Source organism: Lactuca virosa, chromosome 9 (assembly GCF_052849685.1).
Source record: "Lactuca virosa cultivar CGN04683 chromosome 9, Lactuca_virosa_CGN04683_v6, whole genome shotgun sequence".
In the NCBI taxonomy this organism is placed as follows: Eukaryota; Viridiplantae; Streptophyta; class Magnoliopsida; order Asterales; family Asteraceae; genus Lactuca; species Lactuca virosa.
The window spans coordinates 142,524,487-142,668,665 of record NC_136434.1 but is presented as its reverse complement, the minus strand read 5'-3'; the positions used below and the strand labels follow the sequence as shown (position 1 = coordinate 142,668,665).

General features: G+C 38.7%; 3 protein-coding genes across 3 annotated transcripts; all 3 read right to left on the bottom strand.

The window, feature by feature from the left end:
- Positions 1–24,785: 24,785 nt before the first annotated feature.
- On the bottom strand, positions 24,786–25,791 carry LOC145139873 (horcolin-like). Its single transcript, XM_079073549.1, has 3 exons — positions 25,762–25,791; positions 25,123–25,323; positions 24,786–25,034 (listed from the first exon to the last, which is right to left on the bottom strand). Exons 1-3 carry the CDS (start codon positions 25,789–25,791, stop codon positions 24,786–24,788), a joined length of 480 nt encoding a protein of 159 aa, XP_078929675.1.
- Positions 25,792–57,132: 31,341 nt separating this feature from the next.
- LOC145139872 (protein GOS9-like) lies at positions 57,133–57,676 on the bottom strand. The gene is made up of 2 exons (XM_079073548.1): positions 57,470–57,676; positions 57,133–57,369 (listed from the first exon to the last, which is right to left on the bottom strand). The coding sequence occupies exons 1-2, from the start codon at positions 57,674–57,676 to the stop codon at positions 57,133–57,135; spliced, it is 444 nt and encodes a 147-aa protein (XP_078929674.1).
- Positions 57,677–76,559: 18,883 nt separating this feature from the next.
- Positions 76,560–93,825, bottom strand: LOC145139871 (mannose/glucose-specific lectin-like). The gene is made up of 8 exons (XM_079073547.1): positions 93,619–93,825; positions 93,303–93,518; positions 88,049–88,249; positions 87,733–87,948; positions 82,473–82,673; positions 82,157–82,372; positions 76,897–77,097; positions 76,560–76,796 (listed from the first exon to the last, which is right to left on the bottom strand). The coding sequence occupies exons 1-8, from the start codon at positions 93,823–93,825 to the stop codon at positions 76,560–76,562; spliced, it is 1,695 nt and encodes a 564-aa protein (XP_078929673.1).
- Positions 93,826–144,179: the final 50,354 nt, after the last annotated feature.

The window sequence follows — 144,179 nt, the reverse complement described above, 5'->3', positions numbered from 1 at the left end:
AACTGAATCTATACCGAGCCTTCGGCATGACTGGACCGCCACGTGGGCCTACAGTCTTCCCGGACCGCTCATAGAGTGTGTTGGCCTTCAGCACAAAGCAGGACCGCCTCAACCCCAAGCAACAAGCAAATAACCATGTGCACATAACTAACATATACTGACATATACAACATCAAACATATCTACCTCACTGAGCACCAAACATAGCAATCTCTCATAACTAGAGCACTGACCTAGCAGGTCACAAACATATCAATCCCTACGGATCATAAGAGCAAAACATACTATCTATCCTGACTCTGATCTAACAGATCATATCCACATGTAGCATATCATAACAATAACAACTAAAGGGTCGGCCTTGGTGCCGTAGACCCTAACGATATAGTGAGGACAACTCACCTTGCATATGCCGACTCGGAAGATAAACTCCAACTCTCGAATCACTTGACACAGGCTCCACCACCTATGATCATAGTACAATATACTCATAAGTCCTTAACCTTATAAGTTACTCCATAACCCACCAGTCAACCCCTGGTCAAAGTCAAAGTCCTCAGTCAAGGTCAACAGTCCATGTTGACCCCAACTCGCCGAGTACCCTCGGCTACTCGCCGAGTTCCTTGAAGCACATTCCAACTCGCCGAGTCATCGGGGTGACTCGTCGAGTTCCTTCGATTTTCGATCAAACTTTAAGGCCACCCGTCGAGTTCCCTCATTGCAACTCGACGGATACACACGCATACATATCCTAGGGAAAACTCATCCGACTCGCCGAGCTGTTCATCAACTCGTCGAGTCTTATGTTAATCTTCATCGGACTCGCCGAGTTGTTCATCCAACTCGTCGAGTTCACGGCCATCTTCATGTGACTCGCCGAGTCAACCCTGCGACTCGCCGAGTCCATTCAGTCCTTTTTCCGTACAGACTCGTTTTGAGCCATGCAGCGGCTCCAAATCACAGATCCAAGCTTCTGGGGCATGCTTATCACGTAAAGTTGCAAACTTTACGTGCATGCATGGATATAAAGGCTCTAAATGCCTATTTTAAGTTCTTAATGGAGCTTCATGCTCAAGAGGGACCTCAATCATGACCAACACTGTAACTTTATGTTTCTAGAATCCAAGGAGGGTCCAGATCTGAAGTTACAACCTCAGATCTAGCCCATAGCTCATCTTTCCAACTTAACATCTCACCAAAAACCCTAAAACTCAACCAATAGAAGAGATTCACAAGGAAAAAGGCGATTTGGTTACCTCCAGAAGATGATAACTGAGATAAGTGTTGATTCCCACACTCTACTTGCTCCAATCTCCTTCTCCTCCAAGCCTTCTCCCTCCAAAGATCCTCTTTTCAAGCTTCAAACACACAATGGGCACACACACACACACGCGTATTAGGGTTTTAAGGAGATCTCAAAGACTGCAAAGAGGCCAAAGGAGGCTGAGGCTCCTTTAAATAGAGGTGCAAACCCCGAGATTTAGGGTTTCATCTGCCAGCTCCTACTCGCCGAGTCCCAATATGGACTCGTCGAGTAGGTCACTTAACACGCGATCCCACCCCACTGCTACTCGACGAGTAGATCAACCAACTCATCGAGTAGAGCTTCACCCAATAAATCTTATTTAAACAATACCTGAGAATCGGGAAGTTGCAACTCTCCCCCACTTGAACTAGACTTCGCCCTCGAAGTCCGTTGGAATAAACAATGTCGGGTAATGCTCGCGCATCTCCGCCTCCAGCTCCCATGTCCACTCGGATCCCCTCCGATGTTCCCACTGTACCTTTACTAAAAGTATTTCCTTGTTCCGCAGAATCTTCTTCTTCCTTTCCAAAATAGCCACAGGCCTCTCCACATAGTTCAGGCGCTCATCGACCTGAATATCATCCAACGATACCACTGCCTCCTGGTCCATAATGCATTTTCGCAATTGCGAAACATGAAATGTGCTGTGGATCCGGCTAAGCTCCTCCGGAAGCTCTAGCCTATAAGCCACCCTGCCAACCCTGGCAATAATCCTGAACGGCCCAATGTAACGGGGACCCAATTCTCCCCTCTTCCTGAAGCGGATCACTCCCTTCCAGGGTGAGACCTTCAGGAGAACCATGTCACCCACCTGAAATTCCAGCTCAGATCGGCGTCGGTCGGCATAACTTTTCTGCCGACTCTGAGCTGTCTGCAGTCGCTGTCTAACCTGCTGTATCATCTCGGTAGTCTGCAGAATACCTCTGTCCGACCCATCACCCTGTGCCCAACCTCGCCCTAGCAGACTGGGGTCCTACACTTCTGCCCATACAACAGCTCGAAAGGCGGGGCGCCAATACTGGAATGATAGCTATTGTTGTAGGCGAACTCTGCAAGCGGTAGGTGGGAATCCCAACTCCCACCGAAATCAATGACGTGCGCCCTCAACATATCCTCGAGGGTCTGAATGGTCCGCTCACTCTGCCCATCAGTCTGCGGATGGAACGACGTACTAAAATGTAGTCGCGTACCCAGTTCCTCATGGAACTTCTGTTGGAGATAGTGTCTAAGTCCATAACTATATTTGGTATGTACTTGACCCGACCCGGCATGGTCCATTTGGGTTGCACTTCACCCGAACAATTTACGGATAATCTTTTGAGAATAGTATAAGTTATGATTTATTAATATATTATAAGTTCTAATATATTAATATAAAATCATATTATTTAATTAGTGTTGATCTATAATTAATTTAGAATTAATTTAGAGATCAAAAGTATCACTAATTAAATATGGGCTCTTGTATTTATATAGTGTGGGCTAATGCTTATTTGGAATGGGCTAGGCTTGCATGGAAAGTCCATGGATACTCCATGGAGCTTTAACCCATGGATCTCATGGAAATGAAAAGACATGGGTATTAGGGTTTACATGGATGTAACCCTAATCCACCACACTATATAAAGGAGGCTTTGGTTCTTGAAATAACACTAGTTGATGTGTGTAAACTAAGAGGGCCGATTTCAAGAAGTTTGTGACTATTCTCTCAAGTTTCCAAGTTTGTGGTGATTTGTGACTTCCATTTGAGGCATCCACATTATTGGTGCTAGGCTCTCAAACTCCAAGCAATCAACTACTACTACAAGGTAAGTAATTCTACTAGTTTTATTTGATTCAAGTACCCCATGCCATGCTAGTTAGGATAAGAACCTTGGAAAAATAATTATTTGCATGTATCTTAGTCAAACATAGATCCAAGGTTTCTAGGGTTGCATGTACACCATAGGAGTGTTAGAATGCTCAAAACCCATAAGTGGTATCAGAGCCTGGTTTGTTTATTTGATACTTGATGCAAAAAAAAAAAAAAAAAAAAAAAAAACTTGAAAATCGAAGTTTTGTTCAAAAGCTCGTATCAAAATTTCAAGTTTTGTATATGTACTTACGATTCTTGAAATTTTTGATATGAACATTCATAAACATATGAGTTTAGAAGATCATAGAAATTATGTGCTAATAATTGATTAGATTAATTCTTGATCTTTATGTGTTTTAACAGAGTCCATAACTAGTTCTTAAGTTATGGATAACCAAAAGTCACATTGATAAATAACCATTAAAAGAACACATAGGTTACAAAAAATGAAGAGTCTTCATTTTTAATAACCATTAACTCATAAGTTATGAGAAATGAAAAGTTTTGAAAGTTTACAAAACTTGCCCTCAAGTTTTGGAACATGTAAAGTCATATTAAAAACTTTAGTTCCAACCCCTAGAATTTTAAAAGTTAAAATTCAACCCTTATACTTTATAATATTATAAGTTTAATAACATTTATATATGTATAAGATCAAGTCGTCTTACCGCTAGTACGCCTCATTCATGAAGCCGGTCTATAAGGGGGGTATAAGGTTGTTGCCTATAAAATGGCAACTTAATGGGTGTCCACTCTCACCCACCGCTTCCTTGATCGGTGGAGGGTCGTTAGCCGAACGGGTAGGACAAGGACTTATAAATTCTCATTAAAAGTATAATGATAATACTAAAGTAACTAAACTTTATTGAATTCCCAATCTTAGTTATTTTAGGAAAATGTGAATAAGGTGCTAATTCATGAAATTACACTTTACACTTTGTTTAAGTCGTTAGTGGAGCGTGTGTGGTTAACCGGCACCCTAACTTGAACTTAACAAGGTAGGTAAAGGGTGACTTAATGTTTATCATAGTATCGATGAAGCGTGTGTGGTTAACCGGCACATCGATTGAGGGGTAATACATTAAGGGTACCAAGTAATTTGCATGGTTACTTCACACCTTGTTTTGTGATCCTCGGCATCCCAGTCACAAAACTTGAAGGGCACACTCGAGATTGAAACATGCCGTTGAAGAAAGTTCAATGAATCTCAAAGAATCTAGGAGTTTCTAATCCAATTAAAACCTAATTAAATATTTCGTTTTTCATGGTGGAAATTGGTGAATCGTCATTCACCTACCTTCAAATATCTTATAGCTTAGATTACGGCATCCCTCTTCTAAGTTATAAAATATTGTGTTGGGTCCTAGCCTTAATATTACATTTGGGTGTTTTGTTAAGGACTATCTCTATATCTAATCTAATCTATTCCCTCTTCTTTTCAGACGTCTTCCAATAACAATGCTTCTAGCTCAAACCCTACTAGCTCCTTCTCTCTCATGAATCTTTGTGGGAGAGTCATATTTGATGGGTCCAAGTTTACAGATTGGATCAGAAACATCAGGATGGTCACTCGGTATGAGAACAAAGAATATGTTCTCGACAAGGAGCTGAAGGTACCCGAGCCAACTGCTACTCCTGAAGAGCTTGCTGAATATGAGGTACATGAAAGAGATGCTACAAAAGTGGCATGCATCATGATGGCCACCATGACAGCCGAGCTCCAAAAGTCTTATGAGGACTATTATCCTTTTGAGATGCACCAGGACTTGATGGACCGCTACCATCAAAGTGCTCGTCAAGAGCGATATGAAATAATCTCCTCCATGATAACAACCCGAATGAAGGATGGTGAACCCATCACGGGCCACATGCAGAAAATGCAAAGGTATGTGGACCATTTACTGAAGCTGAATGTGAACTTCCCTGAGGAGTTAGCAATAGACATCATTTTGCACTCCTTGCCATCGTGTTATGATCAATTCCGCATGACATATCACATGAACAAGGAAGAAGTCACCCTCAGCAAACTTCAAGGACTCTTGAAGACCACCGAAAGTGGTCTAAAGGGTAAGTCGGTTGTTACTACTCCTACTCCTACTCCAACTGAGGCCAATGTCTTGGCAATCGGGCATGGCAAAGGGAAGAAGAGAAAGAACCCTTCTAAGGGTACCAACGGTAAGATCCTTGAAGGCTCCTCTTCAAGCAAAACCAAGAAAGGTTTTGTCACTCCTTCTGCTAACCCTAATGAGGCTGAATGCTTCTATTGCCATGAAAAGTCGCACTGGAAGCGAAACTGCCCAAAGTACCAGCACGATTTTAAGGATGGGAAAGTAAAACCTAACCATGCAGGTATATACACTATATTGTCTAATAACTCACCTCATTCTAAGTCTTGGGTCCTTGATACAGGTTGTGGTATTCACATATGTTGTGATTTGCAGGGACTAAAAATAAGTGAGAATGTGGAGCAGGGAAAGATAAAATTGATCATGGGAAACAGGAAAGCTTCACCTGTCACCAAGATAGGAGTTTATTCCTTAGTGCTAAATAGTGGGTTTACATTAGATTTGAATAAATGTTATTATTCGCCAGAAATGGCAAGAAATGTTATTTCCTTTCATGCATTGTATAAACAAGGTTTTACCTTTTATTTTGATAATAATAATGGTAGTATTGATGCTTTCTTTAATAATGTTCTTTATTTTAAAGCATTACCTTGTGATGGCGTGTATGAAACTGTATCTGTTGTAGATAATCTAGGAAATAATGTATTGTGTATTAACTCTTCCACTAGCTTAGATAAAGCATCCTTATGGCATTGTCGTCTTGGACATGTAAGCAAGAAACGCATAGGACAACTCCAAAAGGATGGAGTCTTGGAGTCAATTGACCTAAAGTCAGATGATAGTTGTGAATCTTGTTTGCTTGGTAAAATGAAAAAGTCACCTTTTACTGGCACTTGTGCTAGGGGTGAAGGTTTGTTGGACCTCATACACACGGATGTGTGTGGAGCCTTCAGAACCGCCACAAGAGATGCTAATCGGCTCTATGTGACTTTTACTGATGATTTTAGTAGATATGGATATGTCTACCTAATCAAGCATAAGTCAGAAACCTTTGAGAAATTCAAAGAGTTTAAGCAAGAAGTGGAAAATCAGTTGGGCAGGAACATTAAGATGCTTCGATCCGATCGTGGTGGTGAGTATCTTAGTACTGAGTTCCTTGACCATCTTAAGGAATGTAGGATTGTCTCACAATTGACACCTCCTAGGACACCACAGTTGAATGGTGTAGCTGAGAGGCGCAATCGGACCTTGTTGGACATGGTTCGTTCCATGATGAGTCGAGCTTCGCTACCAATCTCATTTTGGGGGTATGCCTTAGAGACTGCCGCCCATATCCTTAATCTAGTCCCTACAAAGAAGGTTGCCAAAACACCTCACGAGTTGTGGACTGGAAAAGTTCCCAATCTAGACCACATCAAGATTTGGGGTTGCGAGGCTTTCATGAGACGCGAGACTCACGATAAGCTCGAACCCCAAAGCGAAAGGTGTATTTTCATTGGCTACCCACAGAAATCCTTTGGTTACATCTTCTACAGACCCAGTGATAATGTGGTCTTTGTAGCAAGAAGAGGATTCTTTCGAGAGAGAGAATTCATGAGCCAAGGAGACAGTGGGAGGCAAATTGACCTTGAGGAAATTCAAGAGTCAAGTGGTGAAGGAACCTCAAACCCTAGCCCTCAACCTGAGGAGGAAACTCCTGTTGAGCCGACTGAAGAATCTATACCTCTGAGGCGTTCCACCAGAGTTAGGAATGCACCTGAGCATTATTATGGTTTTCATATTACTGCAGAAGGTGAGACACTTATCAGTGATAACACACTGGTAAATCTGGATGAGCCTAACAGCTACACGGAAGCCATGGCAGGCCCTGAGGCTGCTAAATGGAAAGAGGCTATGGATAGCGAGATACAGTCTATGTATGACAATCAAGTTTGGAACTTGGTTGACAATGTACCTGATCGTAAGATAGTTGGGTGCAAATGGATCTTCAAGAAGAAGACCGACATGGATGGTAATGTACACACTTATAAGTCACGAATGGTTGCAAAGGGTTATTCTCAAACTCCAGGAGTTGATTATGATGAGACCTTTTCACCAGTGGCCAAGATTAAGTCTATTAGGGTTCTGTTAGCCATTGCTGCATTTCATGATTATGAAATATGGCAAATGGATGTCAAAACCACTTTCCTTAATGGAAAGTTGACTGAAGATGTTTACATGGTTCAGCCAGAGGGTTTTGTCAGTACAGAGTACCCAGTAGAGTGTGTAAGCTCGAGAAATCCATTTATGGATTCAAACAGGCAACTCGCAGATGGAATATTTGCTTTGATGAGAAACTCAAAGAATTTGGCTTTTCAAGGAGTGAAGATGAATCTTGTGTCTATATCAAGGCTAGTGGGAGTATAGTCAGCTTTTTGGTACTGTATGTGGATGACATACTACTCATAGGAAATGACATCCCAACCCTGCAGGAAGTAAAGTCCTGGCTTGGGAAGTGTTTCGCTATGAAGAACCTTGGAGAAGCTGCCTATATCCTAGGGATAAGGATTTTGAGAAACAGGAGTAAAAGACTAATTGGACTTAGTCAAAGCACCTATGTGGACAAAGTGTTGAAAAGGTTCAACATGCATAACTCCAAGAAAGGAGAGTTACCCATCCAGAGTAACGCCAGATTGAGTAAGACACAAAGCCCTAGTACTGAGGCTGAGATAGCAGAAATGAGTCGAATACCTTATGCTTCAGCTGTAGGATCGATCATGTATGCTATGACGTGTACTCGACCTGATGTAGCCTTTGCTTTGAGCATGGTTAGCAGGTATCAGGGGAACCCTGGCAAGGCACACTGGACTGCGGTAAAGAATATCCTCAAGTACCTACGGAGGACTAAGGACTGGGTCCTTACCCTCGGTGGCAGTGAGGACTTGAGAGTTGTAGGGTACAGTGATGCTAGCTTTCAGACTGACAGGGATAATTTCTGCTCTCAGTCGGGCTGGGTCTTTACTCTAAACGGAGGGGCAATTACTTGGAAAAGTTCCAAGCAGGAGACAGTGGCTGATTCCACTTGTGAATCAGAGTATATAGCAGCAAGCGAGGCAGCAAAGGAGGCTATATGGCTAAAGAACTTCATCGGAGACCTTGGAGTTGTACCAGCTATAAAGGAGCCAATGGAGATTTTATGTGACAGCAATAGTGCGGTTGCCTTAGCCAAGGAACCAAGAGATCTTGGGAGATCCAGACACATTGACAGAAAATATCACTTCATCAGACATCGAATAGAAGAAGGAATCCTCGTGGCAAAGAGGGTATCATCGGATGAGAACCCAGCAGATCCCCTCACGAAGGGACTGACTCGGGCCAAGCATCTCCAGGATGCTCGGAGCATAGGGCTGAAGGATGATATTAGTTTTAGTAGTTAGATAATCTTGAAATTTGTAAAATGTAATTGACATTTGATGATAAATAAAAGCTGTTATTTATGAGTAAAGTGTTGCTATCTCTTGTCAATCGTTTACTATTATTTCTTTTTGCATGTTTTGACTTCCAGAATAATTATGTTATGGTTTATATCATATTATTCAAACTCTCCACAGTCGGTCATATGTTGGAAGTAGATATGAATCAAGACTGTCATGGGTTGGCTTGTAGAGGTCTAAGATGTTAGACAAAGCCGTGCTACAACACTCATGAGTGCTCATAAGTTTTGAGTATTGGATTCAACCCACGCTCACTTGTATCACTTCATGTTATTTATCTCGAGTGATCGTGAGACGGTAATATCATATAAGTCTTCAAACCTAGAGATATGATTTGTTGCCTATGAGTTGGTTATGCATTGATTGCACGAAAACGCATTGGTAACTCGATGTTATAAACCGTGCCTTTGTGTGTAGTTCAACAAGTAGTAGAGCAAACATATGAGTCGAAGTTTATCTGTTCCTTCCAGGATTAGAAGCGATATCTGGGCCCCTCGATGATTTTGTTTTGACCTATGTACCGGGCCCGGTCAGAACTAAATTGATGTGTTCAGTTAAGTTCTATGTCAAACAAATCGAAAATCGGGAAACAAATGCCGGACAATAAGCAAGACCATGTTCCATGTATTTGTCCGGCTGATATCTAGAACAGAGGATTATATGATCACTTATCTAAAATGGCGCTTCATAGTTCAACAGAGTTTTAAGAGCTACGATTGCTGATCGGTTCCTGAAGTCATACTTGCAACTATAGTTATTAGACTTATCCAAGTGGGAGACTGTTGGAGATAGTGTCTAAGTCCATAACTATATTTGGTATGTACTTGACCCGACCCGGCATGGTCCATTTGGGTTGCACTTCACCCGAACAATTTACGGATAATCTTTTGAGAATAGTATAAGTTATGATTTATTAATATATTATAAGTTCTAATATATTAATATAAAATCATATTATTTAATTAGTGTTGATCTATAATTAATTTAGAATTAATTTAGAGATCAAAAGTATCACTAATTAAATATGGGCTCTTGTATTTATATAGTGTGGGCTAATGCTTATTTGGAATGGGCTAGGCTTGCATGGAAAGTCCATGGATACTCCATGGAGCTTTAACCCATGGATCTCATGGAAATGAAAAGACATGGGTATTAGGGTTTACATGGATGTAACCCTAATCCACCACACTATATAAAGGAGGCTTTGGTTCTTGAAATAACACTAGTTGATGTGTGTAAACTAAGAGGGCCGATTTCAAGAAGTTTGTGACTATTCTCTCAAGTTTCCAAGTTTGTGGTGATTTGTGACTTCCATTTGAGGCATCCACATTATTGGTGCTAGGCTCTCAAACTCCAAGCAATCAACTACTACTACAAGGTAAGTAATTCTACTAGTTTTATTTGATTCAAGTACCCCATGCCATGCTAGTTAGGATAAGAACCTTGGAAAAATAATTACTTGCATGTATCTTAGTCAAACATAGATCCAAGGTTTCTAGGGTTGCATGTACACCATAGGAGTGTTAGAACGCTCAAAACCCATCAACTTCTGCCAAAAACGGGAGGTAAACCTGACATCCCGATCGAAAACTATAGAAACTGGAACCCCATGGCGAGAGACAATCTCGCTGACATACATGTCGGCCAATTTCTCAGCCGACGAACTCTCCCATATGGCCAAGAAATGGGCATTCTTGGTCAACCGATCCACGATGACCCATATAGCATCAAGCCCCTTCACCGTCCTCGGCAACTTCGTAATGAAGTCCATCGTGATCTGCTCCCATTTCCACATGGGAATCTCCAGAGGCTGCAGCTTATCATGCGGCCTCTGATGCTCGGCCTTGACCATCCTACAGGTCAAACATCTCTCAACATACCCAACGATTTCTCGCTTCATGCACGACCACCAGTAGCTCAAACTCAGATCCCGGTACATCTTGGTGGCCCCCGGGTGTATAGAAAAGTGAGACTTATGAGCCTCCTCCATCACTGTCTGCCGGATCCCTCCGGACATCGGAACCCAAACCTGACCGTGCCGGGTCAATAATCTGCGGCTATCCTAAACAAACCGGGCGCTCTCGCCCTTAATCCGCTCCAACTTCCAGTTCTCTGGTCTCATGCCCTCGACCTGAGCATCCCTAATCAAGCTCACAAGCGGGGAATCCACCGCTATCCTCATACACCTTGTTGGAGTTGAAGACCCAGGTGACTTGCGGCTCAAAGCATCCGCAACCACATTCGCTTTACCAGGATGGTAAAGGATCTCACAATCATAGTCCTTGACTACGTCCAGCCACCTGCGCTGTCTCATGTTCAGGTTTGACTGATCCATGATGTGCCTCAAACTCTTGTGATCCGTGTATATAGTACACCGGACCCCGTACAGATAATGCCTCCAAATCTTGAGAGCGAAAACCACCGCTCCCAACTCAAGATCGTGCGTAGGGTATCTTGTCTCATGCGGCTTCAGCTGTCGCGATGCATAGGCTATCACCCGTCCCCTCTGCATGAGGACCGCCCCCAGACCTGTGATGGATGCATCACAAAATACCACAAAATCCTCGACTCCCTCGGGGAGCGTCAACACTGGCGCCTCACACAAACATCGCCGGAGGGTCTCAAACGCCCTCTGCTGCTCAGGGCCCCACCGGAAATCCACCCCTTCCTCGTAAGACGAGTGAGGGGTACTGCAATCTTGGAGAAGTCTCGAATAAATCTCCGGTAGTACCCTGCTAAACCCAAGAAACTGCTGATGTCTGAGGGAGACTTCGAAGTCTCCCACTGCATAACCGCCTCCACCTTGGCCGGATCGACCAAAATCCCCTCCTGGTTAACGACATGTCCGAGGAACTGGACCTCTCGTAACCAAAACTCACACTTCAAGAACTTGGCATACAGCCGTTCTCGCCGCAGAACCTCCAGCAGCTCCCTGAGATGCTCCTCGTGCTACTCTCGGGTCTTGGAATATACCAAGATATCATCTATGAACACAATGACCGAGCGATCGAGCATCGGTCTACAGACTCAGTTCATCAGATCCATGAACACTGCTGCCGCGTTGGTGAGTCCAAACGGCATCACCACAAACTCGTAATGACCATAACGAGTCCGAAACGCGGTCTTCTCCACGTCTTCTTCCCTCACCCTGACCTGGTGGTATCCTGATCTCAAATCAATATTGGAAAACCAAGATGCACCCTGCAGCTGATCGAAAAGATCGTCTATCCTCGGGAGCGGATAACAGTTCTTCATCGTTAACTTGTTCAGCTCCCTATAGTCAATGCACATCCTGTGCGAATCGTCCTTCTTCCTGACGAAAAGGATCGGTGCTCCCCAGGGTGAACTACTCGGACGAATAAACTGCTTACCCAGCAGCTCCTGCAACTGAGATGATAGCTCCTGCATCTCAGGCGGTGCCAAACGGTACGACGCCTTGGTGATAGGGGCCGCACCTGGCACTAGATCAATCCTGAACTCAACCTGCCTCACCGGAGGCACTCCGGGTAACTCCTCCGGAAATACATCAACAAACTCTCTAACTACCAGGACCTCTGAAACTGAGAGCTGCTCTCTAACCCGAGTATCTACCACATACGCCAAAAAACCGGCACACCCGTGCTGAATATACTGTCGATCCCTGGTTGCCGAACAAAACCCTGATCCCGACCTGGTGCCCTCACCATATACTACCAGTGCTCCCCCACTTGGGGTTCGAACCGCCACCCGCTGTCCCTCACAGTCGTGTTGGATTAATGTCTAAGTCCATAACTATATTTGGTATGTACTTGACCCGACCCGGCATGGTCCATTTGGGTTGCACTTCACCGGCATAATTTATATGGATAGTCTTTTGAGAATAGTATATTTATGATTTATATTAATATATTATAAGTTCTAATATATTAATATGGAATCATATTATTTAATTAGTATTGATCAAGAATTAATTTAGAATTAATTAAGTGATCAAAAAGAACTAATTAAATATGGACTCTTATATATATGGAATGGGCCAAGTTCATTTAGGTTGGGCTAAGCTTTCATGGATGGTCCATGGAGCTCTTAACCCATGGATCCTATGTAAATGAAAGGTCATGGGTATTAGGGTTTACATGGATGTAACCCTAATCCTCCATAATATATAAAGGGGTCCTTGGCTCACAAAATTGACACAAGTGTGTGAAAATAAGAGTGAGCCGATTTTAGTGTGCATACATATTCTCTCAAGTTCTTCCAAGGTGTTTTGGTGATTTGTGATTCCATTTGAGGCTTCCACACTATTGGGGCTAAGCTCTTAAAGCTTGAAGACATCAAACTACATCAAAAGGTATGTCATCTAACTAGAACTTTGTAGTATAGGTGCTTCATAATATGCTAGTTAGGATGAAACCTTGGAATAGTTAATATTTGCATGTATAATAGAGAAAACATAGATCCAAGGTTTATAGGGTTGCATGTATACCATAGGAGTGTTAGAATGTTCAAAACCCAACAGTGGTATCAGAGCCATGGGTTGTTTTCTGTTATATTGATGCAAATGTTTTATTTTCAAGTTGAAAAAAAAGGAAAAAAAAACATGACGTTTGTCAAATTTTAAGATAATTACTTGTTTTGTGAAAAACGAATTATTTGTAAAATTTGAATCATTTGTTATATTAGTTGAATTAGGTCAAATTTAGTAAAAGATAAAATGATATGATTATTTTATTAGTTTTAAAAGTTTGATCTAAGTGTTTTAAGGAGTTACATATTTTGTCATAAAATTTTGGAGCTCAAAAGTTTTTTTTAAAGTTGTGATCTTAAGGGTTTTTGAAACTTCCATAAGCTATGGCTATGAAAGTTTTTTTTAAAAAAAAAAATAAAAAATTTGATTCAAAGTTTTTATGGAGTTACAAAATTTGGTGTTAATGTTTTAAAGAATTCCATAACTTGTTCTTAAGTTATGGAACATGGAAAGTTTCATTATAAAACACCATTAATTCCATAAGTTATGGAATCCAAAGGTTTTCAAGAATTACAAAACTTGCCCTCAAGTTTTGGAATTTGAGAAAAGTTTTTTATGAAAAAAAGAATTGAATTCTAAAACTCTTGGGTTCATAACTTAAACAATTAATTAAATGGTTTTAATTTTGAGTTTAATAATTGAAATTATGATGTTTTGTTGAATAGTTCAAATTAACTCTTATGGACTTTATTAATAGTTAATTAAATCGTTTAATTAAAAGAGTATTATTAATCCATAAATATATGGTTTGAGTTTAATTAAATTAAAAGTCTAGTTTAATTAATAGATTAAACCACCAAGTATTTTAAATGTCTAAAATACACCCTTATACTATTATAATATTAAAAGTTTAATATATTATATGTATAAGAGCAAGTCGTCTTACCATTAGTAGGCCTCATTCACGAAGCCGGTCTATAAGGGGGGTATAAAGTTACTGCCTATAAAATGGCAGTTTAATGGGTGTCCACTCTCACTCACCGCTTCCTTGACCGGTGGAGGGTCGTTAGCCGAACAGGTAGCACGAGGACTATAATTCTCCCTTCATTATAAGTATAATGATAAATACTAAGTAACTAAACACTTATAAATTCCCAATCTTAGTTACTTAGGAAAATGTGAATAAGGTGCTAATCCATGAATTACACTTTGCACTTTGTTTAAGCTGTTAGTGGAGCGTGTGTGGTTAACCGGCACACTAACCTGGACTTAACAAGGTAGGCAAAGGGTAACTTAATGTTTATCATAGTATCGTTGGAGCGTGTGTGGTTAACCGGCACATCGATTGAGGGGTAAATATTAAGGGTACCAAGTATATTTGCATGGTTACTTCACACCTTGTTTTGTGATCCTCGGCATCCCAGTCACAAAACCTGAAGGGCACACTCGAGATTGAAACATGCCATTGAAAAGTTCAATGAATCTCAAAAGAATATAGGAGTTTCAAAACCAATTAAAACCTAATTAAATTATTTCGTTTTTCATGGTGGAAATTGGTAAATCGTCATTTACCTACCTTCAACTATTTTATAACTTGGATTACGACATCCCTCTTCCAGTTATAAATAGGTTGTTGGGTCCTAGCCTTAATATTTTATATTGGGTGTTATATTAAGGACTTTAAATCAACTAAACTTGAATATCTCCCAAAAGATGTATGGTTTAGACAACAATGATCTTCCCAAACCAAGCTTTCCTAATGAATATGACTTCCCGAGTTTGGCTCATGGAAGTCATACTTCTCTTCCTCCACCTCCTCCAATTATTCTCCTTAACCCACAAGTTCAAGGTCACTCAAGCCCTAATGGCAAGCAAGGTCTATGTGTGATCACATCTTAGAGATGAAGTCACATATTGACAAGCCGGGAGAGTTGGGTGTCAAAGTCTTGAGAAAGTTGGATGTTCAATCACTTTCTAAGTCACATAGTGAGTTCCTTTGGGACTACTATGAAACAGACTATGACATGAACCTTAATGATCATATCTATTTGCTTGGTGCTGCTGAATCAGCAATGATTTGGAACGATAGTAAAGCAAATTTGATTAGAAGATCAACTTCCCAAAAACTTTATGGACAGTGACAATGGTGACACTGGAAATCCAGAAAAAACATTCTCTTCCCAATGGAAAGGGATTGGCCATAGTCAACCCGGTTGACCAAATGGTAAAGAGAAAGGCTAAGTCTGAGATAGTCCCATTACCAAAGGGTCCATATGTTTATTTTGCCAAAGGAAGGGGCGTTGATTGCAAAGCTGCCAACTTTACCTAAGGATGTTAAAGTCAATAAGTTTGACTCTACATCAGGTAGAGCCCATTATCTAACTCTGTTAAGTTCTATTCTGAGATCCTCATTACATGATGTGACTGGGTCATATGTTGATGTTTTAAGAATCAAAGAATAGAGAGAAATCTTAAAGGAAGTATATGCTGATTCTGATCGCGAAGGTGGATTTCGATCGCATCAGAATTTTGAGCAGTTGCTTAAGAAGTTATGATATATTTCTAAGGAATAGATAACAACAATTTTCCATGTGGATTGTAAGGATAAGTTTTTCCGCAAAGTTTTAAAATAAAAGAAAATTGTTTAATTTTATTTATTTGAAGTATCCTTACAATGGCATTTGTGGAAAATTGTTGCGTATATGATTCCACTGACAGCAATATTGGAAAATGGATTTGATTCTTTCATTTGTGGTAGTGTCTAAATTTACCAAATCAGGAAAGCTCCTCATCACCCAAGTTTCAATTGGATCGAAACTTGGAATCATGCAAGTTGAATAGTATGATGAATGAGAACTTTCAAGCATTGGAAAATCAAGACTAATTACTTGTTCACATGGATGTGTGAGTAAAGTGAAGGACTAAAGGGATCGAGTACACATTCTTGTGCACTGGTCATGTCCACCACAAAGCTCGTTAAGACTATTTGATTTACTAAAGTTTAGTAAATATGGTTATACTTACAAGTTTAAGTATAATTCTGAAACATTGGAAAAGTCTCAATGTATGGCAGAACGAATGGGAAGAATCAAATTAGGCAGAAAGATAAAAGTTTCTCAAATCTGAAAAGATGGGAGAGTACTTTAGTATCATGTTTGTGATCATCTTAATGATTTAGAAATCATATCACAATTAGTCCTCTAAAGGTCATATTAGTGCATTCTTATGACTAAGAAGAGGAGTCATGAATTGTTGAAATGGTTAGATCAGGAAGATGAGTCATACTTCGTTCCAAAACAATTCTTAGAGTCATACTCCAAGATTGTAACTTGAGTGACATATCTTAAAGAAAGGTTTAAAACACTTGTCAAATGTAAGAGTAAAAGTGTCCTACTCTTGTACATTTGAAATTGGTAAGTTGTGATGTTTTGGATAAAACAAAGACCAACTAAGGCCAATTGTGTGAAGTGTTTGTCTTGATAAAGAATCCGCACTATCTCTTGAATATTTGGCAAGATAGTCTTATATGTCAAGAGGATAGTGGGAGTCTTAAAGATCCTAAAAAGAATTTCAAGAACTAATCAAGAATAAAACCTGAGGTTCTTCACTAGCACACGACTTGAGGTTTATAACCTATCGTGTTGACATATTCTGTGCCCATTCCAGTTAAAGTTGGCTTTGCATAGGAGTTCTTTAAGTTCTCAATTGGTTGCATAACAACTTGGAAGCAATGGCAGGCCCTGTACTGCCAGGTGGCAAGAAGTTAAGATTGCATAAGTTCAGTCCATATGAGTTTGGATTTGTCATTATCCTTGTCTTGTGACTATGGTTTTGACAATTCACATGGATAAGAACACATACACCATAAAATCTAAGGGTCATAAGGTTTCTCTCCGATTCATGAAAATGATGGTGAGGAAACACTTCCACCAAGTAGATTTGAAGCAGATGGCAAAAGGTCTAAACAATTGAGACTATGATTACGGCATCCCTTTTCATAGTTCTGAAATTGTTTAGACACACATGCATGCTATCTAAGGAAAAGTGTATGATTTTGATAAAGTTTTATCAAAGCATCTCGTATCATAAATCTGAACTTTGGTAAGAAAGTCAATAAAGTATTGATTTCTAGAAGTCCAGCTGATTTCTGAGTACATGTCAAAGCTAGTGGGAGCATAAGTGTTATGCTAATAATCATCATGTTAGTGGGAGCATGATAATTATTGTTAGTGTTGCTAGTTAGCAATGTTAATTATAGAAAACAAAAGTTTCAATTCGTGAGGCTGCAGGGATTGAAAAAGTTGTTTTGCTATAATTAAGGGAGAGGATATACTTCATTTCAGTTCTAAAGGCTTAGATTGAGACCTTAATCATCTTTAGTCAAGAATATATATATGAATTTCATGTTGGATTGGTTCAACTTAAGAAAATTCTATATATTGCGTTCTCAAAATTCGATTATGATTACGGCATCCCTCTTCATAGTCAAATTTTGAAAACATGGCAAATAAAAATATTGTAGCACAAGACTGGTCTAGAATCATGTCATTATGTGAGACATCATGAATCGTGTACCATTTGCTTTGGGTACAGGATCGATTGCATGTGCTATAATATTTGTCATTTCTAAATTTTTCCAAATGCCCAGAGGCATTAAGAAGGGAAAAGGTCTAGAATTGGATATGACTAAAATGATTAAGCAATTGTCGAGGACAATCTGAGGTTTACCAAAGATTGGTTGCTCAGGGACAGTTGAAAGTATAGTGCAAAAGACTAGTCTAGAATCATGTCTTTAAGCAATTGACATATTCTGAAAAGAGGCATCTCTTATTCAGAAGTGATAGTCAAAATGAGAATATGGAGTTGTCTCCATAGGTGGAAGTTATTTGTGTAAGATTAGAAACTTAATGCAAGAAGCATGTCCAAAGCAATATACTTTGAATATGAGACTTAGTTTCCATGGAGTTGATCTCCATTGGAATACCTTATAATTACTGTTGACAAGTCTTTGTGACTTTGTACATATTCATTACAGGAGGGTCAGTGCATATAAGTTTAAAATCTAAACAGATTTCGATAAATGATAGGAATTTGAAATTCTCACATTTTTCGATAAGGATTTGGGAGTGTGAAATTAGAATCATTGAAATTATGTTGAATTAGTTTATTTCACAAAGTAAGGATCATAGACAAACATAGAGTGCATACTTGGTGTATGGCAAAGCTATTGTTTAAGAAAAACATAGTGTACATGCTTGGAGCATGGGACAACTAGTGTTTTTAATTCAAGTATAAAGTTGATAAAACCGAAACAATGAATAATGAGTAATCAGTATGGTGATAAATAAAAGTGTTTATTTATATTCATAGGGTTTGATACCATATTTGATTCATTTATTCTTGTGTTTCACTTTGCATGTTTTGACTTCCAGAATAACTAAGTCGCTCTTCCTGAATGATTAAGTTATTCAAACCATCCACAGTCGGTCATATGTTGGAAGTAGATATGAATCAAGACTGTCATGGGTTGGTTTGTAGAGGTCCAAGTTGGTGGACAAAGGGGTGCTACAACACTCATGAGTGCTCATAAGTTCTGAGTATTGGATTCAACCCGCGCTCATTTGAATCACTTCATGGATTTTATCACGAGTGATCATGAGACGATAATATCTTATATTCTTCAAACCTAGAGATATGAGTTGTTAGTATGAGTTGGTTATACATTGATTGCACGAAAATGCATTTGGTAACTCGATGTTATAAAACGTGCCTTTGTGTATGATTCAACAAGTAGTAGAACAAGCCATATGAGTCGAAGTTTATCCATTCCTTTTACCTTCGGGATAAAAGCGATATATGTGGGCCCCTCGATGATTTAGCGATGACACATGTGAGTGCTTGGCCAAGCCAGGACTGATTTGATTTGTTCAATCAGTCAGTCATCATAAATCGAAAATCGGGAAACAACAAATGGACAGAGAGAATGATTATAATCCATGTCTCAGTCCATATGATATCTAGAATGGAGGAATATATGATCCCTTATCTAATGGACAAGTCATTGACAAGGTCAGAGTTCTTCAGCGCCTTTAAGAGCTACGATTGCCAGTTAGGTTTTGAAGTCATACTCAATAATAGTTTTAGACTTATCCAAGTGGGAGACTGTTGGATTAATGTCTAAGTCCATAACTATATTTGGTATGTACTTGACCCGACCCGACATGGTCCATTTGGGTTGCACTTCACCGGCACAATATATATGGATAGTCTTTTGAGAATAGTATATTTATGATTTATATTAATATATTATAAGTTCTAATATATTAATATGGAATCATATTATTTAATTAGTATTGATCAAGAATTAATTTAGAATTAATTAAGTGATCAAAAAGAACTAATTAAATATGGACTCTTATATATATGGAATGGGCCAAGTTCATTTAGGTTGGGCTAAGCTTTCATGGATGGTCCATGGAGCTTTTAACCCATGGATCCTATGTAAATGAAAGGTCATGGGTATTAGGGTTTACATGGATGTAACCCTAATCCTCCATAATATATAAAGGGGTCCTTGGCTCACAAAATTGACACAAGTGTGTGAAAATAAGAGTGGGCCGATTTTAGTGTGCATACATATTCTCTCAAGTTCTTCCAAGGTGTTTTGGTGATTTGTGATTCCATTTGAGGCTTCCACACTATTGGCGCTAAGCTCTTAAAGCTTGAAGACATCAAGCTACATCAAAAGGTATGTCATCTAACTAGAACTTTGTAGTATAGGTGCTTCATAATATGCTAGCTAGGATGAAACCTTGGAATAGTTAATATTTGCATGTATAATAGACAAAACATAGATCCAAGGTTTATAGGGCTGCATGTACACCATAGGAGTGTTAGAATGCTCAAAACCCAACAAGTCGATCATGGCGCCAAAACGGCTAAGCCAATCCATCCCTACAATCACGCATACATCCCCCATGGGGATAGGAATCAAATCTATCGGGAAGGACACCCCAAAAATCTCCAACTCGCATCCCCGGTAGACCGAAGAAGCAGAAACCCCGTGCTCGTTGGCGATCGAAACTCGCAACGAACACTCAAGATCATCTATCGGCACACTAAACCCTCTACTGAAAGTCTGAGATACAAACGACCGACTCGCCCCCGAGTCAAATAAAACCAAAGTAGGCAAAGAATTTACTAGAAACGTACCTAATCACAGGTACAATCCATAAGCTTAACACAAATACAATAATTAAGGCAGAGAATAGAAACGTACCAGCAACCACATCTGGTGCTGCCTTGGCCTCCTCGGCCGTGAGCTGGAAGGCGCGACCCTGAGCCTTCGGAGGCTCCACCTTGACTGGCCTCCCATCTCCAATCCTCACAGTAGCTGGCGCGGAACCCTGCGCCGACTTGGCGGCGAGCTGCGGACAGTTGGTCTTCACATGAACAACCTGATGACAATGGTAACAAATCCTCATATCTGCGGGAGGGGCGGACTGACGGCAGTCCCTGGCATAGTGCCCCTCCTTGCTACATTTGTGGCACCCACCACCTGCTCTACAAACTCCCGAATGAACCCTGCCACACTTTCCACAAGTGCGGCTCTGCTGACCCCCAGATCGTGTATCAGCGGTCTTAGACCGCTTAGGCGCCGGCTGAGACTGTGCCGGTGCCTGACGCTGCTCCTTCAGCTGCAGCTCTATCTCCAACTCACGCCGTCTCGCGGCTTCCTGTAGATCCAGGAGGGCATCACAACGCTGTGTAGCCACAAACTGCCGTATATCCGTCTTGAGCATACTCAGATAACGAGTCATCTGAGACTGCTCTGACGCAAACTCCGGGAAAAACATAGCCCTCTCAGTGAACATCCGGGTAATCTCCATCACAGACTCCCCATCCTGCCTCAACATCAAAAACTCCTGAGCAAGCCGCTCCCGTTCCACGCGCGGAACGTAGCGGGTGCGAAACATATCCCGGAACTGCTCCCAAGTAATAGCAGCCCGCTGATCATCAGAATATGAACCTGTCTTCAATCTCCACCAGTCCTTTGCCCCGAGCCTAAGCAGGTTCAGAGCACACCTGACCTTCTGGTCAGCAGGACATGAGCACGTGAAGAAACAACCCTCCACGTCAGATAACCACCGCATAGCTCTGATCGCATCCTATGTACCATCAAATGTCGGGGGCTTCGTATTATCGAAGTCCCGGTACTGGAAAGCCCTGTCGGCTCCTCCTCCAACCCCTGCCGCAGTTACAGCCGAAGTGGCTGCAGTGGTTGCTGTCTCTGCCAGAGCTGCATATCGCTCATCAAAATACTCAACCATCGTGGTCTTGATCGACCCAAACATCTCTGGTAGCTGCGCTCGGAAAGCCACAACGACCTCATCGTGCAGAATCTCTCGGATCCTGGCATCCAGCTCCTCAGTCCCTATCTGAACCACGGGATCAGGTGCTACCGGCACCTCTGGCCCTCCGTCTCCCGACCCTAACCCTGATCCGGATCCCGATCCTGATCCGGTCCCAGCAGCAAAACGTCTCGTCACCACCATACTGAAAGGTACACTCAAGACATCAGATAAACAATATAATATCGGGAGACCAAAACCCACAAATCCTAGGGGTTGTGACTTCCTTGCTACGCGTATGGGTCATGTGCTTCCAGTAGTACGGGCCCATACTACCTTCCACACCCACCCATATTTGTCTCAAGTATCACCACAACGCCCTAATACTATACTCAACATAATGTGCGCTCAACCCTCACTACTAGGGGACATCGCCTATCTCACAACTGATCCCACAGCTCTACACAACTCACACCACCATGGAACTTCCATCAGCCCCTGCAACGCTAGTGTATGCTAGCCGCACATAACGCTGGACCCGATAGATTTTCGAATATCCAATCCTACCCTAAGGCCGAATCAGACATTCTCAGGCTATAAGATCTTGACTATACACAACCGTGATGCATATACTAAACATCTACAGTTATGATGTCAATTCCATCTACAAGAAACCCTAGGCTAATGGGCATCATATAATCAGGCAAGTCTATCATGCGATTCCTGAAGATCCCTAGCCTAGCACTAGCATGCTGTTCTAACATATCAAAATATCAAATAACTGTATGGTATTTTGGGGTTTACTTACAGGCTCCGGCTGATCGTACTCTCTGCATCCTCCATCCTTTACTTTGATGACCATTTTAAAAATTTTACTTTCCGAAAATCTCCTTGATTTGAGACTGGATTCACACGAGTGTTCCTCCAATTCGCTCAAACCAAGGCTCTGATACCAACTTGTAACATCCATAAATTTCATGCCAAATTTAAACTTTTCCAATCATAATTAAAACCCCAAAAGTATTTGTTTACAAATTGTTTTCAAAACATTATTCATCAGAGTGTCCCAAAACAGATCATAAGGATGAGGAGCGGTACGGTCACGCCTTTACCTTGCCACGATCTCCTGAAGCACCTAAAACAAACAACTGAAAACTGTAAGCCCAAGGGCTTAGTGAGCTACCCCCAAAATACCAATACCACACTAAAATACCATGTCCGTAATAATCAATCAATCAATCCATCCATCAACATGCATACTGGGCCATCGGCCTGACTGGACCGCCATACCGGGACTACAGTCCAACTAAATCTATACTGAGCCTTCGGCATGACTGGACCGCCACGTGGGCCTACAGTCTTCCCGGACCGCTCATAGAGTGTGTTGGCCTTCAGCACAAAGCAGGACCGCCTCAACCCCAAGCAACAAGCAAATAACCATGTGCACATAACTAACATATACTGACATATACAACATCAAACATATCTACCTCACTGAGCACCAAACATAGCAATCTCTCATAACTAGAGTACTGACCTAGCAGGTCACAAACATATCAATCCCTACGGATCATAAGAGCAAAACATATTGTCTATCCTGACTCTGATCTAACAGATCATATCCACATGTAGCATATCATAACAATAACAACTAAAGGGTCGACCTTGGTGCCGTAGACCCTATCGATATAGTGAGGACAACTCACCTTGCAGATGCCGACTCGGAAGATAAACTCCAACTCTCGTATTACTTGATACAGGCTCCACCACCTATGATCATAGTACAATATACTCATAAGTCCTTAACCTTATAAGGTACTCCATAACCCACCAGTTAACCCCTGGTCAAAGAAAAAAGTCCTCAGTCAAGGTCAACAGTCCATGTTGACCCCAACTCGCCGAGTACCCTCGGCTACTCGCCGAGTTCCTTGAAGCACATTCCAACTCGCCGAGTCATCGGGGTGACTCGTCGAGTTCCTTCGATTTTCGATCAAACTTTAAGGCCACCCGTCGAGTTCCCTCCTTGCAACTCGACGGATACACACGCATACATATCCTAGGGAAAACTCATCCGACTCGCCGAGCTGTTCATCAACTCGTCGAGTCTTATGGTAATCTTCATCGGACTCGCCGAGTTGTTCATCCAACTCGTCGAGTTCACAGCCATCTTCATGTGACTCGCCGAGTCCATTCAGTCCTTTTTCCATACAGACTCGTTTTGAGCCATGCAGCAGCTCCAAATCACAGATCCAAGCTTCTAGGGCGTGCTTATCACGTAAAGTTGCAAACTTTACGTGCATGCATGGCTATAAAGGCTCTAAATGCCTATTTTAAGTTCTTAATGGAGCTTCATGCTCAAGAGGGACCTCAATCATGACCAACACTGTAACTTTATGTTTCTAGAATCCAAGGAGGGTCCAGATCTGAAGTTACAACCTCAGATCTAGCCCATAGCTCATCTTTCCAACTTAACATCTCACCAAAAACCCTAAAACTCAACCAATAGAAGAGATTCACAAGGAAAAAGGCGATTTGGTTACCTCCAGAAGATGATAACTGAGATAAGTGTTGATTCCCACACTCTACTTGCTCCAATCTCCTTCTCCTCCAAGCCTTCTCCCTCCAAAGATCCTCTTTTCAAGCTTCAAACACACAATGGGCACACACACACACGCGTATTAGGGTTTTAAGGAGCTCTCAAAGACTGCAAAGAGGCCAAAGGAGGCTGAGGCTCCTTTAAATAGAGGTGCAAACCCCGGGATTTAGGGTTTCATCTGCCAGCTCCTACTCGCCGAGTCCCAATATGGACTCGTCGAGTAGGTCACATAACACGCGATCCCACCCCGCTGCTACTCGACGAGTAGGTCAACCAACTCGTCGAGTAGAGCTTCACCCAATAAATCTTATTTAAACAATACCTGAGAATCGGGGCGTTACATATATACAGTTCATTATGTGTACAAGATTGTAGAGTGATCAACCATGCAATGAAGAAAACAAAAACGAAATTCAAGGTGGACGTATTAGAAAACAACCAAACTGAAAATATCCCAATAGAAGCATTTGAGAGTACATCAAGACACCTAGTGCACAAGGGTGCTTATTGTAATTATATTCATGAAACAAGATAAGATCTTAAAACATAAAGCAATTATACGAGTTGCATATCTAAACAAGATAACACAACAATTTCACAAACACATCTCTCAGGCTTCTTTATTTTGACAAGGTTATCACGTCGAACACCATGTATGCAGGCTGCAAATACATGATATTTGTCCGCGTTACTAATAGGGATAAAGAATGACACTAAAAGAGTCGAGGTAATCCTCGTAGTTTCTGCTGAATCCACCAAAGCTACCCTTAGCGACTGGCAGCGAGAAACTAGTCCCCTGGGTTGTGCCATATGGCCCATACTTCTTTTTGTTGGTTAGGAAAGACAATGACGTAATCACAGTGTATCCGCCATATACTCTCACAGTTCCGCTAATCTCGATGAGGTTCTCATCATCAGCAAATGTAAACTGAAGATATACCTAAATAGATGATAAATGATGTAAGATAAAACTAGAATATAAGTGCAATACATGTTTAGGTAAGAGATGTAATGAAAGCTCACTATACCGTATGAGGTGAACCATCATCACCACCATATGTTTCAGAAAGGTGTTTGACATTATCACGATCCTTGTAAGTGAACCTGATTGAATCTACACAGCCTGAGGCGCTGATACAGATCTCGCAAATCCTGCCACTAGGGATGAATGTCCAGGGATTAACTCCACCTTTACCTCCCCATGGTGCAACATGTACGCCATTTCCTTCCTGTATATAGGGCCGAAATAAAATATAACTAAGAAGTGGAGAAATCTTAGCAATCAACAGATGAAGTGTTAGGAAATTATAGGGTTTGTGGTGGAGATCTGGATACCAACTTGGATCGTGATATCACTTTCCGAACTGATATTTCTACCCTATGCCTAGGTTACAAGAAATTCAACATAGGATAATCCAAGTGGACACTTACGATTCTAGGCACAGAAATTGCAAGCCAATATGCTAGAGGATTCTGTAAAAGTATGATGAAAACGAGAGCTTAAGAGCGTATCCATCTTCTGAAAAGAAGAGCCGTTTATATAATAAACGATATTAGGGTTTCATTAGGGTTGGGCCGCTATGGATTCCTTTGGAAACAAGTCAGGGTAATCCGGATTTTAATGAGGATTTAGGGTTACCAAAACTAACGAGTTTCGTTAGTTTTACCATAATCACCCTCAAGAATCTGAATTTCATTCTATGTACCCATAAGTAAAATTCGGAGGGGTATAGGCATAGGCATAGGAGTAGGCATATGCATAGGCATCGACATAGGGATAGGCATAGGCATGGGCGTAGGCATAAGCATAGACATAGGTATACGCATAGGCGTAGGCATAGGAATATGCATAGGCATAGGCATAGGCATAGGCATAGGCATAGTCATAGGCATTTGCATAGGCATAGGCGTAGGCATAAGCTTAGGCATAGGCATAGGCATCGACATAGGCATCGACATCAGCATCGACATCGACATAGGCATAGGCATAGGCATAGGTATAGGCATAGTCATAGCCATAGCCATAGCCATAGCCATAGCCATATGCATAGGCATAGGCATAGGCATCGGAATAGGGGCGCTGCCCCTAGACCCCGCTAGGGCTGCTGCCCCTAGGGCTGTTCACTATTTGGGTAAAACCGAATTGTCCAATTGGACAATTTGGATTGGATTATTTGGTTCGGATATTCGGATTTTTGGATTGGTTTTCAACAAAACCGAATTATTATTTTGGATTTCGGATTGGTTTTGCTTTATAAAATAATAACCGAATAGTCCAAAAAAACCGAATAAACATTTATTATTTATTTATTTATAATATATATCTTTTGTTATTTATTAATTTTGTAATTTATTCTTTAAAATAGGTTCAAAATGTTTCACCCGATAAAAGAAACATTAATACGCATTTTATCTCAAAAGTTTTCTATCTATAAAATATTTAACTATAATATACTTTCTTAGTAGTTGTTTATAAATTTCAAATCACAACTAAATAACTTGTTTTCACTTCTTGTGCAAAATTGGGTGATATTATAATTATATGTCGTTTTTAAATGTTTCGGTTTTTGAAAACTGATTATAAAAACCGATCCAACCGAATTGAAATTGGATCGGATCGGATCGGATTTGAATTTAAGTTGGATTATTCGGATCCATGTTTTGAAAACCGAATTCAATTTGGATTCACTTGATTGGATCGGATCAAATCGATCCATCCAAACGAACACCGCTAGCTGCCCCTTTGGAAACCCCAAACCCACCCCCGACTAGTCGTCGAACCGGCTATTAATTTGATCTTATACATACGTGCACTCCGCACCAACCCGTACACATATTAGAAACCAAATTAAGAAGCCCCTTAGCTCACATGCTAATTCCAGTTACATAAAATGACATGGTGACACTAAAATCACCAACATGAAGTATACCAGGTTAACCATAAACCCAACATTTCCAAATATATATGGTGAAAGAGTATACCATGTTTGATCTGAATGTATTCTCAAAGGAAAAGATGAAAATCGTGGAAAGTAATAAGTTATACATTTAGCCCCATTAAGAGAAGGACTATTTATAGACCGGATCAGGTAGGGTTTTTAAAGTATAATGGATTAAGATAAAATGTCTGGTCTTCCTGTAATGAAAACATAAAAGTTTATAATGATTTACTATGATTTGGTAAATGTAGTTCTTTAGTAAAAGATGTCGGCAGAAGATGTTAGGGTGTAGTAGTTTAAGGATGAATAGTAGTTTCACATGTGTCAATGTACGGTATCAATTTTTAGAGCACATGCTTGTTACTTAGTAATTCAATAAGATGACGACAAATGCTTATGTCATCAGTTTTTCAAAGGATTCCATCACAAACATTTATTCTAACAACCAAGCTTTTGAACACAAGTTTGGAGGTTTTTGAGCACATGTGTGGGATCTTTCTATTTCAATTTTGTACCAATCGTTTTTTCTGCAATTATAGTTTGAGCAGCAAATTGTGTCCCTCTTCTTGTACTAAAAAATCTACAAGTAACTTGATCTTAAACCCACACATTTAATTATTATATCTTGTTGTGTACACAACATTATTTGTGCTGTGTTCGTGTCGGATTTACGGTTTAGGGTTTAGACCTTTAAATATGTTGATAGATTGAAAGAGTAGGAGTTAGAGATATTGAAAATTAAAAGCAAAAATAGGAAAACTAGTAGTTTGGGAGGCATAGTGATGAATATCACAATTAGTTTAGAGGAGGAAAGTCACACTGAAAGGGAAATGGGTGAGTAAGATTGTGGATAATATCATCTTAATGAAAAAGTGAAAAACTAAAAGTAGGTATCGACGGGAACGGCTAATTAGTATATGCTCTTAATTAAAAAATGAAAAACAAAAAGTAAGTATCGACGGGAACGGCTAATTAGTAGCTTCCACATTATAAAACGATCCATCTAAAGGTTTCTTTTACGATTAGTTTGGATTCTAGGCATGTTGAGTTTACCTAAAAGATTAAAAGAAGTTGCCTATATATAAACGTGTCATTTTTGTGTTAGAAAGTTAGGACTTTAACCTTACCCGTTTAATTGTCGTGGCATATCTATCTGTTTAATAAAATAGGTTTAAATCTTTTACCCATACTCATTTATTTTCATGTAGAGTCGATAATTTTCACCCTTAGTTTTTTATAGATTTCTGCTAGAAAAAATGGTTCTAGTCTCTCTTTAGGGTGAGAAATCCAATTATTGTTGCAACGATATGATAGTTTGAAATATTATAGCTTAAATTTTTTTAATAAACTAATAGAAAACGTAGTTATACTCAAAGTTTAGCCTGCTTTTTATTTAGCGGAATTTGTAAGAATGGTCATGTGGTTTATAATTTTTTCTGTTTCAGTCCAAAAACGTTTGTGCTTACATCAGTGGTCCAAAATGATATATTTTGTGATTTTGTTTCATTCTCAACTTAAAAAGACTATTTTAACATTTATATATATATATATATATATATATATATATATATATATTATTGGTTTTCTGGGTTTACTCTAATTATTCTAGAATGAAAAATACAAAAAACATGTAGCAATAATCCCACCACTACTCCCCTCTCTTTAAAGACGTTGACTCAAAATCCTCTCTATCTCTCTCGCTCAACTATCTAAGACCTAACATCCACAACCCCTTCTTGCCGGAAAGTACCTTCGTGTCACTGCCTCCGTTCCTATATCCTTCTCTAACTCATGCCCCCTCTTTTATCTTTTCACACCGGTGAAACCACCACGACAACGTTTCCCCTTCCATGGTATTGGTACAACCACGATAAATTATGTGATTTACAATTATGGATGTTACAAGTTGGTATCAAAGCCATGGTTTAAACTAATTACGTTGGATTATCCTTCCTAGGTTTAAACAATAAAAATAAGGGGGTGTGTTCCTTGTGAAAGTGATGTGATTATTTTTACACTTGTGTACCTGGTTTGGCAAGAGTTATGATCAGGATTATATCTCCCTATATAAATTATAGATTAGGAGGTTATGTCAATTTTTTGTGGTAATGAGAACTGATTAGGAATTTCTATTACCATGTGGGACATAGGTAACTAGGAATTACTGAAAAAGAAAGTCACATAGTTTGTCTCTATGATAAAGTTGGAATTCGAATAAAGAACTAGAACTTTGAAACTTATGAGAGTCATGTTATTTATGTAGTAAAATTATAGGAGCGGGTCTCAAGGGTGATGCGTTTCATCAAAGGAGTCTGGAAGAATTCTTGGTGTCAAGGAAGAAAGTCGTAACGGTTTACACTTATACCGATTAATTCGCAAACTTATTGGCATTGTTCGACAGCACGTGGTTTACGGAAGAAAGGAAGGCCTAGTGTTATGCGAAAGGCCTACCCTCAACATATTATACAGGTGAAATGATATCATGTACTATATAATGCGACAATGGTAGTATTATTTATGAGAGGCTTTTAAGAAGAATAAAATGGGTGTGAAGAAGAGGTCAATGGTACAACTAGTGTCGTCATAAACACTTGGCGAAAAGTTTGTTGGAACATGACAGTGTTGCTGACGTGTCTAGAAAAGCATGAAGGTAAGAAATACGAAGAGTACATAGAAGAAAAGGTTACAAATAAGAGTGAAGTTATAACTCCTAAGTCGAGGTGATGTGTGGAATCATAACGTCTTAATAAATCAATGGATGACTTATGTGTGTGTGTGTGTGAAAGGTGGTTATTTCCTTTTGTGAATCAGCTGAAAAGGTTGTATTAAACCTTATGATGGTAGGGAGCCATAAAAAGGGGATTACAAAGTCATATAGATTCGTGAGAGTATAACAGTCTCTTGTTGAGAGCTTAAGGAAAATATTAAATTGAGTAAGGAACTTCATGATCAAGTGAAAAATGAAATATGAGATATGAAACTTCAAGGACACTTGAGTACTTGATGTAAGGGACTAGTATATAATTACATCTCGTTAATGTACTAGTTATAGACCTCAGGTGCAATGATATGAAACTTTTAGAAGCTGACTAGGTGATCAACGAATAGATATAATGGTACACTTCCAAATTCTCATATAGAGAAGGTAATAAAAAGAATAAGGAAATGGGTTTGGTAAAACTTGTGAGTCGGGAAATAGAATGGTAAAGTCAGAACTACATGATAATCATTTGCATGCAATGTTATGGCACGCGTATCACTACAGACACATGCCACTCGTTGTGATCTGACAAAATCATGAGGTTGTTCGAAAATCGAATTTGAGATGGGAAATTCTAGTTGGGTATGTTGGAATACTAAGGGTGTGTGAATAAAGACCTTTAGGTATCATGTGTTAAGTAACATTAGAACGTGTAATGTATGGTGTACGAACATTATGCAATTATTAGACAAAGGATGTATTTGGATGTGATAGTTATGGTTAATTGTGGAGTGATCATGTTTGATACTTCATTAAAGAAGTTAGAAGGAAGCCTAGTAAGTTGTTGCCCAATTACCGATAAAATTAGAGTACCTTAGTTGAAGCATGATGGGAAAGGGATATGGTAATGGGATGCGTAAAAGATTCCAATAGTGAATGAGATTTTGGGCACAGAAAAATCTGCTAGAATTAGGTCCAATGTTCTTAGTTTAGTTAACACTACTATGAATTCAACTTTTTCAACCGGTAGTGTGAAAATTGGAATTCTGAAAGGTGTTTGTGTCAAGTGGAACACAAGGTTTGGGCATAGTCCATCACGTTTTCACTCATAACCATGACTGAAAATACCGAAATAGGTTTGCGAGGTAGATTGAAGCAGTTGTGTAACACCCCGTTTTGAAAAGTACTTTTGTGGCGGTCTCGGAGGCCCAGGGTATAAGTTATTCCATCTTTTATGGGTCCCAGGTTTTATCCGGAAGGTTTTAAGGTCCGAGTGTGTAGATAGGAGCGTAGGGTTTCTCGCTACCTTTTCATGAATATAAAGTTCGTCGGAAACGGACTTAGAATGAAGGAGTTATAACACTTTGAAGTTTTTGACATTATTGGTCCTTAATGGAGAAAATGTAACATCCCCAAAAATACCAGCTAAAAATTTCATTTTTAAATTAGGTTAATTCATAAAAACATCATTACAAAACATTCATAATATTAATTTATGTCTGAAAACCGGTAACATCATAGTAAAATATTCAGAGTACATCCCAGAAGATCCATAGTGCGGAAAACATGAGAGTGTGTGATATGCCGCTACCGCACCGGCTCCTGTCCCCTAGCTGAAGAGGTACCTGAAAACAAAACTATAAAACGTAAGCACGAAGCTTAGTGAGTTCCCCCATAATGCCACATACCATGCAATCATATAATGAACAACTAAGAGATACGGGCCTCGCCCACACCCATAGAGATACGGGCCTCACCCACACCCTACTAGCTAGGAGAGACGGGCCTCGCCCACACTCCACTTTCTGAGAGATACGGGCCTCGCCCACACTCCGCCACTAAACCGTAACATACAAGTATCACACAGACAACAAGTATAAGCAATTCTATCATACTGGCATATATCACAATCAAATTCAGCTATGAGATACGGGCTCCGCCCACACTCCGATAATAACAAATCGTCTATACGGGCCGGCCTTGGTGCCTTAGACCCGTCCCTACTGGAAGGAAACTCACCTCGAGAGTAGCTGCCGAAAACCTGCTCAGACTACGCCTGGCTGCCGCACCGGTAATCCCTCCGGCTATAAATCCGTAAACATGGATTAGGTACTCATAAATACCCCTAAGGTCAAATGACTGGTCAAAGTCAACTCCTTGGTCAAAGTCAACTTTCTGATTGACTGGACTCGCCGAGTCCATATGGCGACTCGCCGAGTCCTTCTATGTCTAGCCCGACTCTGACTCATCGGGTCCCTGTTCCCACTCACTGAGTCGGCCTGACTCGGTAGACGGGGGCAACTAACAAACCCGCGACTGGACTCGCCGAGTCCAAGGGGGTGACTCGCCGAGTCCGACGAACAGATCTCCCAAATCGCTCCAATCAGAACATCAACCTTGGAGATTTGGAGATTCTGGGACTATAGCTACATGTTCAATTGCTAATTCCACGTGCGACTACGGAGGGTTGGACCTCCTACACTTAAACCCTTCTTATCCTAGTGACTGATCATATGACTCGCCGAGTTTGAAGAACAACTCGCCGAGTTCAAGGCTATAATCAAGGGACTCGCCGAGTTTGAAGAACGACTCGCCGAGTACTAGGCAATCTTCATAGGACTCGCCGAGTTGTTTATCCAACTCGCCGAGTCTAAGGCCATCTTCATGGCACTCGCCGAGTGCACTTTGGCACTCGCCGAGTACCCTTCGACTCTTCACCCATTCTGGCCAAAACTGAGACATGCAATGGTTCCAAACCATAAATCTAAGCTTCTAGGGTATAAACACACGGAGTTTGGGAGGTTTAAGGTCTTGAAATCCACATATAAGGGACAAAAAGGGAATCTATTATACTAAAGATTAAGAAGGAGCTTTCTTACCTGGTTAGGAGCTTCTCCCAGGGTAGATTTCGGATCTACCACACTTCCTTGCACCCTCCAACTTTCCTCCTTCTTCGCTTAAGCTTCAAACTTCCTTCACCAAGCCAAAATCGCTCACAAGAATCAAAATGGGCTAGGGTTTCGCTCTACAGTTCTTCTGGAAGAGAATGGGACGAAATGGGTGTTTTAGAATGGGTAAAATAGGGTGCAATGTCTGAAATAGAGTTTCATTAGACAGGTGGACTCGCCGAGTCCATGCATCGACTCGCCGAGTTCACCGCTCAAATCCCGTGTCTACCCTGCTGCTACTCGGCGAGTCGGGACGCAAACTCGCCGAGTTCGTGGCAAAATTAGGATAAAAACTTAAATAAAATCATACCATGAACCCGGTGTTACAAATCTCCCCCACTTATTTTAGACTTCGTCCTCGAAGTCTGCCGCTCCCTTCCGGAACAGCTCCGGATAGTGCTCCATCATCTCATCCGCGGGCTCCCAAGTCCATTCCGAGCCCTTCTGATGCTGCCATTGCACCTTCACCAGCTCCACCCTTTTGTTCCGCAGTTCCTTTGACTTCCGGTCTAGGATAGCCACAGGCCGCTCGATATAATTCAGGCTGTCATCAACCTGGATGTCCTCCAAAGGTACCACTGCTGAATCGTCCACCAGGCACTTCCGCAGCTGGGAGACGTGGAAAGTGTTGTGGATCTGACTGAGTTCGGCTGGCAGGTCCAGCTGATATGCCACCTTGCCCACCCGGGCTGCAACCCTAAACGGTCCAATATACCTGGGACCCAACTTGCCCCGTTTCCTGAATCGGATGACGCCCTTCTACGGTGACACTTTCAGGAGAACCATATCCCCGACCTGGAACTCCAGGTTTGATCGGCGCCTATCGGCATAACTCTTCTGCCGACTCTGAGCAGTCTGAAACCTGCTCCGAACCTGCTGAATCTTCTCTGTCGTCTTGAGCACTACTTCGGTGCTCCCCATGACTCTCTGTCCAACCTCGCCCCAACATATCGGGGTCCTGCACTTCCTTCCGTACAACATCTCGAAGGGAGGACAGTCAATACTCGCGTGATAGCTGTTATTGTATGAAAACTCGGCTAAAGGAAGATAGGTATCCCAGCTACCACCGAAGTCTAAAACACACGCCCGCAGCATGTCCTCCAGAGTCTGGATGGTCCGCTCGCTCTGGCCATCCGTCTGTGGGTGAAAGGCTGTACTAAAATGCAGACGAGTACCCAGCTCGTCATGAAACTTCTTCCAGAACCTAGAAGTGAACCGCACATCCCTATCCGAAATCACTGAAACTGGCACCCCGTGCCGTGCCACCACCTCTCTGATGTAGATATCGGCCAATTTCTCGGCCGAGATGCTCTCCTGAATCGGGATAAAGTGGGCGCTCTTGGTCAATCGATCGACGATGACCCATATCGAATCCACTCCCCGCGCGGTCCTGGGAAGCTTGGTGATGAAATCCATCGTGATGTCTTCCCATTTCCACAGCGGGATATCCAACGGCTGCATCTTCCCGTGCGGTCTCTGGTGTTCGGCCTTGACCTTCCTGCAGGTCAGACACCGCTCAACGCACCATGCTACATCCCGCTTCATGCAGGGCCACCAATAGTCCAGACGAAGATCCCTATACATCTTCGTTGCCCTTGGATGAATGGAGAATCGAGATTTGTGCGCCTCCTCCATCAGAACCTGGCGCACGCCTCCGAGATATGGAACCCACACCCTGCGGTGTAATGTCAATAATCCCCTGTTGTCATGGTCGAAGGAGGAAACCTGTCCCACAATCCGCTCACTCTTCCGATGTTTCTCCTTTATAGCCTCCTGCTGAGCCTCCCGAATCCGCTCCAAAAGCGGAGTCACCACTGTCATCCGCATGCAAATATCCCTGATCGGCGCCGCCTTGCGGCTAAGTGCATCGGCCACCACGTTGGCCTTCCCCGGGTGATAAAGGATTTCACAATCATAATCCTTTACCACATCAAGCCACCGACGCTGCCTCATATTCAGATTTGGCTGGTCCATGAGTTACCTCAAACTCTTGTGGTCCGTGTAAATCGTACAGCGAACCCCATAGAGGTAATGACGCCAAATCTTGAGGGCGAACACAACAGCCCCCAACTCTAAATCATGCGTCGGGTAGTTCGCCTCGTGAGGCTTCAGCTGCCTCGACGCGTAGGCGATGACATGCCCTCTCTGCATCAATACCGCGCCCAAACCTGAGATGGACGCATCGCAGTATACAACAAAATCCTCCATACCCTCTGGCAAGGCTAAGATTGGCGCCTCGCACAATCTCTGTTTCAGTGTCTCGAATGCTGCCTGCTGCTCAGGCCCCCAACGAAAGACCACAGCCTTCCTCGTTAACCTGGTCAGGGGTAATGCTATCTTGGAGAAATCCTTGATGAATCTCCGATAGTAGCCAGCTAATCCTAGGAAACTCCGAATCTCAGATGGAGACTTCGGAACCTCCCATCTCATCACGACCTCCACCTTGGCCGGATCCACCGAAATCCCGTTCTGGTTGACAAGGTGCCCAAGAAACTGCACCTCGCGCAACCAGAACTCACACTTGGAGAACTTAGCATACAAGTTCTCCCTTCTCAAGGTCTCCAAAACCTCCCGCAAATGCTCCTCATGCTGCTCTCGCGTCTTGGAGTAGACCAAGATATCATCAATAAATACTCTCACCGACCGGTCTAACATCGGTCTACACACGCGGTTCATGAGGTCCATGAACACGGCAGGAGCATTGGTGAGCCCGAAAGGCATCACCACGAACTCATAGTGGCCATAACGTGTCCGAAATGCCGTCTTCTGCACATCCTCCTCTCTGACCCTCACCTGGTGATACCCTGAACGCAAGTCTATCTTGGAGAACCAAGATGCTCCCTGAAGCTGGTCAAAGAGGTCGTCAATCCTCGGGAGTGGGTAGCGGTTCTTCATCGTTACCTTATTCAGCTCCCTATAATCGATATACATCCGATGCGACCCGTCCTTCTTCTTCACAAACAGGATCGGGGCTCCCCAGGGTGAACTGCTCGGTCTAATGAAACCCTTGTCTAACAGCTCCTGAAGCTGTGTAGACAACTCCTGCATCTCAGGAGGAGCCAACCGATACGGTGCCTTGGCTATCGGAGCCGCACCAGGGACTAGGTCGATCCTGAACTCCACCTGTCGCCCTGGAGGTATCCCAGGCAGCTCCTCGGGGAATACATCCGCGAACTCTCGTACTACGGGCACATCGCCCACCGTCGCCTTACCCGCCTCCCGGGTGTCCATGACATATGCGACATATCCTACACAACCCTGCTGAAGGTAATGCCTTGCCCTCGCTGCCGAACAGAAGGCTGGCCCTCGCTGTGATCTCTCACCCTGAATTACTAACTCTCCCCCACTTGGGGCTCTGACTCGTACTAACTGTTGCGCACAATCTATCACTGCCCCATTGGGACTCAGCCAATCCATACCAATAATGACCTTGTTTCCCCGCAATGGAATGGGAACTAGGTCAACCAAATACCGCTCTTCGAACAACCTTAACACACAATCTCGGAAGACTTCTGATGCTCGCACCGACCGGTCGTCCGCAATCCCGACCTCTAAAGGGCAATCCAACATGCTCGAGGACTCAGGAAACTTCTTGCTAATTGCAAGAGAAACAAAGGATCGGGTAGCCCCCGAATCAAACAACACCTGGACTGGAATACCGTTCACATGGAACGATCCTAAACGTATATACACAGAGCACATATCAATATCATAAATCTCATATAAATAGGTCAGAGGGAAAGAATCATACCCGTCACCACATCGGGTGCAGCGCGTGCCTCCTCGGCTGTCAGCTGAAATGCCTGGCTCCTCACCACCGGAGCCTCTGCCTTGCCCTGCCGGCCATCTGTAATCCGCAGGGTCGCTGGAGCTGGCACCTGTACTGGCGCTGCTGCTGTCAACTGGGGGCAGTTGGCCCTCTTGTGGCCCCTCTGGTTGCAGTGGAAACACAACAACTCAGATGTCTGAATAACCGGAGCAGGGGCAGTACAATCCCTGCCGAAGTGTCCCGTCTTGCCGCACATGTAGCAGCCTGTCGATCCTAACCTACACGCTCCCTCGTGCGACCTGCCACACTTCCTGCAGCGGCCCGGTCCTGAATGGCCTTTCGGCCTACCATCTGATCCCTTGGGCTTCTTTCCCGAAGCCCCTATCGTCTGTCCCTCCTCTGCCTTCCTCTTCCGGATGTGCTCCAGATCTATCTCCCTCTCCCTCGCCCTAGCAATCATAGAATCCAGGGTAGGGCAAGCTGAAAAACTGACATGCTCCCGAATGTCGGCTCGCAGCATGTCATGGTAGCGGGTCCTCCTCATATCCTCATCACCTGCATACTGGGGCACCAGTAACTCCCTCTCCCGGAACTTGGCAGTGATCTCCGCCACTGTCTCTGTCGTCTGCCTCATATCCAAGAACTCTCGTGCTAACTGCTGGAGCTCCACCGCAGGCGCGAACTCCGCCCTGAATCATGTCACAAAGTCCGGCCATGTCATAGCCTCAATGGCCGCGGCTCCCAAAGAGTCACAAACCGACTCCCACCAATCTCTAGCTCTGTCGCGTAGACACCCTGCTGTAAATCGTACCTTCGACCCCTCGGGGCAGAAGCTGATCAGCTGTGCAGACTCAAGGTCTGCAATCCATCGTCTGGCAGCAATGGGGTCCTTCGCCCCATGGAAATCCGATGCACCACTGCCCCTGAAGTCCTTAAAGGACAGTGTGCGTGGTCCTGACTGGCTAGCCGCCATATCACTCCTGAACGCCCTGAGACGATCCTCCATCAACTCTACAATACCCTCCTTGATCGACCCGAAGATGATGGGAGTCGACTCAAGGATGCCCCTGGTAATCTCTGACGCAATGAACTCGCGTAGACCCTCATCAACTGGTTCGGACCCTGAACCCGAACCCGATCCTGATCCTGAGCCTCCCGCTCCCTGTCGTGTGGTCACCATACTGCAAAACATAGCATAACCACCATCATACTATATTCGACTAACGAAGGTCACATTCATATCACAAGTCCCCGGTCTCGTCTCGGCCCTTTTTGAATCGAGTACGGATCCTCCGCTTTCAGTAGTACGGGCCCATACTACCTTCCACGTCTATCCGTACTTTCCTCAAGAATTGCCTCAACTCGACCAAGTCCTTTCTACTAATACTGCGGTTCTCGTGCTACTCTCGCCCTAGGCTTGCCCTAAGTAATCGCCATCCCACTCTCCGCCATCAGCTGCACAAGAAGTCCCTGCTTTCTTTCCCTAACTAGCTCGTGAATACTATTACATATTACTCAAACTAGATAATTCTTCGAATGAGAGGTCCTACCCTACAACGGTTGGACTCAAACAAGAGCTGCGAAATAGGGCTAGACCCAACCTTCTGAAATTATTTAATCCTTGCAATATGTAACTTAGCATATTCGTTCACTAGTTAGTGAAAGACGACTAGAACTCCTAATAGCACAAAGCAAGCAGCATTCGGGCATTGAGTACACATAATCGAGTATATACTACTCTGGCTATCATACTGACTGATCTGTACTAGCATGCAATTCTCAAAAAGCCGAAACACATAAAGCAGGCACATAAGGCATCATTCCTAGATCCTTAGTCCTATTCTAGCATGTTGTTCTACTGAAACTGAAACTGATAATCATAACGTAAATTTGTATGGGTACTTTGGGGAAAACTTACTTGAGCTCGGCCGGTCGCGCACATCACACACCTTTTTCTTTTTAGAAACCCCTTTTACTTAGTCTTTAGAAAATCATTTCTTTATGAAAAATCTTTTAATCCCTCGATTTGAGTCCAGACACCCCCGAAGGTGTGTCCGAATCCCTCAAACCAGGGCTCTGATACCAACTTGTAACATCCCCAAAAATACCAGCTAAAAATTTCATTTTTAAATTAGGTTAATTCATAAAAACATCATTACAAAACATTCATAATATTAATTTATGTCTGAAAACCGGTAACATCATAGTAAAATATTCAGAGTACATCCCAGAAGATCCATAGTGCGGAAAACATGAGAGTGTGTGATATGCCGCTACCGCGCCGGCTCCTGTCCCCTAGCTGAAGAGGTACCTGAAAACAAAACTATAAAACGTAAGCACGAAGCTTAGTGAGTTCCCCCATAATGCCACATACCATGCAATCATATAATGAACAGCTAAGAGATACGGGCCTCGCCCACACCCATAGAGATACGGGCCTCGCCCACACCCTACTAGCTAGGAGATACGGGCCTCGCCCACACTCCACTTTCTGAGAGATACGAGCCTCGCCCACACTCCGCCACTAAACCGTAACATACAAGTATCACACATACAACAAGTATAAGCAATTCTATCATACTGGCATATATCACAATCAAACTCAGTTATGAGATATGGGCTCCGCCCACACTCCGATACTAACAAATCGTCTATACGGGCCGGCCTTGGTGCCTTAGACCCGTCCCTACTGGAAGGAAACTCACCTCGAGAGTAGCTGCCGAAAACCTGCTCAGACTACGCCTGGCTGCCGCACCGGTAATCCCTCCGGCTATAAATCCGTAAACATGGATTAGGTACTCATAAATACCCCTAAGGTCAAATGACTGGTCAAAGTCAACTCCTTGGTCAAAGTCAACCTTCTGATTGACTGGACTCGCCGAGTCCATATGGCGACTCGCCGAGTCCTTCTATGTCTAGCCCGACTCTGACTCATCGGGTCCCTGTTCCCACTCACTGAGTCGGCCTGACTCGGTAGACGGGGGCAACTAACAAACTCGCGACTGGACTCGCCGAGTCCAAGGGGGTGACTCGCTGAGTCCGACGAACAGATCTCCCAAATCGCTCCAATCAGAACATCAACCTTGGAGATTTGGAGATTCTGGGACTATAGCTACACGTTAAATTGCTAATTCCACGTGCGACTACGGAGGGTTGGACCTCCTACACTTAAACCCTTCTTATCCTAGTGACTGATCATATGACTCGCCGAGTTTGAAGAACAACTCGCCGAGTTCAAGGCTATAATCAAGGGACTCGCTGAGTTTGAAGAACGACTCGCCGAGTACCAGGCAATCTTCATAGGACTAGCCGAGTTGTTTATCCAACTCGCCGAGTCTAAGGCCATCTTCATGGCACTCGCCGAGTGCACTTTGGCACTCGCCGAGTACCCTTCGACTCTTCACCCATTCTGGCCAAAACTGAGACATGCAATGGTTCCAAACCATAAATCTAAGCTTCTAGGGTATAAACACACGGAGTTTGGGAGGTTTAAGGTCTTGAAATCCACATATAAGGGACAAAAAGGGAATCTATTATACTAAAGATTAATAAGGAGCTTTCTTACCTGGTTAGGAGCTTCTCCCAGGGTAGATTTCGGATCTACCACACTTCCTTGCACCCTCCAACTTTCCTCCTTCTTCGCTTAAGCTTCAAACTTCCTTCACCAAGCCAAAATCGCTCACAAGAATCAAAATGGGCTAGGGTTTCGCTCTACAGTTCTTCTGGAAGAGAATGGGACGAAATGGGTGTTTTAGAATGGGTATAATAGGGTGCAATGTCTGAAATAGAGTTTCATTAGACAGGTGGACTCGCCGAGTCCATGCATCGACTCACCGAGTTCACCGCTCAAATCCCGTGTCTACCCTGCTGCTACTCGGCGATTCGGGACGCAGACTCGCCGAGTTCGTGGCAAAATTAGGATAAAAACTTAAATAAAATCATACCATGAACCCGGTGTTACAGAAAAGATGGCAAGGAATGACCTTGCATGCAAGGTGATAGATGCAAGAGTACGCCCAACATAGTGGAGTAAAGTGATCACGGGTGTGGGAGGAGTACGCCCAACGTACTATCAGGGATCCTAAACCCTAATTTTGGGGGCTAACAACTATATTAGGAACATTATGGCTTAAACTCTAGCCTCCTTATCAGTCCCTCACCCTAAGAAAAACCCTAGAACGCATCATCCCCTCATTCTTGTGGGATCTTGACCTTGGGAAGCTCATCTTGGTGGTTTTAAGCTTGGAAGAAGAAAGAGGAAGTGACAAAGAAGGACTTGGGGTAGCTTGAGCTCATAGATCTGGGATAACATCATCATTTGGGACTCTTTGGAGGTATAAAGTTCATAACTGTACCTAAGAATGCTTAGATCTAGTGTAGTATGGTTTTGAAGTCATTTTGGTCCCAAGCAAAGATCTTTATGGTTCAAACCCGATTTTTAGACTTAGAGTTGCCACTCTCAGTTCAAAATGAGTCCTTAAGGCAGAAAGTTGCCATCTTGAATGTCTTATTGGGTTCATGCATGAGTTAAGAGCATTTCTATGAGAATGGAATGCTATTTTGGGAGTTTGGGCTTATTAGGGTCATGCAAAGTCACCAAGTCAGTGACTTTATGGATTAAGACGTTGAAAAGGACTTGGATCTGTGATTGTAGCTTCTGGATTAGAGTATTAAGCACTTAATGGGAAAGTGGCTTAACAGGGGAGTACGCTGAGCGTACATGCAGGTACTCCCAGCGTACACATCATTGGCTAGTACGCTTAGCGTACATAGGAGTACGCCCAACGTACTCATCAGATATGGGCCTTGTGAAATTTGGGCCTCGGTTTGGGCCAGGCAGTGGAGTTTGGGCCTTAGTGGACCATCTGAAGTCAGATGTTTTGGCCCAGGAAGATGTTTGGGCTTAAGGTAAGGCCCATTAGAAGGATTGGGCCCAATTTAGCAAATTGGGCCATTAGTGGGCCACTAGTGGGCTTGGAAAGCCTACCTAGTGTTGGGCTTTTGTTTTGGGATTGGGCTTTAGTTTGGATCATACTGGGCCAGGGGTAGAATGGTCATTTTACCCCCATGCATGGATTATGGTTTATGGTATTGGGGCCGACTTGCTAATTAGGTATATTGATTGGTAGTGACAGCTCGGGAAGCTGGCCGGGCAGCAGCTAAGGAATTCACGCGGAAAGCTTCTGTAGTGCGAGGTGAGTCTTCTCACCATACCAATGGGTTTAAGGCACCAAGTCCGGCCCATTTTATGTGATGTGGTACACTAGCTGTAGTAGAGATATGTGGTATGATAATTAGCTTTATGCTAAGTGGTATGCTAGTGATTATGTGGTATTTGCATGGAAGACCCCAGGAGGAGCCTGTGGCAGTTGGATATAAGACTATGTGGGGGAGCCCATGGCATTCCTAGGTAAAGAAAATGTGGGGGAGCCCATGGCATGATGGTATAAGACTCTGGGGGAGCCCACGACATCCTTATATGTTTATGTATGTGTTATGTAGTATGTTAGATATTTCCGTGATATATGATATGCTAGTTGATTATGTATATTATTGCATGGAAGACCCCGGGGGGAGCCCGTGGCAGTTGGATATAAGACCATGTAGGGGAGCCCATGGCATTCCTAGGTAAAGACCATTGGGGAGCCCATGGCATGAAGGTATAAGACCCTAGGGGGGGGGAGCCCACAACATCCTTATATGTTGGTATGCATGACTTATGTGGTAGATATAACTTGTATAGCTAATATGATATATGGTATGTGGTAGAGATAGCTTTTATAGCTAATATGGTATGTGTTATGTGGATTGTGCGTGGGGTATGCTCTGGGGGACTCACTAAGCTTTGTGCTTACGGTTTACAGTTTTGGTTTCAGGTATCATCGATTTGGATAAGAAGAGCTCGGATTGATCGCAGTGCACTTAACGATGATTTGAAATGTTTGAAATAAATGGTATCAATGTTTTAGCTATATTAAAAATAAAATTTTTACCCTTGATTTTTGGGTCGTTACAAGTTGGTATCAGAGCCTTGGTTTGAGGGATTCGGACATACTCTCGGGTGTGTCTGAACTCAAACTGAGGATCTGTAAAGTTTTCAAAAAAAAGAAAAAAAAAGAAAAAAAAATGTTTTCAAGGAAAAAGTTTTCTAAGACAAGCAAGGGTGTGGTGCATGCAATCAGCCGAGCTCAAGTAAGTTTCCCCAGAATACCCATATATGTTATATGTTATGATTTGATTTACGAATTTGAGTATCGTATGCTAGTTAGGGCTAGGGAGATGTCTCTATATGTTGTATGAGTTGGTAGACTTGCATGCTAGTGCTGAGTAGTCAGCGGTAGAGTGGCCTGATATGTGATGCTTGTAGCCTTGTAGCCTTGGAATGTTGGATGCCATGCTAGCATGGAAATGATTATTGGTATTAGTAACTGCTAAGTGTATGTTTTGAAAATTATATACGGTTAGGATCTTATAGCCTTAGAATCTTGTTTGGCTCGTTTCCTGTTCTGTGTATAATTTGCATGCATTAGGCAGCCGACAGTGAGGATGAATTGATGTGGATAGCGCGAGTTGCAATATGTGGGTTGAATGTTCTATGATAGTCCTATGGATCAGAGTGCTACTGCACAAATGCTGCTTGCTTTGTGCTTTGTGGAACTCTCGGGTGATGGGAGTCAGCCACTAAGTAGATACGACGATATCCAGGAGGTGGATGGCTGGCATCATGGGGAGTTCTTCAGCAGCTGATGGCAGGGTGAGGTTGGGAACCTAGGAAAGCCTAGGATATGCTCCAGTGAGCTTAGTGGGGTGGTTCGGTGAAGTTGGGAACCTAGGGGGAGCCTAGGAGGTGCTACGGTAGAGATTGTCTTGTTGATTATCAGACATTTAGTATACCATTGGAGTAAGTGACTTAGAGGATTCGGGAGGATTGCTGAGGAAAGTATGGATAGGTGTGGAAGGTAGTATGGGCCCGTACTACTGAAAGCACAGGATCCATACTCGAATCGATGAGAGTCCTGGAGAATCTAAGAAGCTTATGGGAAGGAGAATTCTTGGTTATGCTCTGATAGTGGGGATATTTGCTTTGCCAAGATGAGGATGAGCACGCATGGGTAGGACCAGGGTTGGGTCCCGGCTCCGGTGGTGAGCCAGTTAGCAGAAGAACTGCCAGGGTTTCGAGTTTGCCTTGGATCTTTTGTATCATGCGGCAAGGATTAATTGTGCGATTTATTGCGCTTTGGGATTGGAGACTGTGTCTTGGGAGTGGTTTGTTGCCGGTTTAGAGCAGAGGTTGCACTAGATATTGCAGTTCAGTCGTGACGATTGAGTTGGTGAGCGTGTCGGGGTGCGAGACCCTGAATGATATGGATCCCAGATCCGAGGGCAGAAATTAATTGGGAGAACCTTGATGAGAGAGGTTCAGGTCAGGTGAATCTAGTAGAGGATCTCGGGTGGAGATCCAAGAGTTTGGGTCAGCTTTTGAGAGGCCAGCAGGGCCGGATTCAGTGCAGTACTTGCGGAAACTGCACGACGGAATTTCGTTCCAAGGGTTTGGATTATCATTGGGATTGGAATGAAGTATTTCATCATGTTCTCAGGGTGGTCGAGGTAACACAGGAGGAGGTGGTCAGGATTCCTCCAGATGTTTGCGGATATGCTATCTTCGGACATTTCCGGTGGATATCGGGTATTTGTATCGCTTGGGGATTATGATAAGGTAGATCTCGGGCCGGTTTTCTGCTATTGTCTGGGTTAGAAAGGGTTGTCAGATGCCATTCAGCATGTCGATGAATCTTTGAGAGATCTTCAGACAGATGTATCTCGCAGAGCGGATTCTGCGTGTACTGTGTCACACCCCCAAACCAAGGATGGCGGAAACGTCCGGGGGTGGAGGACTTCATGTATAGTATCATAACAACGAGTATAATAGTGATCACAGTACATACAACCAATCATAAATATAATCGAAAAGGTTACATGGTTTCAAATGTTACATGTTTCAAAAATCGATTACAATATGATATCAAAAATAGTTTGTCAAACGCCGTAGCGTTCCATCCTCAAAAGCTTGTAGTTACCTGATTTCATTGATTACCTGAGAATACAAGTAATTTTGAAAGAGTGTCAACAATTAAGTTGGTGAGTGCATAAGCTTTTGTATGTAGAGTTGAAAATCTTTCTTTGTAAATGTAGTGTAAGTTCAAGAAAAATCCAATATTTTATTTATAAAATGAATTATGGTCTTAGTACCCAAAGACCGAAGTGTACAAGTATATTTTCCATACTTATGATAGTATATATAGTTTTAAATAAATAAAACCCCTTTTGAATGTATGTAGTTTTAAATGAATAAAACCCCTTTGAATGTGATAATCCCCGTAAACTATATGTGTCGTTGTCTCCCTATGCGAGTTATTATAACCTTGCAATTGTCATAGTAGGCCTGTTACGACGTTCTTCAGGCATCAGAATGTTTTGAAAATTGTCACCCCAGACCTGTCGGTCTAGCTGTTGCATGCAGCTAAGGTGTGGGATTGTCAGTCCCAATATAGATCTATACACAAGTATCACGCTCTACCTACAGGAGACTAGGGTTATAATATAGGACTTTAACCAATATTCTAAAGAATATAATGAAGTAAGCATCTCACAACCTTGATTCAACAAGTTTACGTATCGTATTCATGAAAATCTTTTGTAGTGTAAATGGAAACTTCCTTAGTGTGTTTGTATATTAATGTACCATAAACTATACCTATTATAGTTTATCATGTGTATTTGTACTTGATGAAAATCCTTATGATGAATAACTACTTCTATTTCATAAAGGGAAACTAAAATGAAACACAATTTACATGTAGCTAAACACTGTTATACACTTTGCTCAACATGTTACAAAGTGTTAATGAATATACAAACTATTTTACTAGTTTAACTTTTCTGTAACTGATATTAGAAAAATCACAGAAAAATCACTTTAAGTCGAAAACTAAATCCGTAAACTCTGAGAGTTTATAAAATATGTCTAGTTTGTTCATAAATTTGTCATGATTTTTAGAGGTCTCTAACCAGTGTGAAAATGTCCATCTTCACAGACTGGTCCGAAGTCTTTACTACAGTGATAGACAGTTTTGTAAAAATCACCATAAATCGTAGAAACATCGTATGAACATGTGAAAGTAGTCATTTTAAAGGTAAAAACCTGAACTATTTCCATATTGAACAGTTTTTAAAGTTATGGAGTTTAAGATGGTCAAAACAGTTCGTGATTGAGCCATAACTTTTCTGTTGAAAGCCGTCATTTGAGTTTAAGCATGTTTTGATGTTGTAACTTGTATTCTCCCCCATAAAACTAGATGAAAACGTGAAAAGAAGGGGGTATGAACTCACCTTGAGTGATTCTCTGAGATGGATGGTTGAAGGAAGGGAGGTTTCCAAGTCAAGAATACTTGGTGAATGCTTAAGGATTTGAAGATCCTAAGAACAATTATGACGATATTTGTATAAGAAATTCATGATTTGAGTGAAGGAGTGTAGAATATTCAAGAGTAATGATGAAGAACTTACCAAGAGTGAATTAGAAGCAAAATGTTTCCTGGGGAAAATATCGAGTTCTAGAGGGAAAGGTGGGAGGGAGGAAAAGTGTGATTTTGGAGGATGTGATTGGGTTTTATAGGTGAAGAGTGAAGATCTAATGAGTGGATTTCAGTAAGAAAATCTGGTGGAGTGTTGGGGAAAAGATCTTGATTTGCCTAGGTACTATGGGAATAGTGACATAAAGCATAAATAGTGAGTTGAAGTTTTCATAACTTTATGGGAAAAGTCAACCACTCTTAGATAATGTCTTGTACAAAAGATATTATATATAGTAAAAATTTCCCCAAAATATGATTAAAATATGAATTTATAGGGTTTAATATGTTAAAATATGAGTTTGGGTGAAAATCCCCCGTCAAAATCATCAAGAACGAGCTTAAGAAGAGAAAGTGGTCGAAAAGCGGGACTAAGAGACGAACCTGCGAAGTTCCGAGGGTCAGAAGCGAAGGTTCTCGGATAGAACCGAAAGAAGCTTCGGTCCGAAGTGACTTGAACTGAATCGAAGTTGGCTGAAACGAACCGAAGTGGTAGGAACCGAACGTGTTCTCGGACCGAAAGTTGATTCAGGACCGAAAGTGATTCTCGGACCGAAGGTTGATCCGAACCGAAGGTAGGTTTCGGTCTTAAGGAAGGTTCGGTTTTAGGGTGGGGCTTCGGTCCTAAGGGGGCTTCGGCCCTATATTGCTGTTTTTCAATTAATCTTCCCGTTTCGAGTGGTTTTTGGCTAAGTTAAGGGTCGGGATGCCCCGAGTGATTATCAAAAGTTAAGAGGGATTTTGAGAGAGATTTGGGAGAGATTTGGGATAGAGAGAGATAGAGTGAGAGAGATTGAGAGAGACTTTGTTTGCGACCTTTGTTAGAGTTTAGCCTCGTAATGAAAGGTTTGTAAACCCCGTTATGCCTCGTTATGAGTGCTATGCGCCCCCGAAGGGTATGTATTAGTGTTTTATCGAGTCGTTGCAACACTTACCCTGGTTAGGTTTTAGAATTTCTGAACATGTGAAACTTCTGAGTGATACTTTGTATTAAGATAGAGAGTTGTACATTAGTAAACATAGAGTAAGTCCTAACATACAAGCACTAACTGAGTTTACCGGTTTGACTCGTTGACTTTGTTTGACTTTGACTTGACCAGAAATTGACGGTTGTCACATACTGTGCTTTCTTGGAGTCGTTGTCAGAATCTATTCAGTGATCTGGGTTGCTACAGGTGTAGTAGGTTTGGCCACGTCATCGGGGATTGCCCATAGGGGGCAAGTCCGTTCTATTTTCGTTATGATCAGGTGGGCAACAAGGGGCTCGATTGTCTGATGATCAGGGAGAAGCAGTGAGTTCACCTGCTCCAGTCATTTTTGGGGTTAGTTTAAGAGCTTGTACGAGGGAATTATGGTTAGTTTTCAGTAGCCTTAGTACTTGTGCTTGGAAGAGAAATCGGAGGTGCCGAGGGAAGAGAGAGTTTTTGCTAGGGTTTTGGGTTGGAGCATCTGACCTTTGGGTGTTGAGATATGAGCGCGACGTCATTTTTAAGCATCTGGAGTCACTGATGTTGTTGGGATTTAAGAAGTGTTAGTTGGTTTCAAGAAGTGTGTTGTTTGGACAGGGATACTTTTGGTGCGCTAGCTTTGGTAAGCACCGGTCGTTAGCAAAGTGAACATTGGAACGTAAGGAGGATTGGGAATCCTTCAATTTTCATGTATCGAGCGGACTTAGTTGAATCTAAGTGGGGGAGAACCGTCCAGGTATCCAGGACAGAAGCAAGGGTGAAAGTGTTGTAAGACTACGGGGGAGCCGTAGCATTCACTAATGTTCAGTTAGGGTGGAAGTGTTGTAAGAGTACGGGGGAGCCATAACATTCACTAATGTTCAGCTGGGGTGAAAGTGTTGTAAGACTACGTGGGAGCCATAGCATTCACTAATGGTCAGTTAGGGTGAAAGTGTTGTAAGATTACGGGGGAGCTGTAGCATTCACTGACAGACAGTTAGGGTATAGTGTTGTAAGACTGCGGGGGAGCCGTAGCATTCACTAGCAGTAGAAATGTAACAACCCAAAAATTTTCAAGAAATTTTCGTTTTTAATTAATAAAACACATTAGCATAATCCATGAAATCCCAACATAATTGTTTTCAAATCAGTATTCATTACAACTTATTTGATTCATCAGAGTGTCCCCAAAACATGTCAATAAAAGAGAGATAGAGTGCACGCCGCACCATCACGCCTTGCCCTTGCCCTTGGGCTCAGATGTACCTGAAACAAACCAACAACCTGTAAGCGAAATGCTTAGTGAGTCCCCCAGAGCATACCACACATAGCACACATACACATATCCTGTTAACTAATTAAAGCTACACACATATCACATAATCCATGCATACATAAAACATGTAAGAATGCCATGGGCTACCCCACATGGTCTTTACCTAGGATTGCCATGGGCTACCCCACATGGTCTTACATCCAACGTCATGGGCTCCCTCACATGGTCTTTACCTAGGACTGCCATGGGCTACCCCACCTGGTCTTACATCCAATGCCATGGGCTACCCCACATGGTCTTGACCTAGGACTGCCATGGGCTACCCCACATGGTCTTACATCCAAAACATGCCATCACATATCATATCAAATCATAGAATGACTAATACATAAATCATAACCACATAATGGGCCGGACTTAGTGCCTTAGACCCATGGGTATGGTGAGAAGAATCACCTCTGCCTGCTGAATACAAAAGTTGTTCTCCTAACGGTCTGTAACCCCCCGTGCTGAATAGTAATATTAAACAATGTTAGGACTTTAGTTATTCAAAGGAAACCCAAAATCCAAACCCTTCCCTAAGGCCTAATTATCCATCCCTTGCTAATGGGCCCAAAGTCCAAGTCCAAAATCCCTAATGGGCCTCTTGGCCCAATAAGGCCCAATCAATATGTCCATGGTCCATAATAGATGATATGACCCATAATTTTCAGAATACCGCCATGGCCAATAATCAAATGAGGCACAATTAGCTCTAAGGCCCAAAACGAATTCGGCCCAACTGTGATGCGTATGCTTAGCGTACCATCCTGGTACGTGCAGCGTACTGGGATTCTAGGGCTTACGCGCAGCGTACACTGGGTTACGCCCAACGTACTAACAGATTAAGCACTTTTCCCATTAAGTGCTTAATACTTGATCCTTTTACGTCCAGAAGTCAGATCCAACCCCATTAAGACGACCTAAGGCATAAAGTTGGCAACTTTATGCCTTTGCATGTCTCAAATGCTCCCAACACCCCCATTAAGTCATGTGTAAAGCTCTTAGCCCATGCATGAGGTCAAATACCCATCAAGACTCCATTTTTATGTTGAAAAAATGACTAAGGGACCTCAGATCTGTCATTTCCATCATTGGAGTTGCTTAACTCACGAATGAAGATCCAAAGTCAACCAAAAAGGGGACAAACTAGGAAACCCTAGCTAGATCTAGAGATTAAGAAGGAAAGGTCTAAGCTTTTTACCTCCAGAAGCTCCTCAAGGTCGAAAATGGTCAGATCCTTGAAGCCAAATGACACTCCTAGCTTCCTTGGCAACTTCTTCTTCTTGGATGAACACTAAAAGAACCACCAATGCACTCTTAAGCTCAAGCTACACTCACAAATGATATTAGGGTTTTTAGGGACGTTTGAAGGTAAAGGAGGCTGTTAAAGATGAGGTCCAAAGGAGTTAAGGATGTTTATATAGGGCTCAAGTCTGATTTTTAGGGTTTGAACAAGCTGGCATGTACGCTCGGCGTACTCCAGGTACACCTAGCGTACGTGCTGTTCCTCCGCGTTCCTCCTCACCAAGTACGCTAAGCATACTCTTAAGTACGCCCAGCGTACTTAAGGGTCTCTTATGCCAATATCAAGATACTTCAAGGGCTATAAGGTCATACCTGCTTTTGGGTGTTACAAGAAAGTGTTGTAAGACTGTGGGGGTGCCGTAGCGTTCACTGATTCTATCAAGTGATTTGGACTAGGGTAGGCTACTTCGCAAGGTTGTGGGGGAGCCACAACTTAGTTAGGATCAGGACCAGAGGTGATTGATCGATCAGTTATCGGGGGGCGAGCCCGGATAGTTATGGGAATTTAGGATGGAACCGGTAGAGACTGCTGAGCCAAGGGTTGGATCTTGAGATACGGGATCACGTGGATGAGTAGTGCATGTCACATTAGGGCTACAACTGGGTAGCCCTGATACTGGATCTCATAGGAACCTGGTGGTTGGACCAGGTGCGAGACTGGTAGTCTCAGGGGATCGTCTAAGGGTATTTATTAATCGGTCGAGTAAAGGATGACGGGAAATCGTGGTGCATTATGCAAATGCCGATTCGAGGATCTCGGAATAGGAGTGGAGTATCAATTCAGTTTTGTATAGGAACCCGAATCGGAATTCGCGCATGTTTGGTGCAGGATTTTGTTTCAGTGAGATGGGATGTGGGGCATCTATATGCCAAGGGCATCGAGGGCAGAATTTCAGGGTGATGAACTGTTGGGTTATGAGCATTCTAACACTCCTATGGTGTACATGCAACCCTAAATACCTTGGATCTATGTTTTCTCTTTTATACATGCAAATATCAATTTTCCAAGGTATTATCCTAACTAGCATAATATGAACAACATGTAATATAAAATCTAGTAGAATTACGTACCTCTTCCTTGTATCTTGATTCCATGGAGCTTAAGATCCTAGTGCCTCAAGTGTGACACCTCAAATGGTTCACACAACATCACAACATCTTGGAATAACCATGAGAGAAGAGTTCTTATGCTCCAAATCGGCTAGCCCTCACTTAGAATCCTTAGGGCCGATTTCTTGAGCTTATGGGTTCTTTATATAATGTGCACATTAGGGTTACACCATGTAACCCATGACTTTACCCATTCCTTATGCTCCATGGGTTTTAACCTCCATTGAGTATCCATGGGTCACCACATGGGTTAAACCCAACATAAGGAATCATGGATCATAAGCCCACATATATCAGAATGAATGATTTACACAATCAATCCCCATATATTTAATTAGTCTCTTTTGATCACTAAATTAATTCCAAATTAATTCTTGATCAATACTAATTAAATAATATGATTTCATATTAATATATTAGAACTTATAATATATTAATATGTCACAAATATCCTCTTCTCACAAAAGGTCTATCCAAATGTACCGATGCCATGCAACCCAAATGGACCATGCCGGGTCGGGTCAAGTATATACCAATTATGGTTATGGACTTAGACAATAATCCAACATGAACGGGTTGGTTTGATGGTAGTTTATGCCATTGTGATGTGTCTCGGGTGGCTCTATCCGTAATGGAGCCACGACATGTTGGAATTAGGAAACGGTAGGTCGAAGGAGACCAGGTATGATGTAAGACTACAGTTATTCTGGTAGCATTCACCTTTTTGCGTCGGATTCAGTGGAGACAGGTTGTCAGCCTATCACGATCGGATGGATCAAGGGATTGAAGGAGCCATGAGTAGTGGTATAGATAGGGCAGTTATTGTCAGATGAGGTATCCTTCGGAGGCCATGTAGGACTGCTGTACGTATGTTTTTGGCTCAGCAATCGGGTAGGTGTCCGGTGTTCCAGAGCGTTGGCAGACAAGTTGGGACCATGGAGGTCCTGGCTGTCCTTCAGGAAAGCAGCTATGTGATAACAAGAGGAGTTGGAGCGACTTCAGTAATTTTGGTTCCGTGTGTGGAGTTTCTTGTCATTCGGGACATATACTAAGTTGTTACAGTTGGACTAAAGGATATCAGGAGCTGAATAGCCAGTTGGGAGATGGGTGACGTGACCTCGGCAATGATTCGATGTGGGCGGTTTATTAGGGAGACATGCCATCTCGAGACTTTAGATTTCAGATGGAGCGGATGTGAACAGGTTGCGGGAAATTCGTTCATCTTCGGGTTCTAGAACCCTACGGGGGTTGGTTTTGATTGCCTTTGGAAGGCAGGGGTAATCTCGGGTTTGTATCCGTGTTGCGCAGGTAGCCTGGTATGTCGGGGATGGTGATGCATGACTTCGAGGACGAAGTCTAATTTAAGTGGGGGAGAGTTGTAACACCCCGTTTTGAAAAGTACTTTGGTGGCAGTCTCAGAGGCCTGGGGTATAAGTGATTCGGTCTTTTATGGGTCCCAGGTTTTATCCAGAAGGTTTTAAGGCTCGAGTGTGTAGATAGGAGCGTAGGGTTTCTCGCCACCTTCTCATGGATATAAAGTTCGTCGGAAACGGACTTAGAATGAAGGAGTTATAACACTTTGAAGTTATTGACATTATTGGTCCTTAATGGAGAAAAGATGGCAAGGAAGGACCTTGCATGCAAGGTGATAGACGCAAGAGTACGCCCATCGTAGTGGAGTAAAGTGATCGCGGGTGTGGGAGGAGTACGTCCAGCGTACGGGAAGTACGCCCAACATACTCTCAGGGATCCTAAACCCTAATTTTGGGGGCTAACCACTATATAAGGAAGATTATGGCTCAAACCCTAGCCTCCTTATTAGTCCCTCACCCTCAGAAAAACCCTATAACGCCTCATCCCCTCATTCTCTTGGGATCTTGACCTTGGGAAGCTCATCTTGGTGGTTTCAAGCTTGGAAGAAAAAAGAGGAAGTGGCAAAGAAGGACTTGGGGTAGCTTGAGCTCATAGATCTGGGATAACTTCATCATTTGGGACTCTTTGGAGGTATAAAGTTCATAACTTTACCTAAGAATGCTTAGATCTAGTGTAGTATGGTTTTGAAGTCATTTTGGTCCCAAGCAAAGAACTTTATGGTTCAAACCCGATTTTTAGACTTAGAGTTGCCACTCTCAGTTCAAAATGAGTCCTTAAGGCAGAAAGTTGACATCTTGAATGTCTTATTGGGTTCATGCATGAGTTAAGAGCATTTCTATGAGAATGGAATGCTATTTTGGGAGTTTGGGCTTATTAAGGTCATGCAAAGTCACCAAGTCAGTGACTTTATGGATTAAGACGTTGAAAAGGACTTGGATCTGTGATTGTAGCTTCTGGATTAGAGTATTAAGCACTTAATGGGAAAGTGGCTTAACAGGGGAGTACGCTGAGCGTACATGCAGGTACTCCCAGCGTACACATCATTGGCTAGTACGCTTAGCGTACATAGGAGTACGCCCAACGTACTCATCAGATATGGGCCTTGTGAATTTTGGGCCTCGGTTTGGGCCAGGCAGTGGAGTTTGGGCCTTAGTCGACCATCTGAAGTCAGATGTTTTGGCCCAGGAAGATGTTTGGGCTTAAGGTAAGGCCCATTAGAAGGATTGGGCCCAATTTAGCAAATTGGGCCATTAGTGGGCCACTAGTGGGCTTGGAAAGCCTACCTAGTGTTGGGCTTTTGTTTTGGGATTGGGCTTTAGTTTGGATCATACTGGGCCAGGGGTAGAATGGTCATTTTACCCCCATGCATGGATTAAGGATTATGGTATTGGGGCCCACTTGCTAATTGGGTATATTGATTGGTAGTGACAGCTCGGGAAGCTGGCGGGGCAGCAGCTAAGGAATTCATGCGGAAAGATTCTGTAGTGCGAGGTGAGTCTTCTCACCATACCAATGGGTCTAAGGCACCAAGGCCGGCCCATTTGATGTGATGTGGTACACTAGCTGTAGCAGATATATGTGGTATGATAGTTAGCTTTATGCTAAGTGGTATGCTAGTGATTATGTGATATTTGCATGAAAGACCCCGGGGGGAGCCCGTGGCAGTTGGATATAAGACCATGTGGGGAAGCCCATGGCATGATGGTATAAGACCCTGGGGGGAGCCCACATAATCCTTATATGTTTATGTATGTGTTATGTAGTATGTTAGATACTTCCGTGATATATGATATACTAGTTGATTATGTATGTTATTGCATGGAAGACCCCGGGGGGAGCCCGTGGCAGTTGAATATAAGACAATGTGGGGGAGCCCATGGAATTCCTAGGTAAAGACCATGGGTGGAGCCCATGGCATAAAGGTATAAGACCCTAGGGGGAGCCCACGACATCCTTATATGTTGGTATGCATGACTTATGGGGTAGAGATAGCTTATATAGCTAATATGATATGTGGTATGTGGTAGAGATAAATTTTATAGCTAATATGATATGTGTTATGTGGATTGTGTGTGGGGTATGCTCTGGGGGACTCACTAAGCTTTGTGCTTATGGTTTACAGTTTTGGTTTCAAGTATCATCGATTTGGAAAAGAAGAGCTCGGATTGATCGCTGTGCACACACCAATGATTTCCGCAATTAATGATTTTGGGATGAACTCTGATAAATGTTTTACTTAACGGTGATTTGAAATGTTTGAAATAAATGGTATCAATGTTTTAGCTATATTAAAAATGAAATTTTTACCCTTGATTTTTGGGTCGTTACAAGTTGATGAGATGAGGTTGGATGATGTTATAAGTACTACCACAATTGACTAAAACGGTAAAGGTTTGGTTTTTAGGGAGAGGAAAACCCAAAAAATGTTGTTGTGGAAAATGTAAGGAATTGATTTTTGGCGTGGTTGAGGTTCTCGATAGTCGGTATGGGTTCAAGGAGATGGTCTCCGTCGAAGTGATCTACATTGTCAACGACGAGCATGAACTGTGGGAGGTTACACTTGTCACACAATGTTTTTGTATTGATTCAAGGGATAAGAAGGAGAATCGACGAGGATGTTTTGGTGTGGGTAAGTCAGTCAGCATGGGTTGGGAAGTGGTCTATTTTCGTGGTGATGGTGTGATAGTGGTTGCTGGTAAATTCTTGGGATATGTTATAGTAGTCGGTATGGGTTCAAGGAGATGGTCTCCGTCGAAGTGATCTGCATTGTCAACGACGAGCATGAACTGTGGGAGGTTACACTTGTCACACAATGTTTTTGTATTGATTCAAGGGATAAGAAGGAGAATCGACGAGGATGTTTTGGTGTGGGTAAGTCAGTCAGCATGGGTTGGGAAGTGGTCTATTTTCGTGGTGATGGTGTGATAGTGGTTGCTGGTAAATTCTTCGGATATGTTATAGTAGATGAAGAACATGAGTTTGGAAAGTGTGGTTTTGCAAATCCGAGTTTATCTTCCAAGAGTTTGACTAACCCATATGCTTGATGAATGGAAGTGGGGTGATGAAGTGCTAACTCGTTCTGAATGTCAGCAATATAGAGTTCAGCACACATAGAGACCAGAGAGGAAGCAATTTAGAAGGGCATTGGTATCGAGGCCTATGATGCAATTGCTGATTTTTTTCGAACTCTAATTGATAGGCCGAAACAATGGTCAATTGTCGAAGTTTGAAGAGGACGGCTTGATAGTTCTTTTATATGAAAGATCCGAGCGGAGTTCCAAGGCTCGAGATAACTCCGTCCATGTGCCCAATAGGTGGTTGTTGGTTAGATGCTTGTACCGACTCAAGGCATCTACGGTGAAGTAAAATACGACAATAGCAACTCGTTGAGCTTGTGCGATGGTATGGTAATCAAAGTAGTTATTCGCTTGGAAAATGCAATCTAGTTGGATGTTACCATAGAAGTTGGATAGGGAAATTTTTGGTGATCGGAGGTGCTTCGTTGGTGGTGGTGGTGGTTTTTGTTTTTGTAGTTTTTGTTGTTGTAAGGATTTTGACAAGTTGATCCAACTTGGTGGCGGTAGCGATGGAGAGACGGTAAGGGTTACCATTAGGTCTTGGAGGGCGGAGTTGGGGTTGTTAGAGGTGGAGCTTGATTAGCTTTTGGGAGGCATTGAAAGGAGAATTAAAGCACCAATTGATAGCAAGCCAATTTGAGATGGCGAATCTCCTAAGAGAAAGTAAGACCAAGAAACTTTGGGTCAATTTTCTGCTTACTTTAACCAAAATGTAGGGTACAATTTACAAAAACATGAAATATGTTGTTCTAGCTAAAATTAAGGAAATCTGCATGCAGGAACAATCGTTAGCTCGTAACTTAATGCAATTAGCTTTTATCGGAAAAGTGGAAGTAGGCCAAGCCTTCAAGTATGTGGAGTTCCATACTTTTGCTTCAATCCTTGTAATGGGTTAGTGTCTTTATTTGTCTCTTGGGCCTTTCAAACTTATTTTTTGATGGACTTCAGTTTGTTTCTGACTCTTGTACAGTGGGTTTATGGGTCGTATCACTTCCCCACGGTTGAGTTGACAATGCCCCTGTAGCGCCCATGCAATACAACCATCGTTGCCGTGTATATAAAAAAAATACGGATGACCGCTTCCTGTTACGCCCGTTATCACCATTTAATTTTCATACATGGCTACAAAAAATATGGATGAATTTAAATGTATTAGAAGAAATTTTTTTTCGTCAAACAAAAGCTCATTATGTTTACAGATTGTAGAGTCATAAATGCTCTTTTTCTGTAACTAGTTCATATGGCTAACTTTAAAACAACAAAAAATATATTTTCATTATATTCAATTCCATACAACTTGTTTTGAACTATATTTAATTGTAGCAAAATTTATCATTATTTACCATATAATCAATTATCTAGTATTGTAAAAGAACACCTATAAACTTAGTTATTATTTGGTGTAATGGTTGACGAAAGAAAACATGGGTTTTCATGTCCTGATCATCTGAAGCCTCGTTTGGACAATGCAAAGTGTGACTTATGGTGTATTGATGCGGCTGGACTATGAAGATGTTTCCTATTATTTAATTTTCTTAAATATATAAAAAGAAATACGGTGAGTCAAAATATATGGAGTTCATTATGTGTACAAGATTGTAGAGGGATCAACCATGCAATGAAGAAAACAAAAACGAAATTCTAGGTGGACGTAGTAGCAAACAACCAAACTGAAAATATCCCATTAGAAGCATTTGAGAGTACACCAAGACACCTAGTGCACAAGGGTGCTTATTGTAATTATATTTATGAAACAAGATACGATCTTAAAACATAAAGCAATTATACGAGTTGCACATCAAAACAAGATAACACAACAATTTCACAAACACATCTCTCAGGATTCTTTATTTTCACAAGGTTACCACGTCGAAAACCATGTATGCAGGCTGCAAATACATGATATTGGTCCGCGTTACTAATAGGGATGAAGAATGACACTGAAAGAGTCGAGGTAATCCCCGTAGTTTCCGCTGAATCCACCAAAGCTACCCTTAGCGACTGGCAGCGAGAAACTAGTCCCCTGGGTTGTGCCATATGGCCCATACTTCTTTTTGTTGGTTAGGAAAGACAATGACGTAATCCCAGTGTTGCCGCCATATACTCCCACAGTTCCGCTAATCCCGATGAGGTTCTCATCATCAGCAAATGTAAACTGAAGATATTCCCGAATAGGTGATAAATGATGTATGATAAAACTAGAATATAAGTGCAGTATATGTTTAGGTAACGGATGTAATGAAAGCTCACTATACCATATGAGGTGAACCACCATCACCACCATATGTTTCAGAATGGTGTTTGACATTATCACTATCCTTGTAAGTGAACCTGATTGAATCTACACAGCCTGAGGCGCTGATACGGATCTCGCAAATCCTGCCACTAGGGATGAATGTCCAGGGATTAACTCCACCCTTACCTCCCCACGGTCCAACCTGTACGCCATTGCCTGCCTGCATATAGGGCCGAAATAAAATATAACTAAGAAGTGGAGAAATCTTAGCAATCAACAGATGAAGTACACCAGGTTAACCATAAACCCAGCATTTCCAAATATATATGGTGAAAGAGTATACCATGTTTGATCTGAATGTATTCTCAAAGAAAAAGATGAAAGTCGTGGAAGGTAATAAGTTATACATCTAGCCCCATTAAGAGAAGGACTATTTATAGACCTGATCAGGTAGGGTTTTTAAAGTATAATGGATTAAGATAAAATGTGTGGTCTTCCTGTAATGAAAACATAAAAGTTTATATTGATTTACTGTGATTTGGTAAATGTTATTGTTTAGTAAAAGATGTCGGTAGAAGATGTTAGGGTGTAGTAATTTAAGGATGAATAGTAGTTTCACATGTGTCAATGTACGGTATTAATTTTTAGAGCACATGCTTGTTAGGTAGTAATTCAATAAGATGACGATATATGCTTCTGTCATCAATTTTTTAAAGGCTTCCATCACAGACATTTATTCTAACAACCAAGCTTTTGAACACAAGTTTGGAGCATTTTGAGCACATGTGGGGGACCTTTCTATTTCCATTTTGTACCAATTTCCATTTGCACCAGCAAAAAAGGGTTATAGAACCGGGTTTTTATGTAGGCGAGGCTTTTGGCTTATATGAAAACTGTGATAGAACCCGGTTAACGAATCAGGTCATATAACTAAAATGGTGCCCGGTTCCAATTCTAAAAAATTGTGTCATATAAGGTTTGTAAAATACTGCTTCCTTTATAAACTATTGGGACCTATAATATTTAGAAAACCAGGTTCTTTTATATGTATCAAGCCATGTTCCTACACAGGTAACATGGTCATGATCCTTTGAGGTACAAACTATAAATATATACTAACTAGTTTCAAGATAATCGACCAAGTTCTTTTTATTTAACTTTTAATAATTTTATATTAAAATTACTTACAATTGTTACATTGCTATATTTTTGCATATATATCAACATCTATTAAGACAAGATCTAACATGACCTATTTACTAAGGATTTCTAGTATGAAATCAATCAACCTTTTATATTGGACTTTCCATAGATGTAAACCACAGCTTCGCATGGCCTCTTGTGCACAACAGTTGCTTCTTGTGCACAACCGTTGCTGAAGAAACAAATGACTTGCTAGCTATGGTCCACACACTATATGAAATTGTTCACCGTTTCCAATAAACATTTCTCCTGGAAATTTCCTTTGGATGCACAACCGCAAACATGATCAATAAGCTGCACGACAAAGTATAATGTTTCGATGGCGGTTATCATGACATTCTAATTTTTTTCAGAAGCCATGAATGCCTTCATCAAAATCTGACCATCATAAAAACCTACAACATGCTCGGTTTGTCAACATACAATTATTATGGAAGAGAAATGCAAATATGTTTGTTTTTTAACATATAATCACCCCTCTTGTGATGTGACTCACATGTAGCACAAAATTAAGTACAACTTTCATTTTGACATTCATTTCAATTATTAAGAAACAAATAACTAAGACGATCTTTGTTATAAAGTAGACGTGCTCTGATACCACTTATTATAAAATAGATCAACTATTAATGAGAAAAGCATAATCGAACAACCACATTAACACTATGATGTAAAGTGGAAAACCCGAAAGGGGAAAAACCACTATGAAAAGGACACTCTTATAAACGGTTACAATGTTGATAAGTCTCCAAGGAATAAAGGAGAGAAAGAAGATGTTGGAATGAATAAAATAAGACATCTATGTGGCTTTTATATAATAGTCTTACAAAGAGTCCTAAACAAACTCTAAAACCTTGGAAATAGGAAACATTCCTAATATATGACTAACTTGATAGCCAAGTTAAAGGTTTAGGATCATTATCAACAAACTCCCTCATGAGACGAAACCGATCTTCAGCAAAAAACCTTCAAACTTTAGAAGACATAAGTCGAATAATAAGAAGCGCCAAAATGCTAAGGACTAAACTCTCTCAAATGGCATAGACAGAAAAATTGTGAAAAATCAAATCACCAAAATGCCAAAGGATACGAACCTTCAAACTCGACACAAGTATCTCAAAAATACCTTTAAGGTATTATAAACTCATCAAAGACAATTGTAACGATGCCAACCCGCTTGTGCCAAAGTGGTCTTCATGCCATAGCAAGAACATGCCACCGAATACACTCGCAAACTAAACCGATACCTTGCTAAAATAAGGCTCTATCCAAAATTAGAGATAAGATATTAAATAAGTAAAAACTTCAAACCAAATTTCATATGGCATAAACGTCTTTCGACCCTAATACCTTTCAGTATTATAAATTTGAAAAATACCCTATGGTATTTGTCACACCCCGCTAAAGCGGAAACGCAAGATATGACAGCGATAAAGGTTTCATTGCAAAAGAAAAAGATACATCACCATAGCAATATTTAAAAGTTTACAACCCATAGCTTAAACAAAACAAAGTACAAGTTTTCCAAAATGACATTGTTCAAAATATAACTTCATAAAATAACTTCCACACGATGCAGCATGCTCTATGATGATGGATCTTTATATCCACTTACTAATTATTTCCCGAAAAAGCATGTAAAACGAGCGTCAACTATGAAAATAGTTGGTGGGTTCACAAGTTTATAAAATCAAGATTTGGAATAAGGCTTTTCATAAATACAAGTACATTGCTTTAATGAGAAACAAAGTTGATTGCTATTATTGATAACAAGTTTATTGCTATAATGAGAAACGAGTTTGTATGTGTATGAGCAAACAATGAGTCTCAACCAAACCTATGACTGAAGCCCTATCAAGATCTATGCTTATCGTTCCATAGATGAATATGGTATCATGCACTCCAGCAATAGGGCGAGTGAGGAGTTGTCAATTCCTAATAGCGTTATCCATAATGACCATTGGCTCAAAGAGTTAATGGTTAGAGATAAGGGAAGGGCCTTAATACGATAAGTTCTCATGTTCCGTGTTGCATAGACATACATAGAGAGATATAGCAATAAAATAGCAATCATGTTTGATACAAATCAATTTAAATACAACGAACAAATAATAGTTTTTCGGGACATGCTTTTCCACCCCAAAACATAAAAACTGAAAATAGGGGAGTACGTGAATACTCACAATGTCTCGAGTAGGTACAAGTGGTGCCTCGGAATACACCAACGCCTTACTACCGGGATCCTACGACATCAAACACACACTAGTGAGTTTCCATGTCGAAATCTAATGTTAATATACTAAACTCTACATATAGAGAAATGCCAAATTTATGTTCTAATATTGGTTTTATATTAATTGGTTACAATTTTTCTGAAATGGTGAAATTCTATAACTCATGTGATTAAGACAATTTTGGATATTAATTTTCCAGATTTAGTAATATTAATTTAGGGTATTTCAACACATTTAAAGGTGTTTTAAACTCCTAAAAATGTAAAATATTATCAAACAGTTTCTAAAAATTGTCAAACCTTGTATTTTCATTCTAAATACAGTAGAGGTCTTCCAGAAAATTTCCCTTGAATTTTTGATATGATTAACTATTTTTCTAAATTTTTAAGCCTTCATAACAACATAAATTCATGAAAAATAGTATTAAAAGCATAAAAATTCCCAAACTTTTTATAATACTGCCATTAGACATACTTGAGCTGGGAAAAATATAAAAATAGATTTCTAAACTGTTTAACCCAATTTTATGATTTTTGTGCATTTATTCTAATAAAATATGAAATAAATAGAAAACAGTTTCCAAATTTACCCAAACTTTTTCTATTACTGTTATTAAGCATTATTAAACTAGGAAAAATATAAAAATGGATTTCTAAACTGTTTAACCCAATTTTATGATTTTTGAGCATTTATTCTAATAAAAATTGAAATAAATAGAAAACAGTTTCCAAAATTACCCAAAATTTTGTAACACTGTTATTATACATATAAAAGCTGTGAAAAATATAAAAGATATTTTTCAGTTGGTCTTTCTATTTTTCTTTGTTTTATCCTCTTAAATAATCATTAATTGGAGAATAAATAATAAACTGTTAAAGTAAATTACCAAAAATTTTTGTAACATCATTTACAGTGTAAATAACCTGGGAAAAATACCAAAAGTGGTTTTCATATAGTGTAATCCGATTTTGTGTATTTAAGTGCATTTAATTTTAGAAAATAGGAGAAAAATAGTATACAGAAGAGAAAAATCATCAAAATTTTTATGTAGCCTCCTAATGTACTACAAGGTGTTTTGGTAAATTTTCATGAATTTTGGATGAGCAGAACTAGTTTTTTTATTTTTAGGCCATTATAAATACAAAAATCGGGGAAAAATAGAAATGCATTATGAAAACTTCTGAAATTATTTTTCTGAGTCTTCCACCTCTGGTAAGAGCTGCGAAAGTTGTTAGATACCATTTTTACACTCTCTATAGTGGTTTTGTGATTTATTGGAACCAAACAAAAAGAAAATCAAAAGTCATACTAAACAGCAACATAAATCGATGAAACTTAATGAGGTGTCATCATTTACTTTAGGGGTCATCCACGAATTTATCTAGGATTTATAGACCTCAGAAAGTATTTTATGTGATTTATTCCCTTGTTTTCTTGTAACAATTTTAATAAATCAAGGAAATGATAAAAACTCTTGGGATTTTCCAGATATTCATATCATCTTACTCAGAATCTGGGGAAATTTTATTTCGAACTGAAAAGAACTTTTAGATTTTTTTATAAATAAAATCATTTACATGCACTATTAACAATGTACTTTGATCATCAAGCTCTTTAGCTTGGTGTTCATCACTTGCATCATGGTTTGAGGACCATGCATGGACATATGTTGGTCATAGTGATGTTTTTAAAGGAAATACTTGAATGCATAAGGTATATGAACCCTTAAAACTTGTAAAAATCCGTATTTTAGTGTTTGACATAGGTTTTGGTCCTTGGATTTCACCATTAAACAACATGCATGTTGTTCTTGGGTGAAACCCTACCACCATCATCATCAAACTCTACATTCATGGATATGTTCATGAATGTTCATTAAGAATGGTGTAGAAGAATGAGAAATGCAAGAAAACTCTTTAAAACAAGAAAGAAAAGTAAGGGAAAATGAAGGATTTTCGTGAATACCTTGAAGAACAACCTTAGAAGATGAAGATTTGAGTGTGGAGAGGTGTTCTTGGCTGATGATTTTCGTGGGTTTGGAGAGAGGAAGAGAGAGTTTGAGAGTTGTAAGGGTGGAGTGTGAGAGAGAGAATGAAGAGGGAAGTTGAAGTGTAAGAATGAGTTTAATGATTGAAGTTTTTGGGAAGAGAGAGCATGGGAGAGAGGGTGACGGATTTTATAAGTATAAGAGAGGCCCTCTCTCTCCTAATTCAAATTAAATAAATTTCCCTCTTTAATTTTTATAAAACCTTAATTTTTATAAAAGTGTTTCTTTAAGCAATTCTTGATTTATTTAAAAATCTTGTTTTTAACTAATAAATTATGATTAATGTATGATAATTTAAATTTCTATTTCATTGATTATAATCCATAATTTGATTAATAAAAATTTTATATTAGGAAGTTTATAGCAAATTTTATAAAGTTTTTAAGCTTTAAAGTTTATAAATTTGGATTTTTGACTCTTTAGAGTTTTTTTTTTTTTTTTGGAACATTGTTTGATATTCACCATCATATTGGAATGAAATTAGAATATTTTAATTTATTTTTAGGGTTTTATACCCTTTTTCAATTGTAACAAAGTTTGAAGTTTCATTCTAATTATGGTATTGGCATTTCCTATTGTAGTTAAACAACTTACTAGAATCGTAAGAGTCAAGTATATTAGTCCTAGATCTTAGTTGGATCCAAGTTTATGCAAGATTTTGACCTAATTTATACTACTACGCCATGGCATGTTGTGCATGAATGGTTTTTATAAAGATGCATGAGTCCGAGAATGACCTGAATTGACAGTTGTCACAGTATTAAAATCCTAAAAATATCTTACGATATTAAATGCTTAAAAACACCTTACGGTATTAAAGTCTTGAAAATACCGTACAGTATTAACCGTGGAGTATTAACTGTGGGAGGTTACACTTGTCACACGATGTTTTTGTAATGATTCAGGGGATAAGAAGGTGAACGGACGAGGAGGTTTTGGTGTGGGTAAGACGGCCGACATGGATTGGAAAGTGGTCGTTGTTGGTGTTGATGGTGTGATAGTGGTTGTTGGTAGATTCATAAGATATGTTATAGTAGATGAAGAACATGAGTTTGGAAAGTGTGGTTCTGGAAATATAAGTTTATATTCTAAGAGTTTGACTAACCCATATGCTTGATGAAGGGAAGTTGGGTGATGAAGTGCTAACTCGTTCTAAATGTCAGCAATATAGAGTTCAGCACACACATAGACCAGAGAGGAAGCAATTTAGAAGGGCATTGGTATCGAGGCCTATGATGCAATTGCTGATTTTTTCGAACTCTAATTGATAGGCCGAAACAATGGTCAATTGTAGAAGTTTGAAGAGGACAGCTTGATAGTTCTTTTATATGGAAGATCCGAGCGGAGTTCCAAGGCTCGAGATAACTCCGTCCATGTGCCCAATAGGCGGTTGTTGGTTAGATGCTTGTACCGACTCAAGGCATCTACGGTGAAGTAAAATACGACAATGGCAACTCGTTGAGCTTGTGCGATGGTATAGTAATCAAAGTAGTTATTCGCTTGGAAAATGCAATCTAGTTGGATGTTACCATAGAAGTTGGATAGGGAAATTTTTGGTGATCGGAGGTGCTTCGTTGGTGGTGGTGGTGGTTTTTTTTTTTGTAGTTGTTGTTGTTGTAAGGATGTTGACAAGTTGATCCAACTTGGTGGCGGTAGCGATGGAGAGACGGCTAAGGGTTACCATTAGGTCTTGGAGAGCGGAGTTGGGGTTGTTAGAGGTGGAGCTTGATTAGCTTTTGGGAGGCATTGAAAGGAGAATTAAAGCACCAATTGATAGCAAGCCAATTTGAGATGGCGAATCTCCAAAGAGAAAGTAAGACCAAGAAACTTTGGGTCAATTTTCTGCTTACTTTAACCAAAATGTAGGGTACAATTTACAAAAACATGAAATATGTTGTTCTAGCTAAAATTAAGGAAATCTGCATGCAGGAACAACCGTTAGCTCGTAACTTAATGCAATTAGCTTTTATCGGAAAAGTGGAAGTAGGCCAAGTCTTCAAGTATGTGGAGTTCCATACTTTTGCTTCAATCCTTGTAATGGGTTAGTGTCTTTATTTGTCTCTTGGGCCTTTCAAACTTATTTTTCTTGAAGTATACATGACAAAGTACCAGGTTTATCACTAAATGGCTTTCATGATATTAAAACTACGTTTCATCTTGAATTGTTAGACTTCAGCTAAAATTTGCTAAGTGTGCATGTTAGAGTGTATATGAATTTAGTCGCAATCGACTTAAAATTGGTGGGCCCGCCTTACTTCTTGTTCCTTGTTTGGTTGTAGACCTAGGGCAGACCCATTATATTCGACAGTTTATTTAACTTAAATTTTATATAACTTATATACACTGGGTGATTATAGAAGGAATCTACAGGTCTTTCTAGGGTACATTATTGCATAACATAGGAGAGTTCATTTCGCGTTTAATAAAGAAAATATTGAATTTTATGGAATCATACTCTATCGCTTTTTACAAGGAAAACGACTTCTTTCTCAAATATAACTCTTATGAACTCACCAACTTAATTGTTGACACTTTTTCAAAAGTACTTGTATTCTCAGGAATTCAGTGAAACAAGAAATCAACCGATTTTGAGGATGGGACGTTAAATCGTCAAACATTTCATTTTGTTATCACTGTGTAATTGATTTGAAACATGTAACCACGTACTATGGTGTAACTTTTTCAATTATATCCATGATGGTTGTGTTTACTTTGAGCACTATTATACTCGTTGTTATGATACTATACATGAAGTCCTCCACCCCCGGACGTTTCCGCCATCCTTGGTATGAGGGTGTGACAGATTGGTATCAGAGCATTGTTTATAGTGAACTAAGTATATCGAACCACATAAGATGTACAAACTATAAATGCATTGGGACTAAAGTCTCTAATTAAACATTTTCAAATAACTATAATTTTAGAAATAAATAGTTTCTTGTTAAAAGTATGAGTGCATACATACTAGTGTAGTATCATATCTAGGACAATACAAAAGTTAAAAATAGAGGAGTTGTGCAATGTGAATATGACCTGGGATATGCAATCAAGTATGGGAGGAATATAGCATGATCAACTATATTCGTCCGAGAAGTGACTAGTATGTGCCGGGGGATAGTCATAGTGGACAACAAGTCTATCAACTTACCAACACCCATACCAGAAAATCGTTAAGAACCAAACATAACATTTAAAATACTATAGGAGTATTTGTGGTACTATAACTTATGTGAAAACTAAACAGATTCTTTCTAGTAAATCTACAATCACTAAGTGGATACGCTAAAGTTATATATAACTTAGATATGTAACTGGTATGCACCATGTCATTATAAAAGTAACTAAGGAGGATCAAACCCCTATAAGTATTTCTAGGAATATGATTATTATATGCCTCTTATCTCACCCCTATTCTCGCACGAACATCATGACAAGATCTTACTTACTAGGAGACCCCTACTTTCCGAACCCGGAAGGTTAGTGGATGATTAGGATAAGAGTCGGAAGTGGAGCCAGGGGTCGACAACTCTCCTTACATAGCTAGGACTCTCGCGAACCGTTTCGACTATGTCGAACTTGTGCCCCGTTGGGCAGCATTGATCGAGGGGTGGAGTCGCCATCAGCAACAACAATTGCCATTTGTAGACCAACGAGGTTGCGATGACCTCAACCATAGGGGACCGGTTAACAGAGCCCTCCCGGTGATGACCCGGCAGATCGCGAACATCGAGTTAGGAAACTGCGCGCTGCTACAGACGCTACCATCTCACAAACTCGAGACTTAGAAAGAGACTACTATTTCAGAGACCAACTCATTAAGGACCTTATCGCCGCGCATGCGAAGGCAAAGGAATATTAGGATAGACACTCAACACTCAAAGAGAGAGTGGTCGCAGCCGAGCATAGGTTGGCAGAATTACAAGACGAATCGGTTTCGTTTCAAGCACCACTGGGGACGTATTGTCGTGAGCAGAGTTCATTTTACTCACAAGACCTTGTAGATTAGGTCTATGAGTATGCGTTGGTGCTACTCCCCTCCATGTGTAGGCCCGACCCTGCGAGTTAGTGATTACACTAGTCCAAAGATTATTTGCGGTCCAAACTTTTCCTTGCAATGATGTGGTGTAGACCTGCATCAGGCTCAAAACCTTTCTCTAAAAACTAAATATACTAGAATCATGCAAATGAAATGGGCATGCGTATTACTTCATTGGGATCAATACTACCAAAAATTCATAAGTTTATTATATATAGACTCTTATTATGAATTGTTTTCAAGAACACCATAAACATTGGAACACGACACACTCAAAACTAAGATATACTTAGTGAGATAACTCCCGACGTATAAGCCCTTATTCAAGACTCATTATCATCTCACCTTTTTAAACCTTATGGTTGAAAGGTGCCTTTTTCGTAGGCATATAGGGTGCGATCATACCAACACTAATGCACCGGATCCCATCAAAACTCCTCAGCTAAGCGTGTTTGGACAAACATAAACCTAGGATGGGTAAAACTTAACGCCCGTACGAAACCTACTCCTACCCACTACCATAACTCCGTCTCAGGAACGTTAGCAGAAACATCGAGAATAGTTCAGTAAAGTGCGAAATTTATATATGTGTATATAAATGGTAAGGATATAACTAGAGATAATCATCCCCCTTCACGACATCGTTTCTCCCCATGCAACAGAGTTATGTCTTCACAAGGAGGTAACCAGCCAACAAGCAAGGCAGCAATCCTGCAGATAGACTCTGCTACTTTTCAAGCTGCGGTCACGTCAGCCGTGACAGCCGCCATGGCGCAACTTAATGCTAACAACGCCAGCAGAGGTGAAGGCGGTGTCGGCAATACTAACCGTAGTAACAGTCAAGAACACCAACAGGTGTCTACTAACGAAGACGCCTCAGACCACAAACCCAAAAGCAAGAAACGGAAGTTTTGGGACAAAAAGGGGCGTAACCTATCTCAGAAACGCACTAAAAGACAACAAACTGTGGCTGCCCCTGCGATTACAACAGCAGTCACGACGCATGCCTCGACACTAGCACCTGTCACTCAAGCACCGGTCAGACGATATATGGGAATGCTCCCAAAATGTAACAGGTGTGGCTACCATCACAATGGGGTTTGCCGGGTGCCGCACTGTAAAAACTGCAACAAGAACGGACATACTGCCCGCTTCTGCAGGAACCAGACCCAACACATCACTTCAATCACCTATACCAGTGTAAGTCCAGTATGCCACCTATGCGGTGAAATGGGACACTTCAAGAGGGACTGTCCAACTGAGAGGAACGACGAGGGAGCAGGAGGAGTGTGGCAAACAAACTAGAAGGAGCCACAAGGAACCTTATTTAGGACTTTTGTAATGTTTCCAAGAACAAAAACGTTTAAGTACCATATGTTTGTAATGAATTTGGTATGTTTGCTAAAATTACCGTATTTCAAAAGGTAGTTAAAATACTCTCTCGTTCAATCAAATCAAATACACTCATATATGATCTTAGGCTCATTACCAGTAAGCTGGGATAACTTGGTATATACATCAGGGTTAATTAAAATCAAAATACTACAGATTTAAAGCGAATACAACTTAACACATGTATTACTAAAAAGATCTGTTCTCATCATTCGATGTCGATTGGTATAGTCCTCACTTTCCCGATTAAACGGACCACGAAAAGACCCTTCACCTAACCCACTGAATATCGAAACCCTCGTCTCTCATAAACGCAAATCCGACATGGACCTCCAGGTCATCTCTCGCTGCGAAAGCCCAAAAAACTCACCAGAGGAGTATTATACCTTCCGAAACCTTTCCACAAGTAGTTCCAGAAGACCCTTCGGGAATGTCACGCATGCAGCAGATAAGGTTCAAGCATAGAAGCTTGGGACGAATACGGTACGAGTCCTACCATGAAATTCGGGACAAGGCTATCCAGGAGTGCAAATGAACGTTCTACCATCCGAATAAGTCTAGTCGTGTAAACCGAACCCATATGCTCCCTACCGATCTAATCAAACGAGAAACACTAAAGCAGACCCTATGCAGCGCTCCGGGGAGAAGTTATCACTTATGACTTAGTACAAATTCGACAAGGGCTGAAAGTATCTCGAAACCGACAAAAGAGCTACACGGATAAGCAACGCAAACCCTCGGAATTGCGGGTTGGTGACCGAGTTCTGCTACAGGCCTCATCATTGAAAAGAATGATATGTTTCGGTAAACATGGGAAACTAAGTCCAAGGTACAGCGGACCATTCGAAATCCTCACTAGGATTGGCCCGGTAGTATATAAACCCCGACTGCCCCAAGAACCTAATAATGTACATCCAACCATCCACGCGTCAAATTTAAAGAAATGTATGTCCGACGAGACTCTGGTGATACCTCCCGACGGAATCAAAATCAACGAGAGTCTCCACTTCGTGGAAGAACCGGTAGAAATCATGGATCGAGAGATCAAGAGAACGAAATCAAAGACTCATCCCTGTTGTGAAGGTCTATTGGAACGTAAAAACGAGAACCCGAGTTCACCTGGGAACGCGAAGACCAAATTAAACAAAAGTACCCACATCTATTCTCCAACCCTTGAAGTCCCACTCAAAATGCAAATTTCGGGACAAAATTCCTTCTAACGGGGGGATAATGTGACAATCGTCAAATTCTAGTCAAAGTCAAAGTCAAAAGTCAAAGTCAAAGTCAACAAGTCAATCCGGTCAAACTTAACTAGTACTTCTATGTTAAAACTTATTGTATGTATAAAAATGTGCATTTGTATGTCAAGAATTCAAGTATCTCGGAGAATCTATGTGTTTATCAGTGTAAAACACTAAAAAGGGAGTTAAACGCATCAAAACACGACTATGGACCCTTTTGGGGACTTAAAACAATCATAAACGAAGCATAACGGGATTCACGAACCTTGCATTGCTAGATTATACGATAATAATGGGTAAGATCAAATCTCTCCCAAATCTCTCCAAGCATGTGAAATCTCTTCGAAATCTCTCCAAGTATGTGAAATCTCTCCCAAATCTCTCCAAGTATGTGAAATCTCTCCAAGTATGTGAAATCTCTCCCAAATCTCTCCAAGTATGTGAAATCTCTCCCAAATCTCTCCAAGTATGTGAAATCTCTCCCAAATCTCTCCAAGTATGTGAAATCTCTCCCAAATCTCTCCAAGTATGTGAAATCTCTCCCAAATCTCTCCAAGTATGTGAAATCTCTCCAAGTATGTGAAATCTCTCCCAAATCTCTCCAAGTATGTGAAATCTCTCCCAAATCTCTCTCAAAATCTCTCTCAACTTTTTATAGTCATCCCGACCCTTAACTTGGCCAAAAACCGCTTGAAACGGAGAGTTATATCGAAAAACAACTAATTAGGGCCGAAACCCTTCTTAGGAACCGAACTTCTTAGGAACCGAACCTCTTAGAGCCGAACCTTCCCTCAGGACCGAACCCGCTGAAGAACCGAACCTCATAAACAACCGAAATGAACCGAGCCTTCGGTCCATTTCGCTTCTCTCTCAACTTCGGACCGAACCTACCTTTCGCTTCTTCGCCTGCTCCAAGGACCTTCGGTCCCTCCTGCTTCAGCTCCAACAGCCTTCGGTTCGGATCACCAGCATACTCTCGGTTCCTTCTACTTTCAGTTCCTAGCATCTAAGACCGAACCACACCTTCGGTCCTTTGCCTTAAGGTCCGAAACCTCGCCCCTTTCGCTCCTAATTCCCGGTTTTCGACTACTTTCGCTTCCTAAGCCGGTTTTTTACGGGATTTTTTGACCAAATTCATATTTTTACCATCTTAAACCCCCACAACTAATATTTTATTTATTTCTCAAGGATTTATTAATTATAAATCATTATTTACATTAAAGAAAATATCTAAAGATATTTTACATTACAAATGGGTCAAGTGTGCCCACTTGCACCTATGTGTCACTTTCTCATTGGTCCAACCTTATCCCTATCACACACACCAATATAAACATCCCTTCACCCTAGCCACTTGCTCCAGCAATCCTTCATATAAAGAAATGCCTGGGAATTTCCTTGATCATTTCCTTCTCCATAAAACACATATACACTTCTTAACCATCAAGAGAGCTTCTTTTCTCTCAACTTCCAGCCACACTTTTGATGTGTTCTTGAGCTATTACTGCACTTTTTGGTAAATATTCCATCTAAACTCAAGTGTTATCCCATAATTTCATAACACTCTTGGATCATCGACTCATATCTTAACACCAAAAATCGTTCTTAGGATCATCCAAGCTTCCACATGTTCATCAAGTGTTCTTGACTTGATACTCCACGACTTCAACCTTCCACTCTTCAAGAAATCACTAAATGTGAGTTCATACCCCTATATTTTCCAGTTTTCTTTAGTTTTCAGGGGGAATACAAATTAAAACACCAAAACATATTTAAAACTTAACTTGACAGCTTACAACAGTAAAGTTGTGACCTGTTCACGAACTGTTTTATCCAACTTAAACTTAATATCTTTCAAAACTGTTTAATATGAAAATACTTCAGGTTCATACCTTTAAAATGACTACTTGCACATCTCCACAAGATTTTTCTACAATTTATGGTGATTTTTACAAAACGGCCTAACATTTCAGAAACGAATTCGGACCGGTCTGTGAATATGAACCTTTTTACACAAGTTAGAGACTTCTAAAAATCATAATAAAAATTATGAATAAACTAGACACATTTTCTAAACTCCCAGAGTTTACGGAGTTAATTTTCGACTTAGTATGATTTTTCAATGATGTTTTCAAAACAGTGCAGAAAGGGTAAAAACTAGTTACAAAGCTTACCATATTAACAACACCTTGTAGTATGTTGAGCAAAGTGCATAACACTAAGTTCCGAAATGTTGAATGTATTTCTTGTTAGTTTATCCTCATAAACAGAAAATTAGTCATTCATAATAAAGTTTTCCCATTCATTTCGAACACATATAATAAACTACAATAAGTATAGTTGATGAATTTTTCGATAAAAGCATACTACATGAAAAAGGTTTTACTCTCAAAACAAATGGGTTTTTCATATACTACATGATAAACTATAATAGTAATAGTTATGGATTTCATATCACTAATTTATTTCATAAAAAGTGATTTCACTTCCACCACGGAAGAGGTTTTATACTCAAACTATATGTAAACTAGTTAACGTAAGTTGTGAGACAATTCTCTATCGTACTCTTAGAGTACGGGTTCAAATCCTGTAAGTTGTAACCAGAGTCTCTTGTAGGGAGAGCGTAATAATTGTGTATAGATCTATATTGGGATTGACACCCCACACCTCGCTGCTAGCTACAGCCGGACCGGCAGGTCTGCGGGTGACAAGAGTCATAAGATCCTGACGTCTGAAAAACGTTGTTGCAGGTTATTTCTCGTCATAGTATGCTTATAACGACTCACATAGGGAGTTAACGATCTTTCAAGTTTACAGGGAAAGTTCTACTTCGAAAAGGAGTTTTATCTATTTAAAGACTATTATAAACATTATAAGTACAAAACCCACACACATTCTCGGTCTTGGGATTTAAGGCTACATAACTTTTTGTAAGGAAAATATTGGATTTTCTTTGGAAACGCATTACGATTATAAACATCATAAGTACAAAACACACACACATATTCTCGGTCTTGGGATTTAAGGCTACATAACTTTTTATAAGGAAAATAAGGGATTTTTCTTGAAGTATACATGACAAAGTACCAGGTTTATCACTAAATGGCTTTCATGATATTAAAACTACGTTTCATCTAGAATTGTTAGACTTCAGCTAAAATTTACTAAGTGTGCATGTTAGAGTGTATATGAATTTAGTCGCAATCGACTTAGAATTGGTGGGCCCGCCTTACTTTCTGTTCCTTGTTTAGTTGTGGACCTAGGGCAGACCCATTATATTCGACAGTTTATTTAACTTAAATTTTATATAACTTATATACACTAGGTGATTATAGAAGGAATCTACAGGTCTTTCTAGGGTACATTATTGCATAACATAGGAGAGTTCATTTTGCGTTTAATAAAGAAAATATTGAATTTTCTGGAATCATACTCTATCGCTTTTTACAAGGAAAACGGCTTCTTTCTCAAATAAAACTCTTATGAACTTACAAACTTAATTGTTGACACTTTTTCAAAACTACTTGTATTCTCAGGAATTCAGTGAAACAGGAAATCAACCGATTTTGAGGATGGGACTTTAAACCGTCAAACATTTCATTTTGTCATCATAGTGTAATTGATTTGAAACATGTAAACACATACTATGGTGTAACTTTTTCAATTATATCCATGATGGTTGTATTTACTTTAAGCACTATTATACTTGTTGTTGTGATACTATACATGAAGTCCTCCACCCCCGGACGTTTCCGCCATCCTTGGTTTGGGGGTGTGACACATTTTGACATTCATTTCAATTGCTAAGAAACAAATAACCAAGACGATCTTTGTTATAAAGTAGACGTTCTCTGATACCACTTATTATAAAATAGATCAACTATTAATGAGAAAAGCATAATCGAACAACCACATGAACACTACGATGTAAAGTGGAAAACCCGAAAGGGGAAAAACCACTATGAAAAGGACACTCTTATAAACGGTTACAATGTTGATAAGTCTCCAAGGAATAAAGGAGAGAAAGATGTTGGAATGAATAAAATAAGACATCTATGTGGCTTTATATAATAGTCTTACAAAGAGTCCTAAACAAACTCTAAAACCTTGGAAATAGGAAACATTCCTAATATATGACTAACTTGATAGCCAAGTTAAAGGTTTAGGATCATTATCAACAAACTCCCTCGTGAGACGAAACCGATCTTCAGCAAAAAACCTTCAAACTTTAGAAGACATAAGTCGAATAATAAGAAGCGCCAAAATCGCTAAGGACTAAACTCTCTCAAATGGCATAGACAGAAAAATTGTGAAAAATCAAATCACCAAAATTCCAACGGATACGAACCTTCAAACTCGACGCAAGTATCTCGAAAATACCTTTAAGGTATTATAAAATCATCAAAGACAATTGTAACGATGCGAACCCGCTTGTGACAAAGTGGTCTTCATGCCATAGCAAGAACATGGCACCGAATACACTCGCAAACTAAACCAATACCTTGCTCAAATAAGGCTCTATCCAAAACTAGAGATAAGATATTAAATAAGTAAAAACTTCAAACCGAATTTCATATGGCATAAACGTCTTTCGACCCTAATACCTTTCAATATCATAAATTTGAAAAATACCCTATGGTATTAAAATCCTATAAATATCTTATGATATTAAACGCTTAAAAACACCTTACGATATTCAAGTCTTGAAAATACCTTACAGTATTAACCGTGGAGTATTAACTGTGGGAGGTTACACTTGTCACACGATGTTTTTGTAATGATTCAGGGGATAGGGGATAAGAAGGTGAATTGACGAGGAGGTTTTGGTGTGGGTAAGACGCCCGACATGGATTTGAGAGTGGTCGTTGTTGGTGTTGATGGTGTGATAGTGGTTGTTGGTAGATTCATAAGATATGTTATAGTAGATGAAGAACATGAGTTTGGAAAGTGTGGTTTTGGAAATATAAGTTTATATTATAAGAGTTTGACTAACCCATATGCTTGATGAAGGGAAGTGGGGTGATGAAGTGCTAACTCGTTCTGAATGTCAGCAATATAGAGTTCAGCACACACATAGACCAGAGAGGGAGCAATTTAGAAGGGCATTGGTATCGAGGCCTATGATGCAATTGCTGATTTTTTCGAACTCTAATTGATAGGCCGAAACAATGGTCAATTGTCGAAGTTTGAAGAGGACGGCTTGATAGTTCTTTTATATGGAAGATCCGAGCGGAGTTCCAAGGCTCGAGATAACTCCGTCCATGTGCCCAATAGGCGGTTGTTGGTTAGATGCTTGTACCGATTCAAGGCATCTACGGTGAAGTAAAATACGACAATGGCAACTCGTTGAGCCTGTGCGATGGTATAGTAATTAAAGTAGTTATTCGCTTGGAAAATGCAATCTAGTTGGATGTTACCATAGATGTTGGATAGGGAAATTTTTGGTGATCGGAGGTGCTTCGTTGGTGGTGGTGGTGGTTTTTGTTTTTGTTGTTGTTGTTGTTGTTGTAAGGATGTTGACAAGTTGATCCAACTTGGTGGCGGTAGCGATGGAGAGACGGATAAGGGTTACCATTAGGTCTTGGAGGGCGGAGTTGGGGTTGTTAGATGGAGCTTGATTAGCTTTTGGGAGGCATTGAAACGAGAATTAAAGCACCAATTGATAGCAAGCCAATTTGAGATGGCGAATCTGCTAAGAGAAAGTAAGAACAAGAAAGTTTGGGTCAATTTTCTGCTTACTTTAACCAAAATGTAGGGTACAATTTACAGAAACATGAAATATGTTGTTCTAGCTAAAATTAAGGAAATCTGCATGCAGGAACAATCGTTAGCTCGTAACTTAATGCAATTAGCTTTTATTGGAAAAGTGGAAGTAGGTCAAGTCTTCAAGTATGTGGAGTTCATACTTTTGCTTCAATCCTTGTAATGGGTTAGTGTCTTTATTTGTCTCTTGGGCCTTTCAAACTTATTTTTTGATGGACTTCAGTTTGTTTCTGACTCTTGTATAGTGGGTTTATGAGCCGTATCACTTCCCCACGGTTGAGTTGACAATACCCCTGTAGCGCCTATGCAATACAGCCGTCGTTGCCATGTATATAAAAAAAATACGGATGACCGCTTCCTGTTACGCCCGTTATCACCATTTATTATTCATACATGGCTACAAAAAATATGGATGAATTTAAATGTATTAGAAGAAATTTTTCTTCGTCAAACAAAAGCTCATTATGTGTACAGATTGTAAAGTCATAAATGCTCTTTTTCCATAACTAGTTCATATGGCTAACTTTAAAACAACAAAAAATATATTTTCATTATATTCAATTCCATACAACTTGTTTTGAACTATATTTAATTGTAGCAAAATTTATCATTATTTACCATATAATCAATTATCTAGTATTGTGAAAGAACACCTATAAACTTAGTTCTTATTTGGTGTAATGGTTGACGAAAGAAAACATGGGTTTTCATGTCCTTATCATCTGAAGCCTCGTTTGGACAATGCAAAGTGTGACTTATGGTGTGTTGATGCGGCTGGACTATGAAGATGTTTCCTATTATTTAATTTTCTTACATATATAAAAAGAAATACCGTGAGTCAAAATACATAGCGATCATTATGTGTACAAGATTGTAGAGGGATCAACCATGCAATGAAGAAAACAAAAACGAAATTCAAGGTGGACGTATTAGCAAACAACCAAACTGAAAATATCCCATTAGAAGCATTTGAGAGTACATCAAGACACCTAGTGCACAAGGGTGCTTATTGTAATTATATTTATGAAACAAGATACGATCTTAAAATATAAAGCAATTATACGAGTTGCACATCAAAACAAGATAACACAACAATTTCACAAACACATCTCTCAGGCTTCTTTATTTTGACAAGGTTACCACGTCGAAAACCATGTATGCAGGCTGCAAATACATGATATTGGTCCGCGTTACTAATAGGGATGAAGAATGACACTGAAAGAGTCGAGGTAATCCCCGTAGTTTCCGCTGAATCCACCAAAGCTACCCTTAGCGACTGGCAGCGAGAAACTAGTCCCCTGGGTTGTGCCATATGGCCCATACTTCTTTTTGTTGGTTAGGAAAGACAATGACGTAATCACAGTGTAGCCGCCATATACTCCCACAGTTCCGCTAATCTCGATGAGGTTCTCATCATCAGCAAATGTAAACTGAAGATATACCCGAATAGATGATAAATGATGTATGATAAAACTAGAATATAAGTGCAGTACATGTTTAGGTAACAGATGTAATGAAAGCTCACTATACCGTATGAGGTGAACCACCATCACCACCATATGTTTCAGAATGGTGTTTGACATTATCACGATCCTTGTAAGTGAACCTGATTGAATCTACACAGCCTGAGGCGCTGATACGGATCTCGCAAATCCTGCCACTAGGGATGAATGTCCAGGGATTAACTCCACCCTTACCTCCCCACGGTCCAACCTGTACGCCATTGCCTGCCTGCATATAGGGCCGAAATAAAATATAACTAAGAAGTGGAGAAATCTTAGCAATCAACAGATGAAGTACACCAGGTTAACCATAAACCCAGCATTTCCAAATATATATGGTGAAAGAGTATACCATGTTTGATCTGAATGTATTCTCAAAGAAAAAGATGAAAGTCGTGGAAGGTAATAAGTTATACATCTAGCCCCATTAAGAGAAGGACTATTTATAGACCTGATCAGGTAGGGTTTTTAAAGTATAGTGGATTAAGATAAAATGTGTGGTCTTCCTGTAATGAAAACATAAAAGTTTATATTGATTTACTGTGATTTGGTAAATGTTATTGTTTAGTAAAAGATGTCGGTAGAAGATGTTAGGGTGTAGTAATTTAAGGATGAATAGTAGTTTCACATGTGTCAATGTACGGTATTAATTTTTAGAGCACATGCTTGTTAGGTCGTAATTCAATAAGATGACGATATATGCTTCTGTCATCAATTTTTCAAAGGCTTCCATCACATACATTTATTCTAACAACCAAGCTTTTGAACACAAGTTTGGAGGTTTTTGAGCACATGTGGGGGACCTTTCTATTTCCATTTTGTACCAATTTCCATTTGCACCAGCAAAAAAGGGTTATAGAACCGGGTTTTTATGTAGGCGAGGCTTTTGGCTTATATGAAAACTGTGATAGAACCCGGTTAACGAATCAGGTCATATAACTAAAATGGTGCCCGGTTCCAATTCTTAAAAATTGTGTCATATAAGGTTTGTAAAATACTGCTTCCTTTATAAACAATCGGGACCTATAATATTTAGAAAACCAGGTTCTTTTATATGTATCAAGCCATGTACCTACACAGGTAACATGGTCATGATCCTTTGAGGTACAAACTATAAATATATACTAGCTAGTTTCAAGATAATCGACCAAGTTCTTTTTATTTAACTTTTAATAATTTTATATTAAAATTACTTACAATTGTTACATTGCTATATTTTTGCATATATATCAACATCTATTAAGACAAGATCTAACATGACCTATTTACTAAGGATTTCTAGTATGAAATCAATCAACCTTTTATATTGGACTTTCCATAGATGTAAACCACAGCTTCGCATGGCCTCTTGTGCACAACAGTTGCTTCTTGTGGACAACCGTTGCTGAAGAAACAAATGACTTGCTAGCTATGGTCCACACACTATATGAAATTGTTCACCGTTTCCAATAAACATTTCTCCTGGAAATTTCCTTTGGCTGCACAACCGCAAACATGATCAATAAGTTGCACGACAAAGTCTAATGTTTCGATGGCGGTTATCATGACATTCTAATTTTTTTCAGAAGCCATGAATGCCTTCATCAAAATCTGACCATCATAAAAACCTACAACATGCTCGGTTTGTCAACATACAATTATTATGGAAGAGAAATGCAAATATGTTTGTTTTTTAACATATAATCACCCCCTCTTGTGATGTGAATCACATGTAGCACAAAATTACGTACAACTTTCATTTTGACATTCATTTCAATTGCTAAGAAACAAATAACTAAGACGATCTTTGTTATAAAGTAGACGTGCTCTGATACCACTTATTATAAAATAGATCAACTATTAATGAGAAAAGCATAATCGAACAACCACATGAACACTACGATGTAAAGTGGAAAACCCGAAAGGGGAAAAACCACTATGAAAAGGACACTCTTATAAACGGTTACAATGTTGATAAGTTACCAAGGAATAAAGGAGAGAAAGAAGATGTTCGAATGAATAAAATAAGACATCTATGTGGCTTTTATATAATAGTCTTACAAAGAGTCCTAAACAAACTCTAAAACCTTGGAAATAGGAAACATTCCTAATATATGACTAACTTGATAGCCAAGTTAAAGGTTTAGGATCATTATCAACAAACTCCCTCATGAGACGAAACCGATCTTCAGCAAAAAAACCTTCAAACTATAGAAGACATAAGTCGACTAATAAGAAGCGCCAAAATCGCTAAGGACTAAACTCTCTCAAATGGCATAGACAGAAAAATTGTGAAAAATCAAATCACCAAAATGCCAAAGGATACGAACCTTTAAACTCGACGCAAGTATCTCGAAAATACCTTTAAGATATTATAAACTCATCAAAGACAATTGTAACGATGCCAACCTGCTTGTGCCAAAGTGGTCTTCATGCCATAGCAAGAACATGCCACCGAATACACTCGCAAACTAAACCGATACCTTGCTAAAATAAGGCTCTATCCAAAATTAGAGATAAGATATTAAATAAGTAAAAACTTCAAACCGAATTTCATATGGCATAAACGTCTTTCGACCCTAATAACTTTTAGTATCATAAATTTGAAAAATACCCTATGGTATTAAAATCCTAAAAATATCATACGATATTAAACGCTTAAAAACACCTTACGGTATTAAAGTCTTGAAAATACCTTACATTATTAACCGTGGAGTATTAACTTTGGGAGGTTACACTTGTCACACGATGTTTTTGTAATGATTCAGGGGATAGGGGATAAGAAGGTGAATGGACGAGGAGGTTTTGGTGTGGGTAAGACGTCGGACATGGATTGGAAAGTGGTCGTTGTTGGTGTTGATGGTGTGATAGTGGTTGTTGGTAGATTCATAAGATATGTTATAGTAGATGAAGAACATGAGTTTGGAAAGTGTGGTTTTGGAAATATAAGTTTATATTATAAGAGTTTGACTAACCCATATGCTTGATGAAGGGAAGTGGGGTGATGAAGTGCTAACTCGTTCTGAATGTCAGCAATATAGAGTTCAGCACACATATATATCAGAGAGGGAGCAATTTAGAAGGGCATTGGTATCGAGGCCTATGATGCAACTGCTGATTTTTTCGAACTCTAATTGATAGGCCGAAACAATGGTCAATTGTCGAAGTTTGAAGAGGACGGCTTGATAGTTCTTTTATATGGAAGATCCGAGCGGAGTTCCAAGGCTCGAGATAACTCCGTCCATGTGCCCAATAGGCGGTTGTTGGTTAGATGTTTGTACCGACTCAAGGCATCTACGGTGAAGTAAAATACGACAATGGCAACTCGTTGAGCCTGTGCGATGGTATAGTAATCAAAGTAGTTATTCGCTTGGAAAATGCAATCTAGTTGGATTGTTACCATTGAAGTTGGATAGGGAAATTTTTGTGATCGGAGGTGCTTCGTTGGTGGTGTGGTGGTTTTTGTTTTTGTTGTTGTTGTTGTTGTAAGGATGTTGACAAGTTGATCCAACTTGATGGCGGTAGCGATGGAGAGACGGATAAGGGTTACCATTAGGTCTTGGAGGGCGGAGTTAGGGTTGTTAGAGGTGGAGCTTGATTAGCTTTTGGGAGGCATTGAAACGAGAATTAAAGCACCAATTGATAGCAAGCCAATTTGAGATGACGAATCTGCTAAGAGAAAGTAAGAACAAGAAACTTTGGGTCAATTTTCTGCTTACTTTAACCAAAATGTAGGGTACAATTTACAAAAACATGAAATATGTTGTTCTAGCTAAAATTAAGGAAATCTGCATGCAGGAACAATCGTTAGCTCGTAACTTAATGCAATTAGCTTTTATCGGAAAAGTGGAAGTAGGCCAAGTCTTCAAGTATGTGGAGTTCCATACTTTTGCTTCAATCCTTGTAATGGGTTAGTGTCTTTATTTGTCTCTTGGGCCTTTCAAACTTATTTTTTTGATGGACTTCAGTTTGTTTCTGACTCTTGTATAGTGGGTTTATGAGCCGTATCACTTCCCCACGGTTGAGTTGACAATGCCCCTGTAGCGCCCATGCAATACAGCCATCGTTGCCATGTATATAAAAAAAATACGGATGACCGCTTCCTGTTACGCCCGTTATCACGATTTAATTTTCATACATGGATACAAAAAATATGGATGAATTTAAATGTATTAGAAGAAATTTTTCTTCGTCAAACAAAAGCTCATTATGTGTACAGATTATGTGTACAAATTGTAGAGTCATAAATGCTCTTTTTCCATAACTAGTTCATATGGCTAACTTTAAAACAACAAAAAATATATTTTCATTATATTCAATTCCATACAACTTGTTTTGAGCTATATTTAATTGTAGCAAAATTTATCATTATTTACCATATAATCAATTATGTAGTATTGTGAAAGAACACCTATAAACTTAGTTCTTATTTGGTGTAATGGTTGACGAAAGAAAACATGGGTTTTCATGTCCTGATCATCATCTGAAGCCTCGTTTGGACAATGCAAAGTGTGACTTATGGTGTGTTGATGCGGCTGGACTATGAAGATGTTTCCTATTATTTAATTTTCTTACATATATAAAAAGAAATACCGTGAGTCAAAATACATAGCGTTCATTATGTGTACAAGATTGTAGAGGGATCAACCATGCAATGAAGAAAACAAAAACGAAATTCAAGGTGGACGTATTAGCAAACAACCAAACTGAAAATATCCCATTAGAAGCATTTGATAGTACATCAAGACACCTAGTGCACAAGGGTGCTTATTGTAATTATATTTATGAAACAAGATACGATCTTAAAATATAAAGCAATTATACGAGTTGCACATCAAAACAAGATAACACAACAATTTCACAAACACATCTCTCCGGCAGTGGCGGAGCCACAGCATGGACCCCACTTGAAAGTTGATATTAACCACATTTTACTAAAATAACCCTTAAAAAATTAATCTTTTCTTGAAATTATCCCTTTTGGCACCCACTTTTGCTGAAAAACAACCCTTAAAAAATTATTTTTTGCTGAAATTATCCCTTTGACACCCACTTTTGCTGAAAAAACATACTTTTGTAATATTTTTAACAAAAAAACTCCCAAAGAAACCTCAAAATTTCAGATTTTTTCTAGGTTCAAATTTGTTTTTAATTTTTCATATAAGATGGACCCTAGAAATATTTTTTTTCTGGATCCGCCACTGCTCTCAGGCTTCTTTATTTTGACAAGGTTACCACGTCGAAAACCATGTATGCAGGCTGCAAATACATGATTTTGGTCCGCGTTACTAATAGGGATGAAGAATGACACTGAAAGAGTCGAGGTAATCCCCGTAGTTTCCGCTGAATCCACCAAAGCTACCCTTAGCGACTGGCAGCGAGAAACTAGTCCCCTGGGTTGTGCCATATGGCCCATACTTCTTTTTGTTGGTTAGGAAAGACAATGACGTAATCACAGTGTAGCCGCCATATACTCCCACAGTTCCGCTAATCTCGATGAGGTTCTCATCATCAGCAAATGTAAACTGAAGATATACCCGAATAGATGATAAATGATGTATGATAAAACTAGAATATAAGTGCAGTACATGTTTGGGTAACAGATGTAATGAAAGCTCACTATACCGTATGAGGTGAACCACCATCACCACCATATGTTTCAGAATGGTGTTTGACATTATCACGATCCTTGTAAGTGAACCTGATTGAATCTACACAGCCTGAGGCGCTGATACGGATCTCGCAAATCCTGCCACTAGGGATGAATGTCCAGGGATTAACTCCACCCTTACCTCCCCACGGTCCAACCTGTACGCCATTGCCTGCCTGCATATAGGGCCGAAATAAAATATAACTAAGAAGTGGAGAAATCTTAGCAATCAACAGATGAAGTACACCAGGTTAACCATAAACCCAGCATTTCCAAATATATATGGTGAAAGAGTATACCATGTTTGATCTGAATGTATTCTCAAAGAAAAAGATGAAAGTCGTGGAAGGTAATAAGTTATACATCTAGCCCCATTAAGAGAAGGACTATTTATAGACCTGATCAGGTAGGGTTTTTAAAGTATAGTGGATTAAGATAAAATGTGTGGTCTTCCTGTAATGAAAACATAAAAGTTTATATTGATTTACTGTGATTTGGTAAATGTTATTGTTTAGTAAAAGATGTCGGTAGAAGATGTTAGGGTGTAGTAATTTAAGGATGAATAGTAGTTTCACATGTGTCAATGTACGGTATTAATTTTTAGAGCACATGCTTGTTAGGTAGTAATTCAATAAGATGACGATATATGCTTCTGTCATCAATTTTTCAAAGGCTTCCATCACATACATTTATTCTAACAACCAAGCTTTTGAACACAAGTTTGGAGGTTTTTGAGCACATGTGGGGGACCTTTCTATTTCCATTTTGTACCAATTTCCATTTGCACCAGCAAAAAAGGGTTATAGAACCGGGTTTTTATGTAGGCGAGGCTTTTGGCTTATATGAAAACTGTGATAGAACCCGGTTAACGAATCAGGTCATATAACTAAAATGGTGCCCGGTTCCAATTCTTAAAAATTGTGTCATATAAGGTTTGTAAAATACTGCTTCCTTTATAAACAATCGGGACCTATAATATTTAGAAAACCAGGTTCTTTTATATGTATCAAGCCATGTACCTACACAGGTAACATGGTCATGATCCTTTGAGGTACAAACTATAAATATATACTAGCTAGTTTCAAGATAATCGACCAAGTTCTTTTTATTTAACTTTTAATAATATTATATTAAAATTACTTACAATTGTTACATTGCTATATTTTTGCATATATATCAACATCTATTAAGACAAGATCTAACATGACCTATTTACTAAGGATTTCTAGTATGAAATCAATCAACCTTTTATATTGGACTTTCCATGGATGTAAACCACAGCTTCGCATGGCCTCTTGTGCACAACAGTTGCTTCTTGTGGACAACCGTTGCTGAAGAAACAAATGACTTGCTAGCTATGGTCAACACACTATATGAAATTGTTCACCGTTTCCAATAAACATTTCTCCTGGAAATTTCCTTTGGCTGCACAACCGCAAACATGATCAATAAGTTGCACGACAAAGTCTAATGTTTCGATGGCGGTTATCATGACATTCTAATTTTTTTCAGAAGCCATGAATGCCTTCATCAAAATCTGACCATCATAAAAACCTACAACATGCTCGGTTTGTCAACATACAATTATTATGGAAGAGAAATGCAAATATGTTTGTTTTTTAACATATAATCACCCCTCTTGTGATGTGAATCACATGTAGCACAAAATTACGTACAACTTTCATTTTGACATTCATTTCAATTGCTAAGAAACAAATAACTAAGACGATCTTTGTTATAAAGTAGACGTGCTCTGATACCACTTATTATAAAATAGATCAACTATTAATGAGAAAAGCATAATCGAACAACCACATGAACACTACGATGTAAAGTGGAAAACCCGAAAGGGGAAAAACCACTATGAAAAGGACACTCTTATAAACGGTTACAATGTTGATAAGTCTCCAAGGAATAAAGGAGAGAAAGAAGATGTTCGAATGAATAAAATAAGACATCTATGTGGCTTTTATATAATAGTCTTACAAAGAGTCCTAAACAAACTCTAAAACCTTGGAAATAGGAGACATTCCTAATATATGACTAACTTGATAGCCAAGTTAAAGGTTTAGGATCATTATCAACAAACTCCCTCATGAGACGAAACCGATCTTCAGCAAAAAACCTTCAAACTATAGAAGACATAAGTCGAATAATAAGAAGCGCCAAAATCGCTAAGGACTAAACTCTCTCAAATGGCATAGACAGAAAAATTGTGAAAAATCAAATCACCAAAATGCCAAAGGATACGAACCTTTAAACTCGACGCAAGTATCTCGAAAATACCTTTAAGGTATTATAAACTCATCAAAGACAATTGTAACGATGCCAACCTGCTTGTGCCAAAGTGGTCTTCATGCCATAGCAAGAACATGCCACCGAATACACTCGCAAACTAAACCGATACCTTGCTAAAATAAGGCTCTATCCAAAATTAGAGATAAGATATTAAATAAGTAAAAACTTCAAACCGAATTTCATATGGCATAAACGTCTTTCGACCCTAATAACTTTTAGTATCATAAATTTGAAAAATACCCTATGGTATTAAAATCCTAAAAATATCATACGATATTAAACGCTTAAAAACACCTTACGGTATTAAAGTCTTGAAAATACCTTACATTATTAACCGTGGAGTATTAACTTTGGGAGGTTACACTTGTCACACGATGTTTTTGTAATGATTCAGGGGATAGGGGATAAGAAGGTGAATGGACGAGGAGGTTTTGGTGTGGGTAAGACGTCCGACATGGATTGGAAAGTGGTCGTTGTTGGTGTTGATGGTGTGATAGTGGTTGTTGGTAGATTCATAAGATATGTTATAGTAGATGAAGAACATGAGTTTGGAAAGTGTGGTTTTGGAAATATAAGTTTATATTATAAGAGTTTGACTAACCCATATGCTTGATGAAGGGAACTGGGGTGATGAAGTGCTAACTCGTTTTGAATGTCAGCAATATAGAGTTCAGCACACACATATATCAGAGAGGGAGCAATTTAGAAGGGCATTGGTATCGAGGCCTATGATGCAATTGCTGATTTTTTCGAACTCTAATTGATAGGCCGAAACAATGGTCAATTGTCGAAGTTTGAAGAGGACGGCTTGATAGTTCTTTTATATGGAAGATCCGAGCGGAGTTCCAAGGCTCGAGATAACTCCGTCCATGTGCCCAATAGGCGGTTGTTGGTTAGATGCTTGTACCGACTCAAGGCATCTACGGTGAAGTAAAATACGACAATGGCAACTCGTTGAGCCTGTGCGATGGTATAGTAATCAAAGTAGTTATTCGCTTGGAAAATGCAATCTAGTTGGATTGTTACCATTGAAGTTGGATAGGGAAATTTTTGTGATCGGAGGTGCTTCGTTGGTGGTGTGGTGGTTTTTGTTTTTGTTGTTGTTGTTGTTGTTGTTGTAAGGATGTTGACAAGTTGATCCAACTTGATGGCGGTAGCGATGGAGAGACGGATAAGGGTTACCATTAGGTCTTGGAGGGCGGAGTTGGGGTTGTTAGAGGTGGAGCTTGATTAGCTTTTGGGAGGCATTGAAACGAGAATTAAAGCACCAATTGATAGCAAACCAATTTGAGATGACGAATCTGCTAAGAGAAAGTAAGAACAAGAAACTTTGGGTCAATTTTCTGCTTACTTTAACCAAAATGTAGGGTACAATTTACAAAAACATGAAATATGTTGTTCTAGCTAAAATTAAGGAAATCTGCATGCAGGAACAATCGTTAGCTCGTAACTTAATGCAATTAGCTTTTATCGGAAAAGTGGAAGTAGGCCAAGTCTTCAAGTATGTGGAGTTCCATACTTTTGCTTCAATCCTTGTAATGGGTTAGTGTCTTTATTTGTCTCTTGGGCCTTTCAAACTTATTTTTTTGATGGACTTCAGTTTGTTTCTGACTCTTGTATAGTGGGTTTATGAGCCGTATCACTTCCCCACGGTTGAGTTGACAATGCCCCTGTAGCGCCCATGCAATACAGCCATCGTTGCCATGTATATAAAAAAAATACGGATGACCGCTTCCTGTTACGCCCGTTATCACGATTTAATTTTCATACATGGCTACAAAAAATATGGATGAATTTAAATGTATTAGAAGAAATTTTTCTTCGTCAAACAAAAGCTCATTATGTGTACAGATTATGTGTACAAATTGTAGAGTCATAAATGCTCTTTTTCCATAACTAGTTCATATGGCTAACTTTAAAACAACAAAAAATATATTTTCATTATATTCAATTCCATACAACTTGTTTTGAGCTATATTTAATTGTAGCAAAATTTATCATTATTTACCATATAATCAATTATTTAGTATTGTGAAAGAACACCTATAAACTTAGTTCTTATTTGGTGTAATGGTTGACGAAAGAAAACATGGGTTTTCATGTCCTGATCATCATCTGAAGCCTCGTTTGGACAATGCAAAGTGTGACTTATGGTGTGTTGATGCGGCTGGACTATGAAGATGTTTCCTATTATTTAATTTTCTTACATATATAAAAAGAAATACCGTGAGTCAAAATACATAGCGTTCATTATGTGTACAAGATTGTAGAGGGATCAACCATGCAATGAAGAAAACAAAAACCAAATTCAAGGTGGACGTATTAGTAAACAACCAAACTGAAAATATCCCATTAGAAGCATTTGATAGTACATCAAGACACCTAGTGCACAAGGGTGCTTATTGTAATTATATTTATGAAACAAGATACGATCTTAAAATATAAAGCAATTATACGAGTTGCACATCAAAACAAGATAACACAACAATTTCACAAACACATCTCTCCGGCAGTGGCGGAGCCATAGGATGGACCCCACTTGAAAGTTGATATTAACTACATTTTACTAAAATAACCCTTAAAAAATTAATCTTTTCTTGAAATTATCCCTTTTGGCACCCACTTTTGCTGAAAAACAACCCTTAAAAAATTATTTTTTGCTGAAATTATCCCTTTGACACCCACTCTGAAAAAACATACTTTTGTAATATTTTTAACAAAAAAACTCCCAAAGAAACCTCAAAATTTCAGATTTTTTCTAGGTTCAAATTTGTTTTTAATTTTTCATATAAGATGGACCCCAGTAATATTTTTTTTCTGGATCCGCCACTGCTCTCAGGCTTCTTTATTTTGACAAGGTTACCACGTCGAAAACCATGTATGCAGGCTGCAAATACATGATTTTGGTCCGCGTTACTAATAGGGATGAAGAATGACACTGAAAGAGTCGAGGTAATCCCCGTAGTTTCCGCTGAATCCACCAAAGCTACCCTTAGCGACTGGCAGCGAGAAACTAGTCCTCTGGGTTGTGCCATATGGCCCATACTTCTTTTTGTTGGTTAGGAAAGACAATGACGTAATCACAGTGTAGCCGCCATATACTCCCACAGTTCCGCTAATCTCGATGAGGTTCTCATCATCAGCAAATGTAAACTGAAGATATACCCGAATAGATGATAAATGATGTATGATAAAACTAGAATATAAGTGCAGTACATGTTTAGGTAACAGATGTAATGAAAGCTCACTATACCGTATGAGGTGAACCACCATCACCACCATATGTTTCAGAATGGTGTTTGACATTATCACGATCCTTGTAAGTGAACCTGATTGAATCTACACAGCCTGAGGCGCTGATACGGATCTCGCAAATCCTGCCACTAGGGATGAATGTCCAGGGATTAACTCCACCCTTACCTCCCCACGGTCCAACCTGTACGCCATTGCCTGCCTGCATATAGGGCCGAAATAAAATATAACTAAGAAGTGGAGAAATCTTAGCAATCAACAGATGAAGTACACCAGGTTAACCATAAACCCAGCATTTCCAAATATATATGGTGAAAGAGTATACCATGTTTGATCTGAATGTATTCTCAAAGAAAAAGATGAAAGTCGTGGAAGGTAATAAGTTATACATCTAGCCCCATTAAGAGAAGGACTATTTATAGACCTGATCAGGTAGGGTTTTTAAAGTATAGTGGATTAAGATAAAATGTGTGGTCTTCCTGTAATGAAAACATAAAAGTTTATATTGATTTACTGTGATTTGGTAAATGTTATTGTTTAGTAAAAGATGTCGGTAGAAGATGTTAGGGTGTAGTAATTTAAGGATGAATAGTAGTTTCACATGTGTCAATGTACGGTATTAAGTTTTAGAGCACATGCTTGTTAGGTAGTAATTCAATAAGATGACGATATATGCTTCTGTCATCAATTTTTCAAAGGCTTCCATCACATACATTTATTCTAACAACCAAGCTTTTGAACACAAGTTTGGAGGTTTTTGAGCACATGTGGGGGACCTTTCTATTTCCATTTTGTACCAATTTCCATTTGCACCAGCAAAAAAGGGTTATAGAGCCGGGTTTTTATGTAGGCGAGGCTTTTGGCTTATATGAAAACTGTGATAGAACCCGGTTAACGAATCAGGTCATATAACTAAAATGGTGCCCGGTTCCAATTCTTAAAAATTGTGTCATATAAGGTTTGTAAAATACTGCTTCCTTTATAAACAATTGGGACCTATAATATTTAGAAAACCAGGTTCTTTTATATGTATCAAGCCATGTTCCTACACAGGTAACATGGTCATGATCCTTTGAGGTACAAACTATAAATATATACTTGCTAGTTTCAAGATAATCGACCAAGTTCTTTTTATTTAACTTTTAATAATTTTATATTAAAATTACTTACAATTGTTACATTGCTATATTTTTGCATATATATCAACATCTATTAAGACAAGATCTAACATGACCTATTTACTAAGGATTTCTAGTATGAAATCAATCAACCTTTTATATTGGACTTTCCATAGATTTAAACCACAGCTTCGCATGGCCTCTTGTGCACAACAGTTGCTTCTTGTGCACAACCGTTGCTGAAGAAACAAATGACTTGCTAGCTATGGTCCACACACTATATGAAATTGTTCACCGTTTCCAATAAACATTTCTCCTGGAAATTTCCTTTGGCTGCACAACCGCAAACATGATCAATAAGTTGCACGACAAAGTCTAATGTTTCGATGGCGGTTATCATGACATTCTAATTTTTTTCAGAAGCCATGAATGCCTTCATCAAAATCTGACCATCATAAAAACCTACAACATGCTCGGTTTGTCAACATACAATTATTATGGAAGAGAAATGCAAATATGTTTGTTTTTTAACATATAATCACCCCTCTTGTGATGTGAATCACATGTAGCACAAAATTACGTACAACTTTCATTTTGACATTCATTTCAATTGCTAAGAAACAAATAACTAAGACGATCTTTGTTATAAAGTAGACGTGCTCTGATACCACTTATTATAAAATAGATCAACTATTAATGAGAAAAGCATAATCGAACAACCACATGAACACTACGATGTAAAGTGGAAAACCCGAAAGGGGAAAAACCACTATGAAAAGGACACTCTTATAAACGGTTACAATGTTGATAAGTCTCCAAGGAATAAAGGAGAGAAAGAAGATGTTCGAATGAATAAAATAAGACATCTATGTGGCTTTTATATAATAGTCTTACAAAGAGTCCTAAACAAACTCTAAAACCTTGGAAATAGGAAACATTCCTAATATATGACTAACTTGATAGCCAAGTTAAGGGTTTAGGATCATTATCAACAAACTCCCTCATGAGACGAAACCGATCTTCAGCAAAAAACCTTCAAACTATAGAAGACATAAGTCGAATAATAAGAAGCGCCAAAATCGCTAAGGACCAAACTCTCTCAAATGGCATAGACAGAAAAATTGTGAAAAATCAAATCACCAAAATGCCAAAGGATACGAACCTTCAAACTCGACGCAAGTATCTCGAAAATACCTTTAAGGTATTATAAACTCATCAAAGACAATTGTAACGATGCCAACCCGCTTGTGCCAAAGTGGTCTTCATGCCATAGCAAGAACATGCCACCGAATACACTCGCAAACTAAACCGATACCTTGCTAAAATAAGGCTCTATCCAAAATTAGAGATAAGATATTAAATAAGTAAAAACTTCAAACCGAATTTCATATGGCATAAACGTCTTTCGACCCTAATAACTTTCAGTATCATAAATTTGAAAAATACCCTATGGTATTAAAATCCTAAAAATATCATACGATATTAAACGCTTAAAAACACCTTACGGTATTAAAGTCTTGAAAATACCTTACATTATTAACCGTGGAGTATTAACTTTGGGAGGTTACACTTGTCACACGATGTTTTTGTAATGATTCAGGGGATAGGGGATAAGAAGGTGAATGGACGAGGAGGTTTTGGTGTGGGTAAGACGTCCGGCATGGATTGGAAAGTGGTCGTTGTTGGTGTTGATGGTGTGATAGTGGTTGTTGGTAGATTCATAAGATATGTTATAGTAGATGAAGAACATGAGTTTGGAAAGTGTGGTTTTGGAAATATAAGTTTATATTATAAGAGTTTGACTAACCCATATGCTTGATGAAGGGAACTGGGGTGATGAAGTGCTAACTCGTTTTGAATGTCAGCAATATAGAGTTCAGCACACACATATATCAGAGAGGGAGCAATTTAGAAGGGCATTGGTATCGAGGCCTATGATGCAATTGCTGATTTTTTCGAACTCTAATTGATAGGCCGAAACAATGGTCAATTGTCGAAGTTTGAAGAGGACGGCTTGATAGTTCTTTTATATGGAAGATCCGAGCGGAGTTCCAAGGCTCGAGATAACTCCGTCCATGTGCCCAATAGGCGGTTGTTGGTTAGATGCTTGTACCGACTCAAGGCATCTACGGTGAAGTAAAATACGACAATGGCAACTCGTTGAGCCTGTGCGATGGTATAGTAATCAAAGTAGTTATTCGCTTGGAAAATGCAATCTAGTTGGATTGTTACCATTGAAGTTGGATAGGGAAATTTTTGTGATCGGAGGTGCTTCGTTGGTGGTGTGGTGGTTTTTGTTTTTGTTGTTGTTGTTGTTGTAAGGATGTTGACAAGTTGATCCAACTTGATGGCGGTAGCGATGGAGAGACGGATAAGGGTTACCATTAGGTCTTGGAGGGCGGAGTTGGGGTTGTTAGAGGTGGAGCTTGATTAGCTTTTGGGAGGCATTGAAACGAGAATTAAAGCACCAATTGATAGCAAACCAATTTGAGATGACGAATCTGCTAAGAGAAAGTAAGAACAAGAAACTTTGGGTCAATTTTCTGCTTACTTTAACCAAAATGTAGGGTACAATTTACAAAAACATGAAATATGTTGTTCTAGCTAAAATTAAGGAAATCTGCATGCAGGAACAATCGTTAGCTCGTAACTTAATGCAATTAGCTTTTATCGGAAAAGTGGAAGTAGGCCAAGTCTTCAAGTATGTGGAGTTCCATACTTTTGCTTCAATCCTTGTAATGGGTTAGTGTCTTTATTTGTCTCTTGGGCCTTTCAAACTTATTTTTTTGATGGACTTCAGTTTGTTTCTGACTCTTGTATAGTGGGTTTATGAGCCGTATCACTTCCCCACGGTTGAGTTGACAATGCCCCTGTAGCGCCCATGCAATACAGCCATCGTTGCCATGTATATAAAAAAAATACGGATGACCGCTTCCTGTTACGCCCGTTATCACGATTTAATTTTCATACATGGCTACAAAAAATATGGATGAATTTAAATGTATTAGAAGAAATTTTTCTTCGTCAAACAAAAGCTCATTATGTGTACAGATTATGTGTACAAATTGTAGAGTCATAAATGCTCTTTTTCCATAACTAGTTCATATGGCTAACTTTAAAACAACAAAAAATATATTTTCATTATATTCAATTCCATACAACTTGTTTTGAGCTATATTTAATTGTAGCAAAATTTATCATTATTTACCATATAATCAATTATTTAGTATTGTGAAAGAACACCTATAAACTTAGTTCTTATTTGGTGTAATGGTTGACGAAAGAAAACATGGGTTTTCATGTCCTGATCATCATCTGAAGCCTCGTTTGGACAATGCAAAGTGTGACTTATGGTGTGTTGATGCGGCTGGACTATGAAGATGTTTCCTATTATTTAATTTTCTTACATATATAAAAAGAAATACCGTGAGTCAAAATACATAGCGTTCATTATGTGTACAAGATTGTAGAGGGATCAACCATGCAATGAAGAAAACAAAAACCAAATTCAAGGTGGACGTATTAGTAAACAACCAAACTGAAAATATCCCATTAGAAGCATTTGATAGTACATCAAGACACCTAGTGCACAAGGGTGCTTATTGTAATTATATTTATGAAACAAGATACGATCTTAAAATATAAAGCAATTATACGAGTTGCACATCAAAACAAGATAACACAACAATTTCACAAACACATCTCTCCGGCAGTGGCGGAGCCATAGGATGGACCCCACTTGAAAGTTGATATTAACTACATTTTACTAAAATAACCCTTAAAAAATTAATCTTTTCTTGAAATTATCCCTTTTGGCACCCACTTTTGCTGAAAAACAACCCTTAAAAAATTATTTTTTGCTGAAATTATCCCTTTGACACCCACTCTGAAAAAACATACTTTTGTAATATTTTTAACAAAAAAACTCCCAAAGAAACCTCAAAATTTCAGATTTTTTCTAGGTTCAAATTTGTTTTTAATTTTTCATATAAGATGGACCCCAGTAATATTTTTTTTCTGGATCCGCCACTGCTCTCAGGCTTCTTTATTTTGACAAGGTTACCACGTCGAAAACCATGTATGCAGGCTGCAAATACATGATTTTGGTCCGCGTTACTAATAGGGATGAAGAATGACACTGAAAGAGTCGAGGTAATCCCCGTAGTTTCCGCTGAATCCACCAAAGCTACCCTTAGCGACTGGCAGCGAGAAACTAGTCCTCTGGGTTGTGCCATATGGCCCATACTTCTTTTTGTTGGTTAGGAAAGACAATGACGTAATCACAGTGTAGCCGCCATATACTCCCACAGTTCCGCTAATCTCGATGAGGTTCTCATCATCAGCAAATGTAAACTGAAGATATACCCGAATAGATGATAAATGATGTATGATAAAACTAGAATATAAGTGCAGTACATGTTTAGGTAACAGATGTAATGAAAGCTCACTATACCGTATGAGGTGAACCACCATCACCACCATATGTTTCAGAATGGTGTTTGACATTATCACGATCCTTGTAAGTGAACCTGATTGAATCTACACAGCCTGAGGCGCTGATACGGATCTCGCAAATCCTGCCACTAGGGATGAATGTCCAGGGATTAACTCCACCCTTACCTCCCCACGGTCCAACCTGTACGCCATTGCCTGCCTGCATATAGGGCCGAAATAAAATATAACTAAGAAGTGGAGAAATCTTAGCAATCAACAGATGAAGTACACCAGGTTAACCATAAACCCAGCATTTCCAAATATATATGGTGAAAGAGTATACCATGTTTGATCTGAATGTATTCTCAAAGAAAAAGATGAAAGTCGTGGAAGGTAATAAGTTATACATCTAGCCCCATTAAGAGAAGGACTATTTATAGACCTGATCAGGTAGGGTTTTTAAAGTATAGTGGATTAAGATAAAATGTGTGGTCTTCCTGTAATGAAAACATAAAAGTTTATATTGATTTACTGTGATTTGGTAAATGTTATTGTTTAGTAAAAGATGTCGGTAGAAGATGTTAGGGTGTAGTAATTTAAGGATGAATAGTAGTTTCACATGTGTCAATGTACGGTATTAAGTTTTAGAGCACATGCTTGTTAGGTAGTAATTCAATAAGATGACGATATATGCTTCTGTCATCAATTTTTCAAAGGCTTCCATCACATACATTTATTCTAACAACCAAGCTTTTGAACACAAGTTTGGAGGTTTTTGAGCACATGTGGGGGACCTTTCTATTTCCATTTTGTACCAATTTCCATTTGCACCAGCAAAAAAGGGTTATAGAGCCGGGTTTTTATGTAGGCGAGGCTTTTGGCTTATATGAAAACTGTGATAGAACCCGGTTAACGAATCAGGTCATATAACTAAAATGGTGCCCGATTCCAATTCTTAAAAATTGTGTCATATAAGGTTTGTAAAATACTGCTTCCTTTATAAACAATTGGGACCTATAATATTTAGAAAACCAGGTTCTTTTATATGTATCAAGCCATGTTCCTACACAGGTAACATGGTCATGATCCTTTGAGGTACAAACTATAAATATATACTTGCTAGTTTCAAGATAATCGACCAAGTTCTTTTTATTTAACTTTTAATAATTTTATATTAAAATTACTTACAATTGTTACATTGCTATATTTTTGCATATATATCAACATCTATTAAGACAAGATCTAACATGACCTATTTACTAAGGATTTCTAGTATGAAATCAATCAACCTTTTATATTGGACTTTCCATAGATTTAAACCACAGCTTCGCATGGCCTCTTGTGCACAACAGTTGCTTCTTGTGCACAACCGTTGCTGAAGAAACAAATGACTTGCTAGCTATGGTCCACACACTATATGAAATTGTTCACCGTTTCCAATAAACATTTCTCCTGGAAATTTCCTTTGGCTGCACAACCGCAAACATGATCAATAAGTTGCACGACAAAGTCTAATGTTTCGATGGCGGTTATCATGACATTCTAATTTTTTTCAGAAGCCATGAATGCCTTCATCAAAATCTGACCATCATAAAAACCTACAACATGCTCGGTTTGTCAACATACAATTATTATGGAAGAGAAATGCAAATATGTTTGTTTTTTAACATATAATCACCCCTCTTGTGATGTGAATCACATGTAGCACAAAATTACGTACAACTTTCATTTTGACATTCATTTCAATTGCTAAGAAACAAATAACTAAGACGATCTTTGTTATAAAGTAGACGTGCTCTGATACCACTTATTATAAAATAGATCAACTATTAATGAGAAAAGCATAATCGAACAACCACATGAACACTACGATGTAAAGTGGAAAACCCGAAAGGGGAAAAACCACTATGAAAAGGACACTCTTATAAACGGTTACAATGTTGATAAGTCTCCAAGGAATAAAGGAGAGAAAGAAGATGTTCGAATGAATAAAATAAGACATCTATGTGGCTTTTATATAATAGTCTTACAAAGAGTCCTAAACAAACTCTAAAACCTTGGAAATAGGAAACATTCCTAATATATGACTAACTTGATAGCAAGTTAAAGGTTTAGGATCATTATCAACAAACTCCCTCATGAGACGAAACCGATCTTCAGCAAAAAACCTTCAAACTATAGAAGACATAAGTCGAATAATAAGAAGCGCCAAAATCGCTAAGGACTAAACTCTCTCAAATGGCATAGACAGAAAAATTGTGAAAAATCAAATCACCAAAATGCCAAAGGATACGAACCTTTAAACTCGACGCAAGTATCTCGAAAATACCTTTAAGGTATTATAAACTCATCAAAGACAATTGTAACGATGCCAACCCGCTTGTGCCAAAGTGGTCTTCATGCCATAGCAAGAACATGCCACCGAATACACTCGCAAACTAAACCGATACCTTGCTAAAATAAGGCTCTATCCAAAATTAGAGATAAGATATTAAATAAGTAAAAACTTCAAACCGAATTTCATATGGCATAAACGTCTTTCGACCCTAATAACTTTCAGTATCATAAATTTGAAAAATACCCTATGGTATTAAAATCCTAAAAATATCATACGATATTAAACGCTTAAAAACACCTTACGGTATTAAAGTCTTGAAAATACCTTACATTATTAACCGTGGAGTATTAACTTTGGGAGGTTACACTTGTCACACGATGTTTTTGTAATGATTCAGGGGATAGGGGATAAGAAGGTGAATGGACGAGGAGGTTTTGGTGTGGGTAAGACGTCCGACATGGATTGGAAAGTGGTCGTTGTTGGTGTTGATGGTGTGATAGTGGTTGTTGGTAGATTCATAAGATATGTTATAGTAGATGAAGAACATGAGTTTGGAAAGTGTGGTTTTGGAAATATAAGTTTATATTATAAGAGTTTGACTAACCCATATGCTTGATGAAGGGAAGTGGGGTGATGAAGTGCTAACTCGTTCTGAATGTCAGCAATATAGAGTTCAGCTAGGACTCTCGCGAACCGTTTCGACTATGTCGAACTTGTGCCCCGTTGGGCAGCATTGATCGAGGGGTGGAGTCGCCATCAGCAACAGCAATCGCCATTTGTAGACCAACGAGGTTGCGATGACCTCAACCATAGGGGACCGGTTAACAGAGCCCTCCCGGTGATGACCCGGCAGATCGCGAACATCGAGTTAGGAAACTGCGTGCTGCTACAGACGCTACCATCTCACAAACTCGAGACTTAGAAAGAGACTACTATTTCAGAGACCAACTCATTAAGGACCTTATCGCCGCGCAGGCGAAGGCAAAGGAATATTAGGATAGACACTCAACACTCAAAGAGAGAGTGGTCGCAGCCGAGCATAGGTTGGCAGAATTACAAGACGAATCAGTTTCGTTTCAAGCACCACTGGGGACGTATTGTCGTGAGCAGAGTTCATTTTACTCACAAGACCTTGTAGATTAGGTCTATGAGTATGCGTTGGTGCTACTCCCCTCCATGTGTAGGCCCGACCCTGCGAGTTAGTGATTACACTAGTCCAAAGATTATTTGCGGTCCAAACTTTTCCTTGCAATGATGTGGTGTAGACCTGCATCAGGCTCAAAACCTTTCTCTAAAAACTAAATATACTAGAATCATGCAAATGAAATGGGCATGCGTATTATTTCATTGGGATCAATACTACCAAAAATTCATAAGTTTATTATATATAGACTCTTATTATGAATTGTTTTCAAGAACACCATAAACATTGGAACACGACACACTCAAAACTAAGATATACTTAGTGAGATTACTCCCGACGTATAAGCCCTTATTCAAGACTCATTATCATCTCACCTTTTTAAACCTTATGGTTGAAAGGTGCCTTTTTCGTAGGCATATAGGGTGCGATCATACCAGCACTAATGCACCGGATCCCATCAAAACTCCTTAGCTAAGCGTGTTTGGACAAACATAAACCTAGGATGGGTAAAACTTAACGCCCGTACGAAACCTACTCCTACCCACTACCATAACTCTGTCTCAGGAACGTTAGCAGAAACATCGAGAATAGTTCAGTAAAGTGCGAAATTTATATATGTGTATATAAATGGTAAGGATATAACTAGAGATAATCATCCCCACTCACGACATCGTTTCTCCCCATGCAACAGAGTTATGTCTTCACAAGGAGGTAACCAGCCAACAAGCAAGGCAGCAATCCTGCAGATAGACTCTGCTACTTTTCAAGCTGCGGTCACGTCAGCCGTGACAGCCGCCATGGCGCAACTTAATGCTAACAACGCCAGCAGAGGTGAAGGCGGTGTCGGCAATACTAACCGTAGTAACAGTCAAGAACACCAACAGGTGTCTACTAACGAAGACGCCTCAGACCACAAACCCAAAAGCAAGAAACGGAAGTTTTGGGACAAAAAGGGGCGTAACCTATCTCAGAAACGCACTAAAAGACAACAAACTGTGGCTGCCCCTGCGATTACAACAACAGTCACGACGCATGCCTCGACACTAGCACCTGTCACTCAAGCACCGGTCAGACGATATATGGGAACGCTCCCAAAATGTAACAGGTGTGGCTACCATCACAATGGGGTTTGCCGGGTGCCGCACTGTAAAAACTGCAACAAGAACGGATATACTGCCCGCTTCTGCAGGAACCAGACCCAACACATCACTTCAATCACCTATACCAGTGTAAGTCCAGTATGCCACCTATGCGGTGAAATGGGACACTTCAAGAGGGACTGTCCAACTGAGAGGAACGACGAGGGAGCAGGAGGAGTGTGGCAAACAAACTAGAAGGAGCCACAAGGAACCTTATTTAGGACTTTTGTAATGTTTCCAAGAACAAAAACGTTTAAGTACCATATGTTTGTAATGAATTTGGTATGTTTGCTAAAATTACCGTATTTCAAAAGGTAGTTAAAATACTCTCTCGTTCAATCAAATCAAATACACTCATATATGATCTTAGGCTCATTACCAGTAAGCTGGGATAACTTGGTATATACATCAGGGTTAATTAAAATCAAAATACTACAGATTTAAAGCGAATACAACTTAACACATGTATTACTAAAAAGATCTGTTCTCATCATTCGATGTCGATTGGTATAGTCCTCACTTTCCCGATTAAACGGACCACGAAAAGACCCTTCACCTAACCCACTGAATATCGAAACCCTCGTCTCTCATAAACGCAAATCCGACATGGACCTCCAGGTCATCTCTCGCTGCGAAAGCCCAAAAAACTCACCAGAGGAGTATTATACCTTCCGAAACCTTTCCACAAGTAGTTCCAGAAGACCCTTCGGGAATGTCACGCATGCAGCAGATAAGGTTCAAGCATAGAAGCTTGGGACGAATACGGTACGAGTCCTACCATGAAATTCGGGACAAGGCTATCCAGGAGTGCAAATGAACGTTCTACCATCCGAATAAGTCTAGTCGTGTAAACCGAACCCATATGCTCCCTACCGATCTAATCAAACGAGAAACACTAAAGCAGACCCTATGCAGCGCTCCGGGGAGAAGTTATCACTTATGACTTAGTACAAATTCGACAAGGGCTGAAAGTATCTCGAAACCGACAAAAGAGCTACACGGATAAGCAACGCAAACCCTCGGAATTGCGGGTTGGTGACCGAGTTCTGCTACAGGCCTCATCATTGAAAAGAATGATATGTTTCGGTAAACATGGGAAACTAAGTCCAAGGTACAGCGGACCATTCGAAATCCTCACTAGGATTGGCCCGGTAGTATATAAACCCCGACTGCCCCAAGAACCTAATAATGTACATCCAACCATCCACGCGTCAAATTTAAAGAAATGTATGTCCGACGAGACTCTGGTGATACCTCCCGGCGGAATCAAAATCAACGAGAGTCTCCACTTCGTGGAAGAACCGGTAGAAATCATGGATCGAGAGATCAAGAGAACGAAATCAAAGACTCATCCCTGTTGTGAAGGTCTATTGGAACGTAAAAACGAGAACCCGAGTTCACCTGGGAACGCGAAGACCAAATTAAACAAAAGTACCCACATCTATTCTCCAACCCTTGAAGTCCCACTCAAAATGCAAATTTCGGGACAAAATTCCTTCTAACGGGGGGATAATGTGACAATCGTCAAATTCTAGTCAAAGTCAAAGTCAAAAGTCAAAGTCAAAGTCAACAAGTCAATCCGGTCAAACTTAACTAGTACTTCTATGTTAAAACTTATTGTATGTATAAAAATGTGCATTTGTATGTCAAGAATTCAAGTATCTCGGAGAATCTATGTGTTTATCAGTGTAAAACACTAAAAAGGGAGTTAAACGCATCAAAACACGACTATGGACCCTTTTGGGGACTTAAAACAATCATAAACGAAGCATAACGGGATTCACGAACCTTGCATTGCTAGATTATACGATAATAATGGGTAAGATCAAATCTCTCCAAGAATGTGAAATCTCTTCGAAATCTCTCCAAGTATGTGAAATCTCTCCCAAATCTCTCCAAGTATGTGAAATCTCTCCAAGTATGTGAAATCTCTCCCAAATCTCTCCAAGTATGTGAAATCTCTCCCAAATCTCTCCAAGTATGTGAAATCTCTCCCAAATCTCTCCAAGTATGTGAAATCTCTCCCAAATCTCTCCAAGTATGTGAAATCTCTCCAAGTATGTGAAATCTCTCCCAAATCTCTCCAAGTATGTGAAATCTCTCCCAAATCTCTCTCAAAATCTCTCTCAACTTTTTATAGTCATCCCGACCCTTAACTTGGCCAAAAACCGCTTGAAACGGAGAGTTATATCGAAAAACAACTAATTAGGGCCGAAACTCTTCTTAGGAACCGAACTTCTTAGGAACCGAACCTCTTAGAGCCGAACCTTCCCTCAGGACCGAACCTGCTGAAGAACCGAACCTCATAAACAACCGAAATGAACCGAGCCTTCGGTCCATTTCGCTTCTCTCTCAACTTCGGACCGAACCTACCTTTCGCTTCTTCGCCTGCTCCAAGGACCTTCGGTCCCTCCTGCTTCAGCTCCAACAGCCTTCGGTTCGGATCACCAGCATACTCTCGGTTCCTTCTACTTTCAGTTCCTAGCATCTAAGACCGAACCACACCTTCGGTCCTTTGCCTTAAGGTCCGAAACCTCGCCCCTTTCGCTCCTAATTTCCGGTTTTCGACTACTTTCGCTTCCTAAGCCGGTTTTTTACGGGATTTTTTGACCAAATTCATATTTTTACCATCTTAAACCCCCACAACTAATATTTTATTTATTTCTCAAGGATTTATTAATTATAAATCATTATTTACATTAAAGAAAATATCTAAAGATATTTTACATTACAAATGGGTCAAGTGTGCCCACTTGCACCTATGTGTCACTTTCTCATTGGTCCAACCTTATCCCTATCACACACACCAATATAAACATCCCTTCACCCTAGCCACTTGCTCCAGCAATCCTTCATATAAAGAAATGCCTGGGAATTTCCTTGATCATTTCCTTCTCCATAAAACACATATACACTTCTTAACCATCAAGAGAGCTTCTTTTCTCTCAACTTCCAGCCACACTTTTGATGTGTTCTTGAGCTATTACTGCACTTTTTGGTAAGTATTCCATCTAAACTCAAGTGTTATCCCATAATTTCATAACACTCTTGGATCATCGACTCATATCTTAACACCAAAAATCGTTCTTAGGATCATCCAAGCTTCCACATGTTCATCAAGTGTTCTTGACTTGATACTCCACGACTTCAACCTTCCACTCTTCAAGAAATCACTAAATGTGAGTTCATACCCCTATATTTTCCAGTTTTCTTTAGTTTTCAGGGGGGAATACAAATTAAAACACCAAAACATATTTAAAACTTAACTTGACAGCTTACAACAGTAAAGTTGTGACCTGTTCACGAACTGTTTTATCCAACTTAAACTTAATATCTTTCAAAACTGTTTAATATGAAAATACTTCAGGTTCATACCTTTAAAATGACTACTTGCACATCTCCACAAGATTTTTCTACAATTTATGGTGATTTTTACAAAACGGCCTAACATTTCAGAAACGAATTCGGACCGGTCTGTGAATATGAACCTTTTTACACAAGTTAGAGACTTCTAAAAATCATAATAAAAATTATGAATAAACTAGACACATTTTCTAAACTCCCAGAGTTTACGGAGTTAATTTTCGACTTAGTATGATTTTTCTATGATGTTTTCAAAACAGTGCAGAAAGGGTAAAAACTAGTTACAAAGCTTACCATATTAACAACACCTTGTAGTATGTTGAGCAAAGTGAATAACACTAAGTTCCGAAATGTTGAATGTATTTCTTGTTAGTTTATCCTCATAAACAGAAAATTAGTCATTCATAATAAAGTTTTCCCATTCATTTCGAACACATATAATAAACTACAATAAGTATAGTTGATGAATTTTTCGATAAAAGCATACTACATGAAAAAGGTTTTACTCTCAAAACAAATGGGTTTTTCATATACTACATGATAAACTATAATAGTAATAGTTATGGATTTCATATCACTAATTTATTTCATAAAAAGTGATTTCACTTCCACCACGGAAGAGGTTTTATACTCAAACTATATGTAAACTAGTTAACGTAAGTTGTGAGACAATTCTCTATCGTACTCTTAGAGTACGGGTTCAAATCCTGTAAGTTGTAACCAGAGTCTCTTGTAGGGAGAGCGTAATAATTGTGTATAGATCTATATTGGGATTGACACCCCACACCTCGCTGCTAGCTACAGCCGGACCGGCAGGTCTACGGGTGACAAGAGTCATAAGATCCTGACGTCTGAAAAACGTTGTTGCAGGTTATTTCTCGTCATAGTATGGTTATAACGACTCACATAGGGAGTTAACGATCTTTCAAGTTTACAGGGAAAATTCTACTTCGAAAAGGAGTTTTATCTATTTAAAGACTATTATAAACATTATAAGTACAAAACCCACACACATTCTCGGTCTTGGGATTTAAGGCTACATAACTTTTTGTAAGGAAAATATTGGATTTTCTTTGGAAACGCATTACGATTATAAACATCATAAGTACAAAACACACACACATATTCTCGGTCTTGGGATTTAAGGCTACATAACTTTTTATAAGGAAAATAAGGGATTTTTCTTGAAGTATACATGACAAAGTACCAGGTTTATCACTAAATGGCTTTCATGATATTAAAACTACGTTTCATCTAGAATTGTTAGACTTCAGCTAAAATTTACTAAGTGTGCATGTTAGAGTGTATATGAATTTAGTCGCAATCGACTTAGAATTGGTGGGCCCGCCTTACTTTCTGTTCCTTGTTTAGTTGTGGACCTAGGGCAGACCCATTATATTCGACAGTTTATTTAACTTAAATTTTATATAACTTATATACACTAGGTGATTATAGAAGGAATCTACAGCTCTTTCTAGGGTACATTATTGCATAACATAGGAGAGTTCATTTCGCGTTTAATAAAGAAAATATTGAATTTTCTGGAATCATACTCTATCGCTTTTTACAAGGAAAACGGCTTCTTTCTCAAATAAAACTCTAATGAACTTACAAACTTAATTGTTGACACTTTTTCAAAACTACTTGTATTCTCAGGAATTCAGTGAAACAGGAAATCAACCGATTTTGAGGATGGGACTTTAAACCGTCAAACATTTCATTTTGTCATCATAGTGTAATTGATTTGAAACATGTAAACACATACTATGGTGTAACTTTTTCAATTATATCCATGATGGTTGTATTTACTTTAAGCACTATTATACTTGTTGTTGTGATACTATACATGAAGTCCTCCACCCCCGGACGTTTCCGCCATCCTTGGTTTGGGGGTGTGACACATTTTGACATTCATTTCAATTGCTAAGAAACAAATAACCAAGACGATCTTTGTTATAAAGTAGACGTTCTCTGATACCACTTATTATAAAATAGATCAACTATTAATGAGAAAAGCATAATCGAACAACCACATGAACACTACGATGTAAAGTGGAAAACCCGAAAGGGGAAAAACCACTATGAAAAGGACACTCTTATAAACGGTTACAATGTTGATAAGTCTCCAAGGAATAAAGGAGAGAAAGATGTTGGAATGAATAAAATAAGACATCTATGTGGCTTTATATAATAGTCTTACAAAGAGTCCTAAACAAACTCTAAAACCTTGGAAATAGGAAACATTCCTAATATATGACTAACTTGATAGCCAAGTTAAAGGTTTAGGATCATTATCAACAAACTCCCTCGTGAGACGAAACCGATCTTCAGCAAAAAACCTTCAAACTTTAGAAGACATAAGTCGAATAATAAGAAGCGCCAAAATCGCTAAGGACTAAACTCTCTCAAATGGCATAGACAGAAAAATTGTGAAAAATCAAATCACCAAAATTCCAACGGATACGAACCTTCAAACTCGACGCAAGTATCTCGAAAATACCTTTAAGGTATTATAAAATCATCAAAGACAATTGTAACGATGCGAACCCGCTTGTGACAAAGTGGTCTTCATGCCATAGCAAGAACATGCCACCGAATACACTCGCAAACTAAACCAATACCTTGCTCAAATAAGGCTCTATCCAAAACTAGAGATAAGATATTAAATAAGTAAAAACTTCAAACCGAATTTCATATGGCATAAACGTCTTTCGACCCTAATACCTTTCAATATCATAAATTTGAAAAATACCCTATGGTATTAAAATCCTATAAATATCTTATGATATTAAACGCTTAAAAACACCTTACGATATTCAAGTCTTGAAAATACCTTACAGTATTAACCGTGGAGTATTAACTGTGGGAGGTTACACTTGTCACACGATGTTTTTGTAATGATTCAGGGGATAGGGGATAAGAAGGTGAATTGACGAGGAGGTTTTGGTGTGGGTAAGACGCCCGACATCGATTTGAGAGTGGTCGTTGTTGGTGTTGATGGTGTGATAGTGGTTGTTGGTAGATTCATAAGATATGTTATAGTAGATGAAGAAGATGAGTTTGGAAAGTGTGGTTTTGGAAATATAAGTTTATATCATAAGAGTTTGACTAACCCATATGCTTGATGAAGGGAAGTGGGGTGATGAAGTGCTAACTCGTTCTGAATGTCAGCAATAAAGAGTTCAGCACACACATAGACCAGAGAGGGAGCAATTTAGAAGGGCATTGGTATCGAGGCCTATGATGCAATTGCTGATTTTTTCGAACTCTAATTGATAGGCCGAAACAATGGTCAATTGTCGAAGTTTGAAGAGGACGGCTTGATAGTTCTTTTATATGGAAGATCCGAGCGGAGTTCCAAGGCTCGAGATAACTCCGTCCATGTGCCAAATAGGCGGTTGTTGGTTAGATGCTTGTACCGACTCAAGGCATCTACGGTGAAGTAAAATACGACAATGGCAACTCGTTGAGCCTGTGCGATGGTATAGTAATTAAAGTAGTTATTCGCTTGGAAAATGCAATCTAGTTGGATGTTACCATAGAAGTTGGATAGGGAAATTTTTGGTGATCGGAGGTGCTTCGTTGGTGGTGGTGGTGGTTTTTGTTTTTGTTGTTGTTGTTGTTGTTGTAAGGATGTTGACAAGTTGATCCAACTTGGTGGCGGTAGCGATGGAGAGACGGATAAGGGTTACCATTAGGTCTTGGAGGGCAGAGTTGGGGTTGTTAGAGGTGGAGCTTGATTAGCTTTTGGGAGGCATTGAAACGAGAATTAAAGCACCAATTGATAGCAAGCCAATTTGAGATGGCGAATCTGCTAAGAGAAAGTAAGAACAAGAAAGTTTGGGTCAATTTTCTGCTTACTTTAACCAAAATGTAGGGTACAATTTACAGAAACATGAAATATGTTGTTCTAGCTAAAATTAAGGAAATCTGCATGCAGGAACAATCGTTAGCTCGTAACTTAATGCAATTAGATTTTATTGGAAAAGTGGAAGTAGGTCAAGTCTTCAAGTATGTGGAGTTCATACTTTTGCTTCAATCCTTGTAATGGGTTAGTGTCTTTATTTGTCTCTTGGGCCTTTCAAACTTATTTTTTGATGGACTTCTGTTTGTTTCTGACTCTTGTATAGTGGGTTTATGAGCCGTATCACTTCCCCACGGTTGAGTTGACAATACCCCTGTAGCGCCTATGCAATACAGCCGTCGTTGCCATGTATATAAAAAAAATACGGATGACCGCTTCCTGTTACGCCCGTTATCACCATTTATTATTCATACATGGCTACAAAAAATATGGATGAATTTAAATGTATTAGAAGAAATTTTTCTTCGTCAAACAAAAGCTCATTATGTGTACAGATTGTAAAGTCATAAATGCTCTTTTTCCATAACTAGTTCATATGGCTAACTTTAAAACAACAAAAAATATATTTTCATTATATTCAATTCCATACAACTTGTTTTGAACTATATTTAATTGTAGCAAAATTTATCATTATTTACCATATAATCAATTATCTAGTATTGTGAAAGAACACCTATAAACTTAGTTCTTATTTGGTGTAATGGTTGACGAAAGAAAACATGGGTTTTCATGTCCTTATCATATGAAGCCTCGTTTGGACAATGCAAAGTGTGACTTATGGTGTGTTGATGCGGCTGGACTATGAAGATGTTTCCTATTATTTAATTTTCTTACATATATAAAAAGAAATACCGTGAGTCAAAATACATAGCGTTCATTATGTGTACAAGATTGTAGAGGGATCAACCATGCAATGAAGAAAACAAAAACGAAATTCAAGGTGGACGTATTAGCAAACAACCAAACTGAAAATATCCCATTAGAAGCATTTGAGAGTACATCAAGACACCTAGTGCACAAGGGTGCTTATTGTAATTATATTTATGAAACAAGATACGATCTTAAAATATAAAGCAATTATACGAGTTGCACATCAAAACAAGATAACACAACAATTTCACAAACACATCTCTCAGGCTTCTTTATTTTGACAAGGTTACCACGTCGAAAACCATGTATGCAGGCTGCAAATACATGATATTGGTCCGCGTTACTAATAGGGATGAAGAATGACACTGAAAGAGTCGAGGTAATCCCCGTAGTTTCCGCTGAATCCACCAAAGCTACCCTTAGCGACTGGCAGCGAGAAACTAGTCCCCTGGGTTGTGCCATATGGCCCATACTTCTTTTTGTTGGTTAGGAAAGACAATGACGTAATCACAGTGTAGCCGCCATATACTCCCACAGTTCCGCTAATCTCGATGAGGTTCTCATCATCAGCAAATGTAAACTGAAGATATACCCGAATAGATGATAAATGATGTATGATAAAACTAGAATATAAGTGCAGTACATGTTTAGGTAACAGATGTAATGAAAGCTCACTATACCGTATGAGGTGAACCACCATCACCACCATATGTTTCAGAATGGTGTTTGACATTATCACGATCCTTGTAAGTGAACCTGATTGAATCTACACAGCCTGAGGCGCTGATACGGATCTCGCAAATCCTGCCACTAGGGATGAATGTCCAGGGATTAACTCCACCCTTACCTCCCCACGGTCCAACCTGTACGCCATTGCCTGCCTGCATATAGGGCCGAAATAAAATATAACTAAGAAGTGGAGAAATCTTAGCAATCAACAGATGAAGTACACCAGGTTAACCATAAACCCAGCATTTCCAAATATATATGGTGAAAGAGTATACCATGTTTGATCTGAATGTATTCTCAAAGAAAAAGATGAAAGTCGTGGAAGGTAATAAGTTATACATCTAGCCCCATTAAGAGAAGGACTATTTATAGACCTGATCAGGTAGGGTTTTTAAAGTATAGTGGATTAAGATAAAATGTGTGGTCTTCCTGTAATGAAAACATAAAAGTTTATATTGATTTACTGTGATTTGGTAAATGTTATTGTTTAGTAAAAGATGTCGGTAGAAGATGTTAGGGTGTAGTAATTTAAGGATGAATAGTAGTTTCACATGTGTCAATGTACGGTATTAATTTTTAGAGCACATGCTTGTTAGGTAGTAATTCAATAAGATGACGATATATGCTTCTGTCATCAATTTTTCAAAGGCTTCCATCACATACATTTATTCTAACAACCAAGCTTTTGAACACAAGTTTGGAGGTTTTTGAGCACATGTGGGGGACCTTTCTATTTCCATTTTGTACCAATTTCCATTTGCACCAGCAAAAAAGGGTTATAGAACCGGGTTTTTATGTAGGCGAGGCTTTTGGCTTATATGAAAACTGTGATAGAACCCGGTTAACGAATCAGGTCATATAACTAAAATGGTGCCCGGTTCCAATTCTTAAAAATTGTGTCATATAAGGTTTGTAAAATACTGCTTCCTTTATAAACAATCGGGACCTATAATATTTAGAAAACCAGGTTCTTTTATATGTATCAAGCCATGTACCTACACAGGTAACATGGTCATGATCCTTTGAGGTACAAACTATAAATATATACTAGCTAGTTTCAAGATAATCGACCAAGTTCTTTTTATTTAACTTTTAATAATATTATATTAAAATTACTTACAATTGTTACATTGCTATATTTTTGCATATATATCAACATCTATTAAGACAAGATCTAACATGACCTATTTACTAAGGATTTCTAGTATGAAATCAATCAACCTTTTATATTGGACTTTCCATGGATGTAAACCACAGCTTCGCATGGCCTCTTGTGCACAACAGTTGCTTCTTGTGGACAACCGTTGCTGAAGAAACAAATGACTTGCTAGCTATGGTCAACACACTATATGAAATTGTTCACCGTTTCCAATAAACATTTCTCCTGGAAATTTCCTTTGGCTGCACAACCGCAAACATGATCAATAAGTTGCACGACAAAGTCTAATGTTTCGATGGCGGTTATCATGACATTCTAATTTTTTTCAGAAGCCATGAATGCCTTCATCAAAATCTGACCATCATAAAAACCTACAACATGCTCGGTTTGTCAACATACAATTATTATGGAAGAGAAATGCAAATATGTTTGTTTTTTAACATATAATCACCCCTCTTGTGATGTGAATCACATGTAGCACAAAATTACGTACAACTTTCATTTTGACATTCATTTCAATTGCTAAGAAACAAATAACTAAGACGATCTTTGTTATAAAGTAGACGTGCTCTGATACCACTTATTATAAAATAGATCAACTATTAATGAGAAAAGCATAATCGAACAACCACATGAACACTACGATGTAAAGTGGAAAACCCGAAAGGGGAAAAACCACTATGAAAAGGACACTCTTATAAACGGTTACAATGTTGATAAGTCTCCAAGGAATAAAGGAGAGAAAGAAGATGTTCGAATGAATAAAATAAGACATCTATGTGGCTTTTATATAATAGTCTTACAAAGAGTCCTAAACAAACTCTAAAACCTTGGAAATAGGAAACATTCCTAATATATGACTAACTTGATAGCCAAGTTAAAGGTTTAGGATCATTATCAACAAACTCCCTCATGAGACGAAACCGATCTTCAGCAAAAAAACCTTCAAACTATAGAAGACATAAGTCGAATAATAAGAAGCGCCAAAATCGCTAAGGACTAAACTCTCTCAAATGGCATAGACAGAAAAATTGTGAAAAATCAAATCACCAAAATGCCAAAGGATACGAACCTTCAAACTCGACGCAAGTATCTCGAAAATACCTTTAAGGTATTATAAACTCATCAAAGACAATTGTAACGATGCCAACCTGCTTGTGCCAAAGTGGTCTTCATGCCATAGCAAGAACATGCCACCGAATACACTCGCAAACTAAACCGATACCTTGCTAAAATAAGGCTCTATCCAAAATTAGAGATAAGATATTAAATAAGTAAAAACTTCAAACCGAATTTCATATGGCATAAACGTCTTTCGACCCTAATAACTTTCAGTATCATAAATTTGAAAAATACCCTATGGTATTAAAATCCTAAAAATATCATACGATATTAAACGCTTAAAAACACCTTACGGTATTAAAGTCTTGAAAATACCTTACATTATTAACCGTGGAGTATTAACTTTGGGAGGTTACACTTGTCACACGATGTTTTTGTAATGATTCAGGGGATAGGGGATAAGAAGGTGAATGGACGAGGAGGTTTTGGTGTGGGTAAGACGTTCGACATGGATTGGAAAGTGGTCGTTGTTGGTGTTGATGGTGTGATAGTGGTTGTTGGTAGATTCATAAGATATGTTATAGTAGATGAAGAACATGAGTTTGGAAAGTGTGGTTTTGGAAATATAAGTTTATATTATAAGAGTTTGACTAACCCATATGCTTGATGAAGGGAAGTGGGGTGATGAAGTGCTAACTCGTTCTGAATGTCAGCAATATAGAGTTCAGCACACATATATATCAGAGAGGGAGCAATTTAGAAGGGCATTGGTATCGAGGCCTATGATGCAACTGCTGATTTTTTCGAACTCTAATTGATAGGCCGAAACAATGGTCAATTGTCGAAGTTTGAAGAGGACGGCTTGATAGTTCTTTTATATGGAAGATCCGAGCGGAGTTCCAAGGCTCGAGATAACTCCGTCCATGTGCCCAATAGGCGGTTGTTGGTTAGATGCTTGTACCGACTCAAGGCATCTACGGTGAAGTAAAATACGACAATGGCAACTCGTTGAGCCTGTGCGATGGTATAGTAATCAAAGTAGTTATTCGCTTGGAAAATGCAATCTAGTTGGATTGTTACCATTGAAGTTGGATAGGGAAATTTTTGTGATCGGAGGTGCTTCGTTGGTGGTGTGGTGGTTTTTGTTTTTGTTGTTGTTGTTGTTGTAAGGATGTTGACAAGTTGATCCAACTTGATGGCGGTAGCGATGGAGAGACGGATAAGGGTTACCATTAGGTCTTGGAGGGCGGAGTTGGGGTTGTTAGAGGTGGAGCTTGATTAGCTTTTGGGAGGCATTGAAACGAGAATTAAAGCACCAATTGATAGCAAGCCAATTTGAGATGACGAATCTGCTAAGAGAAAGTAAGAACAAGAAACTTTGGGTCAATTTTCTGCTTACTTTAACCAAAATGTAGGGTACAATTTACAAAAACATGAAGTATGTTGTTCTAGCTAAAATTAAGGAAATCTGCATGCAGGAACAATCGTTAGCTCGTAACTTAATGCAATTAGCTTTTATCGGAAAAGTGGAAGTAGGCCAAGTCTTCAAGTATGTGGAGTTCCATACTTTTGCTTCAATCCTTGTAATGGGTTAGTGTCTTTATTTGTCTCTTGGGCCTTTCAAACTTATTTTTTTGATGGACTTCAGTTTGTTTCTGACTCTTGTATAGTGGGTTTATGAGCCGTATCACTTCCCCACGGTTGAGTTGACAATGCCCCTGTAGCGCCCATGCAATATAGCCATCGTTGCCATGTATATAAAAAAAATACGGATGACCGCTTCCTGTTACGCCCGTTATCACGATTTAATTTTCATACATGGCTACAAAAAATATGGATGAATTTAAATGTATTAGAAGAAATTTTTCTTCGTCAAACAAAAGCTCATTATGTGTACAGATTATGTGTACAAATTGTAGAGTCATAAATGCTCTTTTTCCATAACTAGTTCATATGGCTAACTTTAAAACAACAAAAAATATATTTTCATTATATTCAATTCCATACAACTTGTTTTGAGCTATATTTAATTGTAGCAAAATTTATCATTATTTACCATATAATCAATTATGTAGTATTGTGAAAGAACACCTATAAACTTAGTTCTTATTTGGTGTAATGGTTGACGAAAGAAAACATGGGTTTTCATGTCCTGATCATCATCTGAAGCCTCGTTTGGACAATGCAAAGTGTGACTTATGGTGTGTTGATGCGGCTGGACTATGAAGATGTTTCCTATTATTTAATTTTCTTACATATATAAAAAGAAATACCGTGAGTCAAAATACATAGCGTTCATTATGTGTACAAGATTGTTGAGGGATCAACCATGCAATGAAGAAAACAAAAACGAAATTCAAGGTGGACGTATTAGCAAACAACCAAATTGAAAATATCCCATTAGAAGCATTTGATAGTACATCAAGACACCTAGTGCACAAGGGTGCTTATTGTAATTATATTTATGAAACAAGATACGATCTTAAAATATAAAGCAATTATACGAGTTGCACATCAAAACAAGATAACACAACAATTTCACAAACACATCTCTCCGGCAGTGGCGGAGCCACAGCATGGACCCCACTTGAAAGTTGATATTAACCACATTTTACTAAAATAACCCTTAAAAAATTTAATCTTTTCTTGAAATTATCCCTTTTGGCACCCACTTTTGCTGAAAAACAACCCTTAAAAAATTATTTTTTGCTGAAATTATCCCTTTGACACCCACTTTTGCTGAAAAAACATACTTTTGTAATATTTTTAACAAAAAAACTCCCAAAGAAACCTCAAAATTTCAGATTTTTTCTAGGTTCAAATTTGTTTTTAATTTTTCATATAAGATGGACCCTAGAAATATTTTTTTTCTGGATCCGCCACTGCTCTCAGGCTTCTTTATTTTGACAAGGTTACCACGTCGAAAACCATGTATGCAGGCTGCAAATACATGATTTTGGTCCGCGTTACTAATAGGGATGAAGAATGACACTGAAAGAGTCGAGGTAATCCCCGTAGTTTCCGCTGAATCCACCAAAGCTACCCTTAGCGACTGGCAGCGAGAAACTAGTCCCCTGGGTTGTGCCATATGGCCCATACTTCTTTTTGTTGGTTAGGAAAGACAATGACGTAATCACAGTGTAGCCGCCATATACTCCCACAGTTCCGCTAATCTCGATGAGGTTCTCATCATCAGCAAATGTAAACTGAAGATATACCCGAATAGATGATAAATGATGTATGATAAAACTATAATATAAGTGCAGTACATGTTTGGGTAACAGATGTAATGAAAGCTCACTATACCGTATGAGGTGAACCACCATCACCACCATATGTTTCAGAATGGTGTTTGACATTATCACGATCCTTGTAAGTGAACCTGATTGAATCTACACAGCCTGAGGCGCTGATACGGATCTCGCAAATCCTGCCACTAGGGATGAATGTCCAGGGATTAACTCCACCCTTACCTCCCCACGGTCCAACCTGTACGCCATTGCCTGCCTGCATATAGGGCCGAAATAAAATATAACTAAGAAGTGGAGAAATCTTAGCAATCAACAGATGAAGTACACCAGGTTAACCATAAACCCAGCATTTCCAAATATATATGGTGAAAGAGTATACCATGTTTGATCTGAATGTATTCTCAAAGAAAAAGATGAAAGTCGTGGAAGGTAATAAGTTATACATCTAGCCCCATTAAGAGAAGGACTATTTATAGACCTGATCAGGTAGGGTTTTTAAAGTATAGTGGATTAAGATAAAATGTGTGGTCTTCCTGTAATGAAAACATAAAAGTTTATATTGATTTACTGTGATTTGGTAAATGTTATTGTTTAGTAAAAGATGTCGGTAGAAGATGTTAGGGTGTAGTAATTTAAGGATGAATAGTAGTTTCACATGTGTCAATGTACGGTATTAATTTTTAGAGCACATGCTTGTTAGGTAGTAATTCAATAAGATGACGATATATGCTTCTGTCATCAATTTTTCAAAGGCTTCCATCACATACATTTATTCTAACAACCAAGCTTTTGAACACAAGTTTGGAGGTTTTTGAGCACATGTGGGGGACCTTTCTATTTCCATTTTGTACCAATTTCCATTTGCACCAGCAAAAAAGGGTTATAGAACCGGGTTTTTATGTAGGCGAGGCTTTTGGCTTATATGAAAACTGTGATAGAACCCGGTTAACGAATCAGGTCATATAACTAAAATGGTGCCCGGTTCCAATTCTTAAAAATTGTGTCATATAAGGTTTGTAAAATACTGCTTCCTTTATAAACAATCGGGACCTATAATATTTAGAAAACCAGGTTCTTTTATATGTATCAAGCCATGTACCTACACAGGTAACATGGTCATGATCCTTTGAGGTACAAACTATAAATATATACTAGCTAGTTTCAAGATAATCGACCAAGTTCTTTTTATTTAACTTTTAATAATATTATATTAAAATTACTTACAATTGTTACATTGCTATATTTTTGCATATATATCAACATCTATTAAGACAAGATCTAACATGACCTATTTACTAAGGATTTCTAGTATGAAATCAATCAACCTTTTATATTGGACTTTCCATGGATGTAAACCACAGCTTCGCATGGCCTCTTGTGCACAACAGTTGCTTCTTGTGGACAACCGTTGCTGAAGAAACAAATGACTTGCTAGCTATGGTCAACACACTATATGAAATTGTTCACCGTTTCCAATAAACATTTCTCCTGGAAATTTCCTTTGGCTGCACAACCGCAAACATGATCAATAAGTTGCACGACAAAGTCTAATGTTTCGATGGCGGTTATCATGACATTCTAATTTTTTTCAGAAGCCATGAATGCCTTCATCAAAATCTGACCATCATAAAAACCTACAACATGCTCGGTTTGTCAACATACAATTATTATGGAAGAGAAATGCAAATATGTTTGTTTTTTAACATATAATCACCCCTCTTGTGATGTGAATCACATGTAGCACAAAATTACGTACAACTTTCATTTTGACATTCATTTCAATTGCTAAGAAACAAATAACTAAGACGATCTTTGTTATAAAGTAGACGTGCTCTGATACCACTTATTATAAAATAGATCAACTATTAATGAGAAAAGCATAATCGAACAACCACATGAACACTACGATGTAAAGTGGAAAACCCGAAAGGGGAAAAACCACTATGAAAAGGACACTCTTATAAACGGTTACAATGTTGATAAGTCTCCAAGGAATAAAGGAGAGAAAGAAGATGTTCGAATGAATAAAATAAGACATCTATGTGGCTTTTATATAATAGTCTTACAAAGAGTCCTAAACAAACTCTAAAACCTTGGAAATAGGAAACATTCCTAATATATGACTAACTTGATAGCCAAGTTAAAGGTTTAGGATCATTATCAACAAACTCCCTCATGAGACGAAACCGATCTTCAGCAAAAAAACCTTCAAACTATAGAAGACATAAGTCGAATAATAAGAAGCGCCAAAATCGCTAAGGACTAAACTCTCTCAAATGGCATAGACAGAAAAATTGTGAAAAATCAAATCACCAAAATGCCAAAGGATACGAACCTTCAAACTCGACGCAAGTATCTCGAAAATACCTTTAAGGTATTATAAACTCATCAAAGACAATTGTAACGATGCCAACCTGCTTGTGCCAAAGTGGTCTTCATGCCATAGCAAGAACATGCCACCGAATACACTCGCAAACTAAACCGATACCTTGCTAAAATAAGGCTCTATCCAAAATTAGAGATAAGATATTAAATAAGTAAAAACTTCAAACCGAATTTCATATGGCATAAACGTCTTTCGACCCTAATAACTTTCAGTATCATAAATTTGAAAAATACCCTATGGTATTAAAATCCTAAAAATATCATACGATATTAAACGCTTAAAAACACCTTACGGTATTAAAGTCTTGAAAATACCTTACATTATTAACCGTGGAGTATTAACTTTGGGAGGTTACACTTGTCACACGATGTTTTTGTAATGATTCAGGGGATAGGGGATAAGAAGGTGAATGGACGAGGAGGTTTTGGTGTGGGTAAGACGTCCGACATGGATTGGAAAGTGGTCGTTGTTGGTGTTGATGGTGTGATAGTGGTTGTTGGTAGATTCATAAGATATGTTATAGTAGATGAAGAACATGAGTTTGGAAAGTGTGGTTTTGGAAATATAAGTTTATATTATAAGAGTTTGACTAACCCATATGCTTGATGAAGGGAAGTGGGGTGATGAAGTGCTAACTCGTTCTGAATGTCAGCAATATAGAGTTCAGCACACATATATATCAGAGAGGGAGCAATTTAGAAGGGCATTGGTATCGAGGCCTATGATGCAACTGCTGATTTTTTCGAACTCTAATTGATAGGCCGAAACAATGGTCAATTGTCAAAGTTTGAAGAGGACGGCTTGATAGTTCTTTTATATGGAAGATCCGAGCGGAGTTCCAAGGCTCGAGATAACTCCGTCCATGTGCCCAATAGGCGGTTGTTGGTTAGATGCTTGTACCGACTCAAAGCATCTACGATGAAGTAAAATACGACAATGGCAACTCGTTGAGCCTGTGCGATGGTATAGTAATCAAAGTAGTTATTCGCTTGGAAAATGCAATCTAGTTGGATTGTTACCATTGAAGTTGGATAGGGAAATTTTTGTGATCGGAGGTGCTTCGTTGGTGGTGTGGTGGTTTTTGTTTTTGTTGTTGTTGTTGTTGTAAGGATGTTGACAAGTTGATCCAACTTGATGGCGGTAGCGATGGAGAGACGGATAAGGGTTACCATTAGGTCTTGGAGGGCGGAGTTGGGGTTGTTAGAGGTGGAGCTTGATTAGCTTTTGGGAGGCATTGAAACGAGAATTAAAGCACCAATTGATAGCAAGCCAATTTGAGATGACGATTCTCCTAAGAGAAAGTAAGAACAAGATACTTTGGGTCAATTTTCTGCTTACTTTAACCAAAATGTAGGGTACAATTTACAAAAACATGAAATATGTTGTTCTAGCTAAAATTAAGGAAATCTGCATGCAGGAACAATCGTTAGCTCGTAACTTAATGCAATTAGCTTTTATCGGAAAAGTGGAAGTAGGCCAAGTCTTCAAGTATGTGGAGTTCCATACTTTTGCTTCAATCCTTGTAATGGGTTAGTGTCTTTATTTGTCTCTTGGGCCTTTCAAACTTATTTTTTTTGATGGACTTCAGTTTGTTTCTGACTCTTGTATAGTGGGTTTATGAGCCGTATCACTTCCCCACGGTTGAGTTGACAATGCCCCTGTAGCGCCCATGCAATACAGCCATCGTTGCCATGTATATAAAAAAAATACGGATGACCGCTTCCTGTTACGCCCGTTATCACGATTTAATTTTCATACATGGCTACAAAAAATATGGATGAATTTAAATGTATTAGAAGAAATTTTTCTTCGTCAAACAAAAGCTCATTATGTGTACAGATTATGTGTACAAATTGTAGAGTCATAAATGCTCTTTTTCCATAACTAGTTCATATGGCTAACTTTAAAACAACAAAAAATATATTTTCATTATATTCAATTCCATACAACTTGTTTTGAGCTATATTTAATTGTAGCAAAATTTATCATTATTTACCATATAATCAATTATGTAGTATTGTGAAAGAACACCTATAAAGTTAGTTCTTATTTGGTGTAATGGTTGACGAAAGAAAACATGGGTTTTCATGTCCTGATCATCATCTGAAGCCTCGTTTGGACAATGCAAAGTGTGACTTATGGTGTGTTGATGCGGCTGGACTATGAAGATGTTTCCTATTATTTAATTTTCTTACATATATAAAAAGAAATACCGTGAGTCAAAATACATAGCGTTCATTATGTGTACAAGATTGTAGAGGGATCAACCATGCAATGAAGAAAACAAAAACGAAATTCAAGGTGGACGTATTAGCAAACAACCAAACTGAAAATATCCCATTAGAAGCATTTGATAGTACATCAAGACACCTAGTGCACAAGGGTGCTTATTGTAATTATATTTATGAAACAAGATACGATCTTAAAATATAAAGCAATTATACGAGTTGCACATCAAAACAAGATAACACAACAATTTCACAAACACATCTCTCCGGCAGTGGCGGAGCCACAGCATGGACCCCACTTGAAAGTTGATATTAACCACATTTTACTAAAATAACCCTTAAAAAATTAATCTTTTCTTGAAATTATCCCTTTTGGCACCCACTTTTGCTGAAAAACAACCCTTAAAAAATTATTTTTTGCTGAAATTATCCCTTTGACACCCACTTTTGCTGAAAAAACATACTTTTGTAATATTTTTAACAAAAAAACTCCCAAAGAAACCTCAAAATTTCAGATTTTTTCTAGGTTCAAATTTGTTTTTAATTTTTCATATAAGATGGACCCCAGTAATATTTTTTTTCTGGATCCGCCACTGCTCTCAGGCTTCTTTATTTTGACAAGGTTACCACGTCGAAAACCATGTATGCAGGCTGCAAATACATGATTTTGGTCCGCGTTACTAATAGGGATGAAGAATGACACTGAAAGAGTCGAGGTAATCCCCGTAGTTTCCGCTGAATCCACCAAAGCTACCCTTAGCGACTGGCAGCGAGAAACTAGTCCCCTGGGTTGTGCCATATGGCCCATACTTCTTTTTGTTGGTTAGGAAAGACAATGACGTAATCACAGTGTAGCCGCCATATACTCCCACAGTTCCGCTAATCTCGATGAGGTTCTCATCATCAGCAAATGTAAACTGAAGATATACCCGAATAGATGATAAATGATGTATGATAAAACTAGAATATAAGTGCAGTACATGTTTGGGTAACAGATGTAATGAAAGCTCACTATACCGTATGAGGTGAACCACCATCACCACCATATGTTTCAGAATGGTGTTTGACATTATCACGATCCTTGTAAGTGAACCTGATTGAATCTACACAGCCTGAGGCGCTGATACGGATCTCGCAAATCCTGCCACTAGGGATGAATGTCCAGGGATTAACTCCACCCTTACCTCCCCACGGTCCAACCTGTACGCCATTGCCTGCCTGCATATAGGGCCGAAATAAAATATAACTAAGAAGTGGAGAAATCTTAGCAATCAACAGATGAAGTACACCAGGTTAACCATAAACCCAGCATTTCCAAATATATATGGTGAAAGAGTATACCATGTTTGATCTGAATGTATTCTCAAAGAAAAAGATGAAAGTCGTGGAAGGTAATAAGTTATACATCTAGCCCCATTAAGAGAAGGACTATTTATAGACCTGATCAGGTAGGGTTTTTAAAGTATAGTGGATTAAGATAAAATGTGTGGTCTTCCTGTAATGAAAACATAAAAGTTTATATTGATTTACTGTGATTTGGTAAATGTTATTGTTTAGTAAAAGATGTCGGTAGAAGATGTTAGGGTGTAGTAATTTAAGGATGAATAGTAGTTTCACATGTGTCAATGTACGGTATTAATTTTTAGAGCACATGCTTGTTAGGTAGTAATTCAATAAGATGACGATATATGCTTCTGTCATCAATTTTTCAAAGGCTTCCATCACATACATTTATTCTAACAACCAAGCTTTTGAACACAAGTTTGGAGGTTTTTGAGCACATGTGGGGGACCTTTCTATTTCCATTTTGTACCAATTTCCATTTGCACCAGCAAAAAAGGGTTATAGAACCGGGTTTTTATGTAGGCGAGGCTTTTGGCTTATATGAAAACTGTGATAGAACCCGGTTAACGAATCAGGTCATATAACTAAAATGGTGCCCGGTTCCAATTCTTAAAAATTGTGTCATATAAGGTTTGTAAAATACTGCTTCCTTTATAAACAATCGGGACCTATAATATTTAGAAAACCAGGTTCTTTTATATGTATCAAGCCATGTACCTACACAGGTAACATGGTCATGATCCTTTGAGGTACAAACTATAAATATATACTAGCTAGTTTCAAGATAATCGACCAAGTTCTTTTTATTTAACTTTTAATAATATTATATTAAAATTACTTACAATTGTTACATTGCTATATTTTTGCATATATATCAACATCTATTAAGACAAGATCTAACATGACCTATTTACTAAGGATTTCTAGTATGAAATCAATCAACCTTTTATATTGGACTTTCCATGGATGTAAACCACAGCTTCGCATGGCCTCTTGTGCACAACAGTTGCTTCTTGTGGACAACCGTTGCTGAAGAAACAAATGACTTGCTAGCTATGGTCAACACACTATATGAAATTGTTCACCGTTTCCAATAAACATTTCTCCTGGAAATTTCCTTTGGCTGCACAACCGCAAACATGATCAATAAGTTGCACGACAAAGTCTAATGTTTCGATGGCGGTTATCATGACATTCTAATTTTTTTCAGAAGCCATGAATGCCTTCATCAAAATCTGACCATCATAAAAACCTACAACATGCTCGGTTTGTCAACATACAATTATTATGGAAGAGAAATGCAAATATGTTTGTTTTTTAACATATAATCACCCCTCTTGTGATGTGAATCACATGTAGCACAAAATTACGTACAACTTTCATTTTGACATTCATTTCAATTGCTAAGAAACAAATAACTAAGACGATCTTTGTTATAAAGTAGACGTGCTCTGATACCACTTATTATAAAATAGATCAACTATTAATGAGAAAAGCATAATCGAACAACCACATGAACACTACGATGTAAAGTGGAAAACCCGAAAGGGGAAAAACCACTATGAAAAGGACACTCTTATAAACGGTTACAATGTTGATAAGTCTCCAAGGAATAAAGGAGAGAAAGAAGATGTTCGAATGAATAAAATAAGACATCTATGTGGCTTTTATATAATAGTCTTACAAAGAGTCCTAAACAAACTCTAAAACCTTGGAAATAGGAAACATTCCTAATATATGACTAACTTGATAGCCAAGTTAAAGGTTTAGGATCATTATCAACAAACTCCCTCATGAGACGAAACCGATCTTCAGCAAAAAAACCTTCAAACTATAGAAGACATAAGTCGAATAATAAGAAGCGCCAAAATCGCTAAGGACTAAACTCTCTCAAATGGCATAGACAGAAAAATTGTGAAAAATCAAATCACCAAAATGCCAAAGGATACGAACCTTCAAACTCGACGCAAGTATCTCGAAAATACCTTTAAGGTATTATAAACTCATCAAAGACAATTGTAACGATGCCAACCTGCTTGTGCCAAAGTGGTCTTCATGCCATAGCAAGAACATGCCACCGAATACACTCGCAAACTAAACCGATACCTTGCTAAAATAAGGCTCTATCCAAAATTAGAGATAAGATATTAAATAAGTAAAAACTTCAAACCGAATTTCATATGGCATAAACGTCTTTCGACCCTAATAACTTTCAGTATCATAAATTTGAAAAATACCCTATGGTATTAAAATCCTAAAAATATCATACGATATTAAACGCTTAAAAACACCTTACGGTATTAAAGTCTTGAAAATACCTTACATTATTAACCGTGGAGTATTAACTTTGGGAGGTTACACTTGTCACACGATGTTTTTGTAATGATTCAGGGGATAGGGGATAAGAAGGTGAATGGACGAGGAGGTTTTGGTGTGGGTAAGACGTCCGACATGGATTGGAAAGTGGTCGTTGTTGGTGTTGATGGTGTGATAGTGGTTGTTGGTAGATTCATAAGATATGTTATAGTAGATGAAGAACATGAGTTTGGAAAGTGTGGTTTTGGAAATATAAGTTTATATTATAAGAGTTTGACTAACCCATATGCTTGATGAAGGGAAGTGGGGTGATGAAGTGCTAACTCGTTCTGAATGTCAGCAATATAGAGTTCAGCACACATATATATCAGAGAGGGAGCAATTTAGAAGGGCATTGGTATCGAGGCCTATGATGCAACTGCTGATTTTTTCGAACTCTAATTGATAGGCCGAAACAATGGTCAATTGTCAAAGTTTGAAGAGGACGGCTTGATAGTTCTTTTATATGGAAGATCCGAGCGGAGTTCCAAGGCTCGAGATAACTCCGTCCATGTGCCCAATAGGCGGTTGTTGGTTAGATGCTTGTACCGACTCAAAGCATCTACGATGAAGTAAAATACGACAATGGCAACTCGTTGAGCCTGTGCGATGGTATAGTAATCAAAGTAGTTATTCGCTTGGAAAATGCAATCTAGTTGGATTGTTACCATTGAAGTTGGATAGGGAAATTTTTGTGATCGGAGGTGCTTCGTTGGTGGTGTGGTGGTTTTTGTTTTTGTTGTTGTTGTTGTTGTAAGGATGTTGACAAGTTGATCCAACTTGATGGCGGTAGCGATGGAGAGACGGATAAGGGTTACCATTAGGTCTTGGAGGGCGGAGTTGGGGTTGTTAGAGGTGGAGCTTGATTAGCTTTTGGGAGGCATTGAAACGAGAATTAAAGCACCAATTGATAGCAAGCCAATTTGAGATGACGATTCTCCTAAGAGAAAGTAAGAACAAGATACTTTGGGTCAATTTTCTGCTTACTTTAACCAAAATGTAGGGTACAATTTACAAAAACATGAAATATGTTGTTCTAGCTAAAATTAAGGAAATCTGCATGCAGGAACAATCGTTAGCTCGTAACTTAATGCAATTAGCTTTTATCGGAAAAGTGGAAGTAGGCCAAGTCTTCAAGTATGTGGAGTTCCATACTTTTGCTTCAATCCTTGTAATGGGTTAGTGTCTTTATTTGTCTCTTGGGCCTTTCAAACTTATTTTTTTTGATGGACTTCAGTTTGTTTCTGACTCTTGTATAGTGGGTTTATGAGCCGTATCACTTCCCCACGGTTGAGTTGACAATGCCCCTGTAGCGCCCATGCAATACAGCCATCGTTGCCATGTATATAAAAAAAATACGGATGACCGCTTCCTGTTACGCCCGTTATCACGATTTAATTTTCATACATGGCTACAAAAAATATGGATGAATTTAAATGTATTAGAAGAAATTTTTCTTCGTCAAACAAAAGCTCATTATGTGTACAGATTATGTGTACAAATTGTAGAGTCATAAATGCTCTTTTTCCATAACTAGTTCATATGGCTAACTTTAAAACAACAAAAAATATATTTTCATTATATTCAATTCCATACAACTTGTTTTGAGCTATATTTAATTGTAGCAAAATTTATCATTATTTACCATATAATCAATTATGTAGTATTGTGAAAGAACACCTATAAAGTTAGTTCTTATTTGGTGTAATGGTTGACGAAAGAAAACATGGGTTTTCATGTCCTGATCATCATCTGAAGCCTCGTTTGGACAATGCAAAGTGTGACTTATGGTGTGTTGATGCGGCTGGACTATGAAGATGTTTCCTATTATTTAATTTTCTTACATATATAAAAAGAAATACCGTGAGTCAAAATACATAGCGTTCATTATGTGTACAAGATTGTAGAGGGATCAACCATGCAATGAAGAAAACAAAAACGAAATTCAAGGTGGACGTATTAGCAAACAACCAAACTGAAAATATCCCATTAGAAGCATTTGATAGTACATCAAGACACCTAGTGCACAAGGGTGCTTATTGTAATTATATTTATGAAACAAGATACGATCTTAAAATATAAAGCAATTATACGAGTTGCACATCAAAACAAGATAACACAACAATTTCACAAACACATCTCTCCGGCAGTGGCGGAGCCACAGCATGGACCCCACTTGAAAGTTGATATTAACCACATTTTACTAAAATAACCCTTAAAAAATTAATCTTTTCTTGAAATTATCCCTTTTGGCACCCACTTTTGCTGAAAAAAAACCCTTAAAAAATTATTTTTTGCTGAAATTATCCCTTTGACACCCACTTTTGCTGAAAAAACATACTTTTGTAATATTTTTAACAAAAAAACTCCCAAAGAAACCTCAAAATTTCAGATTTTTTCTAGGTTCAAATTTGTTTTTAATTTTTCATATAAGATGGACCCCAGTAATATTTTTTTTCTGGATCCGCCACTGCTCTCGGGCTTCTTTATTTTGACAAGGTTACCACTTCGAAAACCATGTATGCAGGCTGCAAATACATGATTTTGGTCCGCGTTACTAATAGGGATGAAGAATGACACTGAAAGAGTCGAGGTAATCCCCGTAGTTTCCGCTGAATCCACCAAAGCTACCCTTAGCGACTGGCAGCGAGAAACTAGTCCCCTGGGTTGTGCCATATGGCCCATACTTCTTTTTGTTGGTTAGGAAAGACAATGACGTAATCACAGTGTAGCCGCCATATACTCCCACAGTTCCGCTAATCTCGATGAGGTTCTCATCATCAGCAAATGTAAACTGAAGATATACCCGAATAGATGATAAATGATGTATGATAAAACTAGAATATAAGTGCAGTACATGTTTAGGTAACAGATGTAATGAAAGCTCACTATACCGTATGAGGTGAACCACCATCACCACCATATGTTTCAGAATGGTGTTTGACATTATCACGATCCTTGTAAGTGAACCTGATTGAATCTACACAGCCTGAGGCGCTGATACGGATCTCGCAAATCCTGCCACTAGGGATGAATGTCCAGGGATTAACTCCACCCTTACCTCCCCACGGTCCAACCTGTACGCCATTGCCTGCCTGCATATAGGGCCGAAATAAAATATAACTAAGAAGTGGAGAAATCTTAGCAATCAACAGATGAAGTACACCAGGTTAACCATAAACCCAGCATTTCCAAATATATATGGTGAAAGAGTATACCATGTTTGATCTGAATGTATTCTCAAAGAAAAAGATGAAAGTCGTGGAAGGTAATAAGTTATACATCTAGCCCCATTAAGAGAAGGACTATTTATAGACCTGATCAGGTAGGGTTTTTAAAGTATAGTGGATTAAGATAAAATGTGTGGTCTTCCTGTAATGAAAACATAAAAGTTTATATTGATTTACTGTGATTTGGTAAATGTTATTGTTTAGTAAAAGATGTCGGTAGAAGATGTTAGGGTGTAGTAATTTAAGGATGAATAGTAGTTTCACATGTGTCAATGTACGGTATTAATTTTTAGAGCACATGCTTGTTAGGTAGTAATTCAATAAGATGACGATATATGCTTCTGTCATCAATTTTTCAAAGGCTTCCATCACATACATTTATTCTAACAACCAAGCTTTTGAACACAAGTTTGGAGGTTTTTGAGCACATGTGGGGGACCTTTCTATTTCCATTTTGTACCAATTTCCATTTGCACCAGCAAAAAAGGGTTATAGAACCGGGTTTTTATGTAGGCGAGGCTTTTGGCTTATATGAAAACTGTGATAGAACCCGGTTAACGAATCAGGTCATATAACTAAAATGGTGCCCGGTTCCAATTCTTAAAAATTGTGTCATATAAGGTTTGTAAAATACTGCTTCCTTTATAAACAATCGGGACCTATAATATTTAGAAAACCAGGTTCTTTTATATGTATCAAGCCATGTACCTACACAGGTAACATGGTCATGATCCTTTGAGGTACAAACTATAAATATATACTAGCTAGTTTCAAGATAATCGACCAAGTTCTTTTTATTTAACTTTTAATAATATTATATTAAAATTACTTACAATTGTTACATTGCTATATTTTTGCATATATATCAACATCTATTAAGACAAGATCTAACATGACCTATTTACTAAGGATTTCTAGTATGAAATCAATCAACCTTTTATATTGGACTTTCCATGGATGTAAACCACAGCTTCGCATGGCCTCTTGTGCACAACAGTTGCTTCTTGTGGACAACCGTTGCTGAAGAAACAAATGACTTGCTAGCTATGGTCAACACACTATATGAAATTGTTCACCGTTTCCAATAAACATTTCTCCTGGAAATTTCCTTTGGCTGCACAACCGCAAACATGATCAATAAGTTGCACGACAAAGTCTAATGTTTCGATGGCGGTTATCATGACATTCTAATTTTTTTCAGAAGCCATGAATGCCTTCATCAAAATCTGACCATCATAAAAACCTACAACATGCTCGGTTTGTCAACATACAATTATTATGGAAGAGAAATGCAAATATGTTTGTTTTTTAACATATAATCACCCCTCTTGTGATGTGAATCACATGTAGCACAAAATTACGTACAACTTTCATTTTGACATTCATTTCAATTGCTAAGAAACAAATAACTAAGACGATCTTTGTTATAAAGTAGACGTGCTCTGATACCACTTATTATAAAATAGATCAACTATTAATGAGAAAAGCATAATCGAACAACCACATGAACACTACGATGTAAAGTGGAAAACCCGAAAGGGGAAAAACCACTATGAAAAGGACACTCTTATAAACGGTTACAATGTTGATAAGTCTCCAAGGAATAAAGGAGAGAAAGAAGATGTTCGAATGAATAAAATAAGACATCTATGTGGCTTTTATATAATAGTCTTACAAAGAGTCCTAAACAAACTCTAAAACCTTGGAAATAGGAAACATTCCTAATATATGACTAACTTGATAGCCAAGTTAAAGGTTTAGGATCATTATCAACAAACTCCCTCATGAGACGAAACCGATCTTCAGCAAAAAAACCTTCAAACTATAGAAGACATAAGTCGAATAATAAGAAGCGCCAAAATCGCTAAGGACTAAACTCTCTCAAATGGCATAGACAGAAAAATTGTGAAAAATCAAATCACCAAAATGCCAAAGGATACGAACCTTCAAACTCGACGCAAGTATCTCGAAAATACCTTTAAGGTATTATAAACTCATCAAAGACAATTGTAACGATGCCAACCTGCTTGTGCCAAAGTGGTCTTCATGCCATAGCAAGAACATGCCACCGAATACACTCGCAAACTAAACCGATACCTTGCTAAAATAAGGCTCTATCCAAAATTAGAGATAAGATATTAAATAAGTAAAAACTTCAAACCGAATTTCATATGGCATAAACGTCTTTCGACCCTAATAACTTTCAGTATCATAAATTTGAAAAATACCCTATGGTATTAAAATCCTAAAAATATCATACGATATTAAACGCTTAAAAACACCTTACGGTATTAAAGTCTTGAAAATACCTTACATTATTAACCGTGGAGTATTAACTTTGGGAGGTTACACTTGTCACACGATGTTTTTGTAATGATTCAGGGGATAGGGGATAAGAAGGTGAATGGACGAGGAGGTTTTGGTGTGGGTAAGACGTTCGACATGGATTGGAAAGTGGTCGTTGTTGGTGTTGATGGTGTGATAGTGGTTGTTGGTAGATTCATAAGATATGTTATAGTAGATGAAGAACATGAGTTTGGAAAGTGTGGTTTTGGAAATATAAGTTTATATTATAAGAGTTTGACTAACCCATATGCTTGATGAAGGGAAGTGGGGTGATGAAGTGCTAACTCGTTCTGAATGTCAGCAATATAGAGTTCAGCACACATATATATCAGAGAGGGAGCAATTTAGAAGGGCATTGGTATCGAGGCCTATGATGCAACTGCTGATTTTTTCGAACTCTAATTGATAGGCCGAAACAATGGTCAATTGTCAAAGTTTGAAGAGGACGGCTTGATAGTTCTTTTATATGGAAGATCCGAGCGGAGTTCCAAGGCTCGAGATAACTCCGTCCATGTGCCCAATAGGCGGTTGTTGGTTAGATGCTTGTACCGACTCAAAGCATCTACGATGAAGTAAAATACGACAATGGCAACTCGTTGAGCCTGTGCGATGGTATAGTAATCAAAGTAGTTATTCGCTTGGAAAATGCAATCTAGTTGGATTGTTACCATTGAAGTTGGATAGGGAAATTTTTGTGATCGGAGGTGCTTCGTTGGTGGTGTGGTGGTTTTTGTTTTTGTTGTTGTTGTTGTTGTAAGGATGTTGACAAGTTGATCCAACTTGATGGTGGTAGCGATGGAGAGACGGATAAGGGTTACCATTAGGTCTTGGAGGGCGGAGTTGGGGTTGTTAGAGGTGGAGCTTGATTAGCTTTTGGGAGGCATTGAAACGAGAATTAAAGCACCAATTGATAGCAAGCCAATTTGAGATGACGATTCTCCTAAGAGAAAGTAAGAACAAGATACTTTGGGTCAATTTTCTGCTTACTTTAACCAAAATGTAGGGTACAATTTACAAAAACATGAAATATGTTGTTCTAGCTAAAATTAAGGAAATCTGCATGCAGGAACAATCGTTAGCTCGTAACTTAATGCAATTAGCTTTTATCGGAAAAGTGGAAGTAGGCCAAGTCTTCAAGTATGTGGAGTTCCATACTTTTGCTTCAATCCTTGTAATGGGTTAGTGTCTTTATTTGTCTCTTGGGCCTTTCAAACTTATTTTTTTTGATGGACTTCAGTTTGTTTCTGACTCTTGTATAGTGGGTTTATGAGCCGTATCACTTCCCCACGGTTGAGTTGACAATGCCCCTGTAGCGCCCATGCAATACAGCCATCGTTGCCATGTATATAAAAAAAATACGGATGACCGCTTCCTGTTACGCCCGTTATCACGATTTAATTTTCATACATGGCTACAAAAAATATGGATGAATTTAAATGTATTAGAAGAAATTTTTCTTCGTCAAACAAAAGCTCATTATGTGTACAGATTATGTGTACAAATTGTAGAGTCATAAATGCTCTTTTTCCATAACTAGTTCATATGGCTAACTTTAAAACAACAAAAAATATATTTTCATTATATTCAATTCCATACAACTTGTTTTGAGCTATATTTAATTGTAGCAAAATTTATCATTATTTACCATATAATCAATTATGTAGTATTGTGAAAGAACACCTATAAAGTTAGTTCTTATTTGGTGTAATGGTTGACGAAAGAAAACATGGGTTTTCATGTCCTGATCATCATCTGAAGCCTCGTTTGGACAATGCAAAGTGTGACTTATGGTGTGTTGATGCGGCTGGACTATGAAGATGTTTCCTATTATTTAATTTTCTTACATATATAAAAAGAAATACCGTGAGTCAAAATACATAGCGTTCATTATGTGTACAAGATTGTAGAGGGATCAACCATGCAATGAAGAAAACAAAAACGAAATTCAAGGTGGACGTATTAGCAAACAACCAAACTGAAAATATCCCATTAGAAGCATTTGATAGTACATCAAGACACCTAGTGCACAAGGGTGCTTATTGTAATTATATTTATGAAACAAGATACGATCTTAAAATATAAAGCAATTATACGAGTTGCACATCAAAACAAGATAACACAACAATTTCACAAACACATCTCTCCGGCAGTGGCGGAGCCACAGCATGGACCCCACTTGAAAGTTGATATTAACCACATTTTACTAAAATAACCCTTAAAAAATTAATCTTTTCTTGAAATTATCCCTTTTGGCACCCACTTTTGCTGAAAAACAACCCTTAAAAAATTATTTTTTGCTGAAATTATCCCTTTGACACCCACTTTTGCTGAAAAAACATACTTTTGTAATATTTTTAACAAAAAAACTCCCAAAGAAACCTCAAAATTTCAGATTTTTTCTAGGTTCAAATTTGTTTTTAATTTTTCATATAAGATGGACCCCAGTAATATTTTTTTTCTGGATCCGCCACTGCTCTCGGGCTTCTTTATTTTGACAAGGTTACCACTTCGAAAACCATGTATGCAGGCTGCAAATACATGATTTTGGTCCGCGTTACTAATAGGGATGAAGAATGACACTGAAAGAGTCGAGGTAATCCCCGTAGTTTCCGCTGAATCCACCAAAGCTACCCTTAGCGACTGGCAGCGAGAAACTAGTCCCCTGGGTTGTGCCATATGGCCCATACTTCTTTTTGTTGGTTAGGAAAGACAATGACGTAATCACAGTGTAGCCGCCATATACTCCCACAGTTCCGCTAATCTCGATGAGGTTCTCATCATCAGCAAATGTAAACTGAAGATATACCCGAATAGATGATAAATGATGTATGATAAAACTAGAATATAAGTGCAGTACATGTTTAGGTAACAGATGTAATGAAAGCTCACTATACCGTATGAGGTGAACCACCATCACCACCATATGTTTCAGAATGGTGTTTGACATTATCACGATCCTTGTAAGTGAACCTGATTGAATCTACACAGCCTGAGGCGCTGATACGGATCTCGCAAATCCTGCCACTAGGGATGAATGTCCAGGGATTAACTCCACCCTTACCTCCCCACGGTCCAACCTGTACGCCATTGCCTGCCTGCATATAGGGCCGAAATAAAATATAACTAAGAAGTGGAGAAATCTTAGCAATCAACAGATGAAGTACACCAGGTTAACCATAAACCCAGCATTTCCAAATATATATGGTGAAAGAGTATACCATGTTTGATCTGAATGTATTCTCAAAGAAAAAGATGAAAGTCGTGGAAGGTAATAAGTTATACATCTAGCCCCATTAAGAGAAGGACTATTTATAGACCTGATCAGGTAGGGTTTTTAAAGTATAGTGGATTAAGATAAAATGTGTGGTCTTCCTGTAATGAAAACATAAAAGTTTATATTGATTTACTGTGATTTGGTAAATGTTATTGTTTAGTAAAAGATGTCGGTAGAAGATGTTAGGGTGTAGTAATTTAAGGATGAATAGTAGTTTCACATGTGTCAATGTACGGTATTAATTTTTAGAGCACATGCTTGTTAGGTAGTAATTCAATAAGATGACGATATATGCTTCTGTCATCAATTTTTCAAAGGCTTCCATCACATACATTTATTCTAACAACCAAGCTTTTGAACACAAGTTTGGAGGTTTTTGAGCACATGTGGGGGACCTTTCTATTTCCATTTTGTACCAATTTCCATTTGCACCAGCAAAAAAGGGTTATAGAACCGGGTTTTTATGTAGGCGAGGCTTTTGGCTTATATGAAAACTGTGATAGAACCCGGTTAACGAATCAGGTCATATAACTAAAATGGTGCCCGGTTCCAATTCTAAAAAATTGTGTCATATAAGGTTTGTAAAATACTGCTTCCTTTATAAACAATCGGGACCTATAATATTTAGAAAACCAGGTTCTTTTATATGTATCAAGCCATGTACCTACACAGGTAACATGGTCATGATCCTTTGAGGTACAAACTATAAATATATACTAGCTAGTTTCAAGATAATCGACCAAGTTCTTTTTATTTAACTTTTAATAATTTTATATTAAAATTACTTACAATTGTTACATTGCTATATTTTTGCATATATATCAACATCTATTAAGACAAGATCTAACATGACCTATTTACTAAGGATTTCTAGTATGAAATCAATCAACCTTTTATATTGGACTTTCCATAGATGTAAACCACAGCTTCGCATGGCCTCTTGTGCACAACAGTTGCTTCTTGTGCACAACCGTTGCTGAAGAAACAAATGACTTGCTAGCTATGGTCCACACACTGTATGAAATTGTTCACCGTTTCCAATAAACATTTCTCCTGGAAATTTCCTTTGGCTGCACAACCGCAAACATGATCAATAAGTTGCACGACAAAGTCTAATGTTTCGATGGCGGTTATCATGACATTCTAATTTTTTTCAGAAGCCATGAATGCCTTCATCAAAATCTGACCATCATAAAAACCTACAACATGCTCGGTTTGTCAACATACAATTATTATGGAAGAGAAATGCAAATATGTTTGTTTTTTAACATATAATCACCCCTCTTGTGATGTGAATCACATGTAGCACAAAATTACGTACAACTTTCATTTTGACATTCATTTCAATTGCTAAGAAACAAATAACTAAGACGATCTTTGTTATAAAGTAGACGTGCTCTGATACCACTTATTATAAAATAGATCAACTATTAATGAGAAAAGCATAATCGAACAACCACATGAACACTACGATGTAAAGTGGAAAACCCGAAAGGGGAAAAACCACTATGAAAAGGACACTCTTATAAACGGTTACAATGTTGATAAGTCTCCAAGGAATAAAGGAGAGAAAGAAGATGTTCGAATGAATAAAATAAGACATCTATGTGGCTTTTATATAATAGTCTTACAAAGAGTCCTAAACAAACTCTAAAACCTTGGAAATAGGAAACATTCCTAATATATGAATAACTTGATAGCCAAGTTAAAGGTTTAGGATCATTATCAACAAACTCCCTCATGAGACGAAACCGATCTTCAGCAAAAAACCTTCAAACTATAGAAGACATAAGTCGAATAATAAGAAGCGCCAAAATCGCTAAGGACTAAACTCTCTCAAATGGCATAGACAGAAAAATTGTGAAAAATCAAATCACCAAAATGCCAAAGGATACGAACCTTTAAACTCGACGCAAGTATCTCGAAAATACCTTTAAGGTATTATAAACTCATCAAAGACAATTGTAACGATGCCAACCCGCTTGTACCAAAGTGGTCTTCATGCCATAGCAAGAACATGCCACCGAATACACTCGCAAACTAAACCGATACCTTGCTAAAATAAGGCTCTATCCAAAATTAGAGATAAGATATTAAATACGTAAAAACTTCAAAACGAATTTCATATGGCATAAACGTCTTTCGACCCTAATAACTTTCAGTATCATAAATTTGAAAAATACCCTATGGTATTAAAATCCTAAAAATATCATACGATATTAAACGCTTAAAAACACCTTACGGTATTAAAGTCTTGAAAATACCTTACATTATTAACCGTGGAGTATTAACTTTGGGAGGTTACACTTGTCACACGATGTTTTTGTAATGATTCAGGGGATAGGGGATAAGAAGGTGAATGGACGAGGAGGTTTTGGTGTGGGTAAGACGTCCGACATGGATTGGAAAGTGGTCGTTGTTGGTGTTGATGGTGTGATAGTGGTTGTTGGTAGATTCATAAGATATGTTATAGTAGATGAAGAACATGAGTTTGGAAAGTGTGGTTTTGGAAATATAAGTTTATATTATAAGAGTTTGACTAACCCATATGCTTGATGAAGGGAAGTGGGGTGATGAAGTGCTAACTCGTTCTGAATGTCAGCAATATAGAGTTCAGCACACACATATATCAGAGAGGGAGCAATTTAGAAGGGCATTGGTATCGAGGCCTATGATGCAATTGCTGATTTTTTCGAACTCTAATTGATAGGCCGAAACAATGGTCAATTGTCGAAGTTTGAAGAGGACGGCTTGATAGTTCTTTTATATGGAAGATCCGAGCGGAGTTCCAAGGCTCGAGATAACTCCGTCCATGTGCCCAATAGGCGGTTGTTGGTTAGATGCTTGTACCGACTCAAGGCATCTACGGTGAAGTAAAATACGACAATGGCAACTCGTTGAGCCTGCGCGATGGTATAGTAATCAAAGTAGTTATTCGCTTGGAAAATGCAATCTAGTTGGATTGTTACCATTGAAGTTGGATAGGGAAATTTTTGTGATCGGAGGTGCTTCGTTGGTGGTGTGGTGGTTTTTGTTTTTGTTGTTGTTGTTGTTGTAAGGATGTTGACAAGTTGATCTAACTTGATGGCGGTAGCGATGGAGAGACGGATAAGGGTTACCATTAGGTCTTGGAGGGCGGAGATGGGGTTGTTAGAGGTGGAGCTTGATTAGCTTTTGGGAGGCATTGAAACGAGAATTAAAGCACCAATTGATAGCAAACCAATTTGAGATGACGAATCTCCTAAGAGAAAGTAAGAACAAGATACTTTGGGTCAATTTTCTGCTTACTTTAACCAAAATGTAGGGTACAATTTACAAAAACATGAAATATGTTGTTCTAGCTAAAATTAAGGAAATCTGCATGCAGGAACAATCGTTAGCTCGTAACTTAATGCAATTAGCTTTTATCGGAAAAGTGGAAGTAGGCCAAGTCTTCAAGTATGTGGAGTTCCATACTTTTGCTTCAATCCTTGTAATGGGTTAGTGTCTTTATTTGTCTCTTGGGCCTTTCAAACTTATTTTTTTGATGGACTTCAGTTTGTTTCTGACTCTTGTATAGTGGGTTTATGAGCCGTATCACTTCCCCACGGTTGAGTTGACAATGCCCCTGTAGCGCCCATGCAATACAGCCATCGTTGCCATGTATATAAAAAAAATACGGATGACCGCTTCCTGTTACGCCCGTTATCACGATTTAATTTTCATACATGGCTACAAAAAATATGGATGAATTTAAATGTATTAGAAGAAATTTTTCTTCGTCAAACAAAAGCTCATTATGTGTACAGATTATGTGTACAAATTGTAGAGTCATAAATGCTCTTTTTCCATAACTAGTTCATATGGCTAACTTTAAAACAACAAAAAATATATTTTCATTATATTCAATTCCATACAACTTGTTTTGAGCTATATTTAATTGTAGCAAAATTTATCATTATTTACCATATAATCAATTATGTAGTATTGTGAAAGAACACCTATAAACTTAGTTCTTATTTGGTGTAATGGTTGACGAAAGAAAACATGGGTTTTCATGTCCTGATCATCATCTGAAGCCTCGTTTGGACAATGCAAAGTGTGACTTATGGTGTGTTGATGCGGCTGGACTATGAAGATGTTTCCTATTATTTAATTTTCTTACATATATAAAAAGAAATACCGTGAGTCAAAATACATAGCGTTCATTATGTGTACAAGATTGTAGAGGGATCAACCATGCAATGAAGAAAACAAAAACGAAATTCAAGGTGGACGTATTAGCAAACAACCAAACTGAAAATATCCCATTAGAAGCATTTGATAGTACATCAAGACACCTAGTGCACAAGGGTGCTTATTGTAATTATATTTATGAAACAAGATACGATCTTAAAATATAAAGCAATTATACGAGTTGCACATCAAAACAAGATAACACAACAATTTCACAAACACATCTCTCCGGCAGTGGCGGAGCCACAGCATGGACCCCACTTGAAAGTTGATATTAACCACATTTTACTAAAATAACCCTTAAAAAATTAATCTTTTCTTGAAATTATCCCTTTTGGCACCCACTTTTGCTGAAAAACAACCCTTAAAAAATTATTTTTTGCTGAAATTATCCCTTTGACACCCACTTTTGCTGAAAAAACATACTTTTGTAATATTTTTAACAAAAAAACTCCCAAAGAAACCTCAAAATTTCAGATTTTTTCTAGGTTCAAATTTGTTTTTAATTTTTCATATAAGATGGACCCCAGTAATATTTTTTTTCTGGATCCGCCACTGCTCTCGGGCTTCTTTATTTTGACAAGGTTACCACTTCGAAAACCATGTATGCAGGCTGCAAATACATGATTTTGGTCCGCGTTACTAATAGGGATGAAGAATGACACTGAAAGAGTCGAGGTAATCCCCGTAGTTTCCGCTGAATCCACCAAAGCTACCCTTAGCGACTGGCAGCGAGAAACTAGTCCCCTGGGTTGTGCCATATGGCCCATACTTCTTTTTGTTGGTTAGGAAAGACAATGACGTAATCACAGTGTAGCCGCCATATACTCCCACAGTTCCGCTAATCTCGATGAGGTTCTCATCATCAGCAAATGTAAACTGAAGATATACCCGAATAGATGATAAATGATGTATGATAAAACTAGAATATAAGTGCAGTACATGTTTAGGTAACAGATGTAATGAAAGCTCACTATACCGTATGAGGTGAACCACCATCACCACCATATGTTTCAGAATGGTGTTTGACATTATCACGATCCTTGTAAGTGAACCTGATTGAATCTACACAGCCTGAGGCGCTGATACGGATCTCGCAAATCCTGCCACTAGGGATGAATGTCCAGGGATTAACTCCACCCTTACCTCCCCACGGTCCAACCTGTACGCCATTGCCTGCCTGCATATAGGGCCGAAATAAAATATAACTAAGAAGTGGAGAAATCTTAGCAATCAACAGATGAAGTACACCAGGTTAACCATAAACCCAGCATTTCCAAATATATATATGGTGAAAGAGTATACCATGTTTGATCTGAATGTATTCTCAAAGAAAAAGATGAAAGTCGTGGAAGGTAATAAGTTATACATCTAGCCCCATTAAGAGAAGGACTATTTATAGACCTGATCAGGTAGGGTTTTTAAAGTATAGTGGATTAAGATAAAATGTGTGGTCTTCCTGTAATGAAAACATAAAAGTTTATATTGATTTACTGTGATTTGGTAAATGTTATTGTTTAGTAAAAGATGTCGGTAGAAGATGTTAGGGTGTAGTAATTTAAGGATGAATAGTAGTTTCACATGTGTCAATGTACGGTATTAATTTTTAGAGCACATGCTTGTTAGGTAGTAATTCAATAAGATGACGATATATGCTTCTGTCATCAATTTTTCAAAGGCTTCCATCACATACATTTATTCTAACAACCAAGCTTTTGAACACAAGTTTGGAGGTTTTTGAGCACATGTGGGGGACCTTTCTATTTCCATTTTGTACCAATTTCCATTTGCACCAGCAAAAAAGGGTTATAGAACCGGGTTTTTATGTAGGCGAGGCTTTTGGCTTATATGAAAACTGTGATAGAACCCGGTTAACGAATCAGGTCATATAACTAAAATGGTGCCCGGTTCCAATTCTAAAAAATTGTGTCATATAAGGTTTGTAAAATACTGCTTCCTTTATAAACAATCGGGACCTATAATATTTAGAAAACCAGGCTCTTTTATATGTATCAAGCCATGTACCTACACAGGTAACATGGTCATGATCCTTTGAGGTACAAACTATAAATATATACTAGCTAGTTTCAAGATAATCGACCAAGTTCTTTTTATTTAACTTTTAATAATTTTATATTAAAATTACTTACAATTGTTACATTGCTATATTTTTGCATATATATCAACATCTATTAAGACAAGATCTAACATGACCTATTTACTAAGGATTTCTAGTATGAAATCAATCAACCTTTTATATTGGACTTTCCATAGATGTAAACCACAGCTTCGCATGGCCTCTTGTGCACAACAGTTGCTTCTTGTGCACAACCGTTGCTGAAGAAACAAATGACTTGCTAGCTATGGTCCACACACTATATGAAATTGTTCACCGTTTCCAATAAACATTTCTCCTGGAAATTTCCTTTGGCTGCACAACCGCAAACATGATCAATAAGTTGCACGACAAAGTCTAATGTTTCGATGGCGGTTATCATGACATTCTAATTTTTTTCAGAAGCCATGAATGCCTTCATCAAAATCTGACCATCATAAAAACCTACAACATGCTCGGTTTGTCAACATACAATTATTATGGAAGAGAAATGCAAATATGTTTGTTTTTTAACATATAATCACCCCTCTTGTGATGTGAATCACATGTAGCACAAAATTACGTACAACTTTCATTTTGACATTCATTTCAATTGCTAAGAAACAAATAACTAAGACGATCTTTGTTATAAAGTAGACGTGCTCTGATACCACTTATTATAAAATAGATCAACTATTAATGAGAAAAGCATAATCGAACAACCACATGAACACTACGATGTAAAGTGGAAAACCCGAAAGGGGAAAAACCACTATGAAAAGGACACTCTTATAAACGGTTACAATGTTGATAAGTCTCCAAGGAATAAAGGAGAGAAAGAAGATGTTCGAATGAATAAAATAAGACATCTATGTGGCTTTTATATAATAGTCTTACAAAGAGTCCTAAACAAACTCTAAAACCTTGGAAATAGGAAACATTCCTAATATATGAATAACTTGATAGCCAAGTTAAAGGTTTAGGATCATTATCAACAAACTCCCTCATGAGACGAAACCGATCTTCAGCAAAAAACCTTCAAACTATAGAAGACATAAGTCGAATAATAAGAAGCGCCAAAATCGCTAAGGACTAAACTCTCTCAAATGGCATAGACAGAAAAATTGTGAAAAATCAAATCACCAAAATGCCAAAGGATACGAACCTTTAAACTCGACGCAAGTATCTCGAAAATACCTTTAAGGTATTATAAACTCATCAAAGACAATTGTAACGATGCCAACCCGCTTGTACCAAAGTGGTCTTCATGCCATAGCAAGAACATGCCACCGAATACACTCGCAAACTAAACCGATACCTTGCTAAAATAAGGCTCTATCCAAAATTAGAGATAAGATATTAAATAAGTAAAAACTTCAAACCGAATTTCATATGGCATAAACGTCTTTCGACCCTAATAACTTTCAGTATCATAAATTTGAAAATTACCCTATGGTATTAAAATCCTAAAAATATCATACGATATTAAACGCTTAAAAACACCTTACGGTATTAAAGTCTTGAAAATACCTTACATTATTAACCGTGGAGTATTAACTTTGGGAGGTTACACTTGTCACACGATGTTTTTGTAATGATTCAGGGGATAGGGGATAAGAAGGTGAATGGACGAGGAGGTTTTGGTGTGGGTAAGACGTCCGACATGGATTGGAAAGTGGTCGTTGTTGGTGTTGATGGTGTGATAGTGGTTGTTGGTAGATTCATAAGATATGTTATAGTAGATGAAGAACATGAGTTTGGAAAGTGTGGTTTTGGAAATATAAGTTTATATTATAAGAGTTTGACTAACCCATATGCTTGATGAAGGGAAGTGGGGTGATGAAGTGCTAACTCGTTCTGAATGTCAGCAATATAGAGTTCAGCACACACATATATCAGAGAGGGAGCAATTTAGAAGGGCATTGGTATCGAGGCCTATGATGCAATTGCTGATTTTTTCGAACTCTAATTGATAGGCCGAAACAATGGTCAATTGTCGAAGTTTGAAGAGGACGGCTTGATAGTTCTTTTATATGGAAGATCCGAGCGGAGTTCCAAGGCTCGAGATAACTCCGTCCATGTGCCCAATAGGCGGTTGTTGGTTAGATGCTTGTACCGACTCAAGGCATCTACGGTGAAGTAAAATACGACAATGGCAACTCGTTGAGCCTGTGCGATGGTATAGTAATCAAAGTAGTTATTCGCTTGGAAAATGCAATCTAGTTGGATTGTTACCATTGAAGTTGGATAGGGAAATTTTTGTGATCGGAGGTGCTTCGTTGGTGGTGTGGTGGTTTTTGTTTTTGTTGTTGTTGTTGTTGTAAGGATGTTGACAAGTTGATCCAACTTGATGGCGGTAGCGATGGAGAGACGGATAAGGGTTACCATTAGGTCTTGGAGGGCGGAGATGGGGTTGTTAGAGGTGGAGCTTGATTAGCTTTTGGGAGGCATTGAAACGAGAATTAAAGCACCAATTGATAGCAAACCAATTTGAGATGACGAATCTCCTAAGAGAAAGTAAGAACAAGATACTTTGGGTCAATTTTCTGCTTACTTTAACCAAAATGTAGGGTACAATTTACAAAAACATGAAATATGTTGTTCTAGCTAAAATTAAGGAAATCTGCATGCAGGAACAATCGTTAGCTCGTAACTTAATGCAATTAGCTTTTATCGGAAAAGTGGAAGTAGGCCAAGTCTTCAAGTATGTGGAGTTCCATACTTTTGCTTCAATCCTTGTAATGGGTTAGTGTCTTTATTTGTCTCTTGGGCCTTTCAAACTTATTTTTTTGATGGACTTCAGTTTGTTTCTGACTCTTGTATAGTGGGTTTATGAGCCGTATCACTTCCCCACGGTTGAGTTGACAATGCCCCTGTAGCGCCCATGCAATACAGCCATCGTTGCCATGTATATAAAAAAAATACGGATGACCGCTTCCTGTTACGCCCGTTATCACGATTTAATTTTCATACATGGCTACAAAAAATATGGATGAATTTAAATGTATTAGAAGAAATTTTTCTTCGTCAAACAAAAGCTCATTATGTGTACAGATTATGTGTACAAATTGTAGAGTCATAAATGCTCTTTTTCCATAACTAGTTCATATGGCTAACTTTAAAACAACAAAAAATATATTTTCATTATATTCAATTCCATACAACTTGTTTTGAGCTATATTTAATTGTAGCAAAATTTATCATTATTTACCATATAATCAATTATGTAGTATTGTGAAAGAACACCTATAAACTTAGTTCTTATTTGGTGTAATGGTTGACGAAAGAAAACATGGGTTTTCATGTCCTGATCATCATCTGAAGCCTCGTTTGGACAATGCAAAGTGTGACTTATGGTGTGTTGATGTGGCTGGACTATGAAGATGTTTCCTATTATTTAATTTTCTTACATATATAAAAAGAAATACCGTGAGTCAAAATACATAGCGTTCATTATGTGTACAAGATTGTAGAGGGATCAACCATGCAATGAAGAAAACAAAAACGAAATTCAAGGTGGACGTATTAGCAAACAACCAAACTGAAAATATCCCATTAGAAGCATTTGATAGTACATCAAGACACCTAGTGCACAAGGGTGCTTATTGTAATTATATTTATGAAACAAGATACGATCTTAAAATATAAAGCAATTATACGAGTTGCACATCAAAACAAGATAACACAACAATTTCACAAACACATCTCTCCGGCAGTGGCGGAGCCACAGCATGGACCCCACTTGAAAGTTGATATTAACCACATTTTACTAAAATAACCCTTAAAAAATTAATCTTTTCTTGAAATTATCCCTTTTGGCACCCACTTTTGCTGAAAAACAACCCTTAAAAAATTATTTTTTGCTGAAATTATCCCTTTGACACCCACTTTTGCTGAAAAAACATACTTTTGTAATATTTTTAACAAAAAAACTCCCAAAGAAACCTCAAAATTTCAGATTTTTTCTAGGTTCAAATTTGTTTTTAATTTTTCATATAAGATGGACCCCAGTAATATTTTTTTTCTGGATCCGCCACTGCTCTCAGGCTTCTTTATTTTGACAAGGTTACCACGTCGAAAACCATGTATGCAGGCTGCAAATACATGATTTTGGTCCGCGTTACTAATAGGGATGAAGAATGACACTGAAAGAGTCGAGGTAATCCCCGTAGTTTCCGCTGAATCCACCAAAGCTACCCTTAGCGACTGGCAGCGAGAAACTAGTCCCCTGGGTTGTGCCATATGGCCCATACTTCTTTTTGTTGGTTAGGAAAGACAATGACGTAATCACAGTGTAGCCGCCATATACTCCCACAGTTCCGCTAATCTCGATGAGGTTCTCATCATCAGCAAATGTAAACTGAAGATATACCCGAATAGATGATAAATGATGTATGATAAAACTAGAATATAAGTGCAGTACATGTTTAGGTAACAGATGTAATGAAAGCTCACTATACCGTATGAGGTGAACCACCATCACCACCATATGTTTCAGAATGGTGTTTGACATTATCACGATCCTTGTAAGTGAACCTGATTGAATCTACACAGCCTGAGGCGCTGATACGGATCTCGCAAATCCTGCCACTAGGGATGAATGTCCAGGGATTAACTCCACCCTTACCTCCCCACGGTCCAACCTGTACGCCATTGCCTGCCTGCATATAGGGCCGAAATAAAATATAACTAAGAAGTGGAGAAATCTTAGCAATCAACAGATGAAGTACACCAGGTTAACCATAAACCCAGCATTTCCAAATATATATATGGTGAAAGAGTATACCATGTTTGATCTGAATGTATTCTCAAAGAAAAAGATGAAAGTCGTGGAAGGTAATAAGTTATACATCTAGCCCCATTAAGAGAAGGACTATTTATAGACCTGATCAGGTAGGGTTTTTAAAGTATAGTGGATTAAGATAAAATATGTGGTCTTCCTGTAATGAAAGCATAACAGTTTATATTGATTTACTGTGATTTGGTAAATGTTATTGTTTAGTAAAAGATGTCGGTAGAAGATGTTAGGGTGTAGTAATTTAAGGATGAATAGTAGTTTCACATGTGTCAATGTACGGTATTAATTTTTAGAGCACATGCTTGTTAGGTAGTAATTCAATAAGATGACGATATATGCTTCTGTCATCAATTTTTCAAAGGCTTCCATCACATACATTTATTCTAACAACCAAGCTTTTGAACACAAGTTTGGAGGTTTTTGAGCACATGTGGGGGACCTTTCTATTTCCATTTTGTACCAATTTCCATTTGCACCAGCAAAAAAGGGTTATAGAACCGGGTTTTTATGTAGGCGAGGCTTTTGGCTTATATGAAAACTGTGATAGAACCCGGTTAACGAATCAGGTCATATAACTAAAATGGTGCCCGGTTCCAATTCTTAAAAATTGTGTCATATAAGGTTTGTAAAATACTGCTTCCTTTATAAACAATCGGGACCTATAATATTTAGAAAACCAGGTTCTTTTATATGTATCAAGCCATGTTCCTACACAGGTAACATGGTCATGATCCTTTGAGGTACAAACTATAAATATATACTAGCTAGTTTCAAGATAATCGACCAAGTTCTTTTTATTTAACTTTTAATAATTTTATATTAAAATTACTTACAATTGTTACATTGCTATATTTTTGCATATATATCAACATCTATTAAGACAAGATCTAACATGACCTATTTATTAAGGATTTCTAGTATGAAATCAATCAACCTTTTATATTGGACTTTCCATAGATGTAAACCACAGCTTCGCATGGCCTCTTGTGCACAACAGTTGCTTCTTGTGCACAACCGTTGCTGAAGAAACAAATGACTTGCTAGCTATGGTCCACACACTATATGAAATTCTTCACCGTTTCCAATAAACATTTCTCCTGGAAATTTCCTTTGGCTGCACAACCGCAAACATGATCAATAAGTTGCACGACAAAGTCTAATGTTTCGATGGCGGTTATCATGACATTCTAATTTTTTTCAGAAGCCATGAATGCCTTCATCAAAATCTGACCATCATAAAAACCTACAACATGCTCGGTTTGTCAACATACAATTATTATGGAAGAGAAATGCAAATATGTTTGTTTTTTAACATATAATCACCCCTCTTGTGATGTGAATCACATGTAGCACAAAATTACGTACAACTTTCATTTTGACATTCATTTCAATTGCTAAGAAACAAATAACTAAGACGATCTTTGTTATAAAGTAGACGTGCTCTGATACCACTTATTATAAAATAGATCAACTATTAATGAGAAAAGCATAATCGAACAACCACATGAACACTACGATGTAAAGTGGAAAACCCGAAAGGGGAAAAACCACTATGAAAAGGACACTCTTATAACGGTTACAATGTTGATAAGTCTCCAAGGAATAAAGGAGAGAAAGAAGATGTTCGAATGAATAAAATAAGACATCTATGTGGCTTTTATATAATAGTCTTACAAAGAGTCCTAAACAAACTCTAAAACCTTGGAAATAGGAAACATTCCTAATATATGACTAACTTGATAGCCAAGTTAAAGGTTTAGGATCATTATCAACAAACTCCCTCATGAAACGAAACCGATCTTCAGCAAAAAACCTTCAAACTATAGAAGACATAAGTCGAATAATAAGAAGCGCCAAAATCGCTAAGGACTAAACTCTCTCAAATGGCATAGACAGAAAAATTGTGAAAAATCAAATCACCAAAATGCCAAAGGATACGAACCTTTAAACTCGACGCAAGTATCTCGAAAATACCTTTAAGGTATTATAAACTCATCAAAGACAATTGTAACGATGCCAACCCGCTTGTGCCAAAGTGGTCTTCATGCCATAGCAAGAACATGCCACCGAATACACTCGCAAACTAAACCGATACCTTGCTAAAATAAGGCTCTATCCAAAATTAGAGATAAGATATTAAATAAGTAAAAACTTCAAACCGAATTTCATATGGCATAAACGTCTTTCGACCCTAATAACATTTTCAGTATCATAAATTTGAAAAATACCCTATGGTATTAAAATCCTAAAAATATCATACGATATTAAACGCTTAAAAACACCTTACGGTATTAAAGTCTTGAAAATACCTTACATTATTAACCGTGGAGTATTAACTTTGGGAGGTTACACTTGTCACACGATGTTTTTGTAATGATTCAGGGGATAGGGGATAAGAAGGTGAATGGACGAGGAGGTTTTGGTGTGGGTAAGACGTCCGACATGGATTGGAAAGTGGTCGTTGTTGGTGTTGATGGTGTGATAGTGGTTGTTGGTAGATTCATAAGATATGTTATAGTAGATGAAGAACATGAGTTTGGAAAGTGTGGTTTTGGAAATATAAGTTTATATTATAAGAGTTTGACTAACCCATATGCTTGATGAAGGGAAGTGGGGTGATGAAGTGCTAACTCATTCTGAATGTCAGCAATATAGAGTTCAGCACACACATATATCAGAGAGGGAGCAATTTAGAAGGGCATTGGTATCGAGGCCTATGATGCAATTGCTGATTTTTTCGAACTCTAATTGATAGGCCGAAACAATGGTCAATTGTCGAAGTTTGAAGAGGACGGCTTGATAGTTCTTTTATATGGAAGATCCGAGCGGAGTTCCAAGGCTCGAGATAACTCCGTCCATGTGCCCAATAGGCGGTTGTTGGTTAGATGCTTGTACCGACTCAAGGCATCTACGGTGAAGTAAAATACGACAATGGCAACTCGTTGAGCCTGTGCGATGGTATAGTAATCAAAGTAGTTATTCGCTTGGAAAATGCAATCTAGTTGGATTGTTACCATTGAAGTTGGATAGGGAAATTTTTGTGATCGGAGGTGCTTCGTTGGTGGTGTGGTGGTTTTTGTTTTTGTTGTTGTTGTTGTTGTAAGGATGTTGACAAGTTGATCCAACTTGATGGCGGTAGCGATGGAGAGACGGATAAGGGTTACCATTAGGTCTTGGAGGGCGGAGTTGGGGTTGTTAGAGGTGGAGCTTGATTAGCTTTTGGGAGGCATTGAAACGAGAATTAAAGCACCAATTGATAGCAAACCAATTTGAGATGACGAATCTCCTAAGAGAAAGTAAGAACAAGATACTTTGGGTCAATTTTCTGCTTACTTTAACCAAAATGTAGGGTACAATTTACAAAAACATGAAATATGTTGTTCTAGCTA

What these genes read in the sequence shown, in the direction of transcription:
- LOC145139873 (XM_079073549.1), bottom strand. Translation starts at nt 25,791, where the DNA reads ATGAAATTCAGATTCTTGAGGGTGATTATG. An exon ending in GATTCTTGAGGGTGATTATG is followed by an intron (nt 25,324 to 25,761) that starts GTAAAACTAACG and finishes CCCTATATACAG; the next exon opens with GAAGGAAATGGCGTACATGT. An exon ending in ATGATGGTTCACCTCATACG is followed by an intron (nt 25,035 to 25,122) that starts GTATAGTGAGCT and finishes TCATCTATTTAG; the next exon opens with GTATATCTTCAGTTTACATT.
- LOC145139872 (XM_079073548.1), bottom strand. Translation starts at nt 57,676, where the DNA reads ATGCAGGCAGGCAATGGCGTACAGGTTGGACCGTGGGGAGGTAAGGGT. An exon ending in ATGGTGGTTCACCTCATATG is followed by an intron (nt 57,370 to 57,469) that starts GTATAGTGAGCT and finishes GAATATCTTCAG; the next exon opens with TTTACATTTGCTGATGATGA.
- LOC145139871 (XM_079073547.1), bottom strand. Translation starts at nt 93,825, where the DNA reads ATGCAGGCAGGCAATGGCGTACAGGTTGGACCGTGGGGAGGTAAGGGT. An exon ending in ATTACCTCGACTCTTTCAGT is followed by an intron (nt 82,674 to 87,732) that starts GTCATTCTTCAT and finishes CCCTATATGCAG; the next exon opens with GCAGGCAATGGCGTACAGGT. An exon ending in ATGGTGGTTCACCTCATACG is followed by an intron (nt 76,797 to 76,896) that starts GTATAGTGAGCT and finishes GTATATCTTCAG; the next exon opens with TTTACATTTGCTGATGATGA.